We start from the raw sequence: 144,179 nt of genomic DNA, 5'->3' as shown, positions 1-144,179 counted from the left end.
AACTCATTGTTAATGCATTTCAGCATTACTTTAGTCTCCAATATCTCCACACTCTATCTCTTCACACAGACCTAATCTTCTCTTCACTGATCGCATATAACCTTTTCTATTCTATATCTCATACATTATCTCATCTCTTACATGCAAACCCTAAACATGATGTCCTTATAAAGGAAACTGATTTCATGTCGGTCCAATACGATTAGACTACAAGTTCCTAGGTTTAGTGCATCTAGACACATTTGGTAACACGACACAAAATCACCGCCAAAGTGTCGGTGGATGATAACTCATCACACATTATAGTAATACCAGTTGGTAACTCATCACAGAGTAATGTCGGTTAATACAATCTACCGATTACCGATTGACAAAAATGAAGACTGGAAAATGTTAACTACCGCTTTGTTCCTTCGTACCGCTTGAGATCCTTGAACTGCTTGGGATCCTCATACCACTTGGGTCTTCAGTCAATCTATGACCGGTGAACATCTTCTGCAAAACATTGATAGTCTAAAGACTATACATTCAATAATACACAATATCGGTTGGAACAATTACCAGTTGAGCATAACTCATACAACAAGAAAGTGTGTGTCCATCAATGATAATCAAAACATCATTAAAATGCCAACAATCATATGGTGTCCTAAGAGGTCATATGGTGTCCTAAGAGGTCATATGGTGTTCTAACACATGTGTGGGCCTTTAGGACCCCATATGACCCCTAACGACATCGTATGACCCCTTAGGACACCATATGACCCCTACTACACAACATGACCCCTTATGACACCATATGACCCCTTAGGACAATATGATGTCCTAATGGGTCATATGATGTCTTAAGGGATCATATGGTGTCCTAAGGGCTCATATGGTGTTCTAACACATGTGTGGGCCCTTAGGACACCATATGACTCCTAACAACACCATATGACCCTTTAGGACACCATATGACCCCTTTTAGCATCCTAGTACATGACATGACCCCTTATTACACCATATGATCCCTTAGGACAATACGATGTTTTAATGGGTCATATGGTGTCCTAAGGGGTCATCTGGTGTTCTAACACATGTGTGGGCCCTTAGGACACCGTATGACCACTAACGACACCCTGATGACACCATATGACCTCTTATGACACATATGACCCCTTTTAACATCCTAATGCATGACATGACCCCTTATGACACCATATGGCCCTTTAGAACAATATGATTAACGATAATGTATGACCCCTTAGGACACCATATGACCTCTTTTAACATCTTAGTACACAACATGACCCCTTATGACACCATATGACTCCTTAGGAGAATATGATGTCCTAAGGGGTCATATAGTGTCCTAAGGGCTCATATGGTGTTCTAACACATGTGTGGGACCTTAGGACACCATATGACCCCTAACGACACCATATGGCCCCTTAGAACACCATATGATGCATTTTAACATCCTAATATGCGACATGACCCCTTATGACACCATATGACCCCTTAGGACAATATGATAGCCTAATGGGTCATATGGTATTCTAAGGGGTCATATGGTGTTCTAACACATGTGTGGTCCCCAAGGACACCATATGACCCCTAATGACACCATATGACCCCTTTTAACATCCTAGTACACGACATGATCCCTTATGACACCATATGACCCTTTAGAACAATATGATGCCCTAATGGGTCGTATGGTGTCCTAAATGGTCATATGATGTTCTAACACATGTGTGGGCTAGTAGGACCCCATATGACCCCTATGACACCATATGACCCCTTAGAACACCATATGACCCCTTTTAACATCCTAGTACACGACATGACCCCTTATGACACCATACGACCCCTTAGGACATTATGATATCCTAATGGTTCATATGGTGTCTTAAAGAGTCATATGGTGTCCTAAGGGGTCATATGGTGTTCTAACACATGTGTGGGCCCTGAGGACCCCATATGACCCCTAACAACACCGTATGACCCCTTAGGACACCATATGATCCCTTTTAACATCCTAGTACACGACATGACCCCTTATGACACCATATGACCTCTTAGGACAATATGATGTTTGAATGGGTCATATGGTGTCCTAAGGGATAATATAGTGTCCTAATGCATGTGTGGGCCCTTAGGACACCATATGACCCCTAACGACACCATATGACCCCTTAGGACACCATATAACCCCTTTTGACATCCTAGTACACCATTTGACCCATTATGACACCATATGACCTCTTAGGACAATATGCTGTCCTAAGGGGTCATATGGTGTCCTAAGGGGTCATATGGTGTTCTAACACGTGTGTGCCCTTATGACACCATATGACCTCTAACAACACCATATGGCCCCTTTTAACATCCTAGTGAATGACTTGACCTCTTATGACACCATATGATGTCCTAATTTGTCATATGGTGTCCTAAGGGGTCACATGGTGTTCTAAAACATGGGGCCCTTAGGACACCATATGATCCCTAACGACACCATATGACCCCTTCGGATACCATATGACCCCTTTTAACATCTTAGTACATGACATGACCCCTTATGACACCATATGACCCCTTAGGACAATATGATGTTCTAATGGGTCATATGGTGTCCTAAGGGATCATATGGTGTCATATGGTGTCCTAAGGGATCATATGGTGTCCTAAGGGGTCATATGGTGTTCTAACACATGTGTGGGCCGTTAGGATCCCATATGACCCCTAACAACACCAGATGACCCCTTAGGACACCATATGACCCCTTTTAACATCCTAGTACATGACATGACCCCTTTATTACACCATATGACTGCTTAGGACAATATAATGTCCAAATGGGTCATATGGTGTCCTAAGGGGTCATATGGTGTTCTAACACATGTGTGAGCCCTTTGGACATCATATGACCCCTAATGACACCATATGACCCCTTAGGACACCAAATGGCTCCTCGAGACACTATATGACCTCTTAGGACGACATTATGTTCATATGGTGTTCTAAACATGTGTTGCCCCTTACGGCCTCATATGAAATCTAACCACACCATGTGACTCCTCAAAATACCATATGACCCATTATGACACCATATGACCCTTAACGACAATATGATGTCCTAATGGGTCATATGGTGTTCTAAGGGGTCATATGGTGTTCTAATACATGCATAGCCCCTTAGGATCCCATATGACCCCTAATGACACCATATGACCCCTTAAGACATCTATAATTTGATGAATACTAAGAGGGGGTGAATTAGTATACCAAAAATTACTGAACTCAAACACTTAAACAAGTTGGTAGTAAACTGGTATAACAGTTTTAGTAACAAACCGATCAACACAAATACAAACCAAACAGCAAATAAGACATTCACCCATAGAAGCACAATCACCATAACACATTTGGTAACACGACACAAAATCACAGTCAAAGTGTCGGTGGATGGTAACTCATCACAAAAATAATAGCGGTTGGTAACTCATCATAGAGTATTACCAGTTCATACAACTTTACCAATTACCGGTTGGTAACTCATCACAGAGTAATACCGGTTCAAATATTAAACCGATTGCCGGTTGTCAAAATGAAGACTGGGAAAATGATAATTGCCGCTTTAGTTCCTTCGTTCTGCTTGAGATCCTCGAACCACTTGAGGTCTTCATACCGCTTGGCTTTTCATCCCTCTTGAAATTGGTAAACACTTTCTGCAAAAAACCGATAGTCTAAAGACTAAAATACATAATATCGGTTTGGAATAAATACTAGTTGAGCATAACTCATACAAAAATTGATCTCAAAGCAAGTGTGTGTCCATCAATGACAATCACAACATAATCATCAAAAATGCCAACAATCTTCCCATTTGGCATTGATGGTAACACTTAGGAAAAATTTTGACATCTAAGTGTTTTACAACAAAATTATGCCATAATCAAAATTACTCCCCATAAGCATATACACTATCCCTTTTGCAGAAAATACAATGTATACTACTCCCTTACAAAGATAAACATGAAAGTATACATAACATGCATCAAAATTTTAAATACAAAATACTACCCCCCCTTTGCCAACAATGACAAAGTACAACTGAATAACCCTTGTTCCATTAGCATTAAAATAATAAGTGTTTATGACAATAAAGAGTGAAACTTGTCAAAAACTGATTTAAAGTCCTACATAAATGTCTTCATGGATAAAGACCATGATTCAAGCAATGAGGTAGCAACCTCACTTTCCGTTTGCATCTGGGATACCTGTTCTTCCATTGCGTCCAAGGTACTCATCTCTTGAGTGACCGTTAAGGCATCTAGATTGAGATAGCACTTCTAAAGTATTTGCAGTCATGGTAGTAGAACCAATTGAAGTTCCTGCAAATCTCTGGTGCGATTGTCAATCTCTAACTCTATTCTTGTAGTCTGAAGTTGAAATCGGTGAATGGTTTGCCCCTATGCATTGAAGGAATCATAGGGCATCTTGAGGGTGCTTATGTATGTCTGAAAATCAGTTTGTAGTTTGTCTTTCTAAGCAAGCACATCATCACAAAATAGATGGGGTTGGCATATCTTACTGAACAGTAGATTCCCCTCATCCAGAGCATCTCTTATGTCCTTCTGTGCTTTCTGTAGTTCGGACCGGAGCTCATTTAAATTTTTCACCGAGGCATTGTTCATAGCCTTTTGATGCTTCTTTTGAGCATTGGTTTCAGCAACATTTTCCAAGCATTGTACCTGGTCCTCTACAACTGTGCATAAGAGTTTCAGTTGATCTAGAGAGGAATCGGTAATTGCGAGAGTGGTACCGGGGATCAAACTGGTAAGAGTTTCCACCACAGTTTGAATAACATCTTGCTCCTTCTTTCTCCTTAGCGCTCCTAGTCGCTCTTGAGCAAGCTTAATGCTTTGCAGCAGCTCCGATTCATTTGTTGATTGGAGGTCAATGGGACTAGTGATGTCAACCGGTTTGGCTTGACCACCGGTTTCCTTTGGGGTCTCCACTTGTACGCTCTTTGCCACTTCCTCCTTATCCTTGGCTTTTCGCTTTTCTTCTGCCTTCTTTTGCTCCTCAACTTCTTTCTTTCTTTTCTCTTATTCCTTCTTCCTTTCTTCTTCTTTCTGCTTCTCTTCTTCTTTCTTCTCCTCTTCCTTCTTCTTCTTCTCCTCTTCCTATTTCTTTTTCTCCTCTTCCTACTTCCTCTTCTCCTTTTCTTTTCTCTTCTCCTCTTCCTTCTTCTTCTTCTCCTCTTCCCGTTTCTTCTTCTCCTCTTCATGCTTCCTCTTCTCCTCTTCTTTTCTCTTCTCCTCTTCCTTTTTATTTTCTTCTTCTTGACTCTTCTCCTCTTCCTCTTTGCTCTTTTTCTCCTCTTCTATTTGTTTCCTCTTCTCTTCCTGTTTTCTCTTTTCCTCGTCTTGTTTCTTTTTCTCATTTTCTACTTGCTCTCTATCAGCCTTTTCTTTGTCTTGTTTCTCCTTGTCCACTTTCTCTTTGTCAGCTTTGTCCTTTGCTGTATTCAGGGTGACATTTTCACCATCCAAACCATCAACATCAATAGGGTCTATTTGTTCAGTGACCTGTTCTCCTTCACTGTTATACACCTCATCTGGTTTTCCAATTTTTGGTTCTTGTCCAGCCTTCTTGTTGGCTTCAGACACTTGGTGCAACTTCAAAGCAGCTTGGGCATGAGAGTGGGTATCTTTTACCACTTCAGGGACTTTCCCTTCTAGAAACAAGAGTCTCCTTCTTCTCATGAAGAAGAGGCCTTTATATTTTTCCATATCTTCATAAAGTTCCGAATTAGATACATCAAGAAAATATTGTGCAAATATTTCCTCTCTTATTTCATGTTCCTTTTCTATGGCAATGCACCATTTGTTATCTAAAGAATTATATAAAGAATCCGGTGTCATAGATTTAATTTATGATGGCGACTGATCATTAATACATAAATATTGAATGAATTCCTGTTCTACTTCCTCCTTCTCATTGTCATTGAAATCATCAAAATTATCTACTAAATCACTCAACACTTTTCTCCTAATGTTCTTAATAGTTCTTTGACAACGTGTCAAACGTTTGTAAGAGGAAATATCAATATTTACTAGTGTGGATGATGCCGGTTCATTGCTGGTTGTCTTTGTCTTCTTCCTTGTTTGCCTAGTCTTCTTAGGTTGTTCTTCAGATTTGTATCCTCTAAGTCTGGTGTGTTTCCTTTAGTCTTCCTCTTCCTCTCAAATACCTTGGCGGGTGCAACTTTTGGTTTCTTCTTTGCCATTGACCACTTGGTTACTTTAGGACTTGCTGAAGTAACCGATGTTGATACAGATGGCATTGACTTTCCCTTCTTCATTGAGGGCTCTTCAACCGGTGTAACCCTTTCCAGATAAGTGTCGGTTCTCTTCTTCTTAGGATCAAGCGGTGAGGCAAGTAGGGTAGAAGCATACCCGTTTAGCATATCATACATTACCTCATATCCCATAGGTTCCACCTCTTCTTTTCTAGGCTCAACCGCCTCCATTATGCACTCATCTACTCTGATGGTGAAGCATATGTCCTCTTCATACTTCTTGACAATATCACCAGATATTCTCACCCTTTGGATCATCTTGCATCTGAACTCATCAAAGTATTTGTTCAGAACTTCAGGATAACCGGTTCCAACCACTTGAATACTTTCTCTAATTTGCTTGGTAACCGGTTGGTCAGCAAACCACTGAATATCCCAGACTCCTGGGAAATATCCTTGGAAGTAGAAGAACAATCTGACCAATAGTTGTCCAAATTTAAATTTCAAGGCATTGTCCTATTTAATTGACTTCAGGTTCACCAGAAGTTGCCTTTGCATAGAGGTGCATAAATCAAATGAGGCATCTTCCATGATCATCCTGTAGGTGGTATTTACCACTGCAGCAGAGACAGAGTTGATTCTGCTAGCATAGAATGTTTGGTAACCTATCACCATGTAGGCGTATTGGACCAAGTCATCCTTGATGGCATTGACTGTCATTCCTCGTTGGTCGCTCACAGAACTGATGAGCTTGGTCATTTTGGTCTTGATGACCTTCCTTAGGGCTGGCACTTCTCCAACATTATAGAAACTGGTGACGGCGTGAATCGCTTCCGATGTGATGTCATGTGTCCGCTCTAAATACATTTTGTCACCGTGCACTCTTCTTAGAGTGATGCGAATGTGATCATCTGTAAATTATTCAAGGAAATAGACCGCATTGTGAAGCTTCTTCTTTTCCAAGATGATTTATTCCGGTTTGATCTTCTTGTCCTTCCCGTAGAATAAGCTTAACTGAGAATGGATCACTAGAGATCCTAGGTCTTCAATTTTACAGTCAATATAATCTGAAATACCTTCCTCTACTATAACACTAGCGGTTATTTGGGATAGGGCATTGTATTTTGCCTTCCATTGAATGAAATCTACTAAATCAATGGGTGCACTAGAGCTAGAGTGTGATGCAAAAGCCATGATAAATAGAGAAACCCGAAAATACCTTTGCAAGTCAAAATTTAGGACTTGAAAATTCTACTTTGCCACACACTACTTCAGTTGCCGGATTACCGCTTTGAGTTCTACACTTGACCGATTGATATTATCTTTTGATTCTTCTTCAAGGTTTTGAAATCTCTTTGAATCGCAAGACAAACTGCCTTTTGTCGCTTTGCACTTGAAAACTTCTTCGCTCACAAACTGATAAGTGAAAATGACTTGAAAATCCCTTTTAAACGAATTCTTCACCTACCATAATAAATGCTCCACCATTAGGGTGTAAACTCTAATTTTTCTTTTACCATTTCTGGTCTTCTGCTAATTGACAGGTATCACATACCAGTTAAGGTCTTTTACCAGTATACACTGGGGGTTCGAAACATTTCACCGATTTTTTTCCCCCTAAGCTTTTATGTAGCTTAGTTTGCCGGTTCAGAGATTTCCACACTAGGTGCAGAAATCGGTTCTTCTTGAGATACTTCTTTAGGCTTCTTTTTCCAGGTTTTCTTCACATCCGCTTGAACAGTTTCAACATCAATCTTTCCTTCCGGAGTGACCAGTATATCATCCGATATATTCTTTCTCGTTCTGCAGAATCTTGTTGTATGACCCGGTTTGTTGCAATGATAGAAAACCATTCCAGGTGCTCTCCAAGGTCCTTTATTCATCTTTCCATTCTTCCTTATGCATGTTGCAGCAGTGTGACCATTATCATGACAGCTCAAACAGTTCTCTCCATCCGGTTGCCGCTTGATAGCCACCACTTCCTGACTAATGATTATAGGTATTAAACCGGTTTGGATTCCGGTTCCCAGAGGGTTCAGGAAGGACTCCTTGACTCCTTTGAGGATACCTTCCAGTGATGTGCATGACAGACCTACATTCAAATGCTCTATGCCCAAGCTTGTTGCATGCATAACAATTTCCATTGAATCTATTGGATCTAGGCTTATTGTTTAGAAAGTAAGGAAAGTTATTGTAAGCCTTGTTTCTACATACATTAGGAGTATGTCCTTCCTTGAGACAATTAAAACAAACAGGTTTGAACTTTTTCTTACCTTTATCCTTTGATGTCGGTTGCTTCTTTGATGCTACATCTTTTGCTCCAGAGGTCTCACCTTCCTCATATTCAGAGAAACCAAGTCCATTAGTATTCTTTACCAGTTTTGTTGATTCAAGCTTTTGTTCTAGCTTAGCAGTGCTCCTATTGAATTTGGCAAGTATCTCCTTTGACTCAGTGAGTTCTTTGGAAATAGTAGCATTGGATTCCTTCAAAGTTGCATTCTCAGAAATAGCTAGGTTTAGTTCATCTTGCATTTCTTATTTTTCCATTTTACTCTCTTGGAGATGAGCGGTAAGTGCACTGATTTCTTGCTTCAGCTTGGAGATCTCATGATCTTTGTCTTTTACCAGATCTTCAACTTTTCTCCGGTTCTCAAGCTCTCGACACGTTCTGATAGTCAGTCCTTCCAATTCCCTTCTTAAGTTGGCATTAGACTCATTCAGTTTTTCAACTTCTTCAACTAGGGCTTCCATGTCCTCTTCATCAAAGGAACTGTTTTCAGTAAGCTCCATTAGGTTCTCAGCATGCTCTCTTCTTTTTGCCAGAGAGGCCTTATACTTGACTTTGAGTTCGTCATAGGCTTTCTCAGTTTGAGTGAGTCGATGAGTAAGTTCCCTTACAGTATATTCCCCCATATCTCTTTCCAAGTGGTTAAACTTATAGAAAGGTTCGCTCTAATACCAATTGATGAATACTAAGAGGGGGGGTGAATTAGTATACCAAAAATTACTAAACTCAAACACTTAAACAATTTAGCAGTAAACCGGTATAACAATTTTACTAAAAAATCAGTTAACACAAATACAAACCAAACAGCAAATAATACATTCACCCATAGAAGCACAATCACCATAACACAAGAGATTTTGACGTGGAAACCCAAATGGGAAAAACCACTGTGAGATGAAACTCACAAGTAACTATCTGCATAATAGTAACCAGACCGGTTAAGGTCATACAATGTTCTTCACCAGAATAGATCCAGTTAGGAATCTCAATCTCTATTAGGAGACAAGTCCGATTAAATACTACCTTGCGAGAGGATTTCAGATCCACAATTGTGAACCACCTTGTTAGAGGATTTACAAAGGCTTTGCCAGGCCTACCCAGTTAAGGGTTACAGACTTGTCGAAGATATGAGTAATCAACAAGTGAGTGATCTAAATACTAGCACAATATGCTTGGTTAGATCCTTGATAGCTCATTGTTAATGCATTTCAGCATTACTTCACTCTTCAATCTCTTCACACTTTGTTTCTTCACACAGACCTAATCTTCTTCTGTGATCGCACATGCAAAAACTTCATCAACCACACAAAACCCTAACACACTCTAAAACCCTAGACATGATGTCCTTATAAAGGAATCTGATTTCATGTCGGTACAATAGGATTACATTGCAAGTTCCTAGGTTCGGTGCATCTTGACACATTTGGTAACACGACACATAATCACCGACAAAGTGTTGGTGGTAACTCATCACAGAGTATTACCGATTCATACAACTTTACCGACTACCGGTTGGTAACTCATCACAAAGTAATACTGGTTCAAATATTAAACCGATTGCTAGTTGTCAAAATGAGACTAGGAAAATGATAACTACCACTTTAGTTCCTTCATTCCGCTTGAGATCCTCGAACTGCTTGAGGTCTTCATACCGCTTGGCTTTTCATCCCTCTTGAAATCGGTAAACACTTTCCGCAAAACACCGATAGTCTAAAGACTAAAATACATAATAGCAGTTTCGAACAAATACCGGTTGAGCATAACTCATACAAAAAGTGATCTCAAAGCAAGTGTGTGTCCATCAATGACAATCACAATATAATCATAAAAAATGCCAACATAATCTCACTCTCTCCAAGACTCCCTCTTTCCCTCTCTCACCCTACCCCTAATTACTCTCTCCCCTCCTCCCTCTCTCCCTCTCTCTCTCTCTCTCTCTCTCTCTCTCTCTCTCCCCTAAACAAGGTAACAAATATTTCTCTCCCTCTCTCCTCATCTCTCCCCCGCTCCCTCCCTCTCCCTCCCTCTCCCTTCCCATTCTCTCCCTCTCCCTTTCCCACTATCCTAAACAAAGTACAGGATATCGCATAGTATCTAATATCTGATATATTTTATTATTAATATATTAATTAAATATTTTAATATATAGATTTATATATTATAGTATTAATATATAGCATGTTTATTATATATTGATATGTTTAAATATTGTATATTAATGTATTAATATATAATAACATACAAAATATTATTCATTTTATTCATAATAAAAACTTATAAATATCATATATTCAATTTATCTAATAAAAAATTGAAATCTTGGAATTTGGCTCGAGATTGCTTTGGAATTTGGCTAGGAAATGCCAAGCCTGGAAAGTCAATAGAAAAAACATATTTTTGAGTATTCCTTGTTTTTCCAGACTTCGCCCTGGTGGCTGACGATTTTTTTTTAACCGAAATTGATAAAACGAAAAGGGATATTTAAAGACATTCTCAAATTCCCAACAATATAAGGTGTGTCCTATTTTGACTTTAATAAATAATTATTATTTATTTTCTAATTGAATTTTGATTGATAGGCTAATTGAAAAACACCCATAACTTTCAAACGGTATCATTTTTTTTGAATCTGAAACATGTGTCACATTGTATGTTTTGTCTACTATAGAATAAAAAAATATGAATTTCATAAAGTTTAGACCAAGTTAAGGTGGTCAAACACATGAGTTTTTGAATTTCTAAACAGTTGCAGTAAAAAAATCATAATTAATTATTTACTTCAAAAAAATTACAAAAAAATATGTGTCACATTCGGACATGAGTCTACTACTTATATTAAAAATATTATAGAAATATAATGATTTGATTGTGGTTAGGGTAGTTAGACATACACCTACTTCTTATCTTTTTACTGAAATTTTAGTACTACTGCATTGAAATTTTAAAATTTTGTCAAATAGATTTTTGTTTTCAAAAAACAACTAGTAGCTTAGAAACTACATTCAACTTGCTACAGATTCTCTTCTTACATATTTTTAAAATAATGTTCATAGCTTATTCAAATTTTCATGTCAAGTTGCGTAACTGTGATTTTCTAGAAATTTCATTGCCATGTAAGGGCCTGTTTTGGCCCACCATGATCCTACACATACCCACAATATTTTTGACAAATTTCTAGTTCCCATTTCCAATAGAAAATAACCACTACAAATATGTGAAAAAAACTATAATTTGGCAATCCCTTGAAGCCTAAATTTGTAAAAAACAACTACAAATATACCATATCAAAAACTATTTATAAAGCATCCATCAATATTCTAAAACATCAATATCCTCCAATATATTATCTATAATTCCAAGCATAACGCATAACCATGCAACCACACATCTCAAATAATATATATAATTAATAGACTGATTTTGAAAATGTTATAATAAGAATGTGGACCCAAGAATGAGCCATAATTTGAATATAAGAAAGCATCCAAGAAACCAAAGGACAATATATAAACAAAGAGCAATTGAAATGTGCATTTCTCATCAAAAAAGTTGAAAGAATTGGCACAAAATAAGTGGTTTTCAGTTGTCAATTGTTCAAAGAGTAGATGAAAAGTTGGAAAAAAAATGTTAGGAAGCAATATAGACAAATCTTATTATTGATAATATTTAACACTATTTTGCATCTTTTACCATCTACCACATTCAAAGGTACTATAAAGCAAAGGGAGAGCCAAAATTCTAAAACAAGATGACATCCAAGAAACCAAGAGACATCAAGAAAACTGTGAGATTAAATATGCACAACTCATCCCAACATATACAATGACACAAAGGTAGTGAATTTCAATTATGGATAGATGGGAGAGTGGATAAATTTAGAAAGGAAACATTAGAAAGTGGATGTTGGAAAACAATTTAGGGGGATTTAAGTGCTTTTGCCCACACAACAGTGAAATAAATAATAGAAAAGGAAGATTTGTTCATTGCTTCACCTTTGTGGTAGTTATATAAATTGGTGTGCCCAAAACCCAAAAGAAAGGAAAGAAAAACGAGTCGTAAGAATATTACTACTGTAGAAGAGTTGAGTAAGGAGGAAGAGGATGAAAGGGAGAGTAATAGGAATGAAGGTAGAAGAAGGTCAAATAGACTAGCCTCCCGTGATTCTAGGAAGGGTAGACTATTAGAGAAACCAAACTGAATTACATGTATTTATAAGGAATGAGTAGACCATTAGACTAACTGAATCAACAAAATAGGAGATGGACAGACCAAGAAACACCAATAATCTTATGATTGAGAATCATAGATTATTTTTATAATCTAAGTATTGAAATAATACAATATAAAAAGCATAAAATAAATGTAGTTAGTTTGATGAGTGAAGAATGAGCACTAATAAGGAAAGATAGATCATGATAATTTGTTTACTCTAATATAAAAGAATGATCTTTATGTTATTTATTTTAAATACTCTATAATTTTTTATTTTATTATTTTTAAGCAAGTTCTGCCTAGGGGGCAGTACCCATTATATTTCCACCAAAAAACATACAAAGGGTGAAGGAGATGCTCTCCTTAAACTACAACCCAAAGGGATCAATCATACAAATACTTAATCCCATTACCCATTACCACCAACCTATCCCCTACTCCTTCGGGAAAGAGATCCACATTATCCTGGAGGAATGCTTCAAACCTTTCCATGCTATTCTCCTTTACAATGTTTGCCTTGAATATGGACCAGGCCTTCTGCATCTTCTTCTTTTTCCCTTCTACCTGCAAGTAAAAATGCCCCAGCATGCATCCATCTGCCAGGATGGAAACTATACTGTCCAAGGCTCTCATTACCTCAAGATAGATTCCTTCCTCCACCATCCTGTGCAGAATACCGTTAGATGATATAGGGTGGCCCAACACTTGGATGATCGGCTGGAACAGGTCTTCCATCAGTTGGTCGTCATGAACATGACCCCCAACCCAATAGTCGGGTCCCAAAATGTCGACAACCGTTTCTTTCTCCTGCTCGTTAGCCTTTTTAAATAGTCGCTCCACCTTTTCCTCAGGCATTTCCTCCAAACCAGAGACCTTGCTACATTTGCAAACAATACCTAAATGATATGCCTTTCTTCCTAGTGCAGGTAGAGAGACCAAGATTAGGTCAATAAATAATACTCTCCACTGGTCTACCGTCAACACCACCCCATCCAAGGAAGCTTGAAACGATCCGATTGTCAGACGACATGATACCTTACGTACTAGCAAGGAAGAAAACTAGCCAAAGCCTCTCCTAGTCTTCCTTTCAATCCACTAGATTCCCTCTATAGATCTCAACACCCTTTACCAGCGTCGTCAAAACCAGCCTACCTATCGAATACCAGTCCTCGTGATAGATTCCTTGTCCCTGGAAATGATTTCCTGAAGTACAATCGGCATGGTCTCCTAAAGTACTATCAGCGTGGACTCAGCCTTGCCAAATTCTCTGACTGAGCTTTCCTCAATCCCCATATTCGCCAATTGATCAGTGGCTTTGTTTCCCTCTCAAAACATGTGTTGGATCTGATATTCACCAAGGAGATTCAAAAGGGAATTTAACCTCGGGATCCAGGCTGACAATCGCCAATTCTGAAAAACTGGACTTGGACACACCATTGAGGATGATTTGAGAATCTCCTTCGATAATGAGTTTGTCCATCCCACTATTTACACACCACTGAAGCCCAGCCCCCAATGCGGCAATCTCTGCTATGTTGTTGGTCGCTATGCCAATCGGACCCGAAATGGCATGTACCACCTCCCCATCCTCATTTCTAACGATAGCTCCCACACCACTCCAACCTGGGTTTCCCCTACTTGCTCCATTGAAATTCAATTTCTTCCACCCAATCGATGGGGCCTGCCATGTGACGTTTTTTTTTTCTGAGAGCTTTTCTATCATTTAGTTTGTGATCACTAATCTGCTTGAAGGATCAAGATTTCTCCATATCAGAATCCCACTTCACTTAAAATTTGAAATTCACCCCTTGAATTCTGCAATTGATTACTTCCTCGATCACCTGCTTAATCTTAACCAAAAGGACATGGACCTCTAAAGCTTTGTCTTTGAAAATCCTCCTATTACGTTCCTTCCAGATATGCCAAACTAACATTGACGGGCTGACAATCCAAAGAATGCCCCATTTAGAGAATCTACCTTTGGTTGGCCAAGCTAACAGGAATTCCTTTAAGGTTAAATTTTTAGGGGTGGGGAAGTGTAACAAGTCTAGAAGCCAATCCCAACATTGACTGGCAAAAGGACATCAGTAAAGATGACGATCTATCGTTTCTCCTCCTTTTTACATAGGATGCACCAATTTGGCCCCGAGATCCTGATCAATTTCAATCTGCTGCAGGTTAGAATTCTACCATGGATAGAAATCCATAAAAATGCTCCCACTTTTGGAAGAGGCCACTTGCCCCAGCACAAGGTGGAAGGCCATTTACCATTCTTCTCACTCTTCCTCTGAAGCTCATAACCAAGATTCACTCTGTAGTCCCCTGATTTGGATGCACTCCATAGTAAGTTATCTTCTTCCTCTGAGGGGAACACCTTTTTAGATAGGAGAACGTCTGAGAGCTGCTTGTGGTTAGCTTGATGCCATTCCCCCACTCTCTTCCATTTCGACAGGTTGGGAGCAAGTTGGAAATAATCAGCCACCCACGGCCCAACAGATGCTTCAACTTGGTTGACCCAATCTTTATCCTCAAAATTGTCTGCTATTGGCTCATCTCCATTCCAAGAATCGCACCAGAATCTCGTTCTTTTGCCATTACCAATCTTCCAAGTAAAGTGTTCCGTGAGAAAATTACGGCTTTCCCAAATGAATTTCCAGAATGGAGAGCCTCTTGCTGAGTTGGCCACGTTCAAGATTCTGTCGGGAGAATTGGAGTCAAGGTATTTCGCTACCAGAATTCTGCACCACAGTTTCTGAGGATATTTGAACATCTTTCAAGCTAGCTTACTCCTAAAGCCAGATTTTGTAAATTTATCTTTCTAAGACCTGCCCCTCCTTCATCCTTGATCATACAGGCTGTGTCCCAATTAATCAATGGGATCCTTCTAGTTTCCTTCGATCCATCCCATAGGAATTTCTTAAGCAAATCGTCCAGAGCCAGGGAAGCTCTGTTGCTTAACCTATAGCAAGACATGTAATAAGTGGGGATGGTGGATAAGACTGCCTTGATCATTTGGATTCTCCCAGCCTACAACAACCACCTATTTTTCCAGGACACCGCTTTGTGTTGGCATCTGCTGATCACCTCCTCCCACATTTTATTGTCGACTCTTCCAGCAAAGAGTGGGACACCAAGATAGGTAATCGAAAATTCTCCCATCGCAAACCTTAAAATTTCAGCAATATTGGACGTGCACTTTCTATTGGTATCAAGGAAGAAAACCAAATATTTTTTCTTGTTCATGCTTTGGCCGGAACAAAGCTCATAGGAATCGAACACCCTTCTGATAGAATTAGCCTCCCTTTTCAAAGCCACCCCGAAAAGGATTGTGTCATCTACAAATTGGGAATGAGAGATATGCTCCAATTTTTCATGAATGGAGATTCCTCACCAGAGGCCCAGGCTGACCTGCTTTTTAATGTTTCTACCCAATACTTCTGCCATAAGAACAAATAAAAAGGGGGACATGGGATCACCTTGTCTCAATCCGTTAGTTGCCTAAAAAAATTTACACACCGAACCATTCACAAGAATAGAGAAATTGATGTAGACACACAGAACTTAATGCATTGCACCCAATTTTTGTCAAAGCCGAACCATAGAAGAACATCCAACATAAAGGACCACCTAACCCTGTCATATGCCTTGCTGACATCTAATCTAATAATCATACCTGGGCTCTTGGCTGAATGCATAGAATGGATGGTCTCCCCCGCCATCAGAATGTTATCCACGATTTCCCTACCTGGAATGAACCCATGTTATTCAGTAGAGATGATCTTATTAAGCAGAGGTTTCAATCTGTTAACCAAAGCCTTCAACACTATCTCGTATAAAGAATTGCACAATGATATTGGGCGAAAGTCCATCATGGTCGAACAATCTTTCTTTTTGGGGATCAGGACTATGACGGTGTTGTTCAATTCTCTGACGAAGTTACCCTTTCTCCTGAATTCTTCCGCCACCTTGAAAATATCTTCTCCCATGAATCCCCAACATTTTTGGAAGAATTTTGTAGTAACACCATCTGGCCTAGGAGCTTTGAATGGGGGATAATCAAAAGTAGCCTTCTTGATTTCCTGAAATGAGAAGGGCCATATTAACTGTGTGTTATCTTCTTCCAAAACTAATCTGGGGATGACGTCTAACATGGGGGAAGGACGCTGGTCTACAAAGCAATCCCCTAGGAGAGCTTTGAAATGATTAACTCCTATGTCTTCTATGACCTCCGCCTTGTCCTGCCAAGCTCCGACCCCATCCTGGATCCAGGCAATCTGGTTATTAGCTCTTTTGGCCTTGACAGAGGCATGGAAAAATTTTGTGTTCAAGTCTCCTTTATTGATCCAGCACTCCCTTGATTTATCCCGCTAGAAAATTTCCTCTCTGAGCAAAAGTTCTGACAGTTCACTTTTTAGCTGATTTTCTTTGACAAACTCATCATTAGACATACCTACTGAGATGATAATTTTGTTCAGATTGTCTAACTCAGATTCCACTCTAATCTTCTCTGCAAAAATATTCTTGAATGAAACCTTATTCCACTCTCTAAGTCTCTACTTAACCATCTTGAGCCTTTTAACAAAGCAAAAGCTCGGGGTACCTGAAAAAATATCACTTTCTATCCACCATGTTTCCACCTTTGGCAGGAAATCCTTATCTCTCCACCACATACTTTGGAACCTAAAACTCCCTTTGTAAATCTTATTGGCTTCCTGGGATCTTAATTGGATAGGGAAACGGTCTGATAATGATAATGGGAGAATACATGAGTCCAAGTTGAAAGCAGAATCCATCCAATAGGGCCCTACAAGAAATCTATCTAATCTTTCTGATATTCTTGCAAAATTGGCTCTCCTATTGGTCCAAGTGTACTTACCATTCTTTGGATTAACATCAAAAAGGTTATTCGTGGTCACGAATTCCCTGAAATCTTCCATCACCTTGTTGGACATTAGCAAACCCCCTTTCTTCTCTTCAAGAGCAAACAGTGCATTAAAGTCCCCTGCTACAATGACTCTATCTTTGACAGTGGATGCAATCTTGTCAAAAATATCCTTCCACACCTTCACTTTCTCTTCAGTCTTTGTCGAGCCATAGACATTGACTAAGGGAAAAACCACATTTTTCATTAGACTATGAACCACTCCAAACGTCTAATGTTCAGATTTCTCCAACTCCTTCATCTTTATCTTCTATGGGTTCCAGAGGAATCCCAGTCCCCCGACAGTGCCTCTGGCTTCTTGAAAAAAACCTTCCCAAGAATTGCAAGAATGGAGAAAATGAAGGGCTTTATCCAAACATAATTTAGTTTCCTGAAATAAAATAATATCACTATCTAATCTTCGCAACGCTTGTTTAACCAAACGTTTCTTAACAGGGGTTGAAACACCCCTGACATTCCAAGTGGTGATCTTCATCTCTCACCAAGGGAGACCCCGACTCCCTTGGCTTTTTTCATAAACTCAAAAACATTTATGATATCTTTCTCATTGGCTCTATCTTCTCTCTGTTGCTTGTTTGATCTTCTCCCCTGACTTCCCTTGGCCTTGCCTAGCAAGATATTAGCGGATTGGCTAATACATCTCTGATCTAAATTGTCCAAAACATCCTCCTGAAAGGAATCATCATGAGATACCCTATCATATTCAATTTCTGTATCAGAACAACCTTTTTTATGTATGAGGTTCTCCGATAAAAGTGGATTATACTCTCCCTCCTCCACATTTTTGCCTGCCCCCAGATATTCTCCTGAATTGCCAACGCTCTTACACGACCTAGACACCTCTGAATTCTGGAGAATCACCTTCTCTGGGGAAGCGGTTGCCGTAACCACCTTCCGTTCACCAACAATTTGCACCCACTTTTTGGCCAGTATGCTAACCCCAGGGCGGAACCCTGCACCGTGATCCTTAGCCTCTCCTTTCTCCCTGCTTGGAATGAGAATTTCAACCTCGACCTGCTCCTTCCATCGCCTATCACCAGCCTTGAGAAAAATGGCGATAGGAACCTTTTTAATCACAACTATCTTGATCCTAGCATACAGATAGGAATCATTCTCAATTATATCCTCGTCCACTTCCAGCAACGTACCCAACGATCTTCCTATGCATTCCAGACTAGCTTCCCCCCAATACTCCATCGGGAGATTATACAACCTGATCCAAATGGGTTCTTTGTACATTGCTAGCTAAACAGGGTCAAAATTGGTCTACCATGGTTGAAGATACAAGTGTGCCAAACCGAAAAGCCAGTTTTGTTGGTTCAAGATCCTATTTCTAACTGTCTCCTCTCTGAACAACATCCTGGCTCCAATTTTCTTTGACCCAGGCCCTAGTTTGGAGTCGAGAAATCCTAGCCCCGATGAATCTCCCAATGACTGCCATTTCACTCCACAGAGCAATATCCTCTTCAATGTCTTATGGCAGGACAATGTCCATCTCCGGCTCATTGCTATCAGCCCGAGAGGTATGTTTGGAATTTTCCCCAAGGCTACCTTCTCGAACACCCCTAGATCTGCTAATGTTGTAATCCTGGCAATAGCCATTCTTTCTGAATCTTCCGCCATAGCCAAACTGTTGGAACCCTTGAAATCTTCGTTGCATCTCCGCTCCCTCTCGAATTTTAAATACTATATAATTATTATATTAATAATATTATTTATTATTAAATTGTATGAGGATAGCCCTAACTTAACTAAAATAATATTATTAATTTTTTTTCTTTAATTTTGTTTGTATCGATAATGACATTTGGGGACCCCCTCCATGTGGTTACATTTCCTTCTCAGGTATTAACCTCCTTTTCTATGCCACTGCCTCCTCCTTTATTGGCTCACCCTCCTTATTCTCTATACTACCATCTCAAACTAGCCTTAGTGGCATCACCTCCTTCGCCATTGTTCAGCCACTAAGCCTTCTTCCTTCGCTATTGCTCCTATCCTTCTCACCGCCATCACCCCTATGCCTCTTAGCCTTTGCCATCTCTATGCCTTCATCTTGCATGGCCAATCTCCTCCGAGTCAACGCACACCTCTTGTCTATCACTTACCACCATACGACACACCAATTCACCCACCTGCAACACAACCTAGTCAGTATCATTGGGGGATATGAACACCCCCATCATTAGTCCACGAGCATCGCAAAGTCAAATAGCTTGCAGAAACAACAACCTCCTTCCTTCAACAAGTAGGTCCGAACATTAGAACCCAGGATCTCCTTATAAACACGGAGTTGCAACTGTCGTTGCACCACAGGGTCATCCCCCATTAATTTATATTTTTTAAGTTATATACACGCACACACTTTAAAAGTTTTAAAAGATTTAAATTAAATTTAAGTCTTTAATTTAATATATTATTATAATTAGATTTATAATTCAATTAGAGATAGGATTATGGTTAAGTTAGCGTTAGTTTAAAGTTGATGTTGAGTTAGACTTATATTAAATTTTTAGTCGAGGATAATATTATAGTTCAATTAGAGATATTATTAGATTTAAGATTAGGTTAGGGTTAGTAAAATATAGATAAACATTAAAAAATCGTATATTATTGTATTTTAATTGTTATAATATTAATATATTATAATATTATCACATAATTTTTTATATTTATTATTATTATTATTATGTTGTTATTTATTAATATATTAAATTATATATATATAAATATTATCTTATTAATTAATAATATTATTTAATTATCATTTTTTTATTATTATTAAATTGCATGAGGATAATCCTAATCTAACTAAAATAATATTATTAATTTATATTTTTTTAATGTTATATACATATTGTTATATTATATTGAATTTAATTATGATTATTATAAGATATAGAAGAAAATTATATAAAAAAGTTTTACAACATTTAAATTAAATTTACTCTCAAATTTATTTAATAAATTATTATAACTACTAAGATTATGGTTAAGTTAGGATTAGTTTAAAGTTGTTGTTAGGTTGATAGGATTATGGTTAAGTTAGAATTAGTTTAAAGTTGTTGTTAGGTTAGACTTAGGCTAAATCTTTAGTTCATAGTTATGTTAAATTTTAATTAAAGATATTATTAGATTTAAGATTAGGTTACTATTAGTATCATAGAGATAAATATTAATATTCATACATTATTATTATATTATAAGTTTTTGTTTTTTTGATAGGTAATAGGCCAAGGGTCGGAAATTTTTTATTGATTTAAAGTATTTTACATCTTGGTTCAGTGTGGGCACTGTTAGGAAAGAACTGAGGCAAGAAAACCTCCAGTCTAGCCCAAGGAAGATTAACTTCCTAGAAAAAGTACAAAACCTTATGATGGTATTTCTACCTTACATTGCTTGGCCATATTGCCATTGAAATATAAATGTGAAAATTATACAAATGTTGTGGATTTTATGAAAGTTATAGAAGCTCTATATTTTCTCTTAGATATAGATCCTGGGTTGAGGCTTGAAAGATACTATCATTCTCTCTTGGTATCCTTGCCCTGCAAAATAGACCAGCCAGCCCAAAGTCTGCAAACATCTTGAATTACCATGTCAGCATATGTTAGTCTGAAATCAAGCAACACATTGAAATGGACCGCCATATTATAGCGGATGTCATGATGATAATCAGAAAATGCTCCATTCAGGTCACATAATTCCAAAGATTTATCCCAGGACTAGGAGAATTATATAATTTTAGCTATGATTCATAGACCAAGTTTCATTCGGTCACAGAAAGATTTGTATTTCCTCGCGGCAGAAAGTAAATATTCGTCTAGTAGTACTACATATCATCCATCAAGGCTCATCAACTTTATGGTCGCACCCATTTTTGATGGAATCATGAACTTCGAGGTGACTTAACTTTATCTTCCCTCGAAATGTCATGTTTCATCGATGTCTCTTTATTTTCGATGAAATTGCCGTCATCGTTAAGGAGCTCTAAGGCTTCATCAATCTCTACACTTTCATCGAAAGGCTCTACCTCATGTGTTTATGTTGATGTAATCCTCCATCAGCTCATAGAAACCCCATTTTCGGCTAGAATCCTTTCATCACCATGTTTTGCAACCATTTTATTGGTTAGGTCATTGATAAAAAAATTTATGTCGATGAAAGAAAAATATCCTCCTTCGAATTTTCAATTTTTGATGGAACTGTGCTCATCGGCCATAACTTTTGCACCTCTACAACACCTTCCTTTTCTCGAAAAGTCTTATCGATGAGAAAGCTATCTTTGGTCAACATCTTTTGTGCCTCTTTGATTCGCTGTCTTCCTCAAAATAGCTTCGTTGATAAAATATCCTTTGGTTCCTTCGATATCACTCTTTTGGCTAGACTCCTTCCCTCAACGAGTTGTTCACATGTATCATCGATACTGTGGCTTAATCGAAACTCTTTATTTCATCGGTGAGACCACTCATGATTTCCTCGATGTATTTTATGTCGATGGAACTAATGTTTTTGGTGAATCCTTTTGGAAGTTCATCATGGCCAAGTTTTGTTCGATAAGTCACTTTATCGATAGGATAATGCTAAGCTTCTTCGATAGAGTCATTTCGGCTAGACTGGGCATTTCGGTGATAGATTAGTATGTATATCTGATGGCCTTGGTTTGAGCAATAATTTTTAGTATTCTGATATCGATGTTATGATATCTAAATTTTAATGAGAAGAAGCTATAAAACCATAATATGGCATTTTTTATAAAACATTGGATGAGGACCTAAGATAGAGCTTTAGGGAAGATGAATGCCATCAGCTCCCAAGTTAGCTAACTCATCAGCCCTTTTGTTGCCTTCCCTATAGATGTGGTTGATCGTAAATCTCTTGAAACCTTTGCATAAATCAATGGCCCATGTCAATAGTGAGTTGAGTCTCCAATTGGGCATACTACCTTTTCTTAGAGCATTGATAATAATTGTTGAGTCCCCTTCAATTTCCAATTTCTTCACTCACATCTTTTTGCAAATATTAAGGCCTTCTAGCAGGGCAACCAATTCAGCCCAATTATTAGTCTTATTACCTATTGGGTAAGCCTTGAGGGCAATTTACTTCCCTTCCTAGTTATGGATAGAGCATCCTATCCCTGCCACCCCTGGGTTGCCTCTGGAGGCCCCATCAAAGTTTAGCTTGAGACATCCCTCACCTGGAGATTGCCACTTACATTCAGCTCTTTTTCTTAGATTTACTTCAAGACCATCCCCAATATAGGGTGGGATAGATAGTCCTTTCCATTTCCCCTTCATCTTCTTATCCCAATAAGTTACTATGGCATTCTTCTTCAGACCAAAGTTGATCATACTGTTGATTTTTCGATCATAGCAGCCTCAATTTTATTGATTACCCATTTCACTTCTAATTTTTCATCTTTGAAAAGACGTCTATTCCTTTCCTTCCACAATTCCCAAATTATGGTAGATGGAAGAGATATCCATAAGCCTTCAAATAGAGAACCTCTTCTTAGGATGGGCCAAGCTTTGAGCAATCCTAAAATAGTTTGAGGAAAGGCAGAGGACCAACCTAGTTTCTGGGTAAACCACACCCAACATTTGTTTGCATAGTTGCAATTAAGGAGGAGGTGATTTGTGTCCTCTTCATCCTTTTCACATAGAGGACATCTACTGCGTCCCTCATACCCCATCATTCTAATTTTTTCAACAGTCAAGAGCTTATTCTGGAGAGCAAGCCATGTGAAGACTCCAACCTTGGGTAGGCAGTATCTATCCTAGCAGAGTTTCAGAGGTAGCTCCATCTTGGGTCTAAGTTAAGCTTTAGTGATGTGATTATACCCATCCTTGGAGTTGTATTCTCCATTCTTGGAGCCATCCCACACAAGCCTATCCTTGCCTAGACTAAAGGAAATATTTCTATCTTTTAGGATTGCCATGAGTTTATCTTTATCCCTTACAGGGATATCCTCATTTTCTCTAACTATCCATTTCCACCCCGCTCCATCCTCTCAGGGAGAAATGTAGTTCCCAATCAATTTCCCTCTGTTTGATTCTAGGAGTGTTCTTGTAGGCCCAAAATCATGGATTTTCTCGATCGCCTTATACCATCCCTAAGAGTCTAACCAAAACAAGGCATCTTCCCCTAACCCTAGGTTCCATGTGAGTTTATCTCTGATAATATTTCTGCATTCCAGCATAAAGTTCCATATGCTAGAGCCTATGGGCGGATTGTTTTCTCTAAATATCTGGATAGGGTTGTCTTCTTTAAGGTATTTATAGTACAAGACTCTTGCCCATTTTAAATGGGGATGTCTAAACATTCTCCATACTAATTTTTCCCCTAGGGCCTTGCTTTGGTTACTGATATTTTAAATGCCAGCTCCTCCTTCTTCTTTTGGTCTACAAATCTTATCCCAAGATAGGAGTGATGTTTTCTTATCATCATTGGCACCTTGCCAAAAGAAAGTTCTAAGGTGTTTATTTAGCTCATTCCATTTTTTAATCGATAAATTGTGACAAGATAGTTGATAAATGGGCATTGCTGCCAAAACTGATTTGACCAAGGTTGCCCTGCATGCAAAGGACAACCATTTCCCTTTCCAAGTGTTAATTCTCTTCTTTATTTTTTCTACCACATGATCCGAAGACTTAGATGTCCAGCTCCCCTTATCCAAAGGAATGCCTAAATATTTGCAAGGGAGGAGACCAAGCCTGATCTCCAAGACCCTACATATCTCTTTCTCGGATGCGGTTTCTATGTTGAACATGAACACTTCTGACTTCTCCAAATTGATCTTTTGACCCGAGGCTTCCATGTAGGATTTGAGGATACCTTTGAAGGCCCTTTCTTCCCCAATGTCGCCCCATCCAAAAAGCATTGTATCATCTACGAATTGTTGGTGGGTAATGGGAGTTAGACCACTTGTAATGGGTATACCTGTGATTCCACCCTCTTCCCTAGCCTTTGAGATAGACCTACCAAGAGCCTCTGCCATAATGATGAAAAGGGAAGGAGACATGGGGTCTCCCTGCCTAAGTCCCCTAGAGCTACTAAAAAACCCTTCAGGTGTGCCATTGACTAGGACAAAAAAATTGGGGGTGGATATGCATTCAAAGATAACGTTGATCCAAGTTTTGGCAAAGCCAAATGCTTCCAAAAATTTGCATAAAAATCCCCGATCCAATTTGTCATAGCCTTTACTAATATCTAATTTGACCAGCATGCTTGGTACTCCATTATGCTAGACCGAATGTATAGCTTCTTGAACTATGATTACCCCGTCATAGATTGATCTATTGGGCAAAAAGCATGTTTGTTCTTTGCTAATGATGATAGGGAGAAGTTGATGAATACTAAGAGGGGGGGTGAATTAGTATACCAAAAAATACTAAACTTAAACACTTTATCAGTCTAGCAGTAAACCAGTATAACAGTTTAACTAACAAACCGATTAACACAAATGCAAACCAAATAGAAAATAAGGCATTCACCCACAGAAGCACAATCACCATAACACAAGATATTTTGATGTGGAAACCCAAATGGGAAAAACCACGGTGAGATGAAACTCACAAGTAACTATCTGCAGAATAGTAACTAGACCGGTTAAGGTTATACAATGTTCTTTACCAGAACAGATCCTGTTAGGAATCTCAATCTTTGTTAGGAGATAAGTCCGATTAAAGACTACCTTGTGAGAGGATTTTAGATCCACAGATGTGAATCACCTTGTTAGAGGATTTACAAAGGCTTTTCTGGGCCTACCCGATTAAGGGTTTCTAACTTGTCAAAGATGTGAGTAATCAACAACTGAATGATCTAGCAAATAGCACAATCTGTTTGGTTAGATCCATGATAGCTCATTGCTAATGCATTTCAGCATTACTTCAGTCTTCAGTAAATCCACACTCTATTACAACATGCAGACTTGATCTTTTTGTTAAGATCGCACATACAAGAACTCTTCAACCACCACAAACCCTAACAGCTACCTACACTAAAACCCTAGACATGATGTCCTTAAAAGGAATCTGATTTAATGTCAGTCGAATAGGATTACATTGCAAGTTCCTAGGTTCATTGTATCTAGACACATTTGGTAACACGACACAAAATCATCGTCAAAGTGTCGGTGGATGGTAACTTGTCACAAAGATATACTGGTTGGTAACTCATCACAGAGTATTACCGGTTTATACAACTTTACCGATTACCTATTGGTAACTCAGAGTAATACCGGTTTAACTATAAAACAGATTACCGGTTGACATAAATGAAGACTAGGAAAATGATAACTACCGCTTCTAGTTCCTTTGCTCCGTTCCGCTTGATATCCTCGAACCACTTGAGGTCCTCATGCCACTTGAGATCGGTAAACACTTTCTGTAAGACACCGATAGTCTAAAGACTATAACACAATACCGGTTTGAAACAAATACCGGTTGAGCATAACTCATTCATACAAAAAGTGATCTCATAGCAAGTGTGTGTCCATCAATGACAATCACAACATAATCATCAAAAATGCCAACAATCTCCCCCTTCGGCATTGATGGCAACACTTAGGAAAAATTTTGACGTCTAAGTGTTTTAACAAAAAAAATATGCCATTATAAAAAATACTCCCCCTAAGCATATACACTATCCCTTTGCAGAAAAAAAAAATGTATACTACCTCCTTACAGAGATAAACATGAGTATACATAGCATGCATCAAAATCTTAAATACCAAAATACTTCTCCCCCTTTGCCAACAATGACAAAATACAGCTGAATAACCCCTCGTTCTATTAGCTAAATAAATGTTTATGACAATAAAGAGTGAAACTTGTCAAAAACTGATTTAAAGTCCTGCATAAATTACTTCATGGATAAGGACCATGACTCAAGTAATGAGGTAGCAAGCTCACTCTCCGTTTGTATCTGGGATACCTGTTCCTCCATGGTGTCCAAGGTACTCATCTCTTGAGTAACCGTCAAGGCATCCAGGTAGAGATAGAACTTCTAAAGTATTTGTAGTTTTAGTAGTAGAACTAGTTGTAGTTCCTGCAAATCCTTGGTCCGGTTGCTGGTCTCCAATTCAATTCTTGCAGCCTGAAGTTGAAACCGGTGAACAGTTTGCCCATAAGCGGTAAAGGAATCATATGGGGTCTTGAAGGTGCTTATGAATGTCTACAAATCAGTTTGCATTTTGTCTTTCTGGGAAGCACATCATCATAGAATAAATGGGGTAGACATATCTTACTGAGCAACAATTTCCCCTCATCCATTGCATCTCTGATGTCCTTCTGTGCCTTCTGCAGATCGGACCGAAGCTCATTCAACTTCTTTACCAAGGCATTGTTCAAAGCCTTTTGATGCTCCTTCTTGGCATGCGCTTTGGCAACTTCTTCTAGGCTTTCTACCTGGTCCTCCACAACTGTGCATAAGAGTTTCAGTTGGGCTAGAGAGGAATCGGTACTGGGGAGGTTGGTATCGGGTATCAAACCGGTAAGAGTGTCCACTGCAGCTTGGATCATGTATTGCTCCTTCTTCCTCCTTATCACCTCTAGGCGTTCTTGAGCAAGCTTAATGCTTTGTAGCAACTCTGATTCGTTAGCAGATTAGAGGTCAATGGGACTGGTAATGTCAGTCAATTGGCTTGACTACCGGTTGCCTTTGGAGTCTCCACTTGTGTGCTTTGTGTCGCTTCCTCCTTCTCTTTAGCTCTTAACTTATCTTCTTCTTCCTTCTTTTGCTCCTCTGCTTCTTGCTTTCTTTTCTTTTCATCCTTCTTCTTCTTCTCTTCTTCTTTCTGCTCCTTTTCTTCTTCATCCTTCTTCTTCTTCTCCTCTTCCTGCTTCTTCTTCTCCTCTTCCCGCTTCCTTTTCTCCTCTTCCTTTCTCTTTTCTTCTTCCTGTCGTTTCTCTTCTTCTTTCTTTTCTTCTTCCTTCTTCCTCTTCTTCTCTCCCTCTTGTTTCTTCTTCTCCTCTTCTTTTTTCTTTTCTTCCTCTTTTCTCTTTTTCTCTTCTTTTGCATGTTTCTTCTTTTCTCCTTCCTGTTGCTTCTTCTCTTTCTCCGCTTGCTCCTTGGCAGCCTTTTCTTTGTCCTATTTTTCCTCGTTTTTCGCTTCTGATGGTGTACCCAGAGTGACATTTTCACCATTCAAGGCATCAACATCAATAGGGTCCATTTGATTAGTGACATGTTCTCCTTCACTATCATATACCTCATCCGGTTTATTGGTTGTTGGTTCTTGCTCAGCTTTCTTGTTGGCTTCAACCACTTGATGCAACCTTAAAGTGGCTTGGGCATGAGAGTGGCTATCTTTTACTACTCCAAGAACTTTTCCTTCTAGCAACAAGAGTCTCCTTCTTCTCATGAAGAAGAGGCCTTTGTTTTTTTCCATAATTTCATAAAGTTCTGAATTTGACACATTAAGAAAATATTGTGCAAATATTTCCTCTCTTATTTCTTGTTCCTTCTCTATGGCAATGCGCCATTTGTTATCTAAAGAATTATATAAAGAATCTGGTGTCAAAGATCTAATTTTTTATGGCAACCGGTCATTAACACATAAATATTGAATGACTTCCTATTCAACTTCCTCTTTCTCATTGTCATTGAAATAATCAAAATATTCTTGCAAATCACTAAGCAATTTTCTTCTAACATTCTTAATAGTTCTTTGACAATGTGTCAAAGGTTTGTATGAGTAAATATCAATATTTACCGGTGCAGATGTTGCCGGTTCACTCTTTGTCTTTTTCCTCGTTTGCCTAGTCTTCTTAGGTTGTTCTTCAACCACAGTGTCCTCTAAGTTCAGTGTGGTGTCTTTTGTCTTCCGCTTTCTATCAAAGACTTTGGCGGGTGCAGTTTTCGGTTTCTTCTTTGCTGGTGACCACTTGGTCACTTTGGGACTTGCTGCGATAACCAGTGTCGATACTGAAGGCACTGCCTTTCCCTTCTTTACTGATGGTTCTTCAACCGATGTAACCCTTTCCAAATAGGTGTCGGTTCTCTTTGCCTTTGGATCAAGGGGCGAGGCAAGCAGGGTAGATGCATACCCATCTAGCATGTCATACATTGCCTCATATCCCATTGGTTCCACTTCTTCCTATCTAGGCTCAACCACCTCCATTATGTACTCATCAACTATGATGGTGAAGCAGATGTCATCTTCATATTTCTTGACAATATCACCTGATATTCTCACCCTTTCGCTCATTTTGCATCTGAACTCATGAAAGTATTTGTTCAGAACTTTTGGATAACCAGTTCCAACCGCTTGAAGGCTTTCCTTGATTTGCTTTGTAACTGGTTGGTCGGTAGACCACTGGATATCTCTGATTCCTAGGAAGTAACCTTGGAAGTAGAAGAACAACCCAACCAATAGTTGTCCAAACTTAAATCTCAAGGCATTGTCCTGTTTAATCAACTTTAGGTTCACCATAAGTTGCCTTTGCATACAGGTGCATAAGTCAAATGATGCATTTTCCATGATCATCCAGTAGGAAGCATTTACCGCTGCAACAGAGATAGAGTTGATCCTGCTAGCATAAAATGTCCGGTAACCTATTACCATGCAGGCATATTTGACCAAATCATCCTTGATGGGATTGATGGTCATTCCCTGTTGGTCTCTAACAGAACCGGTGAGCTTGGTCATTTTCGTCTTGCTGATCTTCCTTAGGGTTGGCACTTCACTGACATTACAGAAACCGGTGACGGCATGAATCGCTTCCAGTGTGATGTCATGCATCCACTCTAAGTACATTTTATCACCATGCACTTTGCTCAGAATGATGCGGATGTGATCATCTAAAAACTCTTCAAGGAAATAGACTGCATTGTGAAGCTTCTTCTTTTCTAGGATGCTAAATTCTGGTTTAATCTTCTTGTCCTTCCCACAGAACAAACTCAACTGGGAATGCATTACAAGAGATCCAAAGTCTTCAATTTTACAGTCAATGAAATCGGAAATGCCTTCCTCCACTATAACACCAGTGGTTATTTGAGATAGGGCATTGTATTTTGCCTTCCATTGAATGAAGTCTACTGGATCAACGGGTGCACTAGAGCTAGAGTGTGATGCGGAATCCATGATAAATAGAGAAATTTGAGAAATACCTTCATAATTCAAAATTTAGGGCTTGCAAATTACACTTCGCCACACACTCCTTCAGTTGCTGAAATACCGCTTTGTGTTCTACACTTGATCGATTGATATTCGCTTCTGATTCTCCTTCAAGGTTTTGAAAATTCTTTGAATCACAATCCAAATTGCTTTCCATCGCTCAATGCTTAAAAAACTTCTTCACTCGAGAACTGATAAGTGAAAAATGACTTGAAAAATCCTTTTAAACAAGTTCTCCACCTACCATAATAAATGCTCCACTATTAAGGCGTAAACCCTAATTTGCCTTTTACTGTTTCCAGTCTTCTGCCAGTTGATAGGTATCACTTACCGGTTAAGGTCTTTTATCGGTGTAAACCGGGGGTTCAAGATATTTCACCATTTTCTCCCCCTAAGCTTTTCTGATGCTTAGTTTGTTGGTTCAATGACTTCCACACTAGGTGCAGAAACTGGTTCTTCTTGAATCACTTCTTCTGGCTTCTTCTTCCAGGTTTTCTTCATATCTTCTTCCAGGTTTTCTTCATATCTTCTTGAATGGTTTCAACATCTATCTTTCCGTCTGGAGTTACCGATATATCATCCGATATATTCTTTCTCATTCTGCAGAATCTTGCTGTATGACCCAGTTTGTTGCAATGATAGCAAATCATTCCAGGTGCTCTCCAAGGTCCATTGTTCATGTTTCCATTCTTCCTTCTGCATGTTGCAGCAATGTGACCATTACCATGATAGATCAAACAGGTTTCTCTCCATTCAGTTGTCGCTTGATAGCCACTGCTTCTTGACTGATAATTATAGGTACTAAACCGATTTGGGTTCTGGTTCCCAGAGGGTTCAGAAAAAGCTCCTTTGCTCCTTTGAGGAAACCTTCTGGTGTTGTACATGATAGACCTGCATTCAAATTCTCTATGCCCAAACTTGTTGCATGCATAACAATTACCATTGAATCTATTGGGTTTAGGCTTATCGTTTACAAAATAAGGAAAGTTATTGTAAGCCTTACTTCTACATATATTAGCAGTGTGTCCTTCCTTGAGACAATTAAAGCAAACAGGTTTGAACTTTTGCTTACCTTTATCCTTTGGTGCCGGTTGTTTCTTTGATGCTCCATCTTTTGTTCTCGATGTCTCACCTTCCTCATATTCAAAGAAACCAAGTCCATTGGTATTCTTTACTAGTTTAGCTGATTCAAGCTTCTGCTCTAGCTTGATAGCGCTCTTATTGAATTTGACAAGTATTTCCTTTGACTCGGTAAGTTCTTTGGTAATGGCAACATTGGATTCCTTCAAGGTTGCATTCTCAGAAACAACCATGTGCAGTTCACCTTGCATTTCTTCCTTTTCCATTTTATTTTTATGAAGATGAGCGGTAAGTGCACTGATTTCTTGCTTCAACTTGGAGATCTCATGATCTTTGTCTTTTACCAGATCTTCAGTTTTCCTCCGGTTCTCAAGCTCTTGACACATTCTGATAGTTAGTCCTTCAAGTTCCCTTCTTAGGTTGGCATTGGACTCATTCAGTTTTTCAACTTCTTGAACTAGGGCTTCCATGTCCGCTTCATCAGAGGAACTATTTTTAGTTAGCTCCATCATTTTTTCAGCATGCTCTCTTCTTTTTGCCTGAGAGGCCTTATATTTGACTTTAAGTTCATCATAGGCTTGCTCAGTCTGAGTGAGTCGATGATTAAGTTCCCTCATAGTGTATTCCCCCATATCTCTTTCCAAGTGGTTAGACTTATAGAAAGGTTGGCTCTGATACCAATTGATGAATACTAAGAGGGGGGGTGAATTAGTATACCAAAAAATACTAAACTTAAACACTTTATCAGTCTAGCAATAAACCAGTATAACAGTTTAACTAACAAACCGATTAACACAAATGCAAACCAAACAATAAGTAAGGCATTCACCCATAGAAGCACAATCACCATAACACAAGAGATTTTGATGTGGAAAGCCAAATGGGAAAAACCGCGGTGAGATGAAACTCACAAGTAACTATCTGCATAATAGTAACCAGACCGATTAAGGTCATACAATGTTCTTTAACAAAACAGATCCTATTAGGAATCTCAATCTTTGTTAGGAGATAAGTCCGATTAAAGACTACCTTGTGAGAGGATTTTAGATCCACAGATGTGAATCACCTTGTTAGAGGATTTACAAAGGCTTTTCTGGGCCTACCCGGTTAAGGGTTTCTAACTTGTCAAAGATGTGAGTAATCAATAAGTGAATGATCTAGAAAATAGCACAATCTGCTTGGTTAGATCCATGATAGCTCATTGCTAATGCATTTCAGCATTACTTGAGTCTTCAGTAAATCCACACTTTGTTGCAGCATGCAGACTTGATCTTTTTGTTAAGATCGCACATACAAGAACTCTTCAACCACCACAAACCCTAACAGATACACACACTAAAACCCTAGACATGATGTCCTTAAAAGGAATCTGATTTCATGTCGGTCCAATAGGATTACATTGTAAGTTCCTAAGTTCATTGTATCTAGACACATTTGGTAACATGACACAAAATCACCGTCAAAGTGTCGGTGGATGATAACTCATCACAAAGATATACCGGTTGGTAACTCATCACAGAGTATTATTGGTTTATACAACTTTACCGATTACCGATTGGTAACTCAGAGTAATACTGGTTTAACTATAAAATAGATTACCGGTTGACAGAAATGAAGACTGGGAAAATGATAACTGCCACTTCTAGTTCCTTTGCTTCATTCCACTTGAGATCCTCGAACCGCTTGAGGTCCTCATGTCGCTTGAGATCGGTAAACACTTTCTGCAAGACACTGATAGTCTAAAGACTATAACATAATACCGGTATGAAACAAATACCGATTGAGCATAACTCATTCATACAAAAAGTGATCTCATAGCAAGTGTGTGTCCATCAATGACAATCACAACATAATCATCAAAAATGCCAACAGAAGTTTCTGAAGTCTAGTTGCTAGAGTTTTGGTAAGTAGTTTATAAAGGGTATTACACAAGGCTATGGGCATATATTCATTAAAGCTATCAGGTTCCTCTTTTTTTGAAATCAGAACTAGGAAGGTATTATTGATCTCCTTCATGATCTTACCTGAGTTTCTAACACCCTTTAAGGCCTCCATGATCTCTCGACCCATAAAACCCCAGCATTTTTGGAAGAAACTAGTTGGGAAGCCATCTGGGCCCGGAGCCTTATCTGGGTTTATTTTCATGAGGGCAGATTTAACCTCCTCCTCTATAAATTTCCTAAGCAAACTTCTGTTGTGTTCTGCATCAACGAGTTTTAGAATATTTTTTAATTATATTATGTTGGCCTCTAAGGTTGGATCCAACTGTATTGTTAAGGATTCCTTCAAAAAACCTTACCGCTTCCTCTGCCACCTCTAACGGGTCTTCCAGATTTACTCCATTGTACTTCTTAATGTTAGAGATTTGGTTTACCCATCTTTTCTACTTGGTACTATTATGAAAGAACTTTGTGTTGCAATCTTCATCTTTCAACCATGTTTCTCTAGATTTTTGTCTCCAAAAGATTTCTTCTTTTTCCAAAATCTCTTCATACTCTGTTAGTAATATTTTTTCCTTCAAGAAGAGAGGTTCATCCATCCCTTGATCCAAAACTTCCCTGTTAACATCCTTGAGGTCCATATTTTTTATGGACTTGGCACAGTCAGGAGAGTCTTTGCTCTCCCCTGTATTATGAATGCCTAGAATGTTTGGGTTCTCATTTTCCAAATTATCTAGGTCAATGAAAAATTCTTCTATTTCCATATTAACTCTGGTACTATCCACTAAAGTTTTCACATATAGCTCTCTCTGCCTTTCCAATTCTTCGGAGTCACAAACTATTCCATTAGGTCATTAACTACTTCTTCCCCAATAAAGTTGGAAATAATGTTGACTTCCCTTTCTACTTGTTCTCTCTCTTCCACTTCTGCCACCACTGAATCAATATTCTGGGGTGGTCTATTTTCCTCTGCCCCCCCCACTTTCCTCCATATCCTTATCTTGTGTTGTCAGCTATTCTTGCTCAAATCCTTTATCCTTAACAGGGGGACACATTTCCTTCACCGGTGGTTGCTCTGAAAGGGATAATTTTACTTTTGTTGAATGCCCCAGGGGGCTTAGTATTTCCTTCCCCGAGTCTATACTTATTCCAAAGTTAATATTTAGGTTTTCCCCTTGAGTGCATATACACGACAGTTCCTTCTGCACTGGTGGCTCACTAATCTCCCCATCTTCTAAATCTTGTTCCTTGTTCCAAGGTTCAACTATTTTTGTCATAACTACTTCCAGAGATGGGAGGAAGGGGGAGTTTATTTACCTATTCAAGTAGTCCTTAGATAAGGACTCATAGCATCGATCCAATGTTGTATCCGTTGCAGAGGCTTGATGCTTAGTTTCTATCTTTAAAGACTCATCGCCTTCCAGAGTGAAACCCCCAATTCCTTCCATGAATTTAATTTTGACACCCTCTTTATTATGTTTTATCCGGGGGTGTGACATCACAGGTGAGGTTTTCCTAGGAATATCATCTATGATGGGGCCATTATAAAAGGAAGGTTCGACGTTTAAAATGTGGTTATTGATTTTTAAAACTATGTTTTTTAAAGTATTGATATTGATATCCATATTCACCATGAGAACATTGTTTGAGAATTTAAATGGGTTTTTTTTACACTTTCGAATTTCCCTAACTTATTGCCTATCATTCTTAAGATTTCTGAATTACGAAGTTCTACTGGTAAGTTATCAATTGATATTGCTCTATTTACCATAAAAGGTTTTAAACGGGATGGATCAAAAAGGGGTTGCCATTCCCAACATTCTAAGAAAAAACCCTTATATGCCGAAATATCCCCATTCAGAAGCCTATTTCTCAAATCTAGATTGCTACATTCTATTGAAAGGAAACTTTCAGGGAGGAAGTTGATACTTACCAGGCCCTGAATGGATGTCTTTAACCATTCAATGATTTGTTCGGCTGGAGTACCTATACCTTCCCATCGAGCAAAGATGACGAATTCTTTGCAGTGCCTCTGATGCTTTGTTAGGATTTGATTGTCAATTTCTATCACTAGCCTTTCCTCTATGGCTGATGGACGCATTGATTGGTCACCCTTAATTTGTTTATCCGTTGATGGTTTCTGATGGTGGTGCAGTGAATGTCTAGCTAGGGTTTCCTTGCCCCACAAATTCTTCTCTGTAATTTTCCATCGGATAGTGTTTCCCCGGTTTATGGTTCTGTCTTTATGGGTAGGTTTTAGAAAACCTTTCTCTGTATAACGCAGTGGACGACGGTCATGGCATACTGGTTGACGATTTTCCCCACTTGTTGGGCATTTGGGTTGCTTGCGTCCAACCTTCTGCCAATTCTGGTTGTCAGTGTTCAGGGGAGGAGGGGGAGCCCTTCCCATATCTATCAACGAATATTTGGTCTTCGCAAAAAATGTCTGTTGATCTCGTGTTTTTGTTGCTTCTGAGATAAGACTATTGCCATCATCCTGGTGTCTGCTAGCAAGAACAGAAAATCGATTTGCATAGCCCAGATAGTTGCCATAAGGAAGCCTCAAAAGCAAGTTAGTTGTCGCATAGGAATTGCGAAAATTATTCGTATGCAAAGCCATTTGTCATTTTTTTCAATTTAAACACATTTATTATATCATAAGTATATTATAATATTAATATTATATTATTAATAATATTTTTTTACTATCAAAAAAATTATATTATTAAATTGTATGAGGATAATCATAGTCTAATTAAAATAATATTATCAATTTATATTTTATAATATTTATATTTTTTATATTATATATATTATTAATAATATTATTATATTATATATATTATATTTAATTATTATTATAATAAGATATAAAAGACAAAAATAGAATGGTATTAATTTAAATTTAGTGAATGTCTCATTCCTTTTAAAGAGGGTAGAAAATTTAAGAACTAAATAATTTGTTAAATATTTATTTGATAATAGTGGATTCAGAAATAAATTTTAAAAGAAAATTTAGACATACTAAATATTTTGTAAACTTTTTTAAAAATTTGTCTCAAAAAATTCATTTAGATAGTGGATCCATGAAATTGCACAATAAGATGTAAAAAAATTCAACCAATTAGATTCTAGAAAAATAATTTCTCTAATTTAAAACAAAAAAACTAAATGTTAGAGTTAAGAAAAACGGATTGAACTCAAGTACTAACAAGCTCTTTTTATGATATTACTATTAGAATTCAGTTGTGTAGTTTTTGAGTTAAATTCATTGACTCATGTTTCATTAATAAAGGTTATCATGAATCCATCTCTGGTGAGAATAAATGATACACTTAACACTCATTACATCTAGATAATACTCACAGAAGTAAAACAATGGATCTTCCCTGAACATCACTTACAAATTAAACAATCGAAAACATATAAATAGATCTCAAATTGCGATTTCTGTTTATTAAAAAAGAGAAGAACAATTGTAAACAGATAAGCTTAATTAGATAGCATGAATGAAACTAGATACATAAATTATTTACCTGTACAATTAGGTGTATACAAAGAGTTTAAGTAGACATAAACGAAAAAAAAATTTAAAAAATAGACAATTTGGTTTTGGAAATGGAATAGAACATTCGATTGGATAAATTGTTTACCTGTACAATTAGGTGTATACAATATACCAAAAAAAAGACAGTTTGGTTTTGGAAATGGAATAGAACATTCGATTGGATACAAAATATTTCAGGGCTCATGAAGTAGTGGGTATAAAGAGAGAGGAACGGACTGAAGGGCGTTATCTGAGGTTAGCTTCAATGGCTTCCAAATACGCAACAATTCTGTTGTGCATCTTCTGCTTCACCCGTTTGGCCAAGGAAAGCTCTGCTCAACAGCCAAACAATGTTGTGGTGAAGGGAAGAGTCTTTTGCGACACATGTGGCCAACGTCAATTGACAGACACAAATACTCATGTTATTGCTGGTAAGTTGTTGCAATGTTGTAATTTTTTTTTTTTTGGTTGGAGGGTTATATATCAAATTATTTAGTTGTTTTATAGAAGAGTAATTGTGAGTCTTCACTATGAGAGTCAAGTATGGAGAGGTATCCATTTCTTTAAAAGTTATCTGGGGCACAATCTCAGTCTCATTCTTTAAGATATTGGGATCTTGCGATCAGCACAATTTGTTTGCCAGTAGATTCATTCAGAAATTGATTTTATTTTTCAGGGTGGTTTTTGTTTGTTGAAGTCGACTAATTTAGTTTAGAAGTTGATATTGTTGTGCAGGATTGTTTCTGTTTGTTGTGATCGGTTGTTTCTGTTTTAAAGATTTTGGCTTAAACAACACACTGAGCTCTTATCTGAATGTAGAAGCTCATGTCGTTGTGTGGGATTGTTTCCTTTTGTTGTGATTAATTGTTTCCATTTAGAAGATTTTGACTTAATAACACATACTAAGCTTTGATTTGGTTAGGCTGCTTATTTGAATTTAGAGGTTGATGTTGTTACATGGGATTGTTTCTTTTTTTTGTGATCAATTGATTTCCTTTGGAAGGTTTCAGCTTAAAAACACATTCTGAACTTTAACTTGCTAAAGCAATTCATTTGAATTTAGAAGCTGATGTTTGTCTTGGATTGTTTCTTTAACGGTTTTCATTTGGAAGGTTTCACATCATACAACACATTCTAAGCTTTGACTTGCTTAAATGGCTCATATGAAATCACACTGGCTTCTTCAATAGTCCACACCTATTACTGTGATTTAAGATAAGCCACCTAAACAAATCAAAGCTTAAAGTATATTTTTTAAATTTGACAGTTTGAAAGCTGATGTTATTATATAAGATTGCACTCTTAAAATATAAACTTGACAGTTTGAAAGCTGATGTTATTATATAAGATTGCACTCTTTTCTGTAATCCGCTGTTTCTGTTTGAAATCTTCATCTTTTGCTTATATAATGACAGTAGTACATGATTTTACTGTATCATTATTTGAAAATATTTTATTTCATATAAAATTGGTGGTAAATTTGTAAAAGTGTAGACATTAAAGATATCAATTTTCCACAATCTATATTGCTTGTTGTTCCTGTTTTTGGATTCGATTGTGTGCATATTTTTATATCAACATTTCAGATCATTCTCTGTGATCCATCTTTCTACTCTTTCAGCTCTCTAAAATCCTGATGATGGATCACAGAATGTGCTCCAAAACGTTGATAAAAAAAGTACACACAATCGAATCCAGAAACAGCAGCAAAAAATATAGACATGTTTAACAAATAATCAAATGGGATTTTCAATGCAACAGGAGCTGTGGTTGCAGTGGAGTGCAACATGAAGAGGAAGCTGAAAACGGGCAGCATTTCAGTTGAAGGAAAAACAGGGGAGAATGGAGAGTTCAGGGTGGAGTTAAACCCCTCAGTTGTTCATTCCAAATGTGGGGTACGCCTTGTGAGCAGTCCACAACAGTCCTGCAACATGCCCTCCATTGCCACAGCATCTCACATCACCTTGGCCTCAAACAACAATGGAGTTTTAACTTACAACTCTCCTCCCTTAGCCTTTCGCCCTTCTTCCTATTGCAAACCCAGTTATGCAGAATCAAAGCAGACTTTAGCTCCACCACTGCTACTACAAGCTCCTCCTCTTACTCTTCCTATACAAGCTCCTCCTCTTCCTATACAAGCTCCTCCTCTTACTCTTCCTATACAAGCTCCTCCTCTTCCTCTTCTTCCACCTACTCCACCCCTGCCAAACTTGCCATTTCCTCCTCTACCATTTTCAGTCCCCTTCCCTCCCGTAGCCTTTCCCACCCTGCCTGCACCTCCTCCAATGAAGTAGTGCCCTTTTCTGTTAATCAGCTATGTCTTTTCTGGTATTTGTTGTTTATGAAATTAGTAAGCATGGAGCAGATATTTCAGCTTTAATAGATTTCTACTGGTCTGTTTAGAATAATAGTATTTGTAGTACTGTTTGGCTATGCCATCATATATATAATTTCTAAGTCTTAGCAGATTCCACTTCCACAGTATTGAAATAAATTATGCAATTACGCAACCGTGCAATTCCAGTTTCTAAGTACTCAATTGTACTTAATTCATTTGACTTGTTATTAGCATGTTTATATTTTTTAAAATCTATTTAAATATATTGGTAGATATCAAATTTTAAAATAAAATAAAAGCAGTCATTCGTTTATTTTTTGTTTTTTTTAAATCAAGATAAAGATCATTATGTGTACAATTTTATAAAATAAAATAAAAAATCTATTTTTCAAACAATTAGTAAAATAAAAAAAATTAACCATTTTTAAAAACAATGCTTGTTGTACTTTTTGTTAAACACATGGAAAAAGCCTAATGCATCGAACTTGCTAATTGTTTTTGAGATAAAATGCCCATTGCCATTATAGAATTAGCCTATGAAAGATGTATTATAATCACATATGAATGCAAAGAAAACAAAAAGAAATTATTATTATTATTTTTTAATTTTATGTTATTTTTAATTATTTAATGCTAATTATATTTTCGTTTCCACTTCTCAACTACTACTCACTCTTCATTTTACTAATATTATGTCTATCTCCATCATCTTAATTTTATAATTATCTCAATCTAATATTGTTCATTATTAGATATTGAAAGTGTAATATATTAAAACTTAATAATATAATTATATCTTAATAATAATTTAATATCAATTACAATATCATAATATAATAATATTTTACTATTAATACAATATAATAATTTTTAAGTAGAATAATGAACAAATATGACATTTTCTACCTATTTTATCTATATTCCTCTAAAGGTAAATATGCTAGTAATTATTCTTAATGCTATATTAACATTAAACTTAGTAATAAAAATTTGTTTTGCTATTTGAATTTGACAAGTTAAAAAATTGAGAAGAGAATAAATGTAGATATTAATTAATTTTTCAAATAATATGAACAAAATAAATTAAATGAAAATGAATTTTAGATTTATAGAGATGCATTTTAATTATTTCAAAGGTTGATGAATTTTATTACATACAGATTAATAAATATAACTGAAGAAAAGTGGAGGTAAAAGTAATTTATTTATTTTAAATAATAATATTTATTACTATTTAATTATTATTATTATTTAAATTTTATCCAATAGTTAAAATAAACTTAAATTTGATTACTCAACAAAATTATTATTATTGATTTTTTATATTTTATTTTTTAAGTTTAATAGTTGAATTTTAAATAATCATACAATAAAATTATTTTTACTTATTGAAAACAAAAAATAATAATTTATCATTTCTTGTGTATTTCATTTAATAAGATTTCATTTACATGCTTTTTTTTTCTTTTAAATAAAACAATTGAATGCACATTTGCAATTGATGACTTTTATGAAACATAGTTTAATAAATATAATTAGAGGTAAGTGGAGGTGAAAGTAAATTATTTTTTTATGATTTTAGTAATTTATTTTTTATTTTTTTATAATAATTATGTAAAATTTATCCAATAATTAAAATAAGTTGAAATTTAATTATTGAACAAAATTATATTATTATTATTGATTTTGATTTTTATGTTTTACTTTTTAGGCTTAATTGAATTTAAATAATCATACTTAAATTGACGACTTTTATGAAACACAATCATCAGTTTTGTTTTTTTTAACATATCTGTACAAAATGTTTACTTTTCCTTATCAAATATTTCTAAACATTGGAAAATATTTTTTCAATTGATTTTGATTGGTTGCTATTATAAAGTTTATTCACTAGTTAGTTGTTTTTAAAGATGTGGCCTATAGTTGGAGGCGGAACTAATAAATGAAAAAACTAAAAGTTAGAACCTATCATAAAATAAGACTATCTACCAACTTTTATATTGAAACACACCACTAATATACTATTCATTAAATTGAAATAATGATAAAAAAACAAATTTAAAAATTAAAAAATTAAAAATACAATTTTTAGGGTGGCCCTCTGATGCTCCTGGCCTTTGCTCCTCCTGCTGCTATTGATTTTGGGTGGCCCTCAGCCACCACTTCCAAGTTTCCTCGCTTGGATTTGGCGATCTCGCCCTGCAGGCAGGAGGAAGGAGAAATTGAAAGAGATCCAGAAGATGGGTGGTCTGTGCCACACCCGACTCCTAGCCCCGCTGATGTATGGGGAAAAAAAGATGACCCTGATCCTCCTCCCTCAGCTGCCTCTACTTTGGCTTCCCGAGGAAGTTTTTTGATGAATAACTTGTTTTTTTTGTTTCCTAGCCGAGTGACTCTCATGGGGTGATCTCATATCCCCCGACCCTTTTTTGTGAAGATGTACTTTAATATTTCTTATTAATAGAGAAGGCCTATTCATCAAAAATACAATTTTTAAATTTATATTAATTATAAAATATAGTTATTACTACTTCATTACCAAAACCATCTCATATATAAGCCTCCATAGGTTTCAATTCATTTATCATTTTGTTTTATAGACTAATGGCATTGTCCCCACTGGAACCATAGTGATATGTTAAAAAAAAGATCTATTTGTTGGAATTAATTAAATTTTATTAAAAGATTAAGAATATTATGAATATAAAAAAATAAAATAAAAAATTGTAAAGAAAGTAAAGAAAATTTACACATTTTAGAATTTATTAGTTTAGAAAATTTATAAGTGGAAAGTTAGATTGAATGGTAGAGGCAATTAAAATGAATTATATTCTTAAATTACTTGGAAAATAAGTATAATTGTAGGGTGGTCTAATGGATGAAATTTAATTTATGGCATTGCGGGGAGGATGGATAGGGTTTAGCAAACGGTGAGTTGCACGAGATCCTCCAACACAAGCTAGGCGCTCAGGCTTCCAAAACAAAGCTTGGAAACCCCCAAGGAGGGGTTGAGAGGATGAGGATCGTAGGAAACACAAGCAGGTTTTGATAAAATATTTTGAGCACCAATATGAATGGAGGAAACAACAAAACAACAAGGTTTTTTGTGGTTGGGATGTTGGGCCTCCCGATAGCTTAAAAGAGATTGAACACAAATTTTGGAGACCAAAAGGAAATGGAGAACAAAAGAAGGCACAAAAGGCTAGTATCAATACCTCTCCTAAACGTACATTATCCTTGTGCATAGAAAATAAGGAAATGGAAAGAGGCAGTGGAAATGCTTAGGGAAAGAGATTTTTTCTTGAAATGGGGAGGGGAATGGCTGACCTTTCCCAGAGTCAGCAAATATTGTGATGAGCAGTGGGGTAAACATTTATTTTGAATACTCTACCTAATGGGTTCTTTTTGGTGATTAGTGTTAATGTTTCAAAGAAACAAGATATTTTGCATAATGGGTCATTTATGACGGGGGGTATGGGAGTCTATATTCGAGATTGGTCACCAAGTTTTGATCCATTAAAAGAAAACATTGAAGAGATCCCAATTGGATTTGTCTATACAAGCTCTCGAATGAATATTAGGACTCTGAGACTTTGAAATTTTGGGAATAGTTAGGGAGGTTTATCTGTGCGAATGATGTGGTTGAGAAGAAGGATTTTAGCATTAATGTTAGGATTTGTATTTATTGGTGACCCTTCCCACCCCTTCCAAACATGATAGACTTGTGTTCTACGGAAGGGATTTGGCTTCAACAGATTGAAGTAGAAGAAATGGTGGAGAATTGAAAGAAATCCGAAGGCATAGGCCATGTAGTGGAAGATTGTATCAAAGATCGGAAGGGTAAGGAGTTGGAACAGGATAGGAATGTGAACAAGATCAATTCTCTGTTATGAGTAGAAGGTAGGGATGGAGAGGAAAGACTGAGCTCCATGGAAGAAAGAAGACTTTGTGAGTAGGGAATACAAATGGATATGATGGGTCTTGAAAGTGTATAGAGATCTGGGGATGGTCTTGAAATGGAGAAAGTAGGGAGTGGCCCAAGAAAGGTTTTAGAACAACATCTAACAATGGATGTGCATGTCGTTATTACTTGTTGTGAGAAAGGTGAACTCTCAATGGCAAAGGATGAAGAAAAGGAAATAGCGGAAGTAGAGAAAGCAATCCCCTATGAGGATATTCAAAGGTTGCTTGAGACAGAAATGGAAGAGAGGACAAACGGTGTGGAGTACCTTGTTGTAAATTTGGAGGCATATCCTTCTTTCCTTCATGAACCGAACGTTTATTTGTGGATCCAAGTGTTTCTACAGATCATTTGGAAAAGCGTGAGACTAAACATGTAGGTACACAAGTGCTCCCAAGAATTATAGATATTAATGTTTCTCTAGGTAAGGGGAAAAATTTCTCTGAGAAACAAGTTTTGGAATTAGAGGCAAGGGGAAAGTGCTCGTCCCAGGGTGTAATGGATAATTGTTGTTACTACTTATCAAATTGCCATTAGTTTCATATCCAAAGTCATACTATATTCTAGTCGGTTAGTATTACCAAATCATGCAGTCAGTACAGACAGAGAAGTCAGTATGAACAGTCTAGTCGGTTACTGAAGAAAGCAGTCACAGAACACAGTAATCACCAAGCTGTTTATCGAGTAAAGGTTCATGGCTACTGAGTGGTAAAGTTAACTCACCAAGTTGATATTCACTGAGTGAAATGTTTTACTAGATACATTGAACCTGGACATGCACATGAAAATGTGTTACAAGATCGAGGCACATCTAACCGTTTTTGCATTGGAAATTGCACTATGAAATTATGTATGATTACAAGGCCAATCTAACCTATGAGATATTTTGTTTAGTTATTCATTTGAAGAATCTTTTTGTAAGATCGAAGCAATGAATCAGATCACTGCTGTAAGAGATCTATATATACAGCATGATTCTAGGGTTAGATATATGATATGATATGATATGATATGATATGATATGACATGACATGATATGATATGATATGATATGATATGATATGATATGACATGACATGACATGATATGATATGATATGATATGATATGATATGATATGACATGACATGATATGATGTGATAAGAGATGCAATGAGATAGCAGTGTGTATGCAAAGGAAGACTGTTACAGAGACATAGAGAGGTCACCGAGAAGGTTATCAGTGAACAATCGATGAACAGAGTAAACAGAAGGGTTTACCGAGTTTCATTATGGGTTATCGAGGTATGCTACAAGCTAGGTAATCTTATTTAGAGCACATAGAATCTGCTTTAACATTTCAAATGTAAAGTTGCAGATATTTGTAATGAATATATTGTAATATTTTGAAGTTGTAAGAGAAACCTTTAACAGGGTAAAAGACTCTAACCAAGTCTATAAATTGTAAATCCTTTAACCAGGTGCTACACTTATATAGTGTTGTAAAAATCCTTTAGTAAGGTAGATCTAACTGATCTTAATACTCCTAATAGGGTAAGCTATCAGAAATAGCTAAATGTAGCTCTAACCGAGCATTCTTTATTATTGCAGTAGTGAAGTTGTGAGTGCCATCCCCACTGCAGTTTTTCTCTCTAACCAAGAGTTTCTGCATGACCAAAATATATGTGTTATGGAGTGAATCATGTATGATTGCTATCTGTTGATTATAGTTTTATTTTATGTTACTGCACTATTCTATTTATGCATAACAGTAAGGTTATTACAAAGGAAAAGTTTTGGAGTACTGATTCACCCCTCCCCTCTCAGTACATTAGCTTTCTATATTGGGCCTAACAATTGTTTGTTAGATGAAAAGGATTTTTTTTATCTTCAAGAGGAGGAAGGGATTACTAAAAAAAGGACTATTGGTTAGACCCTATCTAAGAAAGGGAAGATAGCAATTGGAGAGAAAAAGCAAAGAGGGTTAAAGCCCATCAAATTTAAGTTGGAATTGGTGGGGAGTGAAAAGGGACAACAAAAGCTTAGATCCGGGAAATTTGATATCCTTCTCAGGATCCATGAAGGTCCTATCCTGGAATGTTAGAGGTTGCAATGCCTCTAACAAACATTGTTTGATCAAGCGCGGTCAGATGTCATTTTTTTTCAGGAAACCAAATCAAGAAATTGTGAGATGGAAGAATTAGTGAAAGGTTGGAAATTTTGGAAGGGTCACTTCTCGAAGGATTCTAGTGCTTCAAGTGGTATGGTAATATTATGGAATCAAAGTTTAGTCCAATGTGAGTTGGTAAAGCAAGACTAGTATTGGCAGCTTGTTAAGTTGACCCATTTTTTCCTCAAAGGTACTTTCTTCGCCCTAAATATTTATGGCCTGTTTGATAAAAAAAACTAAAAAGGAATTGTGGACATGTCTTTTTGTGGTGCTCAAGGATGTTAATAATGATTGTGCTTGCAAGGTGGGGATTTTAATGTCACGATTGTGGTTGGGGATAAAAAAGGAAGAAGGGTTGGATGGGGGGGTCTCAAACAGATTTTCAAGATTTTATAAATGACAATGGTTTATTTGAAGTTAACTTTAAGAATGTAATTTTCACCTGGTATAGTCGTAGGCCTGGGAGTGAAAGTATTGCAGAAAAGTTGGATCTTTTTTAATTATTTATGGGAAATGGGTAGCTAATTTGGTGATCCTTGAAGCAAGTATCCTTCCTTGTTTAGGCTTGGATTATTTTCCTATTTCGCTTCTTCTTCAGAAAGACTCAATTCCTATTTGATGCCCCTTCAAGTTTGAGTGCATGTGATTTAGGGAAGAGGGTTTTGAGGGACTCATTTTGGAATGGTGGAGGAATGTGTCAATTTGAAATAGTAAGAAAACTTTTATCTTTTTCAAGAAACTTCAGTATGTGAAGACTAAACTAAAAGAATGGAACCAAATCCACCTTAAGGATATTTTAATGGAAAAGATCTATATAGAAAAACAATTGGAGGTGTTGCAACATATAATTTCTTAGATAGGAATGACAAAAGATGACTTTGAGGAGGAAAAGGCCATCAATGTAAAATGTTAAGAGTTGTTGAAGAGAGAAAAAAATTTCTGGCACCAAAATTTGAGGGAATTTTGGTTAAAAAGGGGGGATAGGAACGTCAATTTTTTTCATAATGCAGTCAAGGTGAAGAGATCTTTAAACATGGTCCATTCAATTACAGGTTTAAAAAAGGGGGATAGGAACATGAATTATTTTCATAATGTAGTCAAGGTGAAGAGATCATTAAACAAGATCCATTCAATTACAGGTGGAGATGGAAATTGGAAAGAGGACAATGTGGAGATTAATGAGGAAGTGGTAGCTTATTTCTAGAATCTTCTGAGAAAAGAAGATGGAAATTAGCTTGTGTAGCGGCATGACATTTTGAATATCATCCCAAAGCTACTCTCCAATGAGCAAAATAACTTTCTTTATGCAAAAGTTTCTTTAGAGGAGGTAAAAGTAGCTCTTTTTTCTATGGGGATGAGAAGGCTCCAAGTCCAAATGGCTTCCCTGCCATCTTTTTTCAGAAATTATGGGACGTTTTCAAGAATGACATTTGGGTGGTGGTTGAGGATTCTAGAATTGATTAGGCAGTTTTGAGGGACCTTAATAACACACTAATATCTTTAATCCTGAAAAAGGAAAAAGTGGATTTATTTGATGACTTTAGACGGCTAACAAGTTAAAAAATATTCTCCCTCTTATTATTTCTAAGGACCGGAGTGGATTTTCTCCTAATAGATATATTGTAGAAGGAATCATTGTAGCACATGAAGCTATCTATTTCATTAGAACTGTGAAGATAGAGCATATGTTTGTTAAATTGGATATCAAAAAGGCATATGATCAAGTGGATAGGGATTTCTTGATGGAGGTTTTAGACAAATTTGGGTTCTCCCGGGATTAAGTTAGTTTGGTATGGGGGTGTATTGATAACCCTAGAGATTTTCAATGTTGGTAAATGGCAACCCTTGGGGTTTTTTCATTCATCAAGAGGACTCAGATAAGGAGACCCACTCTCCCCATTCTTGTTCATTATTATGGTTGAGGCGCTTGGGCACTTTTTTACCGAAAAAGGGTGTGTGGGCTATAGAAAGGAATCAAAGTTGTTAGAAGTGTGGAGGCAATTTCTCACCTTCAATTTATAAATGATACGCTTTTGATGGGGGAAGCATCTTTCAGAGAATCTATATGTATAAAAGAAACATTGGATCCATAAGTAGGGCCTCAAGGTAGAAATTTAATTGGCATAAATAAAATAAAAAAAATCTTTAATAATGGGGTGCAAAAACAACAAGATATTGCTAGAATTTTGGGTATTAAACTAGGTCTTTTATTGGGAAAATATTTGGGCATCCCGCTTTTTGGTGGAGCTTCTAAACCCTCGCTTTGGAGACATTTAATTGATAGTTGTTTAAACAAATTGGAGGGTTGGAAGAATCTGTGGATCACTTCAGTAGGGAGAATCCTCATGATAAAAACGGTTATCTCTATCATTCCAATTTTTCCTATGATGTGTTGTAGGATTCCATCAAAGATAATTAGAGCTATTGAACAAATAATGAGGAAATTATTTTGGAATGGCATTCAAGAGCATGACAAAATCCTTCTTTTGGCCTGGGATAATATCTACAAACCGAAAGCGACAGGGGGGCGGGTTTAAGGAAGTGGAAATTGATGAATGAAGTCGTGGGAGCAAAGTTGATATGGGCCATGTATAGTAATTCAAATCACTTATGGGTGAGAATTTTGCAGGTGAACTGTAGAGACAATCAAGAGAGGGAAAGAATTTTGACCATTCAAAACCCTCCAAGGGGTTCAACAATTTGGAAATTTATGATCTCATGTAGACTAATCTTCAAAGATCATATAACTTGGAATTTAGGTGATGGAAAATCTACAAAGTTTTGAGAGGATTCATGGGAGGGACATGAATTCCTTGGGAAAAACAACGAGATGACTACTATCTAGTGGATCATTGAGGGTAGGTGGGGTGCAAAGGTGGAAGACTTTATGCTTAATTCTAGGGAGGAGGGTAGAGATTTGTGGAGATGGAAATTAGTGGAGAATTTAAACTTGAATCCAGGTTAGGCTGCAATTCTCTAGAATATTTTTGACTCAAGACATATATGGTTGGTTGCCATCAAAGATGAGATTGTGTGGTGTGGCTCTAAATCGGGAAAGTATTTAATTAAAGTTGGATATTCATTGTTGGAAGTGGTGATTGGCAAAAAGGTATATGTTGGAACCAGTCATGTCTTCCCAAAGCTAGTGCTTTTTCTTGGCTAGCTTTAAGAGGACATATTTTAATTGGCAATTGATTGAAAAAGTTGCGGTTTGTGGGGCTTTTCAAATTCTTTCTTTGTAACAAAAAAGAGGAGTCTCTGGATCATTTATTTTTGCAATGCGATCTTACATTAGAATGTTGGATGTTTGTGTTAAATAAAATTGAGTGGAAAATACCACTCCCTTTAACACTTAAGGAATTGTTCCAAAGTTGGTTTCGAGGATACAAGGCTTCTACTTTCTCTAGAATATTTGGCAGGTTTGTCCCTACTATTATTTGGAAAATTGGAAAAGAGTGTATTACACAGATTTTTTAAGATAAGGTAGATTCAATGAGAAGGATGTGTGGCCGAATTGAGACATCCATTTTGGAACTGGTTAGTGTTGTTACAGTCAACATCAATATGAGGAAGCTTCCCCTTTTATTGAGTGATAGTTTGATTTAGGGCAAAAGACCATTGATAAAGTTCAATCTTGTTAATGGTCCTTCTCGGGTTGACCTAAAAAAGGAAGACAAGTCTATCGTGGAATAAAAGAAACCAAAGAAGGGGTGGATTAAAATAAATTTTGATGGAGCGTCGAAGGGCAATCTGAGCCCTTCAGGAGTTGGATACATTTCCTACGATTGGAAGGGAGATACTCTAGCCCTTGGGGTGAAATGGCTTCCAGAGGGAATAAACAATGAATCAAAGGGTCATGCAGGCCTTTGGGGGGTTAGAATGGCAAAGAGATTGAATGTTGCCAAATTGCACCTGGAAGGGGATTCAATGATCATTGTCAATGTTATCATCAAAGATGAGGTGCTCATAGAGGCTGAATAAATTTATTAAATTAATTTTATAAGAATTGAATGATTTCAAAAATCACAAAATCTCCCACACCCTGTGATAAGGAAATTATGAAAAGGCCACTTTGTCCAATGTAGGGTCATCATTTAATAGTATGAATTGCAAGAAGATATGGGAATATTTTGGTGTTAATGAGCTGGTGTACACGGAGGAAGGTACGCTGACAAACCATGGAGGATGATATTTTTCAGTGGCTGAGGGTGGCGGTGAGAATTATAACGACGGTGTGAGATTCTTTCTCATTTTTTCTCATTTTCAAATAAGGTGGTAAGGGTGATAGTGGGGCTCTAAGGTGCTGGCAAATTAACTATAGGCAAGAGAGAATGGAAGTAAAATTCCTATTCCATTGACAAAACAACAACTCGCATTCTTGGGTAAGGTTTCGGAGAAGTGCCTTTCTAAAATTTTATAGTTTGAAGAGCCTATTTGTATTCAAATTTTATATTGGTTCTTGGGGAAGAATATGTGTGGTTGAAATTAAAATTTTGTCCTAATGTGGATGTGGTTTCAATGGTGGTTGCTTGGGATTTAGAACTAGGCTCCAAGGAAGAGACAAAATGGGTGCTTTGTGCATGTGTCTCGAAGGGATACCTGTTTGGTATGAAGTACTTGTTGGTGAAGGTAGTCCTTGGGAGGGGATTACGGAGGTGTATGAGTGAGGGTATCTACACTGAGGAGGAGAATGAGGAGTTTCGGTCCTTCATCTTGTGGAAGGATGAAATGGACAGAATGGAGAGGTGGGGGGAGGCTCTAATTAGATGGGAAGGCCTCAAAGATTTTGTCTGAGAAAAGGAAATTGAATGACAGAGGACACAAGAGGAGAAGAAGAAGCATAGCAGCCAAGGGTTGAGCTTCTAACCTGGAGAGTTCTAGGTGAACGACCCAAGGAAGCCATGATTTAGAGAACTAGGTAATCAGTGACTGTATTGGAGGAGCAAAATTGTATGCCCTTTTTTTGTATGTTTGTAAATGAGATAAAAATATATATCTGGGTATAGATAGTTAGCTTTTTGTTGATTGTGGTCTTGTAGAAGGTCTTTTTGTCTCACTTCCTCGACCACGAGGAATGGTAGTTTATATTCTTTTTCTTTTTTAATATTGTTTTTGATGTTCAAAGATAGGAAATGAATGATGTAGTGACGGGTTTCCGTTTTAGTCATGGTAGTAGTTGGATGTAGATATTTTTTGAAGCCCTTTGTAATACTTAACTTTCTAAAATATTAATGTTGAATGATTTGGATAACTGGGGGGGGGAGAATCAGTTATCCATTAAAACTTATTAAATTTTTCACAGAAATAGATCTCAAATTGCATAACCATGAACATATAATATCATGAAAAGAACACACACAAGAGAAACCAAATATGCTATAGAAAACCAAAGAAGGGAAAAACCATGGAGAATGTTATCTCTCAAAATAGAAATACCTGTTAGAGTGAGACCGGTTAAGGTAATTTTTACAAGATGGCTCACTGCCATAATTGCTCACTGTGAGTGGGCTCACTACCTGGCTAAAACCAACAGAAAAAGGAGGGCTCACTGCCCAGAGGAAGAAAGAAAGAATCCAACATAAGAGACACAAGTACCACTCTGTTGTAATGCTAGAAGAAAACTTAGGCTCAATGCCACCGGTACCAAACAACATCAGCAAACAACCACACTAATCAACCACTTCACATTTCCAGAGATAGATCTTCATTTTACAATCAACTTCCTTCTACGAAACCTTCTTGATAATTTTTCATTACAAGTGATCTTTATATTTATCGATCTCCAAAATATATTATTCAAGTAGGCCAGGGAGATGAAGAAACATAATTCAAAATAAGTCTCCACTAAGCATTCTCGTGGTGGAAATGAATGAAAAGAAATCCACACCACAATGCAAAAACACATTATCAAATGTTGTAATCATCAAACCAAAAGATAAAACATCTAGGGACAATTAGGACCAAGAAATTGAATAACCAAAAATATTTTCGGAGCACAACAACACGTGCCAAGACAGAATAACATAGATACATGCATGAATATTATAATCCCAAACACGCAACAAGAGAACATAAAATGCAGAGCAATCCAGACCTTTGAAAATCTCAAATATTCTAATTACTGCATAGACTTTCGAAGCACCAAAACTCTCATACTGCCAATACATAATTCCGAGTAATAGGCCTATCAAAAACACAATAATTTGTACCTTCTACATCATACATACCTATCTTCCGAACTCTACAACACAACATATATACCTATCTTCCACATCAATCCGAACCAATCCAAACCACCAAATTGACATCAATGACAACATAGACAAGTAATTATAACAATCTCCCCCTTTGTCATTGATGGCAACATTCATCAATGGCAAACAATTTCTCAAACAACATGTTTAAAATACCAGACTCAAATATTTCTCCCCCTTAGAAAGAAAAACTATATACTTCCAAACTTATCAAGCACAAACATCTCAAACTTCTCCCCCTTTGACATCAAGGACAAAGGTAGAGAGAAACACAGCTCAGAAACCACTCTACTCTCCCTAAGAGGAAGCCCCAAGCATTAGCCCAGACAGAAGAGGTTTAACCTTGACAATTGTCGAAGATACTCAAAAGTATCCTTGCACAACGCCTTTGTGAAAATATCTATAATTTTCTCTTTGGTAAGAACATGTTCAAGTTTTACTTCATTATCCACTACTTTTTCTCTAAAGAAATAATACCGAATAAAAAAATGCTTAGTTTTGGAATGCAAAATTGGGTTCTTAGAGATATCGATTGCACTTGTATTATCACACATGATTGAGATAGGTTCATCAAACAACACATCAATATCCTTCAATGTTTGTTTCATCTAAAGTGCCTAAGTGTAGCATGAAGTAGCTACAATGTACTCAACTTCTGCAGTTGATAAAGATATAGAATCCTACTTCTTACTTAGCCATGCCACTAACTGGGAGCTAAGGAAAAATTCTCCACCCCTTGTACTTTTTTCTGTCATCAATACTTCCTACCCAATCTGCATTAGTATAAGCTTTCAGAGTAAATTATGGTCATTTTCGATATCACAGTCCAAAATTTTCTATTGCTTTCAAGTATCTAAATACCCTTTTTATTGCAACAACATGTGACTCTTTTGGTTCTTGCTGAAATCTAGCTGCAAGACAAACAAGATATATGATATCTGGTCTTATAGCAATCAAATATAACAATCCTTTAATCATTGATATGTACTTGCTTGCATCAGTCTTAGGAGATTTATCATCATTAGTCAGCTTGCATTCGGTAGTCATGGGAGTACATATCAGTTTGGAATTTTCCAATCCAAACTTCTTCAATGGTTCTCTAACATATTTTGGCTGAGAAATGAAAATGCCTTTATTGTTCTGATTTAGTTGTAATCCAAGGAAGAAATATAACTCACCAGTCATAGACATTTCAAATTCCTTTTGCATTTCACTAGCAAATTCCTTGCACATATCATCATTGTCACCAAAGATTATGTCATCCACATAAACAACAACAATTAAGATCTTACTTGATTCAACTTTGAAGTAGAGATTGTTGTCAGCAGACCCTTTCTAAAATCCTTAATTTAGTAGATACTTATCTAGCCTTCCATACCAAGCTCCAAGTGCTTTCTTCAATCCATACAGCGCCTTCTTTACTTTGCAAACAACATCTAAATCATCTGATAACTTGAAACATTCTGATCATTCAATGTAGACCTCTTCCTTTAATTCTCCATTCAAAAATGTCGACTTTACATCTATTTGATAGACTTTGAAACCCTTATATGTTGCAAAAGCCAAAAACATCCTAATAGCCTTCATTCTAGCAACAAGAGCATAGGTTTCCTCAAAATCGATTCCTTCAACCTATGTAAAATAATTATTACGAATCTACCTTTTCTATATCAGCTATTTTGTTTTCATTTCTTTTACTACAATTATGATAGATTTAATTATTATGGATCTAATTTGGAAGTTACATTATTGATCTCTTCTTCTCTTTGCTCAAAACAAAATATTTTTCATTCCTTCAATTACAATTTACATACCTTGGAATTATATTCCATATTTTGGCAACAATCCTTTGTTTTTTGAAGGTATAAGTGTAACTTTTGTATTACTTTGTAATTGTTTCTTCTTTAGAATGATGTAAAATAATTTTGATAGTTTTGAGAAACATGGATTTTTTTTGTCTTGTTGCTATACCAATTTGGAGATTGAGTAGCACACAAAGATCTTCTAGAATTTGAAAAGGATGGTAAACTCATCTAATGATAATCTCATCTAGCAACATTTGTGTAAAGGATGGCAAACCCATATAAGAATATCCATATTTTTTGTCTTGTATATATTAGGTTTTACTCTCTAGAATATTAATTTATATAATATTCTATCGGCATATGCTCTTGGGAAAAGCTCGATGCAAAGCGTATTGCATGTGTAATGTAGTTGCTCGGCCTTGCGCAGTGAAAGGAATTTGGGCCCGACTGCGGCAAGGTTGGTTGTCATGGTTTTTGCAGTGATGTGGAGGAGAGATGGTGGTGACAACGGAGGAAGAGTGGGTGGAGGTGGAGGTGGAGGTGACATGAAAATAAGGTCAGCCTTCCGATGACGAGGCCTATGACTTTAAGATCGGATGAGTTAAATTACACATATTAAAGTTTTACTTTTAAACTTAAAAATGTTATACTGACATTCTCTAGATTTAATATATTGCTTAGTGTGGGTGGTTTAAAACTGGCCCTCCAGGATGACATCTTCACCACTGGTCTCTGTCTTGCTCTCCTCCAACTTGCCTCAAAGGTCATGAAAAACACCTTGGCCACTCTCGGACCTAAAGTCCTTCAGCTACGCTAGCAATCGCATAACGCCTATAACACGCTCTACATCAAGCTCTTCTTAAAGCTTATGTTAATATGAAATAAATTATAAACAATCTGACCAGTAAGCCTGCATAACAACCCAGGCTGACAAGTGATCAATACTCCCGACAGGCTGAGATCTACACAAATAGCCTTGGAAACTCTAGCTTCTTTTAGTCTCAGCGACCACCAGCCAAAACATTGGAATGGCTTGCTCTGGCCAAATTGTGGACTTATCAGGGTTAACGTCTCCAATTGTAGACAGTATTTGAATTTCATCTTTGTTGTTGAAAAATGGGATATAGGTAATTAATATGGTCGAAGAAGCTACAATGACAAGCATATTATAAACATGGGGTTTTTACAGTCCACCCTGAACAATTAATAAAAAATTCTACAAAGTTTTCTGCTGAAAATTTTGTCACTCAAGCCAAAAACAGTTATGGGAACGTCCTAGGCTATATACAAAATTTGTAAACAATCTGGATGGGTATGCTGCACAAAAGCACGGGTCAGTCTAGCTATGCCCGACTCTACACAAGTGCTTAGCCCGACGGATTCCGCCCGACTGGCTTTAAACTACCCCTACAAGTTTCAATTTGTTATAAACTCAGAGAAAAGGCAAGAAAGACAGAATATACAGAGTATATAACATATTAATCAAACTTACCAATATGGGTCACTGAAACACTTGAATTGTCATGGAATTCGACTAACGTTTTGCTGCAGACAAAAACTTCTTCGACTCCAGGAATAGTTTGCCATAGTTCAAGGTTTCGTGCACAGTGGCCTATGGTGACAAGCAAATTCTGTCGTAGTTATGGTAAAGCTTTTATTATTTTTTATTGAAATACACAGGGGCCACGTGTCATTTCTTCTTTTATGGATCAAGATGTAACAAACTATACATAGATACACCTCTTGCTATATGAATTAAGACATGGTCAACTATTCATAGATATACATTACTATCTATTGAGACATATCGAAATTATTCATAGATATTGTAGACACATAAATTTGTTCACTAGATTAAATAAATATTTAATATTTATTTGATACACTAATATTCCCCTATCACATTTAATTAATTCATTCAATCTCCATTCTACTATTTTAATTAAATAAATTACATAAATTTATTTAAATTAAAATCCCTATCTATAACCCAGTTATTAAATAAATCTAATTTATTTAATTTTCCTCATTCTTCTCATTTAAATAAATCAATATTTATTTAAAAGCACAAATCAAATTCCCCTTTTAAATAAATCTAAATTTATTTAAAAAATCCCCCCCACTTGCAAAATCCTACAAATTCAAGTTGCAACCAACAATTAAAATAAATCAATTTTATTTTAATTAAATCCTATTTTCCCTCACCCACTTGCAAAATCCTACATCTCCCACTTGCCTCCTAAACCCCTTCTAGATTCTTCTAATCACTTCCAATTTAGCCTAATTCATCTCCTAATTATTGTCACATTCCTAAGCAAAGAGAAGTCACTTCTCAAAGCCTCCAAAGTCTTTAAAATGCATTAAAGGCTTTATGTCCTCAACAAGTTAACCCTCAAAGTATTCCAAACCATTTATGATTCTTACATAACCATTAATAGTTAACTCAACTCACCCACATGGTTAGAGGTTTTTCCTCTAACTCAACCCTCATTTAACTCATGGGTCTCTTCAAGCATTCATTGCTTTGACCATGGTTATTCCCATTAACTCTTGCACAAGAGTTTATCCATTGGATAAAGGCATAATTCATTGGATAAACGCTTTATTCACTAACTCAAGCTTAACCAAACCCTCCTAGGGTAACCTTCATGTCATCTCAAGCATTTAATGCTTCTTCCCTCTCCTCTCAAGCCATCTCATGTTGACACGTGTCATCATGAGATTGGGTTGAAATCCATCACATGGATCACAAACCCATCAATCCTAGCCATTCATAAGCTTGCTCAATCTTGACCATTCATTGCCCTATTTCCCTTATAAATAGAGCTCTTATTCTTCATTTTCAGGATCAGAAGTCTTTTGTGCATTAAACTTATAGTCATTTTAGAGAGCATTAAGAAGCATTTGCATTGTTATTATACTAAGATTTACATAGACTAATTAGGTGCTTTCTCATAGTAAATCATTTACACTTGCGTAAGCATTTGTTTTCATTTTCACAACCATTTTGAATCTTCATATGGCATCCATGGATAGTGCAAAAGCTGAGAACTACACTCATGTGGGACTTAGAGAGGAGAGAAACAAGGGAGGAATATCTATGAGCATTTTGGGGAGCATCTTGGGGGGTTTTCTTTCCTTTTTTCGTTTATGTATGCTCTTTATTGTGTGCTTTATATCTCTCTTGATATGCATCTTAAGGTTTTTAGGTTCATTTCTGTTTCGTTTTGGTTGTAACTAATCTACTAACATTTGAAATTGTCTTTGGTGCCTTGTGCCCCTTTTTCACGTGCATCATTTGGTGAACCTGACGTGAATCGAACACGCAACCTTCTGATCCTGATTCTAACTTTTGTTTTTGTGATTTTTTTATAATTTTCATGCACAGGTTGTGCTTTGGTGCTTTTGTTCCGCGTTTTGGCGCATTTGACAAACATTTTTAGCACTTTCGTGAGGGTTTAGCGCTTTTGCACATTAATTAGCTCATTTGTACTGATATAGTGCTTTTGCACTCTCTGTTTGTCAGTTTTGAATTCTGTCAAACATTTTAATATAGCGCTTTTGTTAATAATTTAGCGCTATTGTTAATAGTGTTGCGCTTTTGTTAATAGTGTTGTGCTTTTGTTAGTACTTCGGCGTTGTTGTCTGAAGTAGCACTTTTGTTCTCACAGAGTAGCGCTTTTGTTCCAAAGAGTTCAAAATTGTAACCAAAAAATTTGAATTTAGGCTTGTGGAAGCCCACATAAGATTTTAGATTTTACTAACTCCTTTATTTGCAGGTTTCTAACGATTTCTTGCAAGTTGGAGGAGTTTAATTTAGGATTTTTTTTATTTTTTTTTTGCTCGGTAAAAGGCCTAAGCCATATTTTATTAATAAATAGTATTACAATCTCTGCTTAGTGCAGGCGCCGATAGGAAAGAGCGGAGAGGATAATTTAGGATTTTGATTTTGTTTTTTAACTTATTTTCTAAAATTGGTTAAAAAGAATTCATATTTCCTCTTTTTCAGTAAAAAGAACCTCACATTTTAGTTTTTGGTGCTTTAAAAACAAATCAAAACTTGTCTTTTGGGCTTGAAAAGAACATCATTTGCAAAAGCTAAAACTTACAACAAACTTAACATTTCTTTTTGCAAATTCACATTCAAAATTGGGCTATAAAAAGAACAAACAAACTTGTCCATTTACTTACAAAAGCGATTTACTTTCAAGCAAAACGTGCTTTCATTTTGTTGACCAGGATTTCACTTTCCTAGTTAGAAAACAAATTGCTTTGTGGGATAAAAAGAACACCATATCTGTTGGAGCAACATCTCCAAGTAGCAAATAGATCACATTGCAATAAAAGGTTAAAAAGAACAAGTGTCTTTTGTGTTTGGCACGCTTGTGCAAATCTGTAGAGTGGTCCCAGTTCTAACACACACTATCTTCTCCCTTGGCTCTCGTGGTCCTAGGTGCAAGAGAAAAGTGTTAGTAAGGCTCTCAATTTTCTATTTTTAAGAGGCCTACCAAGAGCCACATCACTCTTGGGACGACCTTGCATGGTAAATCCTTCGAGCCGCTATAGAAATCAGGTGAGAGAGAAAGCTATAGCCTTGGTTGTAGTTGTTCCTATAGTGTAACTTGTCGAAAGGACATATGGGCCCCACCATGAGTTACAAGGCTCTTAAGTGACTCACTGCAAAATGAACTTACGTCCAAAGACATCGAACATTACTAGACACCTCATATTTTAGAATCCCACTCATTCTATTGATTGAGGATATTTGTGAAAAGTTCAGTGCAAGAGCATAGATGGTTTTTCTCCCAAGATACTCACCATACATATTTCCTTGAGTAGAAACAGGGCTTTTTGAAAGGCTACTTGTAGATTGATGAAAGTGGTGACTCCCCCATCATAGGGATCATCTATATGTTATGCTCGCACAAGACTTAGTATATCACATCCTTACCTGCCACGACAGGATACATAAGGTATGTAGTACCAAAATCAAAGAAATATCAAGATGTGGGCTGAAAATATCGCAACTGGCCATGACCTTAGGTATAAAAAGTGTTTGAGTTGTCTTCGTCTTGTTTTAGACCAGTAAAAATTTGGGCCAACTTTAGGCCTTGGGAACATACATACATTTATAAGGGTCAAAAATTCCATGATTGAGTTGATTTAGACCCACACCTGTTGTGTCTTTTTAAAGGAGCAGGATTATGTGCTTGTGTGCTTGCTATGTTTTCTTGTCAAAGGATTCAAAACAAATTGAAATAAAGTATCCATACAACAAATCTACATCAACATTGCCAACAAATCTACATCAACATTGATAACAAATCTACCTCAACAAGTTAAACAAAGTATCAGTTTGTATGACCATCACTCATATCTTGAGAAAAAGAAATCTTCATCAAAAGACCAAATTGAAGAAGAGACAACTTGGTTCAAAAGCTCTTATCAAAAGAAGGAAATTTTTCTATATCAATAGACAACTCTTTCTCTCACATAGAGTATTCTTGCGTCTTATGCACTTGTACCTTTAGGGTAAATCCAACGACTTTGACAAAGAGCCTTTGAGAAATAGAGCTTTCACTCAATATAGAGCTTTTAATTATCACAAGAACAAAGGGGGCAAGATCAATCCTGCTTTCTTTCCTAAAATTTGTATCACATACAACGAAGCTCGAGAGGAACCACCAACCCCTGTAAGAGAGGAATAAGTAGAAACCCCCTTCATAATAGAAGAGTTTTATTGAGACACATATATTATCCACTTTCACATCCGAACATCACAAATTCACTCAACTCTCAACACAAAGAGGTCTTGTCCTTAGTCCTTTCAGATATTGCTTAAACAAACCAACAAATCATTTTTAGGGTGTCTCTACATCTAGGATCAATCATCCTAAGAGGCATTCCTACACATCTAGATAGGTTAAAACTATTTTATGAGTGCATCCTCTCATTACTAGGTAGCTTGGATTGTAACACATCTCAAACCTTGCTATACCTCATCACATCAAATTGTTGAAAAACACAAAAGCAATTCACAAAGAACTTTGTTGACATCCAACGTTCAGTATTAGAGATCTATCTTCCACCAAACAGTTCACAAAACTTGTCTTCCATCAACCATTTCATCACCACCTCATAGTCATTTTTACAAACATCAACTTTTAAAAACATGGCTCAAACAAGATCAATGAGAAATCGACAACCAGAAATTGAAGAGGAGGAAGAAAACCTCAACAATTTTCATGAGGCCTTTGGAGGAGGCACTAATGAGGAAGATCCCAAAACTCCAACTCTAGAAGATATAGAAAGAGCACAACATAATCCAAAATTCAACAAACTCTTTGATGAAATTCTTAGAAACAATGCCAATGCTCATTTCTTGAGACTCACTCAAGAGGGTGCCAAACTTCCCTCCAATTTCATACAACACAATTACGACAAACATCCAAGCAAAATAGCCATCATGATGGTGGAGGATGTAGAGACTACTTCCGCTATGACCCTAATCATCATGGGAATCCTCCACCTCCTCCTCCTTTAAAAATAGACATATTGAGGCAACAAGTAGAAAATCTCGCCCAACAACTGAACAGTGATGTGAAGACCAATCGATTCTCACTTAACGACATTTGTCCCTATCCATTTGATAGGAACATGCTTATGCCACCTTTTCTATGAGGGTTCGAAACACCCAAATTTGAAAAATATAGAGGCAAAGGAGAACCTAGGGACCATGTGCGAGAATTTCACTCAGCTTTCTTAGAGGTGGCTTATGAGGACACATATCTAATGCGCCTCTTTCCTCAAAGTTTGGGGGGCACAACCACACAATGGTTTTCATGACTATCGAGTGGTATTAGGACATTTGAAGAACTGGTCCAAAAATTTATCGCTCACTATACACACAACATAGAACGTGACGTCACCATGGAAGATTTGTGCAACACAAAACAAAAACCAGGGGAGTTGTTCTCAACTTTCCTACAATGATGGAGACAACTGTCTAGCAGACACTCTCTTCATCTACTTGAGCAAGAATTAGTGGAAATTTTCATTTCCAACTTAAATGATGAAATGGAATTTCATTTGGACATGAAAGGCACATAATCATTTGAAGAAATGATAACCCAAGGGCTCAAATGTGAAAGAACCCTCATCAAAAAGTGACTTATCAAAATTTATAATGAACCCAAAGATGGTCCTCGTCCACATTATAATAGCGACAAACCAAAATTTTGGAACAAATAAAAGAACGTTGTCAATGACGGGATAGTGAACGCAAGAACAGTGAAAATTGCACAACTTGTGGTTAGGTTTGCAGGACAAAATCCCCCTCCTAACAACAACACGATCAATAATTAACAAAATCAAGGTCGTAATACACAACAAGAGGAACCGAAACAAAAGAAACAAAACTACAAGACAAAACGCACATATACACCCTTAGGGGAACCTATCAAAACGATCTTACGCCAATTAATATCCTCCAATCTTGTGACCTTACCAAAAACATCCAATTATGAGCCTCAATTCAAGCTTCCATGGTGGCGAGATCATGAACATTGTGAATTTCACCACGGAAGAGGACATAAAACAAGCAATTGTCATCAGCTAAAAGATCTTGTTCGGGATCTTACTGATAGAGGAGAAATTGAAATTGAAGGACATGACCCAAAAACATCCAATGATGATCACTTAATGTTCAAGAATCCACTTCCATCACATGATCAAAGGGATCCTTCCACTTCATGAAGAAACATAGATACCATAACCAATTACACACAGGTCGCATACAATTATACTATGAATCACCTTTATGATGCGGATGAACACATTGTAACTCTTACCATAAAAGATCAAAATCCTACATGCAACATTGTTACGCGTCGTAGCAAGATTACTATTCGAGCGGCACCACAAGGAACGACACCCCTCCCCAAAAAATATAATCTTGTAGAGCAATTGGATAAGACGCCAGCCCTCATCTCCATATTAGAGCTTTTACGCGTATCCACCTCATATAAAACAATCTTGGATCACACTCTCCAAGAAGTGTATGTCCCCGCCAACCTCAACACAGATCAGTTTCAAGCCATGGTTGGTAGTCTAAAGGCATCACCATGTCTCACTTTTACCGAAAGTGACAACACATCCATCCAACAACCCCATAATGCCTCCCTCCATATTGAAGGGTTCGTAAATCAATATAGAATCAAGTGAGTCTTGATTGACAATGGAGTCGGCTTAAACATATGCACCTTGCAGTTAGTTACAACATTGGGTTATGCAGCAAAATGAGTGGATGTTAGCAAAAAGATAACCATCAAAGCATATGATGATGCAGAAGATTCTTCCAGAGGAGCTGTTATATTACCCATAAGGGTTGGGCCAGTGGTGAAGCATATAGTTTGCCAAGTTCTATACCTTCCTTTGCCATATAATCTCTTGTTAGGGAGACCTTGGGTACATGCCATGCAAGCAGTCCCATCCACCTATCACCAATGTATCAAGTTTCCACATAATGGGGTAGAAATTACAATCCTTGGTGATGCTAATCCATTTGCATATTGTAATAATATTCACCATCAGTCAGAGATCACTGTACCTAACAACAAGGAGGCTATCCCTTCTTCATCATATGTTATTCCAACCTCTCTTTCCATCTTAACAGCCCCTACACGAAAACAGGACAAATTGAAAATGAAAATGGTTGAAGAAGATCTTGGTGGATATAATCTTAGCCAACTCTTTTGTGTTGGGCAGTTACTCACATTACATAAGACTAGTCATGGAAACCCCCAAGGTTTACTTCAATCACTGCTGGCCAAAAGAACTTGCACTTTGGCAAAAATTCACCCATGGTAAAAGTCAAGAGGAGGAAACCATGGATGAAGACCTAGTAGAATGGATCTACACAGACCCTCTCAACAAAGAAAGCCCGAAGGCTAAGCTCCCCACTAACAAATATGGCAAAGGCTTCACTATAATGCAAAGAATGGGTTGTGATGGCCATAATGATTTGGGACCTTGCAAGCAAGGACGACAAGAGCCCTTACAACCTGAGTTGAAACCAAGAGATAAAACTGGAGTAGGTTTTCAAAGAGAATCTCTTCCTAAGCTTCGATTCAAAGGAAAAACCAGCAAACTCATGTATCAGCCAATTACTCCAAGGATGCAACCCTTGACTATATCTACAGCACCAATAACCCCACTAGTAGCGCTAGCAAGACCAGCAGCACCAACAACCCCACCTCCAATAGTACATAAGCCAGTAACTCATGCACTATAATTCAAAAGACATGACAGCTTGGTACAGTAATCAAATGTTAGAGAGTGATTCTGAGACAGACTCACATGAGTGGGAATGGGATTCTGTGCAATTAAATACTTCAAATGAGAAAGAAACCTCACCTCCTCCACCTTGTAAGGATGTACCAGTTTATGGAGAAGCATGGATTAAAACTTTTTGGGTTCCTAAGCTAGAAGAAACTTCCACAGGCCCTACATCAAATCATGCGCCAGAATCTGACAAGGAGAGTACCATCGATGAACTTCATGCCTCTATATTAACCATCACTGATGCCTCCTACGAACTCAACTTAATCGATGAAGTAATGCCTATCATTCATCTTGAACTCATTGAATGGAACCAGCCAAATCCCCCTTGCCTTGACCATTTCCAAAACGATGAGGCACTCATAGACTTTTTAGAATTATGGGATAACATACCAAGTGCGGATCATAAAGTTGGGTTTGCCATTGAACTTAACAGCGCAACTTACTTTGGGGCAAATGCCAAACCTTTCAGCTACAAAAATATTACAATAAAGCATCGATCTTCTAGTGAAAACCTCTTCGAGGTGCCCGAGGATGAAAGGTTTGACATCCTCCCTTTTAGTACGAATCAGGAGAGATCAACCATCCTAATAGAATAAACAAAAGAATTCAATGTGGGGACACCTGAGACTCCTCACAAGATACATTTGGCATCTCTATTAACTCCTAAAGAACAACCAAAATTTGTGGAATTCTTCCAGAAGTGCCAAATCAACTTTGCATGGTCTTATGCAGACATGCTTAGCTTAGATCTAGATTTGGTCATGCATCACCTAACTGTAGCAGAAGGAGTTAAACCTGTCAAACAAAATCTCAGAAAAATGCACCCACAGATTGTCGTTCTTGTCAAGGCTAAACTTAAAAAGCTCTTGGATGTTGGTTTCATCAGGCCTATTGATTATGCAGAGTGGATATCCAATATTGTACCTGTTGGTAAACCTAATGGGGGCATCTGTATCCTAAGAGCTTCCCGGAAGTTACTCCAAAGACACATTTCTTGGGATTGAGACGGACGTGGTATTGTTCCAATCTGTTGAAGATTTTATCCAGTACTGCAAGATGACCCTCTCTTGTTAATGATTTAGCTAGTAAATCTTCCATTATTGTATGCATCATGTCGTGGAAGATCGTAGTCATGGATATTTGATATGTTGCCCCTGCATTCTTTAGACCAAATGGCATTATATTCCAACAGTATGTTCTCCATGGACATGTGAAAGCAATTTTGTGTTGATCCTTTGGAGCAATTTTAATTTGTTCTTGATGGTACTCTCCTTTGATGTTTGGAACAAGATGAGATAACAAAATACTTGGAAGAGGTACATGAAAGAATTTGTGGGGCTCACTCAAGCGGTCCTTCACTAGCAAAGAAAATCATGCGAGTCGGATACTATTGGCCCTCCATGGAAAAAGACTCCTACTACTTTGTCAGAAAGTGCAAGAAGTGTCAAGTTCATGGAGATCTGATACATGCCCCAACACAAGAATTACAACCTATCACAACACCATGGCCCTTTTGTCAATGGAGACTTGACCTTGTGGGTAAAATCCATCCATCTTCATCCAACAGTCATAAATTTATCATTATCGCCACAGAATACTTCATAGAGTGGATCGAAGCCATTCCGCTCACCTAAGTCACCGACAAGCAGATCGCCGCATTCATCCTCAATTACATCATTTGTCGGTATGGTGTACCCATGTCCATCATCACAGATAACGGGCTCCCTTTCAAAAATCAAGATGTCCGCGAACTTTGTGAGAAGTTTCATATCCAACATCGTTTTTCCGCCCCATATTACCTACAAGGAAATGGTCAAGCCGAAGCATCCAATAAGAATATATTAAGGATCCTCGAAAAGACAGTCAATGATGTTGGTCGTGATTGGCACATTCGTTTGAATCCATCGCTATGGGCATATCAAACTAGCATTCGAACCCCTACAGGCGCAACCCCCTACTCACTAGTTTATGGAGCATAATCCATCTTGCCTATTGAGGTTGAATTACCATCTCTACGAGTCTTCTTTCACAATCTAATAGATGATGAAGAATACCGAGTCTCACGTATTCAAGACTTAGAACTGCTTGATGAAAAGCGACAAGCTACCTACAACCACCTAAAAGCCTATTAGCATTGCATGAGAAAAAGCTACAATCATCAGGTCAAACCTCACACATTTGAAGTAGGAGATCTTGTTCTCAGGGAGAATCCTCGCAACCAACCGAACATAAAACACCAGGGCAAATTTGAATCCAATTGGTTGGGTCCATATGTCATCACTGCCATCTTCAGGTCTAGGGCATATCAGTTAGCAACTTCAGAAGGAGAACCACTAGCAGATCTGGTCAACAGCATGCATCTCAAAAGGTTTCATACATAAGCTGTGCAGAGCATCAGGATCCTCCAATATCAAAAAATACCAAAAACATTCATAAAATAGTCTGAAACAAAATACAAAAAATCAAGAGAATAGTAAAGAAAAATCATTCATCCAAACGATGAAAACCACTCCGGTGGCGCCTTGGGTAAGTACGGTGGTCAAAACCTGGTAAACAGGCAACATTTGTAAAGGCTACGGCTCCATTGTCCTTCAGACTTGTTGCGATCACATCCATTCATCCATCATTCATACCATGGCTTGTTATTGATCTGCAATCGGGGTTATTACTTCATGTGTCATGTGTCATGCTTTCACAACGACATCTAACTAGGGGCAATGTTCTTAAACCTACTAATGGAAGTGGATTCTCCATTGCTTATGATACATTGAGTTGCTCATTCAAAAATGTCTTGAAATAATACCAAAAACATTCATAAAATCTCAGCAAAAATCCCAAAAACATTTACAAAAATATCCTAAAGAAAATACCAAAAAACATTTACAAACATTCAAAAAATCCAAAAACATGACAAAAACATCAAACATCAAACATCAATCAAAAATATTATAAAGTATATTATTCCTTGTACATACACATCACAAAAGACACAAAACAACATTTTGAGCTACTCAAACAACGATCACTTATCCAATCAACCAACCAATCAAAACATCTACACACAACCATATTCACAAGGATACATCCTTCCTCATAAACAAGACATGGTAATTTTTTCTTTGACAAGAAAATTTTGTTTGGTTGATAAGCACTTGGTTGATTTTTTCTTATTCTATTTATTTATATCAGGTTCCTACGCTACTCCAAGATATCCACAAGTGATTTGAGTAGCTGAGATGGTTCCTGATTTCTTTTTCTTTGTTTGTTATCTGCGGATTGTTCCAATGAAGTTCTGGGGCATATACTAATGGTGTCTGTGTGGGAAGTTCACTAATCTACGTGATCCTATGCAAAAATACAGTCATGGATCACTATGGCTTACTGAGTACAATGTATACCTCAACCATTTGTACATGAACCAGAATGGAGGGGAACTTTCCTTGTCTGCGATGTTTACTTACAGGTGAAACGCTCAACCTTGGTTTCTGATACCTCGGCCAAGATCGATACTACCATGCTCAATGATGAAAATTAAGCACTGTGAATAAACCATGGATCGTCATTTCATCTCATTTGTTTATATTGCATTCTATTGCATTCCATCCTTCCATAAATCCATATCGTTGTATATCATTCATACATAGTCATGACAATGGATACTCTCTTTTTCGATCTTCTTCCACAGGAATGAGTCCTAAAGTCCTCCATACCTTCTATCTAACATTGAATCACCTGACTCACCATCCCCATCTCGATCATCATCATAATTACATACCATGCATCGTTTCCCATTCTAGGTCATCCTATAAGCTACACAAGTTACTCTGTCTACACAGGTACATCGACTCACGCACACCTAGACTATCAACAGACTTTTTGATCAAGTATCTTCGGGTCTCAACAGGTAATCAATTATGGCAATCCTAGACTACAATACGCATTTACATCAATTGCCTAGTCTCCATAGGTTCGCTAAGTCCAACAAACCACAAACAACCTACAACGCAAACACTATCAATTGATCAACCAATCAAACACAATCAAAACGGACAATTACATCAATTGTCTAAGTCTAAACAAGTATTTTGCTTCAAATACCTTGACTTCATCAGGCAATTACATCAATTGTCTAAGTCACAACAGGTCACTTTGACTCACTTACTCAGACTTTATCCTGTCCAAGCGAACAATTGACATCAACTGTCACGCTTTGACTCAACCGGGGCAATTTAACCAATTGCACCAGATTGTCCAACCAATTTTGATCAATTGTACAGTATCAATCAAAAGCACACACTACATTTGCACCGTATCTCCTACATGACCCAAGGGTACTCACTCACTTGCCTTTTCTCCATTTTACCCCCGTCTTCTCTCATTCTTTCACCATTATTTCTAATTTCTTCTATTCTACCTCCCCCCAACTTCTTTCTATTTTTCGAGAGATCGTCCGTTTTTTTGAAAAAAAATCGGCCCATCTCTCGAGGGGGCATACCACCCACTAAATTAACATTTCCAGGGTATATTTCTCATACCTATCTTTCTTTCTTTAAAACGACGCGATAAACCGTACCGTCTCAAAGAGGGGAAAATGTAGACACATAAATCTATCTACTAAATTAAATAAATATTTAATATTTATTTGATACACTAATATTCCCCTATCACATTTAATTAATTCATTCAATCTCCATTCTACTATTTTAATTAAATAAATTACATAAATTTATTTAAATTAAAATCCCTATCTATAACCCAGTTATTAAATAAATCTAATTTATTTAATTTTCCTCATTCCTCTCATTTAAATAAATCGATATTTATTTAAAAGCACAAATCAAATTCCCCTTTTAAATAAATATAAATTTGTTTAAAAAATCCCCCCCACTTGCAAAATCCTACAAATGCAAGTTGCAACCAACAATTAAAATAAATCAATTTTATTTTAATTAAATCCTATTTTCCCTCACCCACTTGCAAAATCCTGCATCTCCCACTTGCCTCCTAAACCCCTTTTAGATTCTTCTAATCACTTCCAATTTAGCCTAATTCATCTCCTAATTATTGTCACATTCCTAAGCAAAGAGAAGTCACTTCTCAAAGCCTCCAAAGTCTTTAAGACATTATCCATTGGATAAAGACATTATCCATTGGATAAAAGCTTTATTCACTAACTCAAGCCTAACCAAACCCTCCTAGGGTAACCTTCATGTCATCTCAAGAATTTAATGATTCTTCCCTCTCCTCTCAAGCCATCGCATGTTGACACTTGTCATCATGGGATTGGGTTGAAAGCCATCACATGGATCACAAACCCATCAATCCTATCCCTTCATAAGCTTGCTCAATCTTGACCATCGGTTGCCCTATTTCCCCTATAAATAGAGCTCTTATTCTTCATTTTCGGTATCACAAGTCTTTTGTGCATCAAACTTATAGTCATTTTAGAGAGCATTAAGAAGCATTTGCATTGTTATTATACTAAGATTTACATAGACTAAATAGGTGCTTTCTCATAGGAAATCATTTACACTTGCATAAGCATGTGTTTTCATTTTCACAACCATCTCGAATCTTCATATGGCATCCATGGATATGCAAAAAGCTAAGAGCTACACTCATGTGGGACTTGGAGAGGAGAGGAACAAGGGAGGAATATCTATGAGTATTTTGGGGAGCATCTTGGGGGGGTTTCTTTCCCTTTTTCATTTATGTATGCTCTTTATTGTGTGCTTTATATCTCTCTTGACATGCATCTTAAGGTTTTTAGGTTCATTTGTGTTTCGTTTTGGTTGTAATTAATCTACTAACATTTGAACTTGTTTGTTGTGCCTTGTGCCCCTTTTGACGTGTATCAGATATAAATCACCATGTACTATCTACATTCCAGCTCATGAGCCAAAAAGAAGAAATTCCTAGCATTGAATGATTTTGTTTGTACATAATGGATATCTTCATAATAGCATATCTATGTTATGCATATATTTATGTGAATAATCCTTCTGAATGGGATCTAATGATGTTGAATTGATAAAATACTTAGATGATCAGAGTTTAGGAAACTTCTCTAGAATTAGGGTATTTCATAAGTACTACATGTATGACATCACATACAAGTCAAAATCTTAATAACTTGTTTGGTTTTCTATAAAAATAGAGCATTCATTCAAACATGTATATGTTTATGTTTCTTTGTGGAATCATTTGAATACAAATCTTGATAACTAATCCTCAGAACAACAAATGGAAGAGAAAAACAAAGACTTTGTTTGACAATGGAATGCTTGCCCTTTGTGACGATTAATAAAATAATCACAAACAACTCTCTAACAATTGACATAACTACAAGGATATTTGTAAGTATTCCTTGGGTTTTGAGTATATGTATATGTCATCACCACAACATGTAGATCTATAGCCCCCTACAAATGTATATTCCTCAAATATAGGTTTGCATATAGATGTAAAAGATTATACATTTTTGTGTGATGCATGAACTCGAATTTCATTTATTAATAACAACTTTCTAAGTTGGGTGTATCATATAATTAATAATGATATTAGTTAACTTATTAACTTTGGAAAGGTATAGTGATTTTTAATATTTATTGCAACCCTATTCAAGTAATATTGATATTTGCAAGGATCAACCCAAGTTTGAATAGCTAGAAAAAAAATTCACCATTAGATATAGACCATTCATCAAATAATTCTTAGTAAAAGTTTTATTTTATTTATATATTCTTTTGATAGACTTGATTTGTACCATCAAACATTATTTTACTTGTTCATCATTTCAAATCAAATAATTATGATTTTTATTGTCAACTAGATAGTTGTGGTTAATGATTGTCAACATTGATTTGATGGTTGGTTAGTTAGTAATAGATGGTCTTGTTATAAAGAAATGAAATCAATGATAAAAAAAAAATAACAAAACATTTTTATTTATTTCTCTTCCTAACAATGTGATATTTCTAGCTTTAAATGTTGTATATTAAAATATTATTTTCACTTAAATTTGTGAAAGATTCAAAAATTAGTAATATTAAACTGTTACGAATATTTAATACAAATTATTAATTATCTAAATTATATATAAAAATAACATTGTTTTACACTAATTAAATTATAATGTTATTAATTGAAAATTGTTTATTAATTGTGTTTGAAATTCATTCCACCATGTAAGCCTTCAAATCTCTCTTTCATATAGATTAAGAAAAAAACACTGATAAACCTAAATAATTTTAGCAATGTGATGGTATCTCTAGGTTGGAATAATTTTAGTAATATATTAATACTGACAGTGTATTTTAGAGATATTTAAATAGTCAATTTCTTTTGATTTAAGAAGAAAGCATCTATCATGTCAAGATTATTAAAGACAATTTCATCTCATCTATTTAAAAAGTCCAAAATCTCTACATTCAAGAGAACTTATCATTAATAAAGGACTCTTTACAAATCATTTATCTTCGCCAATAAACAACAAACCACTTATTGCAAACATAAACATTTTAAAATGTTCATATGTTGCTCCGAGAGAATGCCAGATGGCTCCTCCATTAATAACAGACAAATAGGAACCCAATTTATGAAGAAAAAAAAAAGTAGGCTACCTTTGTTAGAATTTCTTGTGTAATCAGCTATGCGATGTTCACAACTAATTCTGTTCAAATCTTAAACCATTCATCATTTGACAGAACACAGACAAATCAAATCTAAACTTCAAATCAGTTACAGTTTTGGATAGAATTTGCCCATTTTGTGAGACCAAGACCTCCATCATGTGGAAAGGATCTTTTTAGGTCTCACTTTGGGAATGAGTTAAAATTACAGGGGTTTTGTAGATGCACTTCAATATTTATAAGTGTGCTCAGCAAAGAAGATTATAACCATCCATATAATTCTGACAATTCCGGGCGCTGATCTAGCGATAATTTTACAGGAGGAAAAAAAATTACCTCGAATACTTCTACTATTATGGGAATTTGCCAAAATATAAAATTTGGCATCCACATTCAATCCCCATCTTCTATTCCATTTAAGAAAGAATTTAGATTACATCACCTAGTACTCCCTTGCCGGGGTTGATAAAAAAAATAATGCAGCATGATACAATGCTTGCTGGGTATTAAAACACTGGAAGCAATTTGGTCTGAAAAGGTATGCAGGATTTCTGATTGACATCATTACTGTTAAGTACATCGAGACCCTTTCAAGACTCTGGGCTGCCAAATATACCTGTCAAAAATGCCTTTTTTCGCTAAATAAATAAAATTCTTGTTTGTAGAATGTGAATGTAGTAGATAATTATTCGCTCCGACGACGAGGATTGGAATTCCCTCTTTGGAATGCATACACAGGAAGCAATGGACCTCCAGAGAGCTTTTTCTTGCCGTAAAAACGCCACAAGAGCAGCAATATCAAGGATAACCAAGCTAAAGGAATCGCCCATCTATCAATTTTTAAACATATCCACGAATTAGCATCTTTATACAATGTGTAATAGATGCAAAAACTGAAAAACACATTAAAATTTCTCTAATCACCAGAAATAATGGATCTACCTGTCCAAATCAAGTACAGGACTGTATACTACCGTCTCCCAAACAGTAACTATACAATGCCATATGGGATTGTAATACAGTGATTCTGGTGACCAAAATATACGAGTATATGTCTCTAAGAAGATAAACAAAGCCCAAGCAACCACCTCCACAAGAAAAAATTTTAAGACGAAGCGGCCCAGCACAACCAGTGCAAGGGAGAATCCCACAAGCCAGTTGAAAAGTCTATTGTTATAGTCTTTGATAAACTGTAAGCGAGCTTTTCCAAGCATCTGCCAAGAATATCCAATTAAAGCTGTTAAAGTTTTTATCAGACACTCTGAAAGTTGCCTTCTGCACATAATGTAAATTTTATTGCTTTGTATTAGAAATGGCACGAATATGACAAGAAAATTTTTAACAAAGTGAAATGAAACCAAAAAGAGATGCATTTCAATGAAAAAAGATCTTTGCCTGCCCAATATGTTTACAGAAGCCTAAGAAATTTAAGATCTAAAACTACTTTAATATGATTCCACCTATATTTACCACATAAATACATAAGAACGCTTAAAATTAAACCAAAGTAGAAAGTAAAATCAAACATCTTAATACAGGATAGAAAATTGAACCTTTCCTAATTACGTGTTCAATTTTGACCTTATGAGAATTTAAGTTTAATATAGGACAAAGAAGCAAAACAAATATTTAGAGTGGAGCCAACCTACTTGTTTTATATTGTATCCAAATTAGATATTCAAAATTGTTAAGGCCTCGACACAGTAATCGGGTCCATACATGCTAGCATCCAGCAAGTGTATCTGAGTTCAATTGCCACCATGAGCCCTGGGTTCAAGTATCGTTATGTATGATAATGCAACTTTCTTAAAGAGGGCCAAAACTGTGTTTACTACAAGCTCCAAGAATGGCATACATGTCAACATATATAAGGATGATTAACAAGAGTCAACATATAGCCCTTATAGGTCTCTAATTGAGGGCACATGTCAACAAATAGGCAGTCACATAGCCTGCAGGCTGCCAAACAAGAAACCTCCAAAGTGAGCAGCCACAAATAAAATTAGTAAGCCAAAGAGCGGTTTTGAAATGAGCTCCATCAAACCCCTTTGGGGTGCTGTCCTTAAGGTACTAATGCAGTATTTCTCCCTTGATAGCCATTTACCAATGTTTTGGGGCATTGTTTTGTGTTGGTCAATCATTTCAGATATAAGGATAGGATCTCTTTTCCTTCGAACCCCTATCCTGCACGAAGGCCTTATAATGCTCATCATGGAACATAAAAAATCTCTGCCGACCCCTTCTAAGAGTAAACCTGAGCTCTCTGAGAATTTGACCCCCCGTCCCCACCCCCCTTCCCCAGAATATGAGGTTTCGGAATTTGTTGTTTCGGAGGATGAGGGGTGGGATACCGAAGAGGACTCTGAGGTTAGGGTTGGAAACAAAAGGGGAAAGCCAAGCACTAGTAGAATTCTGAAGAGAGACAACAAGAAGAAGGCCTCCCCTGTTTCCTCTGAACAGAGTGACCGCCATTCCTCTCCTTGGGGATTTTGAGGAGATTTCTAAGGATAGAGGTGATAGATCGCCATTTCCGCATCAATTGAACACTGATTCTCCCCACCTCAATTTGGATAAGGAAAACCATGATGATGTCCTAGGGTCTCGCTAGGGATGCGGCGGTGGACACCTTTATGATGCATAAATGGTACTTCCATGAAATCAAATAGATGAGCCTTAAGATCAAGTCAATTCAAGCTAGGCTGGATAATGGTGTGGAGCATGGTGATCGTGGGTTGATAAAGAAGGCAGAAATGTGGTTGTGTCTCTTCAAAAGGCCATGATGGATGTGGCTAGTTTGAAATCTGATTATGAAGGACGTATTGTGGCTTTGGAAACAAAAATGGAGGATATCAATGCTAACCTGATCAAGCTGGTCAATTTCAGCCACAATGCGATTAAAGGGTCTGCGAGCAATATGAGGATGCTGGTGGAAAAATTCGAAAGGCTGCATCAAGGTAATCCTCAGTTCATAGACCTGAATGACAGAAGCAATCAGACTGAGGCTGAAGAGGACAAAGGACCTTGTACCTGTACTAGGGGCCATCTCAAGAAGGTTGTTGATCAGGTGCTAAAGAACTTACAGGACATCAAGAAGCTTGCTCAGGAGGCATCCGAACGTGAGGCTGAGGCGGTTGAAGCTTTAAAGAACCTTAAGTAACCTTTTTATTGTGTTTCTTCTTGTCTTGGCCTAGTGCCTTCTTTGTTGTTTGGTCTCTTTTCTTTGTCTTTTTGTTGGCTGCCGGTTTAGTTCTTTTTTGCTGAAGGCAGCCTTTTGTATATAGGGTTTCAGGTCCCTTCAAAACCTGTTTAACCCTTTAATAAAAAACACACCTCTATTTTGTGAGAAATCAATATGATTGGCTGAATTGGTCAAGGGGAAGAGGATGTGAAACATTCTGTGAAATAAATCTATATCTCATTCATCTCTTTGTGCATTATGCTAAGGTATAATGACAATCATATGATTAGAAAACTGAAAATTCTTTCAAAGCAGGAAGCCACTTTGCTATGTGCTGAAATATGAACTGATTTCTGTACACGAATTTTAACAGATTATGACTTCAATCAGTTATCGTCCAAAGTACGAATGCCCCTCAAAAATACCAGATTGATATTTCTTTCACCTGCAAATTACAACATTTAAGTCTGACTGACAAACAAAAAGCTATGGCATTCTCAATGAAGCAGATGGTGGAATTGTGAACACTGACATGCTCATTTTAGAATATTACTACGACTGAGAATCTAAAATCTTCAATGATATGCATAATTGATTACTTGCAACCTCTCTATACATAAATGAGATGCACCCTCCATACATGAGTCTATCTTTGTATTTCCCATGCTAAATATGCAACAGGAATTTGTATTCTTAAAAGTCTTCCCTAATATCTACATTGATTTATTTATGACTAGTTTTGGCCTCGTACTCAGAACTGAAGGTCCCCATGTGCATGATTCAAATTTGGATAATCCTGCAGACCATATTCATGCTAGAGAAACTTCTTAGAACAATCATGTACTACATTGCGGGGAAAATAATTACGTGAAATGGCACATCCACTTGTGATGAGAAACATATTTTATGCATAGACATCAAAGAGGATACAATCATAAATTTGGGTTGGTCAAATCAGTTTCCTTCGGTAGTACATGTTGCTGCAGATACACCTTTGATACTAGGCACTTTATTATTTCTCTTTTCATATTTAGGTTTTTCTAACTTTTCTTAGTTTGTTAATGTTAGGTGAATATTTGTTATTGTAAATCATAGATAATCATGTAATATCATAAACTGATATTTTAGCTGAGTCCATATCATAGTCAGTCCTAGATAACTCTGTCTATCTCTTTATTACTAAGCTCGACTTGGTGAGTCACTTAGTCTCTTTAGTGAACTAAATCTGTTTTTGGTAATTATTATTGTTGTACAGGTTATCTCATCCTTAAACCCATTGTCATATTCTATTTATAAAGAAGAGGCCCATCATCATTTGTAACTACGTTAGAAAAGTAAAAATAAAATTTAGTTCTTTTATCTCAATTTATTTTCATTCTGTCTAACATTATGCTGTTAAAATTGTGAGACCATGTCTGCTTATACCAAAGTTACCAGGAGACTCATACCCTGACCCTTAATACTGGTTCTCATATCAGAAACTATCTCAGAGACTCATACAGGGATGTCACAAGACATCAGGGTAGTTCTGATGAAGTTTCTTTGCATCTCTATACATTTCTTAGACACCACTTGAAAATTGGGAAATTTCTTATGGAGATGTGTGGCAAAAACATAAAAATTACAAGGTATATTCCATTATAAATGCCATACAAAAAAAGATGGAGATACCCATTACAGATGTTATTTAAAATATGGCTTATGTCAAAACATTGTAAGGACATATAACTATAGATTTTAAAGAAAACTCATTGAAAGGAATTGTTTAGAGCTTCGAGCACTCAATCTAATCTCTATATGATTTTCTGGAGATGCATGTATAATACACTTGAACTGTTAATTATGTATATGAATTTATTTTTGCACATGGTTAATTAAGACACATATTTGATTGTAGCTATCTTAATTGTAAATGCAAGTTCTCTTCACCCTTTTAGGTCATCTATGGGTATTACTATTTTGCAATTTATTTTCTCTTTTTCATAGTTAACTACCCTCATTATTCATTGACTAGTATGAGTTTGGATAAACAGACTACCTTCTGAATACGCTTCTCATAAATAGCCTTTGATGGTCCCTGACAACCTGCCTCAAAACTCCTATTACATTGGACAAAGCCTGCATTGAACTTTGCCATTGATGGAAGTCTCAAGTCTTGGAGCTCATCCATTCTGTCCTCACACTTTGTGTACAGGGCCTCACACAACTTTGCAGATTTATATTCGTTTGTCAAGAGCAAACTTTCATAAGCCTGCATTTACAGAAAATTAATACTGTAAGTAAGAAATCATTCTTTGATAAGTCATCTCATCTAAACAAGATATAGAATGAATAATATTCTGTTAGGCAGCAGGTATGGTTTTCTGTTAGAAGACAAGGTAAATTACATAATTCAATATGCTAGCAAAGATATTGAAAATTCTTAATGATAACTACAATAAGAAAGGCACAGTCCGTGAGTTCATCTCACCTTCTGAATATCAAAATCAAGCATGTCAACTGATGTTTTGACATGATACCGGCCAAAGCGCTGCTCTTCAAATGCATCCATTACTTTCATCTTTAATTCTGTATGCATCTGTCTCAATAGATCCTCTGAAAGTGGTAAGGTGACACCTGACATTTTCTCATTGTACAACCTCAAGCAGTGGTCCACTATTCCTTTATTGAAAACCTCTACAAGTGAAACTGTAGATGGAATATCACCTTTGTTCAGAGCTTCAAGAATCTGAAATTATGACAGGTTATGTCAACAAAAACTGGAATTGACAACAAAGCTTAAGCAATCCATGTATTTAGGTTTTCGTAAGACATCCAGTTTGAATGAAAATTACACTGAAACTAAATCTTCCACAAGATTAGCAGGAGAAGACAAAACCTGTGTCAAAAATGATGCAAAATCTTTCCCATTTAGATGTTTCCCTTGAACCATCTTTGGCTGAATCATGGAGGTGACTAGTCCCTTCAACTCCTCACGTCGTTTTACATAGTTTTTATCCAGTTCAGAATCACTCATATTGCAAAGTTTGGTGCGCAATAGATGAGGCTATATTCACAATCAAAAGAATTCCACATTCCTTGTCAGCCAACTTGTTTGTTCAATTGAAGTTGCTTCAAGAAAAAGCAAAAGAAAACTTGTCAAACAACATTTCCAGAGAAGTAGATGCTGAAGAAAGAAGATGATAAATGTATAAATAATCAAAGCAATTCATCTTCCAGCTTTGAAGACCAACATGTGAAAGATTAATTTATAATATCAGTATGAACTAGTCATGATCAACATGTGGAAACCCAAAAAAGTAAAATTTGTTTAATTAGTTGATTAAATTTACAAATGACAAAAAAATCATGCCAATTTACTGAGATGAGTTTCAATGGTAAAAACTTGATTATGATTTTAAACAAGAACGAGTAAACAGTTTGATCATTGTAGGTCACGATCTCTCTCTCTTATCAGAATATGCAACTTCACAATGGTAAGAGTCTGCAACATATGCAGAATTTGAATTGAGAGCTTATCTTTAAAATGCTCACACTAACATTGCAGTAGCAAATAGGTCCACCAAGGATGGATATTGCTATCAGGGACATCCCCTACTATAAGGATATTAAACTCACATGGCAACATGCCTGCAAATATTAAATACAATCTACAAACAGTTTCTTAAATTCTTATCAATGCTGCTGCCTATAAATCACACCCTTACTGATTCATGAATAGCTACAAAATTGCAGGCACAATAACACATCTTAAACACAATGCAAGCAGAAGGATCAATGCAAAGAAGTTTAGGAGAATAGAAAAGGAAGAAAAGAGGGAAAAAACAATTAAAATCCGATAACCTGCACTTTATCCATTAACCCAACTATTGAGTGTGCATTTTACATTGCACTTGTGTACCTACAGAGAATTGACACTTACATACTTAAGCTTACTTATGTCATTTATTTTTTGTGTCCCATATTATAGGATTAAGACACTTGTCATGATCTTACTATGTCTTAAGGTTTCATCCTTGTCTTTATAACAAGGGTTTCTTCATTGTATATTGTACCAGTTTCATTTTGCATGTAATTAATTCCTTGGCTTCACAGAATTTATATTGCTTCTCTCTTGTGTGGAAGGTTGTTTTGGTTGCAAGTGATCGTTGGGTTACTATGGGGTTGATCAACAATTTTTACATAGTAACAAAGCTCTAGATCTACAATTGCTTTCCATCTTTTTGGATGATTTTAGCTAAGAGCTTTCATACAATGCATCTTAGTGCAAAATGGAACTCATAGTTGAGCTCAAAAGACTCAAAAACATATAAATCCATATATGACATGATAGGGTTTGAAACCAGAAAAATTTGAAGCTTTTTTAGGGGTTTTGAAGAATTACATGAGGAAAATTCCATACAACCATACGAATCCATCTAATTCCATATAGTCATATGGTCATTGTACCATTAATTGCCATCACTACAAAAAATCAAATTATGTAGTCAAAATATTCTCCTACCCTCTGCTTGTCACAACTACATTGACCTAGTACAATTTTTTTTAAATTGTTTTTCACATAAATATTTATTTTCTAGTGCAACGATGTAGGGATGACGTCAATGCCTATGCCAGCTCCCAACCCTTTAGCCCTTGGTCACATTGATGACCAGTACTCAGCCAATTTTGTGCCTTTTTCCAAGCCTAGAAGAGCAATTTTGAGGAAAAAGCCATAACTTGGGCATAAGATGTCGGATTTTGTAAACAAATAGGCATTAGAAAATTGATTCCAAGCACTACACAACCATCCACTTGGTTTTTCCTGATTTTGCCCCAGGTACCTGTTATTACTTATTTCAGTTTGAATTTAGCTTTCTTGTTTTGACTTGTACCTTGGACGTTCTGCAAAATATGGGAGACCATTTTTTATCCTGCAAGGGTTCCAATTTCACATTTTTTAATCTATAATTTGTATAAGTCTATCATTATAAAGTCATGCATTTTTCAATTCATCCTTTCATAATCATCCTGAACAAAGGGAACTATAAGTCTTGGCAAGGCAGCATCCTAAAACATCTCGAGTTGCCTCATCCCTTGCCACATTTCTATTGACTTGTCCCTGAACCAGGTACAACCAATCAAAAGAAAGCATGGTATATCAAGAATGATCATGTCCTTAGATTGATCTTGACATTGTCTTCTATCTCACATATTGATTGCCCACGCATTCTTTAGACCAAGATTTGAATATCTTTGGAGACCCACATCTCTCTCCATTTCAAAATGATTATGTTATGGACAGTCTTCTACCCTTGATGATGATATAGAAGAGAAGCTTAATTATTCTTGGTGGTTGTGATGTCATTAAAGCTTTGCCTAATGCCCCTTCTTCTATATTCATTGATTCTTTGGCTTCTATCAGTCCTGATCTAGATTCAAAGGCTTCATCTTCTTTATCTGAGTCAATGTCCAAAGATTGAGGATTCTTGCATTCCAACATTGGCAAATTCATCTCTAGGCATTCATATTCAAACATCTTGTTTGAACACACATCATGGGATGGCCAATTTAGTTAGATGGCATCCATTGAGATTATATTCCATCTCTTGTTGCTTCGAGTCATTCTTTGTAACAAGCACATCATAGTCTTTCAAGTTTGATACATTGGGATGAGTAATTGACTAACATGTTCCCTTTTTCGAACTAAAGGAATAATTGAATAATTAAATTTATGTTGTCAAAAAAATAAATCTGCATTATAATTCAAAAAAGATGACCTATATTCAATCATTTAAAAATGTTGATATAAGTGGTTGATTAAAGTGTCATTAGACACAAGGTGCATGATGGTGAAGCAAAATAGAACACTTAATGATGGAGAGAATAATTATCAAAAAGAGAATAATATTATATAATTTTCCCTGGAAAAACTATATAAGAAGGTTGTCTCAAAAAACAGCTGTTGCCCATTTTATGAATCGTTTCTAGAAAGAATGCAAATGAGGATGAAAACTCTCCTAGCCATTTGTGTAGGTTCAGCCAAAAATCACCTAGTCCTGAATACATGCATCTCCAATTTAGTTATGTTTCAAAGTTTCACTTTTGGGTGTTTAAATCAAGTGTGTTCAAGATTTCTGGGCTTTCAGTTTTGGTTTGTGGCTTTAGTTTATTGGATTCTTCAATTTGTGAGTGTATTGTAAAATCTCTAGATTTTATAGTTTTAGAATGAAGTTTCCATTTGGTAGAAATTTATCTGTGAAGTTTTATTATATATATTATCATGAACCACAGCTTATTATTATATATATGTGTTAGTTCATTTATCCTATGGCAACACAACTGTTTGTAAAGACCATTTTTTGTCTCTTATGGAAATTATATTTCTGGGTCAGAACATGGTTGTTTTTTGTTGAGTTGATCATTGTTTAGCTTTTTTAGTCTTTTGAGTCTCCTATGAACTCTTCCTGTGGCCGATAGAGAAGAAATTCCTAGGCGATATTGTTTGTAAATAGGAAAGGGAGTTCGGATTGCCTAAAGGCAACATCCGAACCCCTAAAGGGCTGGGCCTCCCCTTTCAAGGTTAACGTGTAGGGCTGGACCTAAAGAGGGTAGCGTGCCCCTAAACAGGGCCTGCCCTATATTGACACGCCACTCCAAAACCATTTTGGCGCCAATCTTAAATTCTAATTAAGGCCGACTTGAAAGTTATCTGCCATATAAATAAAGATCATTTGCCAAGATCAAATCAATCATTCATTCATGCAATCAGCGAAATTCTTCTGCTACTTGGTGTGCAAAATTAAGAAGTGAACTGGGGTAACTTATTCAAGGAAGACAAAGCTATTTTGGTGTTCCTAATTTCTGTTAGAGAGTGCATTAAAGAGCAGACTTGGTGCAGACTTGGTGAAATTAGAAGTGCAGATCTGATATGACAAAAGGAGCAGATCTGATAAGAGGTTGAAGATTCCAGCTAAGTATTGTATTGTTACAATTCAAGATTGAATACATAATCTGACCTGTGGGTCTTTAGTGCTGGGTTTTTCCTCCTTGGAGGTTTTCCCAGGGTAATTGTGTTGGTCTCTTGTGCACTTGCTTTCTCTCTTTCATTTACTTGTTTATAGTTTACTTAATGTTAGCAAATAATTAAATACTGAAAGTCTGATTGCTGGTCTGAGTCACAAAATTAACAGGCGATATGTAGAAGGCGAGATCATCTATGGTTACAGTCCATTATAATCAGATGCACAAATATTGCATCATCCTTCTGGTTATTGGTTCTCCTTTTGCAAGGTATAACATTCAGCGATAACTGTAAAGGATTGATCATAAAAATAAAGCCTTGTCATCTCTCTTAGTATACTTGATGTAGCAATTGTTGGCATATATCAGAGGCAAGAATGATCTCCAGTTTGTTTGTGCCACATGCTATAGCATTAAAATATTGCATATGTGTTGTATTTGTATTTAGATAGTCATAACCTTTCAACTATCACTTGGTCATGACTCATCATCATCGATATTATTCATCTGGTATTATTTGTTTCTAGCACATCCTACCAATTAATATGGTGATATTTCATTGTTGAGTTTGAAATCTGCAGCTTGTGCTTTGAACCATCAAACTGTTAACAGTAAGCAATTTATTTTAATAAAGCTTTTACATGCAATTGAATTTGTAGTGGCTAAGATACTTCCAAGATTCTAGCTCAATTATATCCTCGATCTACATGGGCTACCCAAAAACAACTTACATGACGAAGATAGTAAATTCCTTAGTTTATTTTGGCAAGAACTCTTTAAGTTGGCCAGAACATAACTTACCCCAAACACTAGCTACCACCCACAAATGAATGGGCTAACCGAAATTGTAAATAAAAGGCTTGAAGGATATTTGCAGAGCTATGTCACAGGAAATCAAACAGCATGGGTCAAGAGGCTACATCTCGGAGAATATTGTTACAATTCTACTCATCATATGTCAATAGGAATGATTCCTTTCAGGCACTATATGGGTATGAAGCAGTATACTTCGGAGATTTGATCCACAGATAGCAAAGTCCCTGGAGCAAGAATCTTGGTCCAACAAAGTGCGGATATTTTAAACGTCCTCAAGGAAAACTTGCAACAAGCCAAGAATCAACAAAAGATGTATGCTGATCGATGTAGATCTGAAAAAACATTTGAAGTTGGAGACTTACTTTTTGTAAGGTTGCAAGTTGCAACCTTACAAACAATCCTCTATCAAGGGAAGTGGTGCTGAGAAACTCAAGACACAATTCTATGGGCATTATAAGATCATAAGGATTAACGAAGTTGCTTATGAATTGGAGTTACCAACCAATAGTCGAATTCATAATGGCGTTCACATATCTCGCCTCAAGAAGGTGCTAAGTCAACATGTTACACCATGTCTGAAGTTACCCCGACTTGATGATGAGGGAAAATCAATTTTGGAACCTAAGGCCATCATTGAAATGGGAGAAAACAAATTAAGAAATAAGGTTATACCAGTATATTTGGTTAAATGGAAGAATTTTCCTATGGAAGATGCAATTTGGGAAGGAGCAGAAACTTTGCTTGTGGACAAGCAATATTGGGAAGGGTGGACTGTCATGCCTCTGCCATGTTAAGGGAGTCGCAGTATTATAAAATTCTAGACTGTTGCCTTTATCATTGACAAAAAAAATTAAATAGTAACAATTTTACAAAGGGGTTGGTTGAGATTAATTAAGGAATGTTATTGATAGCAATTTCCAAACAGCATGTAATTAAAATTAAAATTCATAATGTCAAGGCAGCACTCAACTATGAAGTGGTGCAACTCTTGCAAAGGCAACGTATTTTATGAAGAAGGGTGACTCCCTCCAAATTGAGAATATAAAGGGGAGAGACATTTCATTTCAGAAGGACATCAACACAGAAATTCATTTTTCAAGTATCAAGTGAGAAATTCATTCAGCAATAAATAAAACCAGAAATTCATTCAAGTGACAATTCATAAAAAGCATCAAATCAGCAATAGTCTACCAAATACATCAAATTATCAATTTTCAACTCAAGGAAGTGTCTTGCAAATAGGAAGAATGAAATCCCTTCCAAGTCCATGAGAATTCAGAAGATAAAATATTAAAAAGTAAAAACCCTTTCACGCTCTTATCAAGTTTGGATGAAATCCCAGATCTTGGTCGAGAAGGATGAAAAACCTCGAGGATGTGCTAAGAGTTGGAAAGACAAAATCCCTTTCATACTCTTTGGCAAGCTAAGGACAAAAACCCTTGGTACTGTCACTGTTGAGTTAGGGATGAAAAACTCTAATTCAGCAAATTTGTAAGTATCTCGAAAAATTCACAATTTGATTAATTTTGGGTATTGTCATAAATACTTGATCTGAATATTATCATAAATACTTAATCTTTCACTAAGCTATTAACTTTTTGAGTAAGCGTTATTGTTTTAAGGCAAAAATCAGGAATATCCCAAAAAGGGATATCACATGAATCTTTTACTTTATGTCAAGGACCCCAACATCCCCTAATATTCGATAGGTACCTCAACATAGCCCCAATACCTGCCCCCTACATCTGTAGCAATCAATCTCCAAAACTAGGAGTAAACAGACTGATGTTGCTTAGTTGGTAGAATAGCAGCACTCTAGAAGGATGCTGTCTTGACTCACTCCTACACACAGGGCCACCTACTCCTACACAGAGGGTCATTATTAATCATTTCTCTATCATGGATTCTTAAGTATAGTGCAGGATTTACTATGCCTTTTTGAGTTGTCCGTACTCCGTAGCTCCATCACTTGGTGAGATTTGAGTTTCACTGGCTTTTCAGGTGACATACACTGTGACTTTTGCCAAGGGTATGCTTTACAAAGAATGTTTTTTGAAAACAAGTCAATTTACATAGAGTATATTTGATAACTGAAGCTTAATTTTGAATGTGTGTGTGCACACTTGCAAGAATGTGTGTTGGTTGTTATCATGAATCAAGAAAGCTTTGGGGATAAAGCTAAATGCTTACTTGTGGTAAACTAAAAGCTGTGTTGCTTCCACCCATAATTGCCAAAGACTCTCGAATCTGATTAACCTGGATCAACCATAGAATGTGCAATGTTATAACTAAGGCATCATTTAGGTATTCGAATGGAATGCCTTTAATTTTCAATATTAAATCTCAAATACCTGCTCAATGTTTTTGTTCCCTGGGATCAAGAAAAAAATTCATAGCACAGTGATTAAAGAAGATTGTCACCACATGAATCAAGAAAAATTAAAAGGATATTTCTAAGTTAAAGGAAATTATACTAAAATGTTTACAATACAAACCACTGAGATTAGGAACCTGTTGAAGAGCTTCATTCACCATTTGTTGTACAGATTTTCCTTCTGTTGGCATTGTTTAACATTGATCTTCAGTGCATGTCAAATGAAGGGACAACAACCTCTTTTGCTCAAAAAGGAAAATACATATGAAAATAAACTAATAAATTGAAGACAAGAAAATTTTGTCATTGTAAAATTAGTTAAAACCTGCTTGATAATTATAGAGCTCTAAATCTCCCAAATTGAATGTGAAGTAATGGATGACTAAATCAGCTAGAACTGTTAAGTTAGTCTGTTACTCTGCTCAAAACTAAAACATGTAAGAGGATATTCCCAACTTACCAAGGAAATCGCGTTGTATGAGCCACAAAAGCTTAGCAGGTTGGAAAGCAATGTCTCTCCCCTACATTAATAATACCAAACTTTTAATGTAAATCATAATTAGACAGCTCATTATGTATTGAAGTGCACTATCTAATAATAATCTGACTGCCATTAGAGTTGCTTACCTTCACTCTATAGATGGTCCTCAGTAGAAAATGGTGAAACAAGGACGAAATGGCAACATCAACAAATACATTAATATGACAATCCATACCAAAATATAAATATAATCACTTCATTAGAAATATCTAAGCTAACAGGAGGACTAAAAGGAACTTCACTGACCTCCCATAAAACTCTTGGGCAAGTTCAACAGCAAAAGATAGCCGAGATATATCAGCTTCACGAACCTAATTAAGAACAAATTCAAAGGAAAAGTTATTAGGTCCTTCACTTTATGCTAAATACCTCAAGGTGGAGAAAGAAACTAGCCAGTAATTTTGTGTACAGTTCTTCATGCTACTGTGTTCACATTAAAATATGCACAAATGAAATTGGCAAATATCATCTCAAACAATTTCAGCTTATAAAGCACCAAATTAAGCTTGAAAATGCTAGTCCCAAAAAGTTCTTCAACTTTAAATTGATATTGCAGGGAAAACAAACCGTTTCAGGCAAATTGTATATGAGAATTGAGCTCAGAACAGTTGCCAGAGCAAAAATCCTGAGCCACAGACAACATTCATCATATCACTTCAGAAGTTGGTACTGAAATATACAAAGTAACATATTTATTGGATACACTTCTTGCTTGAAAGTATTACTTTAAAACTTGCCTGTCATCATAAACATTGGATTTTCCAACACTTTCAAAACCCTCAGTATCAAGAAACAGGACAGATGTCCTCACTCCGCCAATATCCATGTCTATTGGTGTACCCCAAACCCAAATTCCTGTAGCATCAATAAATACAAATCCCTCATAGTCATGAACTATGATACAATAAGGTAATAAAGAATTGAAAAATTACAAAGAAGTACTTCAGATTCAAGCACACACATTGCAGGAAATTCTATTAATCCCCATTTATAGACAGGAATGGAGAATCGCAGATCATAAAAGAAAAAGTTTGACAATACAATCACAATACAATTTCCCCTGTCTACCAAGGTTTGACAAGGCTTCCAAGTCATCCACAGAAAATTACAGAACAACCTTCAACGCTGGCGAGCAATTTGTATTAACATATTTTAAAGGTGTAGAATTGACTTCCAACAATGAACAAAACTTGGAATTGGTTCAAGCCCTTCAGAAGGTAATAAGAGACTATATATATGTATATATATCAGACCATGCAAGTCAGCCATAACTCTAGGTGCTTAAATAAAGTAGCTCATAAAATGAACTCTAAGAAAGTCAAACTAAAGCCAAAATAAAATCAAGGACATGGCAGCAGGATCATGATGGATGTCATCTGTACAAGGACTACCCAAGAAAAAGACCGTCTATGGATCTATTTGAAGTGGGAATAAATAATTGAAAATGTGGTGAAAGATAATCCATTTAATTTTTGCATATCATTAAAAAAGAAAAAAAAATTGTGTTTATGTCTAGAAAGTACCAAAATAGGTGAATATGTCTCTCCTTGCTTGGACAGGGAGAGCTTTCACTTCATAAACTCAATGTATATCATTTGTTATCTGAGGTAATATAAGATACATTTCTTCAAAAAGAAGGAAAACCTACTTACCAAAAAGAACGCAGTTACATATTGGATTGAAAATTTCAAATATTTATACATATAAGAATGTATTAATCTCATGTATCAACTATTACTCACACAAAACAAAACTAAAATGGATTGACTTGACAAATATCCTAAAACACTAACAACCAATAATAAACCAGAACAAACTAGCCATGGGAAGACAATGATGGAATATTCCAACATTCACCCCCACAATACATCATTGTTTTAAATTACTAATGAGAGAATCCTTAAAAGTGTCAATCTTCACATGTCCAAGAGGCTTGGTGAAGATGTTAGCAGTGGCACATTGCTTTTTGCTACGTTACCAGGTTCTTGTCTAAGAGGTCAGATTCTGAGCTGAGTGCTATTCGAGTCCCAATGCAGTCCGGGTTCACACTTGAGTTCGTCTTGGGTGCATCCCCAACATCCAAATTCTCTGTGGGTTCAACCCAGGCGTACTCGGCCGCGTGGGCACCAAAAAACAGCCCCACCACTTCAAAAAACTCATTTTTAATGCCTCAAATTGTTGGCTAAAACCCTAGTTTCACCCATTTGACTCCATTTTGAACTATTTGCTCATTCACTAATTTCATTGCTTCGTACTTTCTTTTTCATCATTTTTTTATAACAAGCTTGTTTTGAATGTGGTTTCATTTTTCTTCGAAGGTGAAGGCTACGGAGGCATGATACATGCATCAAGAGCTTAGGAATCATTGGAGAAGGCAGATTACCCATCAAAGGTGAGTAAATCCTCATTTTATTCAAGTTTTCAATAATATTTTCAAGATTTTTCAAGCTTTTTCAAAAAAAATTAAGTTTTTTTCTTTTTTAATTTTTAACAAGTTTTGAATATTTTTGTATACTTTCTATGCATAATAGGGGGTTATAATGCTGAATTTTCCCCAATTTTTTTCAATAATGTTTTGTGTTTTTTCCATTTTACGTTTATTATTCGTATGTAATGTTTGCAAGCGAAAGCTCTACCTTTAATTCAATTGTCGGCGCTTGAACTAATGATTCGGCACTTTGACATTGTACAACAATGATCAAGCAAATGTCTAGTGGTGGGAGTTATCTTTGGTGGTGTAACCATTGTGGCACAGAGTCTACCAACTCATACTTTTGAGTGAAAGCTCAGTTTTGTGCCATCCCTGAACGCAAAATAAAAGCTTGTAAGGGGCTAGATAACAAAGGGCTGCCAAAAGCTCTAATCCCGCACTATATTAGAGAACAACAGGAAGCTGATAGGAGAAACAACAAACCAAAGATTGATCATCCTCTTGCCAAGGCAAACTTGAAGAGGTCTCTTAGCGACTCCACAAGACCGGTTGGCCCACATCCTTTCACGGCAATGCCACCATCTTCTATACCAGGGAATGATGTGGTTACAAGAAAAGGGAGGCCCATTGGATAGGGCCTTCAAAAAGAAAGGCAGAGAGGTTGCAGATCAGAGTATTGCTTGTTGTATTTATGGCAATGGGCTTCCTTTCAACATTGTTAGATCACCTTATTTTTGAGAGATGGTGCATATGTTAGAGGATAATAATTTATTCTCCTCCACGTAAGCAGCTAGTTAAACCAGATCTACACATCATGTTCTCACATTACTAAAAATCTACTAGTAGTTAAAGACTGTTTCTATACCAACAGTGAATTCTTTCTTCACATCTCCATATCAGATATCCATGTTTCCTAAAATTATGCTAGCAGTTAAGTCTATTTACACATTTGTTAATGTTACAGTGATAGTCTCTCCAGGTATGCACAAGTTGTTGAGTTAGAGAGTCAAATCTGAATTGAAAAAAAACTAATAAAACTAAACAACTGCTACAACAAAAAAACAAAGATAAAAACCAGCTGAAATGGTAGAAATAAAACAGATTATTATTCAATTTATTTAAATAAAACAGTCACCTCTTTATAGAAGATTTCTCTGTTCAGATTTGACTCTATAACTCAACAACTTGTGCATACGTAGAGAGCCTATCACTGTAACATTAACAAATGTGTAAACATTCTTAACTGGCAGCACAATATTAGAAAACATGGAGAATAGATGTGGATATGTGAAGAAAGAATCCGCAATAGGTATAGATACAGTCTTTACGTGATGTCCCCACTTTGAAATATAATTTAATAATAAATAATGATAATAAAATTAAAATACAAAAGAATAAACATAAAAATTAAATTAAATTAAATATCAATACACTTATTTAGTACTGATTAATCATCCATTTATTAGCAATATATTATTAAATAATGAATAACCATTTATCTCTATGATAATAAATTATTAAATAAAATATTAATTTACAATCAATATTAATTATTATTAAATAATTATTAAATACACACACAGTGGCAGACCAATTTTCTGCCTTTGCAACAACTAATTACCAGAAGAGACAGTAATTGCAGTCTGAGGTATCACTTAAGGCAAAACATCGATACTACGTCTGCAGTGATATTTAATCAGCTATCAGCCCCACTATTAGTCAGCAATAGTCAAGTAAACATCAACATTGATAATATATTAAGCAAATCCGATCAGATGACATTAAGACATTCTGATCAAACAAATATCGGTTAAGACATTTAAAGCAACGATTAGGATAATTAAGATTATCTTTGACATCGATTTCTAAAAAGGGGGCAAGTCAGTAATTAACGGATAATAAACAGTAACAAAGATGTGTCTGAGTTAACAATTATGTTTATTAATAAACAAAGAGATATGACTCCTCAAATGAAGAGAGGCGACTCTTATGGGAATTAAAGATATAAAATAGAATGAGAGATGGGTGGAAAGAATGGGAAGGATCTTTCTTATCCAAGTCTGAGTGCCCAAGTAGAACGGGAGAAATACCAAGCTTGGATGCATGAGGAGAAAAAGAAAAAGCTATGATCTCTTTACCCATATTTAGACTACTCAGAATCGAGCATTTGTCTTATTGTCAAATCTGGTTACAGGCACCTAAATATACATCAGAGACGACACCATTATCGTGGCAAGAATGCATATTGGGATTAGACACAGCAGCTTCATTGCTCCAAGCAATGTCACTGTCTTGTTGGTATACACAATCAAATATAGCGATACTTTATAATGGTTCGAATACACTGAAATATCAGAGCCCACCCAAGGGATAGAGATAGAAAGGAGAATTCACACAAGTCAGCAAATACGTTGCAGCAGAATAATACTCCAGCATACTGGTTATGTACAGAATATAGAACGGGGAATAAATTCCATTGTCAAACCAGATAAAACTATCAAGATAAGTTCTTTCTTCCAAAATAAAACTATTCTTACCATTATGAGTTAAAAATTATAGTAAAATGTCTTTAGAATTAATGAAATTATATATTACAATTCTCACTTAAGGTTAGAAATGTTGTTTCAGGTTTAAATCAAGGTGAATCCCGAATGGGGACATTACACTTTAACTACTAGCAGATTTTTAGGGATGTGAGAACAAGATGTGCAGATCTGGATTAAATAACTACTTACGTGGAAGAGAAGAAATTATTATCCTCCAACATTCCTCCTTAATTTCTTTTACTAACACGTTTAGCATTAATTACACCAAGATTTTGCCATAGATAATCAAAATTCTCTGTTGGTAATGCCTTTGTGAAAATATCTACTAAATGATCTTTGGATTTGCAAAATTCAAGATATATTTCTCCATTGCCTACTAATTCTCTTATGAAGTGGTATCTTGTATCAATATACTTGCTCCATTTGTGAAAAACATATTTTTTGAAAGTGCAATTGCTGATTTGCTATCACAAAATATTGGTGTTGGCTCCTCTTGGCATGCTGCTGATGTGGTTGCTACATACTCAGCTTCAGTTGATGAAAGTGTCACTATGGGTTGCTTCTTTGATGCCCATGAGATTGCACTTGTGCCACAATAGACATATCCAAAAGTACTCTTCCTATCATCAATATTACCTGCAAAATCAATGATATCCAGTTTGTAGCTGTGAGATACATTAGACTTCCAACAAGTCTCTTAAACAAAGTTGAATCAACATTTGACCCCTTGACCTCTCTGCTAAGTTTTGTTCCTATTGCAACTAGAGTTGATACTGGTTTACAATTCAACATTCTGAATTTTCTCAACACATCCTTGGCATACTTAGATTGACAAATAAAAATCCCTTCGTCAAATTGAACAACTTCAATGCCTAAGAAGTATCTCATCAATCTCAAATCAGTCATTTCAAATTCTTTCATCATTGCTGAGTTGAACATGTTTACAAACAAATCACCCGTGAAAATTAAATCATGGACATACAAGCAAACAATCAAAACTTGATTTTTCTGATTGATTTTTATATACAATGTGGGCTCACTACTGCTTTTATTGAATCCTTCACTCAACAAATATGAATCAGTTCAACTACACCAAGCCCTAGGTGCCTATTTCAAACCATAGAGTGCCTTTTTCAATTTATACACTTTACTTTCGTGCCCACATACTTCATAACCAGGTGGTTGATGAACATAAACTTCTTCAAGGAAACCATTCAAGAAAGCCAATTTTACATCCATCTGAAAGACTTTCCAATCATTTTATGCAGCTATTAGTAAAATCATTCTAACTGCACCAAGCCCAGCAACTGCAGCAAATGTTTCATTATAATCTATCCCATACTGTTGTGCAAAACCTTTTGCTACTAATCTAGCCTTATGTTTGTCAATTTCACCTTTTGCATTAAATTTGGTTTTATAAACCCATTTGACACCAATCCAATACTTACCTTCAAGTAGATCCACAAGCTCCCATGTTTGATTTCTTTCAATACAATCGATTTCTTCATCCATAGCTTTGACCCAATGTTCCTCCTTAACTGCTTATTTAAAATACACAAGATCACAAGAGAACAAAGAAAAATTTGAGCACAAATCCAAATTTTCTTCTCCTAGATCATATATATCTTTCAAACTTCTCATTTTCTTACCATTTAATGAGGCAAGAGTAGGATTTGACTCATTACTTATATTTGAAGTGGGATGCTCTGCATGACTTGATGATTGACTTTGGACTAGATTCCTAGGTGGAGTACGTTATCTAGCTTGATTTAAGAGACCACCATGTTCTTCCTATTCTTCTTCATTATAAGGTATTGGTGCTCCTGTTGTGACTGAACTATCAACATTTCCAACCCATGCTTCTTCCTCCTTGAATATGACATCCCTGCTAGTAATCACTTGCTTTGAAATAGGGTTATACAATCTCTAAGCTTTTGATTGCTCACTATAACCAATAAAGATACTTCTCACTTTTATCATCTAATTTTCTTCTTAATTCAGCTAGCACTAAAGCATATGCAAGACATCCAAAGATTCTAAAATGAGATACTGAATGTTTCTTACCATTTCATGCTTCTTGTGGTATTATGTCTTTAACACTCTTTGTAGGGTTTCTATTCAAAATGTATACTGTAGAGGCTACTACTTTTGCCCAAAAGTCATTAGACAAGTTTTTGGTATTTAACATACTCCTTGCCATTTGCATTATGGTTTTGTTCTTCCTCTTTGCTACACCATTCTACTATGGTGTGTACCTTGTTGTGAACTGTTTCTTGATCCCATGTTCTCTACAAAAATCTAAAAATTCATTTCAACTGAACACACCACCCTTACCAAATCTGAGTACCTTGATGAATAGTTCACTTTGCTTTTTTGCCATTGAATTAAACTCCTTAAATTTATTGAAGGTTTCAGACTTCTTGAGAAAGTATATCCAAGTTTTCCTACTGAAATCATCAATAAATGTTAGAAAATATATCCTTCCACCTAAGGACAAATTCTGCATTGGATCACTGTTGATGTGTTTTTCATGCACATGCAAACACAAAATAAAATACCTAAAGGTACCTTATCCTCTCTTGAGCAAAGTTTCCCGACTGCTGAAGATCTCGCCGAAGGATCAGTCAAGGCAACTCCAAGGTTCTTGTATGTAGGTTCTCTACTCGTGGATAAGCTCTTTGTGGTATGATGTGATTTTGCTGGAATCACAAGGGGACTTACATTTGATGACTAAACGTCTGATTTGCTTTGAATATTGTTGGAACACGGGATTTCACTAGCCTAGATTTCGAAAAAAAAGAAAAAAGGCAAAGGGCGAGGAAAGGATCCAATTCTGACACTAAGAATGTAGGAGCAATGAATAACCTTTGGTGAAATTCTAACTAAGTCTTGTTTTGACATCTCAGGACCATCTCCACAAGGTTAGTGCGATCTTCGGAGGAAAGCTTTATGATGTTCGGATCATCGCTACAGGCATAGACACCATCAGGCTGATGCATATCAATGAAGAAGCGACAATTGAAGTTAAGCTTAAGCTGAATGATTCCAGTTGACTACACAAGGCAAGTCTGCAATCAACAAACTGCTAGTAGTATGGATATACAAATTTCACCATCAATCAAACACATTTCTTCCACTCATCTAATAACATGAAATCAAATATGAGAAGTTTAGAGACCATGCAAATTGTTGAATCGACCCATAGATTTCACCATTTCTTCAATGAAGTTTTACAAGCCTTTTACAACAAAATCTTGGCAACAATCTTTGCCTTCTCTTTCTATTCTACTTTAATTGCTATTCTATCAACTAACTATTCACTATTTCTAACTATTCACCTTCTAACTACTGACTATTGACTAACTATTTGCCTTTACAAATGAGGAGCCAGGGCTTATATAGCGCCCTCCATACAATTCGATGGCTCAGATCAATTTGAGATCAATGGCCGAGATTTTACAATGAAAACCCTAATTAAGGTTTGTTACAAAAAACTCAATTCTGGCCAATGAAATAATTGCATTATTTGGACACATGTCTTCTCTGGAATATTCAACCAATGGATAACCGGGGTAGGTACATCAAAGTTAGTGCCATCTTTGATGAGTCAGGTACATTGAATCTGGACATGCTGAAGTGGACCAACCCGACTGGAGGAGTGATGACCGGGATGCCACCTTGTCTTTCCTTCAAATGTTGGACTGGAAGAGGTCGTCCTTGATGAGGCTGGGCTGGAGAAGGTCGTCCTTGTTGATGCTGGGCTGGAGAAAGTCGTCCTTGTCCTGGCCTGGTCTTCTTTCATCTGCCAAAACAAACCAAAAGATGATTAAGGACACATGATAAATTCATTTCAACATAGCATTTTCAACTTAAATCATCAACAAAAAGATATTAACATGAAACTTGCCCAAGATTTTCTCCAGGAACAGACCCTATAAGAATTTCACCCTAGACCCTTTGGAAAGGTCAGGAGCGAAATTCCAACTTTAGCTCAAAATTCACATTTTTGAAGGTCAAACATCTTTCCAAGGCATTCCAAATAGCTTTTCTCACCCTAGTCCAGGCCTGACTTAGCACAAAATTTGGAGAAAGGGATGGTTTTAGTGTTTTTCGCTTTGGACCCTTTGGAAGGGTCAGGAGCGAATTTCTTGTTTTAGGGCTATTTCACCATCCTTTCAACTTCAAATCACCTCCAAGACTTAGAACACCTTGCCTCACTCCTCTCCAGGTCATAAAAACCAAAATCTTGACTTGATTTGCAAGGAAAAAGGGTGATCTTAAGAATTTCACTCTGGACCCTTTGGAAGGGTCAGGAGCGAAATTCTCATTTGGCTTCAAAATTTGCATTCTTGGCGACCAAAATTCACTCTAAGGCAATCCAAATGACTTCTCTCACCCTTGTCCAGGTTTGACTTTGCTCAAATTTTGGAAGAAAAGATGGTTTTTAGGATTTTCGCTCTGGACCCTTTGGAAGTGTAAGGAGCAAAAATCATTTTTAGGCTCAATTCCTTCATCTTTCATGGTTTCTAGCAACTTAAAGTCACTCTCAGGGGCAACTTCTCCTTGATTTTACCTTAGCCCACACTTGATCTAGCAAAAAATTGATAGCAAAGAGAGGTTTTGAGAAAATTCGCTCTGGACCCTTTGGAAGGGTCAGGAGCGAAAATCTCATTCTTGACCCAAAATCATCATTCTTTCAACTTGAAACTTCTTTGCAAGGTAGAATCTCATCCTTCATTGCCCTAGGAACAAGGTTTCATGTCCAAGAAAGGTCAAAAAGTAGGCTTATAAGGAATTTCGCTCTGGACCCTTTGGAAGGGTTAGGAGCGAAATTTCCTTTCCTGGCTAAAATCCTTCATTTTCACAACTTCCAAACACTCTCAAAGGAAAGATCATGTCCATTTCCCCTTTCAACATGCTTTGGACATCACAATTTGGTCAAATAGGGGAGGAAATGAGGTCTAGGAGGATTTTCGCTCTGGACCCTTTGGAAGGGTCAGGAGCGAAAATCATGATTTGGGCTTGATTCTTCCTTTTTCCAACTCAAGATCACCTCAAGAGGTAACTAAACATCATCCTTCACCCAAGGGATAAGGTCTTAAGCCAAAACAAGGTCAAAAGAATAAGCTTGCAAGGAATTTCGCTCTGGACCCTTTGGAAGGGTCAGGAGCGAAATTCACCTTCTTGGCTAGAATCCTTCATTTTTTCAAAGCTTTCAAACATTTCCAACGTCCAAACATGTCTTCTCTTCCCTTCAAAATGCCTTGCAAATCAAAATTTGGTCAAATAAGGCAAGAAATGAGTCTTATGTTGATTTTCACTCTGGACCCTTTGAAAGGGTCAGGAGCGAAAATCTTGATTTAGGCTTTAATTGCTCATTTTTCAAACTTCAATCTTCTCCTGGAGGCAAATATAGATTGTTTTCCACTTGAGGAACCAGGTTTTAAGCCCATTCAAGGTAGCAAATGAGGATTATAGTGAATTTCGCTCTGGACCCTTTGGAAGGGTCAGGAGCGAAAATCCTAATCTTGGCCAAAATCCTTCACATTTCTACGTTCCATCACCTCAAAAGACAGAGACGTGTTATTTCCTTCCCAAATTCGCCCATGGAACAAGGTTGGTATCCAAAACAAGGGAGGAAATGAGGCTTATGAAGAATTTCGCTCTGGACCCTTTGGAAGGGACAGGAGTGAAATTCCTATTTCTGGACAAGATCCTCACTTTTCAAAACACTTCTCAAGGCAAGAACACATCAAGACTCACACACAATGCCTAATAAACCAACGCCCATCCAAAACAAGGAAGGAAAATGAGGGTTATAAGGATTTTCGCTCTGGACCCTTTGGAAGGGTCAGGAGCGAAATTCCTCTCCCAGGCTAGAATCCATCATCCCAAGGTCTAAAATCTCCTCTCCAAGGCAAAGTTGCATCAAACCTTCTCAATTATGCCTCAAAAGTCTACAAACTTGGTCAAGCTAAGGAGAAAAATAGAGGAAATATGAATTTCGCTCTGGACCCTTTGGAAGGGTCAGGAGCGAAATTCACCTTTGGCCATGATCCTGACTTCATTTTTTCGCATTTCTTCATTCAAACAAGTGCTTTTGCCTTCATTCAAGCCTAGGAATGCGTTAGTTCTAGGTTTTGGTCAAAGTAGAATGTCTTATGGAGAATTTCACTCTGGACCCTTTGGAAGGGTCAAGAGCGAAATTTGACATTTTGGACTCTCCGTCAGGATCATTTTATGGAATATAACATTTAAGTATAAGTGATACTTTAAGTTATATTCCATATATACTTCCAGGATGTTTGAGAGTGGTTTCGGACCTCCAAGAGTTATATTGCAAAATCTAGTTTTTGGAGGATTCTTCAATTTTCCAAACTTAGTCAAATTTCAGGATCAGGACATTCCAAACTTAGCCAAATTTCAAGATCAGGACATTCCAGACTTAGCCAAATTTTAGGGCATTTGAAGATCAGGATGACATTCCAGACTTCATCACTCACCAACTTGACCTAGCTCGGACCTTCAAGAATGATACCCACTCACAAAGCAAGACACAATTAGCAACAAGAGCAAAACCAGGCCCTAAGGAAGACTCTCAAAGAAACCCTAATTCTAGGGCCCCAAAGACTCACCTCGCTCAAGCAAAGCCTACCATCCTATTGATCCCCTAGCAACACTAAAAATGCAAAGGCTAACAGACAAACCCAAAACACCAAGAAAGCGAACCCCAGAAAGCAAAAAAAAGTAGGGGTCCCCATTTGCAATGAGGCGATGTGTGAATACGTCACAACAATCACATATGTCAGTGTGAACTAATTCCACAAGCACCTTTGCTCTATTTGAGCTTCCTACTAGAAAACTTTCTCTATGTTGTTTTGTCATTATACAACTTTCCCAAGAATTAGTAGGCTGCATGATGGGTGGCAATGCTTTTACCATATTTTTCTTTCGCAATAAACTCAAGCCATCAAAATTAAGATGACCACACCTCAAAAGCCAGAGCCACGCCTGTTCTAAATGAACTGCCTTGAAGTTAACTTCCTATGTCCCTTCTATTCAATGAATCTAGAGGCAAAACATCTGGTTCTTGGTCATCTCAACCTTTGCAATTAACCTGTCACTAGGAATCTTATCTAAAAATTACATACATCATTGTTAAAGAAAACTATGTACCCTTTTTCAATTAATTGTCCAACACTCATTAGATTATGTTTTAATCCAAGCACAAAGTAAACATTAGGAATATACCTCTTTTCTCCATTTTTAGTCAATACATGTATAACACCTTTCCCCATTATGGATACTACACTATCATTTCCCAATTTTACTTCAGATTTCACAGAACCATCCACGTTAGTAAATAACGCTTTATTCCCTGTCATGTGATTTCTACAACCACTATCTAGAAACCATGTTATCTTTAGAGCTTTCTAGAGCAACATTACAATTTATGAATAAACTTCTAGAATTATTATCTGACACACCTAAATAATTTGCACTATTTTTATCCATCTCTTCTTGTTTCTTACATTCATTTGCCAGATGACAATATTTCTTACAATAATAACACTAAACATCTTTGTAGGCCAAGACAATAAAATAATAAAACTAAACAACTGATACAACCCAAAAAAAAAAGGGGTAAGAACCAGCTGAAATGGTAAACATAAAACGGATTATTATTCAATTTATTGGGATACAACAATCACCTCTTTATAGAGAATTTCTCAGTTCAGATTTGACTCCAACTCAACAACTTGTGCATACGTGGAGAGCCTATCACTGTAACATTAACAAATGTGTAAACAAACTTAATTGCTAGCATAATTTTAGTAAACATAGAGAACTGATGTGGAGATGTGGAGAAAGAATCCACCGTAGGTATAGAAACAGCCTTTAACTACTAGCAGATTTTTAGGAACATGAGAACAAGTTGTGCAGATCTGGTTAAACTAACTGTTACGTGGAGAAAAAGAAATTACTATCGTCCAACATTCCTCCTTAATTTCTTCTACTAACAAGTTCAACATTAATTACACCCAAATTTGCCTTAGATACTCAAAATTATCTGTTGGTAATGTCTTTGTGAAAATATCTGCTAACTGATCTTCGGATCTGCAAAATTCAAAATATATTTCTCCATTGCTAACTAATTCTCTTTTGAAGTGGTATCTTGTATCAGTATGCTTGCTCTGTTTGTGAAAACCATTGCAATTGCTAATTTGTTATCACAAAATATTGGTGTTGGCTCCTCTTGTGCTTGCAATAGGTCTATCAATATCCTCCTCATCCAAACTGCTTGGCATGTTATTGATGTGGCTTCTACATACTCAGCTTCAACTGATGAAAGTGTTACTATGGATTGCTTCCTTGATGCCCATGAGATTGCACATGTGCCATAATGAAAGACATATCCAGAAGTATTCTTCCTATCATCAATATTACCTGCAAAATCACTGTCAATATAACCAATCAAATCAAATTCATTAGTTTTGGAATATAGAATTCCAAAAACATTTGTTCCTACAACGTATCTTAGTATCCTTTTTCCAACTTGCCGATGAGAGTCTTGAGGTGAATCCATAAACCTCAAAATCAAGCTAAAACCATACATGATATCTAACCTTGTAGCTGTGAGATACATTAGACTTCCAACAAGTCTCTTGAACAAAGTTGAATCAACATTTGTCCCCTCATTCTCTTTGCTTGGTTTTCTCCCTGTTGCAACTGGAGTTGGTGCTGGTTTACTGTTCAACATTCTGAATTTTCTCAATACATCCTTGGCATACTTAGATTGACAAATAAAAATTCCATCATCAAATTCAACACCTTCAATGCCTAAGAAGTATCTCATCAATTCCAAATCAATCATTTCAAATTCTTTCATCGTTGCTTTCTTAAACATGTCTATAGACAAAATACTCGTGAAAATTAAATCATCAACATACAAGCAAACAATCAAAACTTGACTTTTGCGATTGATTTTTATACACAATGTGGGATCACTATTGCTTTTCTTAAATCCATCACTCAACAAATATGAATCAATTCGACTATACCAAGCCCTAGGTGCTTGTTTCAAGCCATAGAAAGGCTTTTTCAATTTATACACTTTACTTTCATGCCCACGTACTTCATAACCAGGTGCTTGATAAACATAAACCTCTTCTTCAAGGAAACCATTCAAGGAAGCTGATTTTACATCCATTTGAAAAACTTTCCAATCATTTTGTGCAGCCATAGCTAAAAGCATGCTAACTATATCAAGTCTAGCAACTAGAGCAAATGTTTCATTACAGTCTACACCATATTGTTGTGCAAACCTTTTTGCTACTAATTGTTGTGCGTTGCACACGCTCCCTGTCGCCGACAGGGTCCCCCTTTCTTTTTTGGGTCTTTTCGTCTTCGCCCTGTTGTTTTTGCGCAGAGTGTTTCGCGTCCTTTCGAGCGAGCCCACGACTGGTCCGTGAAGTGATGATTGAGAGAAAAGAGTCAATGATTCCATTAGGCTAGTCTAGCCCTCGAGCACGAATTCCAAAGGATTGTTCAAACTTGTGAAGTCGCCTTTAATAGGCATGTGATGGTGAAGCATCCTAGGTCCGCCGAGTGAAGGACAACGCATCTGAAGGTCGCATGAGGACCCAAAGTTCCCGTTTTTCGCGTGAGAGCGATGAGATAGATTACATGAGGTTTTGTTTTTACGGAGTTTACAAGATTTGAATGAATGACGATTTTCGCCAGCTGGACAAAAAGGAGGAGCGAATTTCTTTGCAAAATGCCAAGGTTGACAAACTCGACCAAGTGCCCAAGCTCGCACTTCTAGAGGAAAAAGTTAAAAATCGCCAAAATGCCCAGGAAGGGCGAATTTCGGACTTTCAGGCCAAAATGAGGAAATTGCAAAAAGTTGACAAAATCGCCTTAAGGTCCGAAATTGCAAAAAGTTGACAAAATCGCCTTAAGATCCGAAATTGCAAAAAGTTGACAAAAGTGCCCAAAGGGCCGAATTTCGGACCCCTTAAGAGAAATGTCAAAAAGTTCAAAAAAGTTGACAAAAGTGCCTTAAGGTCCGAAAAGTTCGAAAAATTCACAAAATCGCCCTAAGGTCCGAAATTGCAAAAAGTTGACAAAATCGCCTTAAGGTCCGAAATTGCAAAAAGTTGACAAAAGTGCCTTAAGGTCCGAAAAGTTCAAAAAATTCACAAAAGTGCCTTGAGGTCCGAAAAGTAAAAAGTTGACAAAACTCCTAAAAACGCCGAAATTCGGACCTTAAGGCCGAAATGCAAGGAAAAAAAGGTTGGCAAAAACGGCAAAGGGTCCAAAGTTTGCAAAAGCCTCGTGAGTGCTGAAAATCGCGAAAGAAGGGAGTATTGCGGGAGAGTAAAGTTAGAAAGTTTTAAAGTTTGCAAAATCGTCAAAAACGCCGAACTTAGGCGACAAGCCAAAAGGTGCGAAGAGTTCATTAGTTTTCAAAACCTCTCCAAGGTCCAAAATTCGCCATAGAGGCCAAAGTCGCAACGCATGGGGCAAATATAAGGAATTCAAAATTGGTAAAATCCCCCATTTCTTCGAAGATCACAACGCAAAAAGTGTAATAGGCGATAAAACACAAAAGCACGTGAAGTTCGCGATTTAGGAGATGGAGATGTGAAGTTTAAAAGTCTACAAAAACCCCCCATACCACCAAAGTTCGTGTGAGAGAGGATCGCATAGGGTTTAAAAGGTGGAGCCAATTTTGCACGATTTGCATCCAAAGTAAAAAGAAAAACGCTGACATAAACCCTTTTCAAACATTCAAGTTCAAATTGCCATTTCGCCCAAGGTAAAAAATCGCTTAGTCTAAAACTCAAATTACAAATTCTTTTCAAACCGCAGCCGCGAAAATTTGAATTAGAAAGTTAACCATTGGAATTTGAAATTGCAAACCCTCCCATTCAAAATTTGCAGAACTATCCATCCGTTCTTGCACAGCAAATCGGGCAGTTTCTCACCGTCCATTTTCACCAGGTAAGTACGCTTCGTCTCTCTCTCGGTCATCTGAAGCATTTACAAATTGGATGGATGTTTGTGCGAGAAATTGATTAAAATTTAAAATGCTTAAATCTTCAAAATTCGCATCTTTTTTCCGATTGTAAGGCATCATGCAAAGCAGTTGAAATCAAAACTTACTCCTAAGGATCAGCTAGAAAATGCATTTTCAAACTTAGGGAAGTTTCTTCAGCTCTGTCCATTTTGAAAACTAATCCCGAAAATGCTTAAGTACAAATTCGCGATCAAAAGCTTCATAAATATTTTGCTTTAAATAAATCAAGCTCTCAGCTAGCAATATCACATTGTTTCCAATCCAAATTTTGAATTAATCCTTGAATGTTGGCATATTCTCTATCTAACCCGCCTTACTTCTTTTATATTGCCTCGTAATCCACGTCCGTCTGTGCAGGATAAATGCCTAAATCGGCGGTAGAATCATCAAAGACGCCCACTACAGCCGAGACATTGCGAGCATCCAAATCAGATATCCCACGCAAAGTTGAAAGGATGAAATACCAGTATCAAAGAGGGGGATTGAGGGAGTCAAAAATTCAGAGTGTCTGGGACAATATCGGTGATACTGACCTAGGCCATATCGATATCCAAGATTTCAGGAGCCGAGTCTTCTCCCCTAATGCCTATGGTAGGCCTAGGCAGATGATGGAAAGTGGCATCACCCAAGCTGCGGGATTTCCTCCAGTTGTGCAAAACTATGAGTTAGTGGTAGAGGCTGCCCGGCATTATCAGCCAAGTTCCAGATTGGTGCTCCTCGAGAACATGACCCTTGCTAACTTCACTCCTGAGGCCATTGGCAACGCATTCGACATTCCCTTCCCAAACAATCCCACAGCCACGACTATAGACGAAGCACAGGGGGCGTATGATATGAATCCTACCAGATGCAGAACCCTGATCAACGAAGAGTGGTACAAGGAGAGAAGACCTCCAAGTGTCAGAATTGGGAAAAAGACCCCAAGAAGTGACTTTCACAATGAGCATGGGGATATGGTCACATTGCTCAGCAGGGTTATGGGACTTCCTAAATCCAACTACTTTGAAGAGTGGATGTTTTATTTCACAGAGCAAGTCTTCGTTGGGAAGTCTAAGTTTGACCGGGCCCAGATTATAAGCAACAACATCCACACTCAGCTAATTGAACTCAAGACAAAGAAGTACTTCACGATGACCTCCTATTTGGTCTACATGTTCGCCAAGAACCAGCCACTGCCAGGTTTGATAATGAAAGGTGAAATTGGGAATGGACCCGATCAAGTAAAGGTATACGATTGTTACCCACAGCTTCACTATCAGGATATAGCTCAGAGGGAAAAGAACAGACCGACTTATGCAGTTGGCCAGTATGAGCGTGTCAATGACGCCTTCACAATGCGCTTGGTCAGGCTTATGCAGGGAGGATTACACATAAGGCTCTCAGAGCAAGCTACTATTCTAGTACAGAGATACGAGGCCTGGTTCATCCAATTCCCAAGGTTCTCCTATATCCGGATAGTTGGCTTTGATGGTGCCCCTCTCCGACTTCCACGGTACCCAACCGACAATATAGTTCTTATGGAGGTCGCGAGGCAGTCACGTCCGGCCGGCATCTTACTTAGAGACAGCAAGCAGGTTGGATTCGCATTCCCCAAGATTATAGGCAATCAAGACATCCATCTAAAAAGCCCATCCCAGGCGGAGGAATCCTTCGCGGAGCTCGCCTCCTATGGCCTACAAGAGCATTTTCCAAGGAAATGCTTTGATCATGATAATCTGGCAAAGAGAGCCTATGGCAGGGGGTATAGAGCAAAGGAGTCAGTTGAGGATTATTGGAAGAACTGCTTTGATGACTATGAGGTCCGGAGGCGCGAATATTCTAGGCTAAGTGTGCAACAAATGCGACTCTTTGAATACCGTCGGGTCCCAGATCAACTCGCAGATTCAGGGAATTGTCTGCAGGTCCGGGAATTTGAGGCGGTAAGGCATCTTTTGCCAGGCGTTGATTGGTCACAAGACCTGATCACTGATTTTGAGGCAATCATGGCAGCCCCAACAAGATATACAAACCAATGTTTGCATCAGCAGATTGAGCGACTAATTCATGAAGGAGTCTAGTTCACCTACCACCTAATGGGTAGCATGGATTCTCAATCTTTCGAAGATGAGGGAACTTCCCGTGCACCCAGAGAAGAAATTGAGAAACGTGAGAAGAGAAAGAAGGCTAAGGCTTGCCGAGGGACTCGGACGTCCAAGAGAACAAGAAGGGAAAAGATTCCCATTAGGAGGCCAGAGGTCACTTCATCGTCAAAGGACCCCAGTTTGTCCGACAATGGAGTGGAACTAGACTATATACCCGCTCCGCCTTCCCAGAGTGACATTGATGCATTTGGAGTTGATGATCCTCCCGCACCTAACATGCTAGAAGCCGAGCTAAGAGCTATTGAATCAGCCGAGCCGGGTAACCAAATTGAGGAAGGAGAAATTCCATCCATCCAAGGGATTGAAGTGCATGAACCCACCCAACAGAGCCGCCATGAACTACTGCTCCATAATACAACCAAAGATTACTCTACCGTTGAAGGAGAGCAAAAGACAGGGGAGACCCGCGAGCTCGAAAAGACTTAAGAGCTACCATCACACAAAGGCATCAGACAATTGTTCAGTGAAGTAGGAGAAAACTTTGCTGCAAGCAAAGAGCTTGACACCTCCTCCACTCCTCTGGTAGCGGAACAGCTGCAAATTTGTGGTGAGACAGCTGAAAATATCAAAGAACAGAGTGAAAATTTAACCATAGCATCAGCCCAGACTGTACCTCAAGAATGGTTGATTGCCCGAGCTCAGTGCAAGGCTGCCACAAAGCCACCCATTGACTTGGAAGACATCTTCTCACGTATAGATCAAGCTAAAGCCAAGGGGAAGAAAAAGCCCAAGGCATATTCCAGGATGACCAAAGATGAGCAAAGGAACCGCACTCTTCACATCGCCACCCCGCCTGTAGACAAGCCAACAGATCAGATTACACTGGCAGATTATAGCATCACGACCGTCCCCATCGGACGAGCCACTAAGGAACAGGAAAAGGAGTAATTCAAGGATTCAGTACAGAACATGCTCAGGCAACTTGAAGAGATAACAGCGGAAAAGGACAGGTATCGAGCTCGTGCTGAGCAGACCGAGGGATACATCGATCAACTCCTGAGACCATTACACAATGCTTCCGAATCCCACATTCCCCCGACAGCATTGGCATAGAGGACCATAACAGAATTTGAAGGAGTACGGGACACCGCAAGGGCCGTCAAGGAATGGATACAAGGCATCAAAGGGAGGGGAGAACGAATCCTCGAAGAAGTAAAAGAGATGGCTCACCATCGAGAGACCACCCTGGTTCAGCTATTAGAGGTAAAGAGGGAATCCCTTAGAATGCATGAAGCGGCTGCCACTACTCTTCCCCTCATGAGAGCTCTCTTCTGGACCCATGCACAGATTCCTACATTACCCACCATCCTAGATCCTTATAACATCAGCACTCTTAAGGAATGGTACTGGACTATCACCATGAAGAATGACACAAGAGAAATCATTGATAAAGAACACGATGCATGCAAGACAATTCTGAACACCATGCAAGAACTCGACAAAATGATCCTTCGATCAATGGTCTCGGGATGGCAAAATGCCATGTCCGATAAAGTGATACGGCCAGACTGAGAAGAAAGACTAGGGACAGATAGGATCACCTATTCCGTTAAGGACCTAAGTTTTGCTGGTCAATTCCAGTCAAACATGTGGTGCTTCGAGCGTAATCATTCCAGCTGGAGGGATGGTTTGAAGCACGTGGACCAATATCTCGAGGGCATGCAATATAAAATTCGTCATCCTCCTATGCCCCCATTCAGTCTGCTATTTCAATTATGCATCAGGTTCCAGGAGTATGTTTGTGAGGAACGTGCGGCAGGTCGTGATCTTTGGCACGAATATTTGCATGGTGAAGATGAGTTCTTGGAAAAGGAATCTACAAATGGAAAAGAGAAAGTGCTTTCCTAGAAAGTGTTTCTTTTTTCCTTTTAAATACTGAAAAGTGCATTTTTTGGCCAAAGGGTCATGTTTGATTTACTAGTCAACTAAATGTAAAACTTTATGTGTATGCACCTTTTTGGATTATTTTAGATAAGTTTAAATTACCTTTTGGGGTAGTTATTACTCCCTTTGGGGTGGTTGTTGATATTTGCCTCCCATTTATGGATATGGGCAGCCATGTTTTATGGATGAATCTGGGCCACTTATTTAGATTAAATCTTGGCCATTCATCCATTTTTGAGGCCTATTTAAGGGACTGGTTTTCCCTCATTTTGTAAGAAGTTCTTGGATTGTTGCTGAAGCTCTGGCGAAATGTACAGGATTTAATGCAAAGTTAAGACTATTTCAAGTTTCTTTGTGAGTGCATGGTCTACTTCTTCATTAATTTAGAATTTTTCAGTTATGCTTCTTTCCTTTATATAGCATTTTCTAAGTAAACATCCGATAGAATCCTCGCTGTTCATACCATTAGGGAATGGCTGATTGTCTTTCCTTCTGTATGGTTAATCTGAACCTCTCATATGCTTAGTTCAGTTATTGAATGCTCACTGAATGAATGTCAAAGTTCTGATGTTGTGTTTAATAGCATGAAAACTCAATTTTTTCCTTGAAGATCGCACTAGATTGATGCAAGTATTGTGCTTAAATGGCTGGTAATGCTTAATTTAGTTATTTGGAGGTGTCTGTCTGTTTATTGAATCTGCTATCTTAGTTAAATTTATATTTTTTGTATCTCTCTCTCTCTCTCTATCCCATTTTTTTCCCCTTTTTATCAAGAGAATCCGCAATCCTATTGAAAGCAGTATCAACCCAACTTAAACCATTTGATAAGAAAGACCATTAAAGTTTTGGGGAACTCATCCAGCAATTGCCTATTTCACCGTAAGTCCCCCTTGTGTTTCCAACAAAAACACATCAAACCACTGAGCAATCCCGCAGTCAAGACCTGACAAACGAAACCTTGAGGTTGTCCCCTTTGATCAAGCACGAGAAATAGCATTAGGGATTTCCTTATCTCAAGAGAGGATAGGATACTTAGCAAGTTTATTCTATTCTGCATTGGCCGTATGAAGTTTGCAGCAACCCGACTTTAGACACGTCAACACTAATCTAGCCTTATGTTTGTCAATTTCACCTTCTGCATTAAATTTGGTTTTATAAACCCATTTGACACCAATGCAATCCTTACCTTTAGGTAGATCCACAAGCTCCAATGTTTGATTCCTTCCGATGGAATCAATTTTTTCATCCATAGCTTTGACCCAATGTTCCTCCTTAACTACTTGTTCAAAATACACAAGGTCACGAGAGAATAAAGAAAAATTTGAGCACAAATCCAAATTTTCTTTTTCATATATCTTTCAAACTTCTCATTTTCTTACCTTTTAATGAGGCAAGAGTAGGATTTAATTCATTACTTACATTTGGAGTGGGATGCTCTGCATGACTTGATGATTGACCTTGTACTAGATTTCCTTGGTGGAGTGTGTGATCCTATTTGATGAGTGGCCACCTTGTTATTCTTCATTATAAAGTATCGGTGCTCCAATTGTAACTCAACTATCAACATTTCCATCCACAGTGGCTTCTTCCTCTTTGAATATGACATCTCTGCTAGTAATCACTTGCTTTAAAACAAGGTTATACAATCTGTAAGCTTTTGACTGCTCACTATAACCAATAAAGATACATTTCTCACTTTTATCATCCAATTTTCTTCTATTTCAACTGCCACTAAAGCATATGCAACACATCCAAAGATTCTAAACTGAGATACTGAATGTTTCTTACCATTCCATGCTTCTTCTATAATTGCATCTTTAACCCTCTTTGTAGCACTTCTGTTCAAAATGTATACCACACAAGCTACTGCCTCTGCCCAAAAATCATTACACAAGTTTTTGACCTTTAGCATACTTCTTACCATTTCCATTATGGTTATGTTGTTCCTCTCTACTACACCATTCTACTATGATGTGTACGTTATCGTGAACTGTTTCTTAATCCCATGTTCTCTGCAATAATCTAAAAATTCTTTAGAACTGAACTCACCACGCCTATCAAATTTGAGTATCTTGATGAATAGTCCACTTTGTTTTTATGCCATTGGCTTAAATTCCTTAAACTTGTTGAAGGTTTCAAACTTCTCCTTGAGAAAGTATATCCAAGTTTTCCTATTGAAATCATCAATAAATGTTAGAAAATATGTACATTTGGCCCAAAATTAATTGAGAATGAGCTGCAACTTTGAAAATGGCAAGGTTTGCCTAAGGTTCTAATCACCCAAAACTGCTAAAAGAGCGTTTTAACTCAACAAAGGAAGTCTCCCGAAAGGCTTTGAAAGCCCGAAGTTGCAAAAAATAGGAGCTTTAACTTAGGTTGAAATCTCTCATTTTGGGTGAATGACCCGAAATTCAAAAGGGGAACAAGTGCATTAAAGAGAAATCTTGCAAAAGCCTCAAATGGCCGAAGTTGTAAAAGGGAAGATTTTTAAAGTGAAATCTCTCAAAACACACAAACTGCCCGAAATGGGGGAGATAGGGCATTTTTAAAATATCTCACATTTCAATTGAATGGCCCGAAAAATGTGAAGGGAGGCAAGGCGTCTTTCAAACCTTGCATTAAAATCGTGAATCCCTCCAAAATCGCGCGGTTTAGATAAAAGAATCAAATCGCCCGAGTTAAGTCAAAAAGGGTAAAAATCGCACAACTCTACATTCGGTAAGGTAGACCTAAGGGCAAATTCGCAAAATCTTAAGAGCTCCAAATCGCGCCAAACCGGCTCATAAGACAAAAGACACCAGATTGCACAAAACAACCTCAAAGGCCGAAAATGAAACAAAAGTTCTTAGTCGCGAAAAGCCCCATTTAGCCAAAAAATAGAGCTAAGTTAAAGTCACGCAATCTCACTCATTTGGCCGAAAATGATAGGAGCTTCAAAATCTCGCAAAAACCATCATTTGGCTGAAAATGGCAAATAGCCCCACTCAACCGAAAATCTCCAAATTCGAACAATCTACTTCATTTAGCCGAAAATCATTCAAAGTGAGTCGTGCAAAAAGACTTGAGGGCCCGAATTTGCAAGATGAAGAACGTTTTAATTAAAATCACACTCTTACCCCCTGTTTGGCCGAAAATCACTGAAGAAACCTTTTCAACTTAAAACGCATGACCAAAATCTCGCATTTTGGTCCAAATGGCCGAAATCTAGAAGTTTTTTTTTAAAGAAAAATCAGTTCTTTTAAGTGAAATGCACAAGTTTTAGAGGCCCCTATTGACTTGAAATGAAATCGCACAAATAAAGTGTAAGGTCCGAAGTTTGTAAAACAAAGCATTTCAACTAAAAGGGTAAGTAATCTCGCATTTTTAATCAATTGGCCGAATTTAAACAAGGGATCGCTTTTTTTTTTAAACTTGAAACCATAATTTCGCAAAAGGAGATTTTACTGATTTAAAAGCAAACGTCTTTTGTCTTCACCAAACCAAACCCGACATCACCTAAATTTAAAATTTGTTAAATTAATTTATTTAATTTTTCAAAGTGATTAATTCGGATTGAAATTTACTGTTTGCAGATCGACGACTACGGGAAGAGGCTAAGGTGGCGAAAACCTAAACGCAAATCAAGAACCTGATCGTGATTAAAGTCGGAGGCGAGAATGTTGTGCAGGATCAAAACGACAGTCCCAGGCGCTGCCAATGCAAGAGTGCGCTGCAGAGCGCAAGGTCAAGTGATCAAGCATGGGGAAGTGCGCCACCAGTTGAACCAGCAAGATTGAAGACAAAAAGCAAAAGAACACTCAGAATGTGCAAAGTCAGAAATGCAAGGCTGGAATTAATTTCAAAAAATCAATTTGCAAAACTGAAATGCTTTATTGTACATGACTGCTTGTGGGCCCCGTTCAAAATATTTTAAAACAAAGGGGACACGGGTTAGTTATTTCAAAGCTACCTGATTGACCAAATTGATGTCAAATAGTGGTCGGTAGTTGAGGAAAGTGGTTGGGGGGATAATTGAGGATTGAATGGACATGAGTTAAGGCCGCCAAGTTCTAGAAGGCAGATCAGGACCCTTCGATGCAGTCAATCCTGACCCTCGATTCAAATTGTAAAATCTATAAAAGGAAGAGGCCTTTCTCTTGTAAAGGGTTAGATTTTTAGAGTTAGACAGTTAGATCAAGTTAGATTGTTAGAAGGTTAGAATTTAGTAGTTAGGAATAGAGTAGAACTGTTGCAGAAATTGTTGTAATGACAACCAAAATCAATATATGAACATTGAAACATGGTGTTTCTTATCTTGGTTTTCTTTTGTTTGCATGGTTTCCTTCGGCAGGTTAGATAGATCCTTTTGGTGTGTAGGTATTTGATGGATTCGGGTTCATACCATTGGGGATATGCTGATTGTGTATCCCTGTGTATGGTTAGTCTGAGCCATTAAAATCATGCTTAGTTCAATTGCAGGTGTCCATCTGAGCTGCGCCAAAATTGGGTGTTTGGGCATGCACCTACAGTTTGAAAATCTTCCAAGTCCCCTTGAAGATTGAATCGTTCTTGTGAGGTTGTGAATTATTCTTGCCAAGCAGGGATTGGTTACGTCGAATCCGTCTACTCGCACACCAGTCTTGTTAATTTTAGGTCTCCTAAACCCTTCTTCTTTGCTTTTATTCCCCAGCTTGAGAAACGCAGCATCATTTTAGATGCAGACCAACTTGTTGTAAACGTAAGGCCCCTTGTGCTCCCAGCAAAACCCATCAACCGTTGAGCTATCCCGTCGTCATGACCCGACATTTGGAACCTTGAGGTTGTCCACTTTGATCAACTAAAACAGCATTAAGGATTCCTTATACAATAGAGGATAGGATACTCATCGAGAACATTCTATTCTGCATTAGCCAGATAGAGTTGTAGAAATACGATTTTAGCGACGTCAACACTACTATCATCATCCTCCTCATATGGACATTTGGCTACAAAATCTCCAGATTTGCCACAACTAAAACATCTGAGAGAGGTCTTCTTCTTGTTTTTGCTAAAGTCCTTTGATCTTCTATTGAACATAGCTTCTTCAAAATCAACATCATCCTCTGAACTATCACTTGAGGCTTGCTCCACTTGTTTGCCTTTCTTCGAAGCATTGAAGTTAATCTCTCTTTTTGAAGGTTCAAGATTCGTTCTCATCTCATATGCGGTCAGTATACCGTGAAGCTTGTCAATGGTCATTTGATCAAGATCAACCATTTCCTCAACTACAGAAATCTTTGCATCAAACCTTAAAGGTAGAGACCTTGAATTTTCTGTATAACAACTTTATCATCATAGATTCTCCTAAACCTTTGAGAGAATCAACCACTTCATCAACCCTTAGAAAGTATGCTACTACATTCTCATCTTTCATTTTCAGACTTTCGAACTGCATTCTACGAGTCTTGGCCTTTTTCACTTTTTCATCCCCTTCGTAGGCATTTTTAAGCTTATCCCACATAGCTTGAGAACTATTACAATGCATAACTTTCACAGACTCAAATTCCGACAATCCACACAAGATAACATTCATAGCCTTTGCATTGCTTTCAAAGGCTCTCTTTTCATCAGCAGTAGATGGATGATTCTGAGGAGGTAGTTTGACAGAACACTGTTCCACACATCAAATCCAAAAGACATTAAATATGCTCTCATCCTGACACACCAAAAGGCATAATTTGACCCATCGAATAGAGGAGCTCTATTCGTTGCCAATCCTTCAAGAGCACTCATTTGAGGTTCCAACAGAATCTACCTTCAAGCTTTTAAGCCTGACTAGAAGGTACCGGCTCTGATACCAATTGAGAATCACACAGTAAACACTGAGAGGGGGGGGTGAATTAGTGTTTAGGATTTTTAATCTTCAACAAAATCAAAATATCATTGAACTCGGAGTAACATAAACAATGGATGACACAGAACAAGAACACCTGATTTTTCACATGGAAAACCCTTTCGGGTAAAAAACCACGGCACAAATAAGCTCTTATTAGTCTCAACAATTGGGCACCAACCCAGATTACAAATGCAGAGCACCACCTCTAAAGTACTAAAGCACCAACTCCAGTATACTGAGGCACCAACCCCAGCTCAAGCAATAAGCACCAACTTAGTTCAGAAAAGTGAGCACCAACTCACGAATAATCTGTACTCAGGAACAACTGAAACTACAACCAATATTTTATACAGAAAATTATGTCTTCTTCATAGCCCCTATCAACAACATTGAAAAACTCAGATATATGTATAAAAATCTTGATCAACAGCTGAGACATCCACACCTCCAAAACTTAGATTGTGAAAATTCAAATAGAAGACACCCAAGAATCTCACATAGATATATTCTCCTAGATCATCTGTTTTAAACACAAAGCTGCAGATATATTATTTTGTTCAATGCCAACCTCCAGTCTTTCCATAATAGCTTAAGAGATATATTAATCCATCAAACACGACTTCAGGAGATAAAATATTCAGCTTCACATCAAATCCTAGACCACAGTTCAAACACCCAACAAACATGAACACCACCTATAAGCCCTTTTTAATGTCTTGAATAAACAATCCAATTTTGTGTATGGCGGTATCTACACTTCCACCCAGAGAAACTAGTCTCTATATTTCAAACTTCCTGGTCCCCTAAAAAAACACGCATATCTCCCACTATTTATTTTTTAATATCCATATAAACACTGCCCCCAAAATTCAATACAAAATTTGCAATAATACTCTCAAGCACGACTTAGCCAGGAAGAGCATTTACGGCAGCGCACAAAAATTCGCACGACTCCATCTAATCAATGAGAACACTCATCACCAAATATGAGCTGCCTTTTTTTTATTAAAAATAGGCACGGTGCTTGTTAACATTAAAACCTTGCCTTTAGAAAAATCAACCGATTCCAAAATTGAGCCAAAATAAGAAGATTCATGTTGCCATCGTGTTAGAAGAATTTAACTTCAATGCACCTCCATCCTTTAAAAATTGCGACTACTCCACAAAAACTATATGTCCCTTTTTTTTTAAATTTCATCCTATATAGAAAACACAACTGATGAAAAATAAAGGATATAGCTCCTGCGTTGCCTGCCACAAAACGCACACACGGGCATATTCAATATGATTTTTTAAATAAAGACTCCACCAAGGTCACGCCTCTAATATCGATTAAGATCAAACACAGATATACGAACTGCAGAAAATTAAAGGCCGACATCCTTCATTGTAACTGAAAGGTAACGCCCAACAGGAGCAATTAACCACGAAGCCTCCTTTTTAAGAAAAAAGTATTTCAAAAAAAAAACGATACAAATTAGGTATCCCGGAAAGTTGTGGTCATAGGTAATAAAACTCCACCACATAATTATTTCCACGTAGGCAAAGATTCTCCACGACTTCTGACAGAAAGAGTCTCATAAAATAAATCTCCTTTACCTTCGTCAAAAACATAACCAAGAGTCGGTTCCAAATAGAACAAATAAAGCTCATGATGTGGCATAAATTTTGACTAAGCTACTGACAAAGCAACAAGTAAGCTTACAGGCAGCTGAAGTAGACACACAAACGGCTGATGCAAACACTCAACCAACTGAACCACACACACACCCAGCTCAAGTAAGCATGCAACTAGGTGAAGCTGACAACTAAGTAACTGAAGCACCTCAAGCACCTCAAGCATGTCAACCAAAATTGGGAAAATCTAATGAATAAACAGTAGCTCGAAAAGCACTTCAAACTCAATCCAATGTTATTTTAAGTAATCCTCTAGCTTGAATAGCACAAGCTTGATAGAAACACTTGACATTAATGACAAAACATCTAACATATATATGGTGATTTGAAATGTGAATGAAAAAGTTGAAAAGAATGACGGGAAGATCTTGAAGTGAGGAGTGTTGTGTGTATCATGTCAATCAGATATAATAATTAATATACAACTATATTAAGGTGGTGGTGTACAATGCTGAAGACATAATTCTAGAACAAAAAATACACTGTTGTGTATGTGTGTAAAATAAGAAGAGATGTATTTGAGGAAGAGAGTGTGTGTGTGTAGAGTGTGAAAAATATGATGTGATGTGAGAGAGGTGTAAATATTAAAAAGGCAATAAAACTTATGAACCCAAGATTATTGAATCGAAGAGTATATGCAGATATAGAAGAGTATATGCAACTGTAAAAGAGGAATATGTGCAGATTTAAAAAGATGTATGCAGACATAGAAGACGAATATATGCAAATATGAAAGGGGGAATTTATGCAGATATAAAGGAGATATATATATATATATGTAAATATGAGAATATGCAGATGTGAATTGAGAAGGAGAGTATATGCAGATTTAAAGAAGAAAGAGGAGAATAAAGAAGGAAATTAGATGTCCGTCATCCGTTGTAATAGCAACATTTTCTTTTTGATCGGTAAATCTTGATTATTTATATTTTTATATCGGGATTTAAACCTGGCCTGAACCAAGTGAGGTTACAACAAGTGAACCTCCTCCCCAGACTAGCAAAGCACCAAAGTGCCAGACCCCTTAACAGGCACTCCTTACTTGCTAGTTTTGATTCCACCCTTATCATGAGAATGGAGAAGCATATTGAAAGAAGCCTCCTCCTTAACTCTCTTGTCTCTCTTCCTCTTTACCTTTGTCCATCATTTTGCAACCCTTTCTTGGGTTCAACAATAGGAACCCGCCTTACCTCTGGGCCCCTTACACAATCTTGATTCTCATTTTTCTCCAGCCCACCACAATCTGCCTTTGGACAAATTTGTGCTCCCATGTCTTGATTACAACCCTTACCAGTTATGTCATCTCTAATACCAATATCAACACTGGCATTAGTCAAAGCCCCAAAGTCTCCATCAGGCACAGAAGAAGTGACTCAAAAAACTCTTTCCACCATGAACCCTTCTTTTTTGGTTTTTTATCACAACTAACAGCAATATGACCCATCTTGAAGCATCAACGGCATCTGAAAGGAATGCCCTCATAATCGACTAGTTGCAGCCAATTTCCCTCACCAGAATTCAAAAGTAAATCAGTAGGAAAGCCTTTTTTTTAATCCATCTCAACCAAAACACGAGCAAAAGTAGTGTGCTGAAACCTTAGGGAAGCCTCATCCACTCCCAAGAAATTGCCCAAAGAATCACCAATAGCCTCAAAACAAGACTCAAACCAAAACTGCACGGGAAGGTACGGAAGTCTTACCCACATTGGAAACTTTGTCAAAGGATTTCATGGTGGGATTGAAGGTTGGGGTACCATGGTTTTAGAAGCAACATATACTTGTCCTCCCAACTCCATTGGTACTCACAGAGGACCTTCTTCCAATCCAATTCATTGTCAAAAATGACCACGAAATGACCTCTCGCCCCCCGGGAAGATTTAGACGTCCCCCTCAAGAATGGGGTTCCAAAACATTGTGATCCATTTGTGAAGATCACTCAAGCTCGGCCAAAAGCCCTTGAATCTCCCAATCAATCCCAACTCAGAGACATATTTCTCATTTTCTTTAACTTCGTTAGCTATCTCAGCCCCTAGATGTATTGTCAGTCTTTTAGCATCCGGAATACCCTGAGTGTAATCCATAGTCGTCCCATTACCCCAGCCACCCATCAATCCCCTTCCTCCAGAGCTCATACCAAATGAACCCACCAACGCCTTTCCCCCCATATCCAGAGTGACAATCTTAAGATCACCCAATCTGGATGCATTGCGTGACCCTAGCCCATCTCTCCTGTAACGGCCACAAGATATTGCAGCCCCGGGCTTAGGCCAAGAGAATCAATCCTTAGCCCCAACACCTCTGGAGTGGAAGGAAGCAACACCAACATAATGCCCAAGCTCAGAGATATCAAAAGCCCTAGTCGCAGAACGAGCGGAGGCCCTAGTGGCGGGAGGGCACAGTAAAGCCATTTAGACAGGAAGACACAAATCTCCGTTGTTATGGCAATATTGTCAAGGTGGAAAATCAGATTTAAGTGAAGTGGGTTGGTGCTCACGAATTCTGAAGTGGGAATTGGTGCTTCCAGTGGGTTGGTGCTTCCAGTGGGTTGGTGCTCACAAAATCAGATTTGGGAGTTGGTCCTTCCAATGGGTTGGTGCTCACAAACGTAGGGGTTGGTGCCTCTAGTAGGTTTGTGCCTACAAACATTGTAAAAGAAGATATTTATAAAAGCATTTATTGCCGTGGTTTTCTCTCGTAAGGGTTTCCGCATATATATCTTGTGTTCTATTCGAGGTTCATAGTAGTTAGATCTCATGTGAATAATAATACACAATGAATATGTTTATGAGATAAGTTATATGCTTGTGATTAAAGTTCAAGAAGTAAAAGTTTGTTAATATACTAATTCACCCCCTCCCCCCCCCCCACCTCTCAGTATATTCTTGTGCTCTTCAATTTGGATGTGTAAACTTGTCAGCCCCATTTTTAAACTCGGCAAATTTTAAACTTTTGGCATCTAAAATCTTATGTGGGATATAGTTCTTGGTTTAGAAGGTCTCCAATTAACCCAAAACACTAAGTCTTCTCCATCTTGAAGCAAACCTCCATTGCTTCAACAGGACCTTCAAAAGTGATGATATAGCTTGTCAAGACTAATAAAAACAATTGATTTGCATAATGTATGAAGATTGATGTGAATGCATTTTACGGGGATGGTATTGACAACATTACGCTAAATGTGGCATGCTTACGGATCAACCCACTTCCTAGTTTGCAATATATAAAAGCATCAATTTCTTGGCAATCAAATCATAAAACAAGAAATCTTGTCCAAAGAAATGTTGATAGGCTAGAAGATAAAACAGAATTTGGAGAACCAGCAACGCCAAAGTCTAGACAAACTCAGAGGCAATCTCTTTTGATGAAGATAGCAGCTAGAGAACTTTTAGAAGATATTACTTGAAAACTTGCTAACTAAGATACAAGGTAACTTTATAAAGCTAGGTGATTTGGTTCAATCCTCAAAATGATCTATAATAACTAGTGGTTTTTGGTTCTATTACTTTTGTAGCTTGTAATTTTTGTATACCATTATACAAGGATGCGGATTTCATTGAAGTTGTTAAAAGTGTAATTATTACTAGTGTATTATGGATATCCCAAAGGTTGTTAAATAGTTTTGTTACATATTTCCTTAATATATAGCATGTTTTGGAAATATAAAAGACACTACTAAAATCAGTCTTCAATAGCTTGGATATGCATAAACAGAGCTCAACCTTTTGTTTTTGTGTCACGCATATGCCCAACACCAAAACCTGCATACAGATGCAACCATTAGTATTAACAAATATTCTCTATATTTGTTACCAGTTAAAACAGAAATTTCCAATATAGCATTAGGTGAATATTTCAATATTACATGCATGTCAACCATGAATTTTGGGGAGTGGCAAAACCTTCATCACAAGAAAGAGATAGAAGCTGATTGAGAAGAAATGATTTGCCAGAACGATAAGGACCAATTGCCTGCAACACGTACCAAGAAAAACAATCTTATGTAAGAAAAACTCTGATTTAGGTTACAGAATATTAAAACAGTGCAGATAACTGCAGAGGGTTAAAATAGTGTCAACTGGGAGAAGAAAAACATACTGCAATGCACTAGAAACAAAAACAGAATGATAACCTTTATGGAAAACCATCCTCACTCAAATTACTAATTTGGTAAATTCATTTTGATCTGCAACAGTGATCCCAGATTGGATACAAAAAATACAAAATTCAGTGTGTTCCGTTCCTACCAATGAAAACTTCAAAATTATTGGCCTGACACCACAGTACAATAAAGAGAATGCTTCAACCCCACATTTCAAAAAAAATCAGTTACAAATTACAGATAAGGAGTGAAATTTTCTACTAAATTATTTTATTATGAAAGTCTTTACAATTCATTTTTATGACTCAAAGTTAGTAGATCTAACCAAAGCATTTGAGAATTTCAGCACAATAACAAGCTCTATGAAGGAATTAATTTCTTTTGCTATTGACTGTCCAATGGATCCCAAAATCAGTTCCTCCAACCAGTTTTGGCACATTTAATCCTTATAGTTAGCAACTAAAAGGATTAGGTGAATTCAGACAACTGTTTTATTTGCATTACTGCTGTCTCTTTTCTTTCTTGAGATGTATGTTCTACATCGACCATTTTCCAGCGGCATGTTAACTTATTGTATATTGCAATACTCTTGAAATACTTGACCATGCATGGAAATATAATTTCTTGAGATGCATTTTCAACTTTACATGTCACATTAGCTGGTTTTTATTTATTGGGGCCTGAATTCAATTTCTTGATGTCGACAAGTAATGCCTCCTTTTCAAAAGTACTGAAGATTGGATTTTGCTTCTTGGAATGTCATCATTTCCAGCTTCTTATCAATTGTTATAACCAACTGCTGATTTGCAGGCTAAAGCTTAAACTTTAGTAGTAAATGTTCAAGCTTAAGTTTCCAACCCAGGTGAAACTAACCTAGAAATGGAGAATGTGTTAACATTGTACAAAGAAACAATTTCCCAGGAATGACAACTTGACCACTTGTGCTTTAAGGTTACATTCTCTCTATGATGTCCCTAGCCACCATGTTGTCACTGCCCCCACCCCTCCACCATCCTCCCTTGTATTCTCCACTTCTTCTGTCAAGAGAGAAATTTTGAAGTTGTGCAACAGCAAAGCAGCTGATTGGAAAGGTCTCCAAACTGAATTCATCAAATATGGTGTGGATTCCCTTTCCTTTCCCCTTGCCATGCTCTTTAATGAGGTAATGTGCTCAACTTGAGGTTTCCTCAGTCTTGATCCCAGCACATCACACCCTATTCATAAGTCTGGGGATGTCTCTATCCTTAGCAACTACAAGACCCCATTATGATTAGACATACATTTGCCAAATTTTATGCCATGGTGTTGGATATGCAATTATCACACTAATTGGAAAAGATTAATATTTAGAGCTAATGGCCTAGTAGGATTCAAGAGGCACTACCAAACTATTGACCACTTCATTACACATCGAGATATTATTAAGTACACACATCATAGATCTTCTAAAGTCTTTTGCTGCTTTGTTGACTTCAAAAAGGCCTTTAACTCAATTCCAAGAAACATGCATTGCCAGAAATTGAGTGACATTCACATTCCAAGCTCTTTAATTACTATTGTTTGGAGGCTTTATGAAACAGTTATTGAGCAATTTCATACTTCTCACAATCTCTATGAATTAAATTCATAGAGCTCCTTTTGGTTTGCTTCAACCCTAGTGCCTATGAAGATTTTAAGGGAGCTTTAACCAAATTGCAGCAACTTGGTTCTATCAGAGACAACCAAACTAAATTTGAGAAACTCACCAACCAAACTGAAGGTTTGACAGATGCTTTTTTCACTATTTGTGTAAAAAGTAGCCTCAAGGAGAAAAATCGAGATAAGGTCAAAATGTTCAAACCTAAGGATATGATGGCAAACACAAGTTAAGCAAAACCTGGAAAAAATAAATTAACACATTAGCATCACTTCTCCAAGTTCATCCCCTACAAGTCTAATGTGGTGAGCAATCATGTCTCCAATCCCCTCTAAGCACCATGCCTATCAAACGTCTTGTTGAAGTAGAAATGCAAGCTCATTGGGACAAAGGGTTGTGTTACAATTGCGATGAGAAAGTTACGCCTAGCCATTGTTCCATCGAACAAAAACTACACTTGCTTGAATTCGAATCTCCACCCAAGGTAGATGAATGGGGTGATGCCAAAAAATCCCAAGAAGAGGAGCCACCATTGGTTGAGGATTTATTTGTTGATGATCCTTTTGAAGCCTTTTCACATGCATTTGCTAGAATATCAACTCCCTGGATTATAAAGGTCAAAGATTTTTTAAGAAACAAACTCTCACAATTCTCATTGATTCTAGCAACCCTAGATTGTCCAAACAAGATAACTGTTTTGTCCACCCTTGTTGTAGGTTTGAAGTAATGACTGTCAATTGTGGAAGTGTACCTTGTAAGGGTGAGTGTCAAAATGTTCACGTCTCCATGGGTGCCTACATTCAAATCTAACATGATTGCTCTTCCTGAAGAGGTTGTGACATTTTTTGGGAACCTAGTGGCTACACACTTATGGTCTTCTCTTGTCGAACTTTTCTAAACTCTAGATGCAATTCACTGATAAGTGATAGCAGTCAAAAACACACCTTACATGGAAAAGTTAGTATTATCAGCTCTCCTTATATGGAAAAGTTACTCAAAAAAATATCTCATAGGATTTTAGCAATTTTTTTGCTATTTAGCTCATCAAATCCTCTATGTCCCACCCACCAAGGACCTCTAAGAACTATTGTTTTGCCATGCATGCAACTATCTTTTTGGAGCTATATGACTTACCACCATGTTGCCTTCAAGATCATACAATTCAGCTTCCAACCAAGAGCACACCTCCAAATGCGAACCCATGCTACCCATTTTGCAAAAGACTTAAATTGATAAATTAACCTAGAGACTCCTACAGTGAGGGCTCGTTTGGCATAGCATTAATTGTTGGAGTAATTTTAGGACAATTATCTAATTATTTATTAATTAGATCCTTTAATTGCTTTTTCACTTAAGCTAAACTTAGATGCTTTACTTAATCTAGGTGTTATGCTTTTTTGGTCTAAGTTCACTTGGAGGCACTTCTAGTTAGCTTTTTTAACTTGTAGTTAAGCTTAATTTAGCTCCTACTTTGCATTGCTTTAGTTCTTCTAATTTTAGGATTAGGGCATCTCTTGCTTTCTATAAAGCAAGTCATTCATTCATTGTAATTGTACCTTCAATATTGTATCTCCAATATTATTTTGTGCAATAATACAAAATTCTCTGGTTGTTATAGAGCATATAATATTTGTTTGATCTCTTTTGTGTGATAGGTGTTTTTCTTGCAGATGATTCTTGGCTCCTGTGCTTGATCATCAACTTCTACATGGTATCAGAGCGCAATCTTAGCTCCTACTTGGTATAAGTGTTTTTTTTTCAAGTTCATGTCTGCATGCTTGAGGGATCCAACCCAAGGTGAATTTTTTGTGCACATTGGGCTCTAACAGAGGTTGCCATCGCATCCATAGCATCAAAAAACCCTAAGATCGACTATTGTTTCATCAAAATTGGAGCAGTTGAAAATTTAGGTGAAATTGGCTAAGAGCATATGAATCGAGGCAAATTCTAGGGGTAGCAGAAAAATTTGGGCACTTTGGTACAAAATGAAGGTCACCATCATGCTCAAAAGGCCCAAAAACCTTAAGATCGCCTGTCAAATCGTCAAAATCGGAGGTCATAAATTATTTTGGTGAAAAACGGTTGGCATGCTTTTTTGTGTAAGTACAAATCCATACGGACATATTGTACAAGCAGCGTCAGAAAATCAGCGTAAAAATATAGCAGATCTAGAAAAAATTTAATGCAAGCTTACATTTCAAAAAACATTCATTAAAATTTTGTAAAGAAAACAATTTTTTTTTTTTTAAACTTAGAAAGGGTTTTCAAAAAAAAAAAATTTAAAGAAAAAGTACAAAAGAAAGGATAGCATACTTTTTCTACAGCAACAGCAGTACTGACGTCATCAGCCCTGCCCCACCTTTTTTGGCAACCTCCTCTATTTTTGGCTTCCAAACCATAAAAAGCAGCGTGTGGTTTTTTGTCCATAACTTTGTCATACGGAATCGAAATTGGGCAAACAAGATATTGTTGGAAAGCTAGTTTCGACAATGATCAGATTCTGTACCAGGCCTCCAAAGTCAACTTTCAGTTTCGCGCTTCCGGGGCCATATCTTGCACATTCAGACTTTGTTTTTCGACTTCGATACATCGTCGGAAAGCTCTCAGAGTTCCCCATTCAGATCTCAGATCCTTTTCTGCAGATTTTTCATCAGGTACTCAAAGATCTCAATCTTGTCCTTTTTGGGTTCTTTCTTGGAAATCATGCAAATCAGTTGTTTTTTTCAGTGATTCAAGTGGAATTTTTGGCATTGAGAGGATATCTATTGTTGTATCAATCCATTTTTGTACTATCTTTCAATTTTCATGGATCCAAATTGTATTGCTTCCCTTACTCCATTCAACTATCATGGTTCGAAACAACAAATGGAGGTTCACCAAAAACACTGAGGGTTATACAGAGTGACCATGGGTACAGAAGGTGACCTACACGTGCTACTGAGAAGAGAAAATGTTTCAATAGGTGTGATGAAGCTTTTAGAACATTATGCATGTCTATCCCTCCAGATCTTCTCTTTCATGTTGAGTCTTGCACAACACCCAATGAGATTTGGACTACATTTGAGTCCCTGTTTCGAAAGCAAGATGCATTGAGGGGTTTTCAATTGGAGAATAAGCTTATTGGCTTATATCCTACTGATTTTGACAACATCCAAGACTTCTTCACCAAACTCGACTCTCTCAAATTACAGTTGAAGCAGTACAAAATTGAGGACTCTCAATTGATTCTCTCTATCCTTGCCAAGCTTGGTCCTAATTATTCAGTTTTTGTTTCTACGTTCTATGCCACTAGAGATAATCTTAGTACTCATTGCACCATGCCTTCACTTGATGAGTTTGCTTCTCAACTCACACAAGAGCAAACCAAGTTGGTTTAGATGGGGAGATTGAAGTCTTACAAATCACAGGCTCTTGTTGCTTCCCAAAGTCCCACAGATCAGAAGGCTTCACATGGCAAAGGCAAGAAATATAAACACAAGGATTCCAAGTTACGTGTGCAGCCCAAGGACACACAATCACATGATTCTTCAGATTCTTCTTCCTTTTCCACGAGGTCATCATCGAAGAAGGATAAGTCGAAGTGTGCATATTGCACTAAGCCAAGACATGATGAGCATTGGTGTTATGCAAAGAAGATTGATGAGCTGAAGCATCTTCTACAGAAGCACAATATTCAGCCACCTTCATCTAGTACATCTCCTTCTACCACTTTTGGATATGGACATTCCAGGTCTTCTATGACACGCGGTGAAGACAAGATGAAGGGCCATGCTCTATGTGCATCGACACGTTCTCAGTCCTCTAGGTGGCTTCTTGATTCATGAGCTTCACATCATATGGCATCATCAAAGGGTATGTTCTCTTCTGTTGAGCATCGTGCATTTCCACAAATTTTGAAGAGTAATAACACTTACATGAATGTTAATGAGAGTGGTTTTGTTGAGGTTGATGGTGGCACATTCAACAATGTTCTTTGTGTCCCTACATTAAATTCCAACCTCCTTTCCATCTACCAAATTACTCACAATGGGACAGGCAAGACGGTTAAGTTCACCCCTTATTCAATGCTCATCAGAGATTTGCATAGTAGAGAGCTTGATGTAGTTGGCAGTGTTGATCATGCAACACAATTGTATGAGTTCTATCATTTTGCTCCCATTGAGCATGCATCTGGTCCTATCTCTCATGCATAGAGAGTAGATCGGAAATTTGAGGAGACATTTGGTCACCTGAACCTATGTGTGCTTCAATCACCTGTAGTGGTTCCTAAGGCTTGTTTTGATCCTCCTCCACCTCCTACTTCTTTAGAGATCGATTCAATTCAGCAGGTTAATTGTTCCCTTCCAGTTTCAGTAGAGTGGGATGACTAATTGCTAGATATTGCAGCATTGTTTGATACATCACACACTCCAAAGATTAGAGCCATGGTTGAGGATACTCCATTCCTCTTTGATGGCAGTTTGCACATTCCTATCATCCCATCGTCAATGCCTTCAGAGATTGTTCATCAAGCATCTTAACAACTGTTTGTATTTGCTTCAGTTGATTTGGCATATCATGATTCAGATAGTTGGATAGTTGAGCAGTCTTCCATGGCACAAATCCAGAGACTATTCCTTCTATCTCCTTTCATGGAGTTGTTTCAACCTTGGCAACTTGACTTGTTTCTTCCTAAGGAGAGGAACGTGGTTTGCCGCCATTGGATCTCCATCAACATGCATCCTCAAGCTTTCATCTTCGGCATTGGAGCTTCTTCATTATGGGGGGATACATCGTCTCTTCTTCTCTCTCTTAAGGGGGAGATATTTATTGTACTTGTGACCAATTTTCTACTAGTGGGGGCACTTGGAGTCCTTCGTCTTAGTCACATGTAGTAACTCCCTTTTCTTTTTCATTGCATCTCTCGCTTTTGGAGAGGGGTTTTTTCCCATGTGGTTTTTCTCCTTTTCTTCCTTTAGAGAGACCTCATTGGTGTGAGTTGCATTGTTTTGCATTGGTTTGTAAATGGCTACCTAATTAGGCCTTAGTTGTCAGGACCCATTCATGCATGCATTTTGCATTCATATTAGCTCTTTAGCTTATCCCTACATTAATCTTAAGGGGGGGTGTTGGAGTAATTTTAGGACAATTATCTAATTATTTATTAATTAGGTCCTTTAATTGCTTTTTCACTTAAGCTAAACTTAGGTGCTTTATTTTATCTAGGTGTTATGCTTTTTTAGTCTGAGTTCACTTAGAAGCACTTCTAGTTAGCTTTTTTAGCTTGTAGTTGAGCTTAATTTAGCTCCCACTTTGCCTTGCTTTAGTTCTTCTAATTTTAGGATTAGAGCATCTCTTGCTTTCTATAAAGCAAGTCATTCATTCATTGTAATTGTACCTTCAATATTGTATCTCCAGTATTCTTTTGTGCAATGATACAGAATTGTCTGGTTATAGAGAATATAATCTTTGCTTGATCTCTTTTGTGTGATAAGCGTTTTGGTTGCAGATGATTCCTGGCTCATGTGGTTCATCATCAACTTCTACTTTAATCCTTACTCCTCCCCAGTCTTATTGGTTAGCAAAAAAGATGGGCCTTGACACTGTACATTGATTTTCATAACATAAAAAAATCACCATCAAGGATAAATTTCACATTCTACTAGTGGATAAGCTTTAGATGGACTCCATGGTGCTCTTTTTTTTTGCCAAAGTTGTATTTAGGGTTTGGCTATCATCAAATTCCCATCAAAGAGGATATTCAAAATTTTCCTTCCACAGTTATGATGGTCATTATGAGTTTCTTGTCATGTCACTTAGCCTCACAAATTGTAATGTCCCCTTTCTAGCACATGTTGTATGACATTGTCATTAGCCTATTTCTCCAAGGTCCCATAGGCTAACCAAGAGATTTAAGAGATCTTAAGGATATTTGGCCTAGACAATTTCAATTGCAGGCGCTTCTGAGGTGTTTTGGTGTGTTTTTGGGATACTTACTATTTATAGTAAGTCAACTAGACCAAGTTTGGACTGTTGAAAATATTAGCTAAGTTCGGATCATATAAATCACATATACATGTATTATTTCAATGTAACCATTTATTGGGCTAGACCCAAATGTGGCATGGAAAAAAAAAAGGCAATTTAATATGTAATAGGGCTGGGCCCAAAATGCAACGTGGGCAATTTAATATGTAATAGGGTTGGGCCCAAAATGCAACGTGGGCAATTTAATATGTAATAGGGTTGGGCCCAAAATGTAACATGCTAAGGCATTGGACTGGACCTAAAGTCTCACGTGGTAAATATTAATAATAAATTGTTGCAAGCCAACCTAAGGAGATTTCTGCCAAGAGAAGGGTATATATATAACAACTTCAAGATGAAGTTAAACATATTCATAACATTGCATAATAGCGATTTGCTCTTCCTATCTCTGCTCCTCCATTTTATGTGATCTATTCTGGTATCCTTAGCGAATCTACTGGTCTGCATTTTTTGGCGAGCTCCAAGGGCTTATCAAGTTGTCAAGATTCTGATTCAGGCTGTTAAAGACACCTTCCGTTGTTTCACTCCTTTGGTCATCTACTGATTAGGGCTGCATCATCCATCACCATGGCAACTTGCTGTTAGAACAGCAATCAGAGATAAGTCTGTTATATTGTAATTGCCTATCATTGATATAATACATCTTAAAGTTTGAGGCTGGGTTTTTCACCTTCAGGAGGGAGGTTTTCCCAGGGTATTGGTATCTTGTGTTTATTGTTGTTACTGTTCTTGTTTCTTGTGTTTTATTACTGCCATTACTTATAAATAGTCTGATTATATTCAAATTGATCAAATTAACACCTAATTGCTTTAAAATTAACATGGTATCAGAGCTTTAGGTTCATTTAAATAATCAGATTATTAGTTGCTCTCCACTTTCAGTTTTCTATTTTAGTTTTGCAAGATGGTTACAAGTCTGAAAGTAGAGGATAGACTTGAAGGTGCCCTAAATTTCACATCATGGAAGGTTCGTGTTCTCCTTGCTCTTGAAGAACTAGAGCGGTTACAGTTCGTGGAAGATATGGATCTGACTGAACCTTCGGATCCGGAAGAACTAAAGCAATTCAAGAAGAATGCTCTCAAAGCAAAGAAGATTCTTATTGACTCTGTGAAGGATCATCTTGTTCCAGTCATCTCCAAGTTGAAGACAGCCCGAGAGATGTTCAAACATCTTGAAGGTATATATGAGATCAACAACATCAACTGGACACTCACATTGAGGCAGCAACTCCTTCAAGTTAAAATGTGCAAAGGAGATTCAGTCATGTACTTCTTCATGAAGATTTCAGAATTGAAGGACCAACTCAACGCAATTGGAAGCGAAGTCGTGGACAAGGACATTGTCATGATTGTGTTGAATGGTCTTCCCGACTCTTGGGATCCCTTCATTCAAAGCATAAGTGGAAGAGCTGAATTTCCTTCCTTCGATCGTCTCCACCAGATTGTATTCAAGAGGAGTCTCGCCTTGCTGCTAGAGAAATGCACAAAGGCTCTCATGGAGGAGATCAACATGTGCTTGCATCTCAACATGTTAGAAGAAAGGGAGGTCATTGGAAGAAGAACAACTTCAAAAGAGATAGAGAATTCAGACCTCCAACTTTCGATTCAAGGAAGAAGCCAAGGGATCTTTCACGTGTTCGTTGCTTCAGATGCAATAAGTTTGGACATTATGCTAAAGAATGTCAGAATTCACCCATGCAAGGAGAGGCCAACCTGAATGAAGTTGCAAACTCAGAAGACAATGAAGGCTACCTCTTCATTTCAGCCTTGTCCAGCAATGTGCCAACCGATAGTAACACCTGGTTAATCGACAGTGGTGCATCTAGACACATCACGGGATATCGAGAGCATCTCTCAGACTTGATGGAGAAAGAGTCCAACCTTCATGTGGTAATTGGTGATGATGCTCAGTATTCAATAAGAGGCTTCGGTAGCACTTCCTTAAATTTAGAATCCGGTATGTCTTTGCATCTTAGTGATATCTTATTTGTACCTGGAATTAAGAGGAATCTAATTTCTATTTCTGCCCTAGAAGATAAAGGTTATCAAGTAGCATTTTCTGAAGGTAAAGTACTTGCATGGCCTAAGAAATCTGGCATTAAGTCTGCTAGTGTTATTGGAAATAGATATGACAATTTGTATGAGCTTTCAGCTAACCCCATTCAAGCACTCATTCATGAAGCTCCTGAATCTAGCGAGCTATGGCATAGAAGGCTCGGTCATCTTCACTATCAGGCACTTCCTTCACTTGAGAAGATGATTAAAGGTATGCCTAAACTTAATCAATCTCATGATGATGCTTGCAAAGGTTGTGCATTAGGTAAGAACACTAAAAGTCCATTTCATAAAAGTGAAAGTAGAGCTAACGAAAAATTAGCACTTGTTCATTTTGATCTATGTGGACCTATGTCTATTCCTTCACCTAGCGGATTTCTATACTATGTTACATTTATAGATGATTTTTCTAGAAAGACTTGGATTTACTTTCTAAAATCTAAAGAATCCAATGAAGTGTTAAGTAGGTTTAAAGAATTTAAAACTCTAGCTGAAAATATGTCTGGCAAAAGAATTAAAGTGTTAAGATCTGACAATGGAGGTGAATACACCTCAAGTAGCTTCAATGACTTTTGTGTAGAAACAGAAATTAAGAGGGAGTTCTGCGTTTCCTACAATCCTCGGCAAAATAGTGTAGCTGAACGAAAGAATAGAACCATTGTTGAAGCTACTAAAGCTATGATTCATGATCAAGACCTGCAAACCTTCTTATGGGCGAAAGCATCCAAGACTGTTGTGTACATTCAGAATAGATGTCCTCATCGTGTCCTGGAGAACATAACTCCCAAGGAAGCCTTCACAGGAGTCAAACCAGATATCAGCCACTTAAGGATTTTTGGTTGTCCTGTTTACATTCAAGTGCCAAAGGAAAAGAGGACTAAATTAGAGCCTTCCGGGAAGAAGGGTATCCTCGTTGGGTATAGTGAATCTTCCAAGGCATTTCGCATCTACATTCCTGGACAAAGGTACATTGAGGTAAGTAGGGATGTCACCTTTGAAGAAAATATTGCTTTCAAGAAATCTAAAGGTTCTCTTGTTGATAAAGAAGTTAATGATAATCAAATTATGGATACTGATACTAACCCTGAGATTTAGAGGGAGTCTATTAAGCCTCCTAAACCTATTGAACATGATGATCCTCCTGAGCCTCTGGTTCCAACTGATGGACCTAGAGATATTGCAGTTAGCAAGAAAAGACCACTTTGGGTTAGAAGCACAATTCAAGATGCAAAAAAGTTTGCAGCTCCTAGTGGTACTTTCAGAGAAAGTAAGAGACTTCAGAAGCTCTCTAGCTATGTTGCAATGATGTGCAACATCATTGAGTCTGAACCATCCAGTACAGAAGAAGCTATGAGCCAGCAAGCTTGGAAGCTAGCTATGGACGAAGAGTATCAATCCATCATCAAGAATGATGTTTGGGATGTTGTGCCTAGACCTAAAGGTAAGTCTGTTGTTTCCTCTAAATGGTTGTTTAAAATTAAACATGTCGCTGATGGTAGTATAGAGAAATATAAAGCTAGGTTTGTAGCTCGTGGTTTTTCTCAAAAGGAAGGAATAGATTATGAAGAAACATTTGCTACTGTTGCTAGATATACTTCTATTAAAACTGTTATAGCTATTGCTGCAACCAAAGGTTGGAAATTACATCAAATGGATGTAAAGACTACCTTCCTTAATGGCGTTATTGAGGAAGAAGTCTATATTGAACAACTTGAAGGTTATGAGATCCATAATAGAGAAACTCATGTATGTAGATTAAAGAAAGCTCTCTACGGCCTCAAGCAAGCTCCTAGAGCTTGGTATGAAAGAACTGATAAGTATCTAGTTAGTCTAGGATTTTCTAAAAATGATGTTGATCCTAACATTTACTTTAAAGTATTTAATGATGCAATGTTAATTTTGCTTTTATATGTTGATGATTTATTTCTAACTGGTGAAGACAGTCTCATCATTAGGTGTAAGAAAGAATTAGCTACTGAATTTGAAATGAAGGATTTAGGTCTTATGCATTACTTTCTAGGGTTAGAAGTGTGGCAAAGACCTAATGAAATTATTCTAAGTCGAGGAAAATATATTGTTGATATATTGAAAAGATTTGGTATGATGGATTGTAAACCTATGTCTACTCCTATGGAAACTAACTTAAAGAAGTTGAGCATTTCTGCAGCTAACTCTGATTTTGCAGATCCCTCAAATTACAAGCAACTGATTGGATCCTTGATGTATCTAGTCAACACTAGACCTAATATCTGTTATGCAATGAGTGCACTTACCCAATTCATGAACCAGCCAAAACATGTTCACTTGGTAGCAGCCAAGCACATCCTGAGGTATTTGCGAGGAACTATTGGCCTTGGACTGAAGTACTCAATCAACTCGACAATCAACTTGGAAGGCTACTCTGATTCCGATTAGGCTAGAAGTGTTACTGACAGAAAAAGCACTTCAAAAATCTGTTTCAGCTTGGGTTCCGCTATGATCTCTTGGGCCAGTAGGAAACAATCCTCAGTTGCACTAAGTACTGCAGAAGCTGAATATATTGCCTCAAGTGTGGCAACTAGAGAAGCAGTTTGGCTTTGCAAGCTTCTTGCTGGGTTGTTTGGACAACCATGGGAATCCACTATTATTTATTGTGATAACCAAAGTTGTATTAAAATGTCTAACAATCCAGTGTTTCATGACAGGTCAAAACATGTGGAAACTCATTATCATTATATTCGTGATATGGCACAAAGAAATGCTATCCAGCTGAAATATATCAGCACCGATGAACAAGTTTCTGATGTTCTCACCAAGCCTCTAGCTCGGGGGAAGTTTGAGTACTTCAGAGAGAAGCTTGGAATGGTGGAGAACTCAGCATTGATTGAGAGGGAGTCTCAATCTTAGTGATGCAATTCAGTTTGCATCTTCCACCCTCTGTGGGCAATGCAACGTGGAGTCACCCTCTTCGAGTAATGCAAGGTGACAGTGTATCCTTTTCCGAGAGAAAACTGAGGTATAAAAACCTCTTCCTCCCTCTGCGGGCAATCCAAGGTGGGACCATCCTCTGCGGGCAATGTAAGATGGTCATCATGAAATGAGTTCATGATATTTATGAGTTTTACTACAGGTATACTCTATGAAGCTTGTACATTCACTCGAGGGCAATGCAAGGTAAAAGTCATGAATGGATCATGAGATGTGGCAGTTATTCTCCTTAGCTAAGAGGGAGTGTTGAAAATATTAGCTAAGTTCGGATCATATAAATCACATATACATGTATTATTTCAATGTAGCCATTTATTGGGCTAGACCCAAATGTGGCATGGGAAAAAAGGCAATTTAATATATAATAGGGTTGGGCCCAAAATGTAACGTGCTAAGGCATTGGACTGGACCTAAAGTCTCACGTGGTAAATATTAATAATTAATTGTTGCAAGCCAACCTAAAGAGATTTCCGCCAAGAGAAGGGTATATATATAACAACTTCAAGATGAAGTTAAACATATTCATAACATTGCATAATAGCGATCTTCTCTTCCTATCTCTACTCCTTCATTTTATGCGATTTATTCTGGTATCCTTAGCGAATCTGCTGGTCTGCATTTTTTGGAGAACTCCAAGGGCTTATCAAGTTGTCAAGATTCCGATTCAGGCTGTTAAAGACACCTTCTTTTGTTTCACTCCTTTGGTCATCTACTGATTAGAGCTGCATCATCCATCATCATGGCAACTTGCTGTTAGAACAGAAATCAGAGATAAGTCTGTTATATTGTAATTGCCTATCATTGATATAATACATCTTAAAGTTAAATCTGGGTTTTTCACCTCTAGGAGGGAGGTTTTCCCAGGGTATTGGTGTCTTGTGTTTATTGTTGTTACTGTTCTTGTTTCTTGTGTTTTATTACTGCCATTACTTATACATAGTCTGATTATATTCAAATTGATAAAATTAACACCTAATTGCTTTAAAATTAACATGGATCGACAAAAAACTCATGAATAATATCTTGTTGATGTTAGTTTTGATTGACTAGAGATTTTAATAATCACTTGCGATTATTAATTTATTAAACAATAAAAGTTAAATTAAATATTTAACTTTATTAACGTGGGAACTTAAGCAAAGGGAAAAGTAATTTAAAAAATTAAAAGTTCCCTTTCACTAGAAGTACTTGGAGACATGAATATTAAAAAGAAAAGTGTATCTATTTATCCCACATCGGCTACAAAAATGTGTGAGCTCTCCCAAGAAAGTTATAAAAGACTCTTAAGAGTTCATTTTCAGCATGCTTGGTTGCTGATGAATTAGATATTGTTTATGCTAATGATTCTAGGAGTTGTTGCTTCTTCTTCTTCTTGGTTTGTGAGGACGGAAACCCTTGCAAGCAACATTCTTCACGTTGTTATAAGACACAATCTGGAGGATAACTTGGTGATTTCACACAGAGATAACCGTGGAGCTTTAATGATGCTGATATTTTCAGCTCTTTGGACAACAAAGTGTAGAGACCATTTGTGAGGGCTTATTAAGGAGTTTTTGCAGAGTTGATTGCATATTTGTGGGTTTGATCATTGTTAGTTGTTCCCTCTAAGGCCGGATGTACATCTTCAAGGAGTTTGCAGAGGTTTATAACTGGTTTGTGTTGTTATTACTCATTCATACTTCCAGCTATCCATTTTGGAGTTCTTCTTGGTGTAGGCGGCTAGGGTTTGGAAACCCTCATTTACTAGTATTGTTGTTGCATGTATGTTATTTTCACTTACCAGCAACTGGGTATGTTAGATATAAGATTGTAATCGATTTTCATCCTCTGGATGTTTCTAGTTGGGTTGCTACATTGTAAATTCATGCTTACTACATATCTTAAGCATTCATCATAGTGACATTGGTGACAAACCCCCACTCATTTAGATAGTTGCATGCTCATTTTCTAATTTATGTTATTGTACTAAATTGAGTTGGTGCTTGGGTTCGGGTTCGCACGGGAGTTCGTATGGGTCCATCCTTGATACGTACCCAAGGGTTTGGGTTCACCCAATGCGAACCCAGGTACAAACCCGGGCGTATCCAAAGGCATTGAGCACCAAAACATAACAAAAACAAATTTTTTTGACCTTTTTTTGCATCCAAAAACTCTAAGATGTCCCTAAAAGCACCCCTTCTATCATTGGGTTTTCCTCACGAATTGATCAATGATAAAGTAGCATACTATTAAATGTTTTTCTACTGCCATTTTGCATTGTTCCATCTTCTAATTTAATTTTGAACTATCAATTGGCATTTGGCATTGATCAATAATGAAGTATCATACTATCAAATATATTTAGTTTTATAATTTTGTATATTTCTTTAAAAAAAATTATATATGTATATATATACATGTACGGACGAACCTGACCCACGAACCCAAAAGGCAAAAAAAAAATGCCCAAACCCACGAACTGGGTTCGCATGCCCGAATCCAAGCCCAAACCCGAACCAGTAACTCAGCTTTAAAGGCAATTGCATATTTTGGTTTAAGTTGCATGCATGTAATCTTAAGCTAACATTCAACATTAGTATATCCTATTCCATTTATATCAAAAGCAAAAAAATCAGGGGTGGTCATTACAGTGGTATCAGAGCAGAAAATCTTGCCATCCTGTGTATGCATGTGAGCGAACAGTGCTTGCATGTGTGATTTACGGATACCCAATTGCTTGCATGTTAGTTAAGAGGTGAGCCAGGGTCTTGCATGTTGTTTTCTATTAGCAAATGTCTTCTATTCAGATACCTAGATAGTTGCATGATAGTTTAGATCAATTTTATGAAGTGGGTTTCTTTTGCATGCCATTTTCGAGCAATACAGATTTGTGGGTTTGATTACTTACCAATTTTGATTAGTTCCAAAAGATGGTTTTACTTTGCATGTTAGATTTGAGACTACCCATATGTTTGCATCTCATTTTGGAGAATTGCATGTTAGCGGGTTAGAGTTGCATGCTAGGTTTAGGCAGTTTTCGAAAGTGGGTAACTATTGCATGTCAATTTGAAGCTGTTTGGAGTAGTGGGTTCCCATTGCATGTTAGTTTTTGGTAGTTTTGAGCATGTTCTATGAGAGCCTGTGATAGGGAAATTAGATACCAAAAAAGATTAAGGAAAAGGGAAGCTAAACAGTGGGAGCAGGTGTATCTTGCCATCCTAAAGGGTCAGTCAAGAAAGATGAAGACTTATGAAGAGCTATTAGAAGATCTTCAGTACTTGCATGTCTTGGTTAGTTTAGATCCATCTTTAAAAAGAGAACAGAAACAAATGAAAAGGACTTCTTCAGTGACCAAATCCAGAAAGTCAGCGAAAATGAAGAAAGGAAAAAAAAAAGGATGAAGGATGGACTAACTACTTCAGAAGGTGATAAGGAGTTAGGCAAAAAGGTGTCTATTGCAGGAGAAAAGTTGGGACACTTATCTCTATCAAAAGATGATCTTAGCTCATTAGAGGAAGTGGCAGAGAGTTTGCAACAGGTGAAACAATCACCCTCTCAGCTGATCCAAATAGCAATAGCTCCAACAGTGAACTCTTTGGGAGAACAAAGATTGTTGAGACACCCAAATAAGGAGGTAAGACTACTTGTTTCTAATTACCTAAGTGAAATTATAAGAATTACAACTCCTGAAACTCCTTACAAAGATGATAAAGTGAAAGAGGTTTTTCAAGTAATCATTGAAAGTTTTGATGGGTTAGAAGAAATCAGTAGTCCTCCTTTCAGTAAAAGGGCTATGAATTTAGAATTGATGGCGAAGGTGAGATCATGTGTCGTCATGATTGACTACAGTTGTGATGATCTTATTTTTCAGATGTTTCATCATTTTCTTTTTGCTATAAGTGAAGATCATGTCCAATCCACTCATGGTTTCATGAGAATCATTATGACTACAATTATTGATGAATATGATGTCATTTCCCAGCCTCTCATGACATTCCCATTGGCTGTATATAAAACAAGAATTGGTTATATCTACTATTGCTTACAATCTAGTCAACGATGTATTCAGTTAATGTGATAAATTTGAACCTCTCATGGATAAAGGGAAAGCAAAGGAAATCCAAAAAGATTTCTTCAGTGACAAAATTCTAGAAGTGATCAAGAATGAATTGAGGAGGCAAAATATGTGCTTCTCTTGCAATAAGGATTGGAAACCTAATCACCAATGCATGGATGAAAAGGTATGGGAAGACATTCCATCTACTTCCAAGTCTCTCTTTCCATCATTTGAAGAGGAAATACAGGTTGCCAATACAAGTTTGCTTCTGAATGATGATTTGAACAAGGAAGCCAATCCTAATGATGAAGATGATTCCCCATGTGCATCTACCATCGAAGATATTCCTGAAGATGAAGAAATTTTGTCCACCAAGGAAGAGGATAGTTGCCAATATGATGAGTCAATTTTTGCTTCAAGTAATGGTTGCATGAACCTCTTTGTGGGTGATTTAGAAATCATGCTTGACAATTCCAGAAAGGTAATGGCTTCTTTTGGTGATTCCATGACTCATGTTATTGCTGCCCCACTTTCTCCACATGACAAGATTGTTCCAAATGTTGATGATGGTGATTCTATGTTTGATTCTAATTCTGCCTTGGTTCTAAATCAGCAAGAGTGCGAAGAAGATATCATAGAAGAAGTTTGCTATGAGAGCCAAATACCTCAAGGTAAATCAGCTATTTCAACATGTGAATCTAATGTTGTTAATTCACTCAAACTGGAGAAGCAATTGAGGGTCAATGAAGATAAGATAGTTGCAGTGTTAACACATTTTGATGACATCCACAAGTTGGTTGAAGGTCACCTTTGGAAGGGACAACTTAACAGTAGAGAAAAAAGGGGTAAAGATGAATCCACTCAAGCTGATTTGCAGGTAATCAAAGAAGGTATAGAGACTATGAAGTCAAATTATTTGCACTTACTTTCAGATCGTGACCACCTCCTTAATCTCGCAGAAATTTATTCAGAATCATTGTATGGGAAAGAAGAAGTTGATAATCTCACCTATGAGCTTGTGGATACTAAGGATACCTTGGAAGCTACTCAAGAAGCTCTACAAAGAGCAGAAAATCGGATTGACAAGCTTAACTTAGAGCTGAGTTTGGCACAATCTCAATCAGAAAATTAGTCTTCTATGGCAGCCACATTGGAAAGGACAACCACCATTGATGAACAACCAATGTTTGAAGAAGAATTGATTGAACGCTATGAAGATTCAATGAAAGAATTTGTACCAAATGCTCATTTGTTGATGGTGAACAGCAATCCTTGTGCACTTGTTTGTCATAAGATGTCAACTATGAATTACCAGGTTGACATGGATTTGGAAAATCACTTTGCATATACTCAAGATTGCAAGCCTAAGCTTGAGGATGTCTTCATTGTTTCAAGTTTCTCACAAGGTATGAACTTCCCTTGTTATTTGAAATTTGCATTAAGGAGCATGAGGTATACCAAGTTCTTGTTCGTATGGATATACCAAGAAGCTTGAATGAACATGGGAGTCATAACATTGAAGAGTTGACAGTTAAATGGTTAGCAAACGATCACACTCTCTCTCTAACCAATAAGAAAGCATTATATTTGTTGAATGAGCCATATTCTAGCAGCCTGCAACCAATTGGGAATGAATTTTCAGATTTGGTTCCTTGGCCTCCATCTCACATTTCAATGTATTAAAGTTCTCCAATGATGCTAATCATTGAATTTTCAGATCATGCAGTGATGATAACAACTAGTTGTATGCATTTGAGTGCACATAATAATCTCTACAGCACTTGGGAATTGGATGTTGATGAGAATTTACCAATCCATGAGAGCAAAGGCATTCAGGAAGTGAGTATAAATCAGATTTTTAGACTTGTTGCTGCTGAAAATTGTGAAGAGATGTAAATGATTACATTTGGAGATACGATGAAAACTATTCCCCATTTCATGCTAAGTATGCTTAATGACATAAGAGATTCGGGTGCATACATTGGTGAAAGGCTTGCACATGATAGCAAAGTTTCAGTCTATGATTATATCAGAGTAGCGCAGCGTCAACATGGTGGTTCCTTTTTGAGGTTGATTTGGAACCCTGGGATCACTTGAGTTTGCAGTTCAATAGTTGAGGATGAAGAAGCCAATGTTGGCTTACTAGGGTTTACTCTGATGGTGTTCCAGTTTACTTTTATCAGAGAGAAATTTCCTGAGGAGTTGACAGAGATGGTGCAATATTTGATTGCTTTGCTTGCTAGTTGTTATCAAGAGGTCTCTTGTGTTGGCATCCAACAGGGCAGTTCTTTCAGGGGTTGGTGCTATAGATCTCCTAGGTTGACTTGGGACCCTAGGATCATACTCAGTTTCAATTTGGTTCAGCATAGTGATCTTGGGGCTGCATTGAAATTGCTTAAGGTCAAGCAATATCGAGAAGGTCGGACTGTGATGCCCCCTTTCTAACACATGTTGTATGACGTTGCCGTTAGCCTATTTCTCCATGTACCCATAGGATAACCAGGACATTTAAGGGACTTGAGGATATTTGGCCTAGACAGTTTTAGTTGCAAGCGATTCTAAGGTGTTTTGGTGTGTTTTTGGGGATACTTACTATTTATAGTAAGTTAGCTGAGCCAAGTTTGGGTCGACAGAGAACTCATGAATAATATCCTATTGATGTTAGTGTTGATTTTGATTGGAGATTTTAATAATCGCTTGCGATTATTAATTTATTTAACAATAAAGTTAAGTTATAAAGTTAAATTAAATATTTAACTTTATTAATGTGGGAACTTAAGTAAAGGGAAAAGTTATTTAAAAATTAAAAGTTCCCTTTCACTAGAAATACTTGGAGACTTGAATATGAAAAAAAAAGTGTATCTATTTATCCCACATTGGTTGGAAAAGTGTGTGAGCTCTCCTAGGAAAGTTATAAAAGACTCTTAAGAGTTCATTTTCAGCATGCTTGGTTGCTGATGAATTGGATATTGTTTATGCTTATGATTCTGAAGGAGTTGTTGCTTCTTCTTCTTGGTTTGTGACAACAGAAACCCTTGCAGCTAACATTCTTCACGTTGTTGAAAGACACAATCTAGAGGATAACTTGGTGATTTCACACAGAGATCACAGTGGAGCTTCAATAGTGCTGATATTTTCAGTTCTTTGGACAATAGAGTGTTAACGACCATTTGTGAAGGCTAATTGAGAAGTTTTTGCAGAATTGATTGCATATTTGTGGGTCTGATCATTGTTGGCCGTTCCCTCTAAGGCTGGTTGTACATCTTCAAGGAGTTTGCAGAGGTTTATAACTGGTTTGTGGGGCTATTACTCATTCAAACTTCTAGTCGTCCATTTTGGAGTTCTTCCTGGTGTAGGCAGCTAGGGTTTGAAAACCCTCATTTGCTGGTATTGTTGTTGCATGTATGTTATTTTCACTTACCAACAACTGGGTATGTTAGATGTAAGATTGTAATCGATTTTCATCCTCTAAATGTTTCTAGTTGGGTTGCTACATTGTAATTTCATGCTTACTACATATCTTAGCTTTCATCATAGCGACATTGGTGACAAACCCCCACTCATTTAGATAGTTGCATGCTCATTTTCTAATTTATGTTATTGTACTGAATTGAGTTGGTGCGGACATTCCATACTCAATTAGTTTGTTTATCTTTAAAGGCAATTGCATATTTTGGTTTAAGTCGCATGCATGTAATCTGAAGCTAACATTCAGCATTAGTATATCTTGTTCCAATTATATCAAAAGCAAAAAAAATCAAGGGTGGTCATTACACAAATGCACTATTCACATTTCGGAGTTTGATGAATAAGATTTTCTACCCATTCCTTTAGTAATTCATCATAGTCTTCTTTGATGATACCCTTATTTATAATTGCACCTAGACCATGTTCTTTAAATCCTTATTGCTAACCAATTATGTGTCAAACACTCTATATGTTTCTTTGATCAAACTAAGATTGAGTACCTTGATCATATTGTTTGTAAACGAGTTAAGGTGGATCTTGCAAAGATTGAAACCATACAAAAAGAGCCAAACCTACAGTACTAAAAAGCCTTTATGGGTTTCTTGGCGTCATTGGATATTACAACAAATTTTTCAAGGACTATGAAAAAATTGGCACCCCCTTGCAGCCATGCTAAAAAAGGCTTCATTCTAGGGGTCCCCAACTACCAAAGTGGCCTTTGAGATGCTTAAGAAAACAATCTACACAACTCCAATTCTTGCGATGCTTGACTTCTCCAAAACTTTCATCATTGAAAGTGTCACCTTAGGCTTTGGAATGAATACTATTTTAATGCAATAAGGGGCCTTGACTAGCAGAAATATTGCTCATTCCACCTATGAGAAGAAAATGATCACTATTCTTCATGTCATCCACAAATTGCATCCATATCTTGTTAGCAAACACTTTTGCAATAAAAGTAACCATCACAACCTCAAATACTTTCTATACCAACAATTCTCTTCTCTAGAGCAAAAGAAGTGGGTCACTAATTTTTTGGGTTTTGACTATCAAATTACCAACAAAATAGGCCAAGATAGTGTAAGCAAATGCCTTATAGCATCAAGGCAAAGATAAGCCTGCTCTAAGTGCTTTGTCATCACCCACATCAACTTGGCTCAACGACATACATTAGGAATGTCAACAAGATTGCCGCACTCAACACCTCATCCAACAAGTGTCCACTCGTCCCTCTCCAAAGCCCAATTATTAATTATGTGGATCATATTGGTGATATAAAGGTCATTCAATGTTGGCCTACCAGTTGACTTTGCAATATAATTATTTGTCTGAATGCCATGCCACCCCCTCTATTTGTCACTTTGAGTTCCTCAAAATACATTGAAAACTTCACTATATTTTTTTCTAGGAAGGTATGAAAAACGACATCAAGCAATTTGTGGCAATTTGCAAAATCTATCAATGCAACAAAGGCAGAACTATTACAATCGCTAGCCAACTACAACCATTGCTTATACCTATCAAATTTTGGACAAGTATTTCCATGGATTTCATCGAAGGCCTTCCAAAGTCTTTTGGGAAATCAATCACTCAATGGTGGTCAATTGCATCTCCAAATACATACCCATTTTTTGTGCCTTAGCCACCCATTCTACCTCCATTGTTGCCAAAACCTTCATTGACAAATCTTTCACCTCCATGGCATATCTACTTCCATTGTCAATGATCACAAACCAATTTTCACTAGTCAATTATAGCAAGAACTCTTCCAACACCAAGGTACCCAACTTAAAGTGAGTACTACATATCACCCCCAAACCCATAGCCAAACCAAATTTGTCAATAAACATTTGGAGACCTAGTCACATTGCTTTGCTTTTGATCAACAACATCATTAGGCCAAATGGTTACCATCAGCTAAATAGTAGTTCACACAAAAGCCAAGATGACACCATATCAAGCTATGTATGGTCAATTGGAACCCTCTCCAAACATACATATCTAGCAGCTTGAAGGTACATCAACAGATTCCATCCTTCACACGCATGACATCATTCTTTGTACCCTCAATGACAACTTGCACCTATCACAGAAACACATGAAGTAGCAAGCTAACGAACACCATTCAATGTACACATTCGTCGTCAATGACATTGTCTTGCTTTTACTACAACCATACAAGAAGTTATCTTTGAAGCTAAAGAATCATCAAAAACTTGCCCCCGAGTTTTATGGACCTATAATTTTTTGCAAAAAAATGGTTTCATTGTTTACAAGCCAGAGTTTCCTCCCTCCTCCAAGCTCCATCTAATTTTCCATGTATCCTATTGAAGCAAACTCTTGATCAAGAGATCCAAATATTAAACCATCAAAAAGCTCAAAACAATTCCAGGTTTTATAAAAAATACAGAATATTTATGTATCGGTAAAATTTTATGAAAACACGGTAAACATACATACCGCAACTACTGCAATAGGATTTGTTATTCTGGAAATCACATCCAATCCTTCATTTGAAAGGATTAACTTTGTATGCCCAGCATCTGGCTCTATAATAGGGAAACTGCACCAGATCATTTCTAGTCATATTATAACTAAACAGTAAAAAAAACATAAAAAGTGTTGATAACTTAAATTAAATGAGTCTTGACATGAAAAAAATTGACTTCCCATAAAATAGCTTCTCTAAGCAGAAACAGGGTGGACAATTCATGGTTATTTCAAAACAGACAGCATTTTTTCAATAACCAAAAAGTAAACTTTAATAAATTCTATACAGTAAATAGCATATGGCCAGTATGTTCCTCACATAGAATAATCAAGTATGCTTAATTTATCCCGTCACTCCTTTCTGTGCTAATGAGCCATTCGAATGCCTTACACTCAGCTCACAATATGTCAGGAGTGACATTTTATATATATTAAACACATTATAAGTGCTTTCCTTGACAAAAAGATAATTATAAAAGCAACATTACATAGACTACACTATATTAGTATAGATATCTTAAATACATCTAACTAAAAATGAGAGTTTAAACTTTAGAGCTATTTTATTTATTTAAGAATTATTTTGTTGAGTCATTTTTATGTAATTATTTTATTTACTGAAGTGTTATTTTTATTTTATTTCACTTAAGATTTATTCTATAGTTTTTTATTTACAAAGGAGATATTTTGTTTTACTTTAGAACTATTTAAGAATTACTTTATTTTTATTTACTTAGAGTTATTTTATAGTAATAATTTCTTTTTGGTTTTTTAAATATACGCTGCCTGTGCTTTTCAGATACATGTGGACTGTGTTTCAGTTTAGCTTTTATATACAGGGTCAGTTTGGAGCTATTTTATTTCCTTGAAAGAAATTTTATAGTTTTTGTTTTCTTTTAAATAAATGTCGACTCTAAATACTTTTTTCAACATGGTCACAATATAATGGTCCTTGATGCCATTGTAAAATGCATCTCAACATAATTATAGAGCAAAGATCTTCTAAGTAGATAGTAGAAGCAAGAAACTTAAGGTATATTACGTTAAAGTTTAAACCAGACAATCTAAAAAGCTTATCCCTTTTTGCCCATCAAACACAGGGGAGCAGAAACGTGGAATTAGAAAACAATAAAAAGCTTATCCTGAACCACATTTGTATGAAAGCAAATTGTAGTTAGATACAATGGCAATACATTTAGGAAATTATTTGACAAAATTTACAAAACACTTGTTCAAAGCTTCGAGGCCTTTACAAATTAAAGGTGAACATTACAATAATGTTTGTTCAAAACAGGCATTTATCCATTAGAAATGGAAGCAATAAGGAGAAATCAAATTTTTTTTATGAAATGCAGATGTTTAAGAGATGGTACATCAAGGAGAGAAGTGTAGGACAAACAATACAAAGAATAGTAATATTGTAATATTGATATAATGGTCATCTTAGTCATTTAGTTAGTATTTGGAAACTTTTGTTTGTCTTTCGTCTTTAGTTAGTTTTAGGAAGTTTCCTTTCTGTCTTTCGTGTTTCTATTCTTATTTAACTATTGTGCTCAAGACTTCAGCCATACCCATCGCAATAGCCAGTTTCCTGATCTGAATTATTTTACTCGAGTCTTTCCAAGCATTTTTGAATTGTTTCCCTCAAGCCTTCCCAAAGTTGAATCATCGATATATGTATTAACCTATCTATTAGGTCAATTAAGGGTGAATGGGCATGAGGACATGAATTTGGCATAGTTACCGAGAAACTCCATTATAGGGACATGGACCACATCCCCATCCCTGTTCCTAAATCTACAATTAATGGTTATTACATTTGTATATAAAATAGCTGCATCCTTATTCATTCACTTGCATACCCTAATTTAAATGGCATCCCCATTCCCATAAAATTACATGATGCCCCACATCTCAAGGTAACTATCGAATTTGGTGGCTTAAAAGAAAAACTTCAAATTATTAATTGCATTTTGCAGGTGTGCTCATCGTGTCAAAACCCCAACCACGATCCTCATACTGCTTATCAATATTTCCAGTAGGTAGGAAGGGAACCCTTGTTTCTTCAAGAAGATAACGACAATCAGATTTGTAGCTAATTTATAAAATAAAAAAATAATCAAAAGGAATGTTTTTCTCCATTTCCATGACCATACCATAACCAATTTTCAGATCATGTACTTTCCAGTCCATCTGACACTACATAGTTTGCATCCTATCATTGGAAACACCCATATATATCTGTTTGAGTCGGGAACAATTCTACTTTATTCCATTCTTAAGCAATATTATCCTTCAGACCTTAACTTTGATCTCTTATCGCTGTTGATGTCAATCACCACCACATCCTGCCAAATCCAATAAAAATAATGAAAAAACTCTTGTACCTTGACCAAGGGTGGCAACTTGAAATGAGTACCTTCAAGCCAACACTGAACTGGGTAGGAAAACCCCTCTTGTCAGAAACACAGAAGATGGACTATTAGAATTTTACAATTGTAAGCCTGGGAGAATCCTCCTGCAGTTAGATGTCTTCCAAAGAAACAGAAGCTCAAAATAAATTTAGCAAATTCTTCAATAATTCTGGATTCCTAGATTACAGCAGCACATTCATGACCTAAAGTTGGCCCTCGATTGTAGTATTCCCTTGTTTAAGGGAAAAGATCTAGAAAGCATTATTTTCTTGAACATAAAATTCATGGGGGAAAAAAATTCAAGATTGATATATTTCACATTCCAAGACCTCTGAATACCTCCATTCCCATCCTCGCGCCCCTCGGTTTCCTCTGTCTGACAATTTGAAGGGATGAGATTAAAACTCAAACATGGGGTGCATAGGGCGGTTGAATTTTTTAATGGCCTAGATAATTCAAAGCAAAAAACAGTAGAGACAAACAGTGCTTAAAATGAATTGAATTGAAAATGCTTAACACTAAACAGTCAAAAGGTTAAAAGTGTCTATACAATCATACACTTTTAGTTTTAACAGTTTTTATTAATCATATGTTTGCTTAATACTAAAATCATTAAAATCGTCACATTCAACACAATCATAATCATGAAATAATGAATCGCTTATAAGCTGAACCATGACATGCTTTTGAATTCAAGTATAAAATCCTATAAGGAGCACTGCATCTATGATCTGTTATTCAATACATGGTTTACTAAAATCGTCTAAGAGATTTTATTTGAAACATCACAATCATGACTATGAATTGGGCAGGAGCTCAACTATGTTATGTTTTTGAAAACAAGTCTGAAAAACTATAGTAGGCAATGCATCTAGGATCTGGTATTCAAAACATAGTTTAATAATACAACATTACATTTTAAACACCATAGTCATAACTATGAATTAGGTTGAAGTTAAACTTTCTTCTGCTTTAGAATCCATGTGAAAATCCCATAATATGCATTGCATATATGATCTGAAACGTTGTATTTTAAACTTCATTAATCATAAATATGAATTGGGTAGAAGCTGATCTATGTTATGTGTTTTAATCAAGTACAATCCTTTGATTGCCATTGTATCTATGAAATGGGCAATGCATTTATAATCTCTGAAAAGATAAAGAGCAAACAAGAGTCACAGTAACCACTCACGCTCGGTGATAATAGGATGAGGATGATGAGCCTCCAATGCAGCATGTACCGAATAAGAATAGCAGCAGTAAAACCAAATGCTGTGACATTTTTATTTGCCTTTGCTTGCAGCAGCTTCTGTAATTTCCTCAAAGTGCGTCGGCCTCGTAGTAGTAATCACCGCTATGTTAACTTATATATGTCAAATTGAGGGCAGGGACACGCGAATCGAGGGTCACAAGATTTCTATCGACATCATTTAGAAACATTTCCATATCTATACGGATGGAAATTATGCCCTGGCGATGTTTAGCTTTTGTGAAACCGAAGTTATCCCAGCATGCTTTGCGCCTTGATCAGTGAGATGCCATCATTTGAACATGACTTTAGTTTTTTTAATGTTCTTTAGGACAGATGACTTTCGAATATATGTTGTTGCTCGGTCTTGGCATTAGACTTGGTATCTCTCCCCTCGCCATTTAATCTTGAACGATGAATCATAACGTGTGATTTTAATCTGTGATTTTAACCTTTGATTACTCAATCATTTGTGTACATTTTTTTTCAAAATTAAGAGTTCTATATGTATAATTGACTTGATCCATGTTATAGGTAAACAGTTTGCGTTTGATTGAAGGAAAGTATCTAATTAAATAGAGCTAGAGTTTTAATTTAATGATTAATCCCCTTTATTATCATAATGTAGGGAATATATTGTGCATCTTACAACGGAAAATTGATTTTAAAATTGAGATATTAATTTAGATAAATATTATATATTTGTTTAAATGAAATTAGGAGATATTAGGGTTTTAGTTTAAAATTAATATGATGTGGATTGTAATCTATATCACTATTATAAAGATCTATAAATTAAGAATTGAGATTAAAATGTGGCTCATAGAGTTGACACAATTTAGATATAAGAATATGATATCCTATGATGCAATCATGTTACTACAATATAATCCAGCAAGCATAGTTATGTCTTAATGATACAATTTTTCTCTTAAAATAAATAGATTTTGATACTTCAAGAATGTCCCTTAATGTATATTTGAATAAGGAAAATAGTTTGGCATTAAGGAGTACCATTGGGAGCTTGATGTCCTAGGATTGAAGCGATCAAATTCTTAAACCCTTTAGCTAGCTATTGGGATTGAGTTAACAATAGTAAAGAGAGATAAAGTATGGTAATGGATATCAATGTGAGTGGTGGTAATTGATGTGGTTGAACTAATCACTACATCTTGTTGAAGCTTGATGCAAGCACATGAGTGAAAGTATTTGAATATGTCTTGGTAATGTTCTTTGATAATGAATGTTGATTGTTGATTGTTGTTAGTGTGTGATGCTAATAACTATGGAAAAGTGAATAATTTGCGTAAAAAGAGTAAAGATGTGTATTCTTTTGATACTCTTTTATGTGTATTTCAATGATTAAAATGAACTAAAATAATGTCTTTATACACAATTCTAAATGCATAACTCAAGGCCTTTTAGTACCTAGAACCACTTAAGAACATAAACATGTGTATGATTTAGTTCATTCTAGAAGAGCCCCTTGAAAACATAAACGTGTGTGCAAAGTGGTATAAAACAAAAAGAAAAAACTGTAGGATACGCATTTTTCTCCTCTACTTTTTGCCACCACTTTGGTTTGTATGTAAAGTTAGGCAAGTGTTATAAATTGGGATTTTATGTTAATAATCATCACAAACAACTATAAGATACAACTAAAATGAGAATTACAATATACACATATTCAACACATTACACAATATATACATGGAAAACCCCTTCTAGATACAAAAACCCATAAAGAATCATTTCATAATAAAATACTTATAGAATTATGTATATAAAATATAAACATAATATAGGTATAACATTTCTCCTTACTTCCATGTGGCCAATAACACCTCCTATGGATAGTGATAGAATTTACTATTAATCTCCAAATTTTTTCACACTCTCAATGAGAGAAAAGCTTCTTAAAGGAATGGATAAATACCTAAAGAGGCATTAGTCTCACCTATTGAAAAATTGTCATGTATAACTAACTAATAATCTAAAAGAGCACACATGGGTGGACAAGAAGGATTCTCTTCAAACAAATCTCCATTGTTTGATGGAACAAACTATGCTTTTTGGAGCCTAAGAATTGAGACATATAAATACCCTGGGTTTTAAAATTTGGCAATTTGTAGTAAATAGATATAGAGCTTCATCAACTCCCCCAATGGATTCAGTAAGCAAGAAGGCAAGTGAAAACAATGCAAGAGGAAAAATTCAATTTTATGTGGATTAATGGAATTAAAGCTTGTGAATATGATGCATTGCAAATCTATGAAGGATATATAGAATAAATTGAGAAACATCTATGAAGGAGA

The 144,179-nt window shown here is 36.9% G+C and overlaps 2 protein-coding genes across 2 annotated transcripts; one reads left to right on the top strand and one right to left on the bottom strand.

Annotated features, from left to right (window-relative positions):
- The first annotated feature begins 36,652 nt into the window (after positions 1-36,652).
- Positions 36,653-38,925, top strand: LOC131044308 (extensin). Its single transcript, XM_057977610.2, has 2 exons — positions 36,653-36,846; positions 38,177-38,925. The coding sequence occupies exons 1-2, from the start codon at positions 36,681-36,683 to the stop codon at positions 38,707-38,709; spliced, it is 699 nt and encodes a 232-aa protein (XP_057833593.2). The 5' UTR covers positions 36,653-36,680; the 3' UTR covers positions 38,710-38,925.
- A 31,063-nt stretch (positions 38,926-69,988) lies between these two features.
- On the bottom strand, positions 69,989-142,249 carry LOC131044326 (uncharacterized). Its single transcript, XM_057977628.2, is given in 16 exon segments — positions 69,989-70,724; positions 70,837-71,108; positions 75,111-75,323; positions 75,543-75,800; positions 75,951-76,118; positions 83,081-83,146; positions 83,242-83,261; positions 83,386-83,445; positions 83,725-83,785; positions 83,892-84,116; positions 84,373-84,430; positions 84,543-84,660; positions 115,140-115,178; positions 115,320-115,389; positions 138,169-138,271; positions 141,808-142,249. Coding segments are annotated over 16 exon segments (1,965 nt in total). The 5' UTR covers positions 141,897-142,249; the 3' UTR covers positions 69,989-70,579.
- Positions 142,250-144,179: the final 1,930 nt, after the last annotated feature.

The sequence above is a fragment of the Cryptomeria japonica genome, chromosome 6, assembly GCF_030272615.1.
Source record: "Cryptomeria japonica chromosome 6, Sugi_1.0, whole genome shotgun sequence".
NCBI lineage: Eukaryota > Viridiplantae > Streptophyta > Pinopsida > Cupressales > Cupressaceae > Cryptomeria > Cryptomeria japonica.
Note: the sequence above shows the minus strand (reverse complement) of the source record. Positions and strands in the feature narration are given on the sequence as shown.

Bases quoted from the DNA above. Each gene is read 5' to 3' on its own strand.
- LOC131044308 (XM_057977610.2), top strand. From the start codon at position 36,681: ATGGCTTCCAAATACGCAACAATTCTGTTGTGCATCTTCTGCTTCACC. The intron at 36,847-38,176 runs GTAAGTTGTTGC...TCAATGCAACAG, and splicing joins AAATACTCATGTTATTGCTG to GAGCTGTGGTTGCAGTGGAG.